Here is a 143669-nt window from a genome sequence, read left to right on the forward strand (position 1 = left end):
TACACACAAAATGATTCCAACTACTGCATTTTCTTGGTGAGAGCTAAATCATGAAGTTAAGTTAGCTGAACTATATGAGAATCGTCACTAATCGATTCAGCATTCATACTAGCTAAACAGATATATGAATAAGCTCGAAATACATACTGTGATATTCTATGAAATTCAAATTCTCAGATAAGAGTAAGATTTATCAACTCACTGAAATTCTGGAACAAAACTTGAACTACAAGATAGTGATTTCGAATTCACAATTCAATTTGTGAGAATCAGGACATTGACGATCGATTCGATCAAAACTCGCTCGTTAATTCAGCTCTCTAATTTTTCAAATTTCATCGCTAAACTCAACTGAATTTTGCTAATTCCAGCTCAAATTTAAATTATCAAATTCATATTAGAGGTTAAATTTGTAGATAAGAAGCTCAAAATTACGAGTAAATTATACAGAAAAACGAAATGATTACTGATCTTTAAATTTGACGCTAAACTTCCGATTATCGTAAAATTGAGCGTGTTCATCAAAATCATAACAATTATCGACAATTACAGCTCAAAATCACCAAAAATTATACTAATAAACGCAATTATAAGAGTTCTACTCATTTTTCCCTTGCAAAATCATACAAAAATCAACGCAATTGTGAAGAGAGATACCTTGCGAAGCAAGCGCGAAGAGACAAAACGGAAGAGAGGCGAGGAGAGCTGCAGGAGAAGAAAAGAAGATTCTTCTTCAATTGAGTCCCATTTTCTTCAGAATTGTATTGAGATTTGCAGTGTTTTATGAGAGAGAGTTTTGAAATGAAATGAATTTGGTTCAATGGTGAAAGGAATAGTGTATTTATACAAAAAGACGCGGGAGTAAGAGAAGTCTCCTATTTTTTAAATTACTTTTAACGAAATTGGGACCCCTAGCATAGCCATGCTGGCATGCTGTTATTTGTTATATGCTGTTGACATGGCATTTTTAATTTCTGTGAACGGAAAAATATTGAAACGATAGCGTTTCAGTTGATTTGAACTCGTTCTCTTATTTTCTTCGATGTTTTTCTTAACTTCATAAGTTGCCTTCAAACCTTTGTTAGAGCACTCCCAATGGTGATAAAAAAATATGCTCATGGGTATTTTGGGTGGGCAAAAAATATACTCATGCATTACAATGGTGATCAAATGAAGAAATGCAAAAATATGCTCATGAGCATTTCTAAAAATGCCCAAGACTTGGGCAAATTTGAGGATGAATAGTGCTCTGGTGGGCCCCACAATTTGCAATGGTTATATTTTTTGTAATGCAAATTCTGAAATAAATATTTATTAAAAAAAAATTAAAATAACCAACGGTCATAAAATTTAATTCTCTATAAATAGACATGCATTTTGGTATATTTTGGTATAATTTCAGAAATACCATAAATCCTCCATATTTTTTTTAACGATAAAAACGACACAAATAAAAAAAATAAAATAAGTTACACAAATTTAGACTAGTTTTTATTTATTTGGAGTAATATTGTTAAAATATAAATGAAATTAATAAATAAAGAAGTGTTGTAAAGGAGAGAGAAAATAATGGTGGGGTATTGAAAAAGTAAGAGAGAGAGAGTAGTGGGCAAGCATTTTTTTTTTGCTCACCATTGAGAGAGAAATTGTGAAAAAAATTTGTCCATGGGCAAAACAGATTTGTTGAGAGAGAAAGTGGATAGAGAGATAGTGGGTGGGCATTTTTTTTGCTCACCATTGAGAGTGGTCTTATATGCTCTTTCTACTCTGGATCATCATCACACATTACTTAATTCTACCAGGGATATACCATGCCAATGCACAAGCAAGAATTTTTAATAAGTATTTCGGATAGGTAAGGGGATTTTTATTCTTTTAAAACATATTATAAGGATTTTTTTTTTTTTAAAAAAAAAAAACATTATAAGGGAATTTTAAGTGAAGCATTCATTTTTATATACTAAGTGCAGACCTATGCGCGCGCATTGATTTGTGTTACGACTGTTGTTGTATGTTTAGAATGTTAGAAATTTAGAGTGTGGTAGAAAAGAGCCCTCTCCTTTAATGGAGAGGTCGCGGCTGGAAGCCACGGAAAGCCGCGCCCGCGGCATGGTGGCCGCGCCCGTGGCATGGGCGTGGCCAGGCATCTCCAGAAAGTTTGGTGAAATCTGTGATTTCCCTGTCCGCGGGCTGAAACGCCGCGCCCGCGGGGCCATGAGGAGCACCCGCTCCTCTGGTGCGAGCGCCCGCTCCTACTAGCAGTTGCGATTTCGATTGTTCTTGTAATTGCGAAATTAAAAGAATAACGTAGTATGCTTTTGGCTCTCTCTGTAATTCCTCTCCAAGTTTTTCACTCTTCTTCACACTTTTCTCTAAGAAACTTGCAATCTCTTATAGAAAACTCTATCAATTAAGTTATTTTTTAAGAATTTAATCATCTTATCACACATCTTTGTGCTTAGAGTGTGGTGTTGTCTATTGTATCTCAAAGTGAGTTTCCGGTTTCAACCCAAGCACCGAGGTGGGGGAAATTATCACTTTAGGAAAGTGTATACACGCCTTAGACAAGTATCCAGTATAGAAGACTCACGCGGTCATTGGTTTTCTCATGTTCTTGGTGGTTTTTGGCTTGGAGTGAGGCAAGTAAAGAATCTTTCATATTAGTATTATTTTGTTGTAATTTCTGTTTTACATTGTTAATTCAGTGCTTGGTTTGTAATACTACGTTAAGTATTTGGTGTTGTAAATTTCGTTGGAATTTATACACATTCTAGGGTTTGTCCACCATAGTTAAGTGATTCTTGTTGTGTAGAATTGCATTGTAAACCCTAACATAGAAATCATTGAGTTAGTCTAATTGTTGTTGCTTTTTTGGTTATTGTAGGAAATGAATCAAAGTAGTTTATTAATTATTAATGTAAACGAATCAAAGTTGGATTGATTTAGAGTTTTATTGATGTACCGTGTAAGATATACTTAATAGTTAATATAGTGTCTTACATTTGACATGGTATATTTTTTAATTAGGTACTTTGGTAAATTGGGAATTGAATGTTGATTATGTATGTAAACATTGTATTGGGATGGATAAAATTGCAATTGTGCTATTGGATAAAATTCCAAAATAGATAGGCTTACCTATATTGTTTAGTAAGCTTTGGTTTAACCCAAAATAAAAGAATTATAGATAAGTGTACATGTAACCATAGATTATTAGATGGGCTTACCTTGTGGAAGATTGTGACATAGTTGGTATTATACTATTATGCAATTATACATCTAAAAATGGGCATGTCATGCATGTAACTCTCCAAACTTTTAAATCACTATATATATAGTTCCAACTTATGTAGGACTCGAACCTACACGTATGTGCAATGGCACATTGTTCTACCATTTGAGCTAATAGGCTTTCCAAAATCTTTATTGAACTCGACATAAATTATAGCATCATACACACCCAAACATAGCAGAGATTTGAAAAGTAAATTACTTAATGCGAAGGTGAAGACAAAGCATCAAACCTTAGGATCAACTACTGAGAATGAAGTTTAATAGGCTTCATTTATCCACTCTTGCTGCTCTGCACCATCCTCACACCCCCTGTCACCCAACATCACAAGCCCAGCTCGCTATGACACATTACAGCCCACAACAAAGCAGACACATGACTACATAAAACCACGTCTATCTGGTCCAAACACACAACATACTCTTACCCTTGCTGCACTAATGTGCCACAACACAAACCTCGCAGACAAACACTAATCAGACCAAGTAGACTCATTATGAGACAATAAAATAGTAGGCTTCACATACACGAGATCACACGTATCATGATAGGATAACAATTCTTAGGCATAATTCATATACATTAAAATACACCAAATAGCATAATATATAAGTACAACATAAGAATTATATTTAAGTGTTGAAGATTACTATAGAATATGCATCAGCATTGTCTTCTTATTTTTCTGTTAAATGAGGCATACCATTCCCTTCCATCAAAGAAGCACAATTTGACATGCACACACTGCCTTTTAATGGTGCTTATATTATAATCAAGCACCATGAACTGAGTAAAATATAGCATCTTATATTATAATCAAGCACCACGAACTGAGTAAAATATAGCATTTATCACGAGTACAACACAAAATCTGTGTATTATATGAAACAATGTAAATATGAACAACTTCATTAAGGCCAATAAAAGCAAACAGACCAATAAAACCAGTAAGCAAACTAAGAATCTAGGAAAATAAACAACTCAAGAAATAAAGAAAAGCAAGATTACCAATATCACAAGCAAGCAATTTCACACTTCTCAAAGACATCAAGCTTTGCTTAATCAAACTTATACTAACGTTGATGATATTAAAAAATAATCATAAAATTTCCTTTCAAAATTTGCAGAACTAGAAATTAAAACAATAGTCTTAATCATACAAAATAAACATATGTATTTTAGCATAAATCAATCCATTTGATCAAGCCATAGTCAGACTAAGAGAAATCCACCTAACCTTTCCTTAACTTCATCTTTTTCTTGTACTCTTCTTGGCCCCTAATTAGAATATAATTCTTATTAAAAAAGAAGAACGAGGCAGGGATGTTAAGCAATGGATAGTTACTATATACAAGAATTACATAAATTATAAACAATGTGCAAGTCTTTTTTATTAGATTTTGTCAACATGTTTACTGACATGAGTCACATCCAACCAGGGGCGGATTTAGTGGGGTTTGTTTCGGGGTTTTCTGATGTCCTGCGGGAGAGTTACAATTTCGAGACTGGAACCGGACGCCTGTACCTGCAAAATAACGGAGACTCCTGTGAGCTCCGCCTCCAACGGTCAAGTTAGTACCCGATTAAGGAGTAATTAATGCGGAAATTAAAGTGATTAGGTCTCTCTAGGTGAGAGTGATTAACGTAGGTAATCTGCTTTGTTAGCGAGATCGGCCGGTTATTACTGTGTAATTAATGTGTTTTTTCCGTAATGTTTCTGTGTTTTTTTCTTAATGAGGATTAAGGGAGGTATTTATAACCTTGGAAAACGTGCCCATCTTAGGTTTAGGTTAACCTAGGGCCGATTGGGCTTCCCTCGGAAGTTGGGCCTGGGTGGCCGGTTTCTCCATTAGGCATGGAGTATGCCACATGTCGTGACATAACAGGTCCAAGGTGGACGAATAAGCGCGTGCCACGTGGCAAGCCCTGACAGTTCCAACTAGGAGACACTTGGCAGGACCTGATTGGTCCACGTGGCGCATTCCGATTGGTGGGAGCAAAATCCCCTAATCATTTGCCCCTCACAGGTGGCACTGTAACGGGCGACGGCCTGCTACAGGTGTCAGTCGGCGAAAGGACGAGAGATTTTCCCGCCCAAATTTTGAATTCTGAAAGTGACCCTTCGCCTTCTCACTTCGCCTATATAAGGGAGAGTTGCCTTGAGTCATTTTCACACTTCGAGAACTATTTGAGAACATTCGGACCCCTGAACTTGCTCTGACATTTTGGACCTTTTCTGCCTACCGCCTGTTCTGACAAGCCGACTGCACCGGATTTCCAGAACTTCATCAACCGTCACTCGTTCAGGTAACTCAGTTCTTTTACTCTTAATTTTCTTTTTATTTTCTGAAATGGCACCACGGAAGCACACGACACGACCTAGGTTAGTGATCAGCCGGTCACCGGGGACGGCTGAATCTAGGACTAGGAGTGCCGCCTGCCCTTTTCCGGACCCATCTTTGCCCTTTATACAAAGTCCGACTGTATCTGTGTCTATGCAGAGCAGGATGGCCAGAACGAAAAAGACAGCTAGGATCTCAAATTCAGACGGCTCCTCCCACAGGGTGCCGCTTAGTGAAACATCTGACCAGGCGCCAGATGTGGAAGTGAAACAAGGCGACCTGGATGCCGGCAATTCTGTGGGGGGAGTCATAGTGACCCCTTCCCATTTAACAGTTAACAAATCTGCTCTTTTTCAAAGAGAGGAGGCGGGCCCCTCCGGGAGAGGGGAGGAGTCGTCCTCTTCAGACTCGTCGGAGGACGATTCCGATTCAAGCTCTTCTGGCCATGCTTCTTTGGGTACAGAAGAGAAAAACAGCCGCCTGCAAGAGGCGAGACTTTCTCACGCAGTTGAGAAGGGGGACAATTGGGCGGAACCATCCGCCTCTTACCGAGAGCTAAATACCCCCTACTACTGCACGGTACCTCGGGGCCGAATCACAGCCATGCAAGAGAAAGTGGAGAGCTTTATTGCAAACCACACCATGGGCCCCGACTTTCTAGTGTTTGTGCCGGATCCAGAAGACACAGTCGTCTGGCCGGCTGGTTCCAGTTATGAAAGCTCCTGCTTTGGCTGCTACGAGGCGGCCATCAAGGCAGGGCTTCGCTTCCCATTACATCCGGCTGTTCAGCGGATTTTGGATGGGTATGAGTTGGGGTTATGGCAGTTAGCCCCAAACTCCTGGGTCAACGTACTCGGCTATGTGGCCGGGTGCGAACTGCACGGGGTGGAGCCGAGCTTCGAGGCTTTCGCCCATATGAACTATCTCAGCCGGACCCCTAAGACAGGCGGTACCGGCTGGTATCAATTGACAAGCCACAGGGGCTACCTCATGACAAGAGGTAAAGCAAACAAGTGGAAGGACTGGCGGAGCACCTTCCTCATCATTGAGAGTTCAGACATTGAGCAGAACAAGCGCTTCAATAGGTGGAACAGGAATCCGCCCCTTCTTGCAGGCGGCCGTAGCATGCCGCCTGTTCCCCCCAAGGCTAAGAAAGAGATCCTTGATAAAGGACTCTTTAAAGTAGAGTCGAGGGTCGACTCTACTTCAGGGGTACGAGAGCAAGTACCCCTGCACTGCGTCCCGAGCTTCAAGTGGCTCTATGACGAGTACTTTTTGGCCGCCTGCGGCCTCAGCAGTTGGTGCTCAAGAGGTAGTCGGCCTGTCGTATACTCTGTTGTTCCATACATTTGTTGTTTATCTTTTATTAACTTTGCTGTTTGTTTTTGCAGCTGACGCCATGAGCAAAATCACCGCCTCCAAGACTGCGGCGGCCATGTTGCGGGCCTCTATAATGCAACAAGCTTCAACCGACTCCCCCAAGAAGGGGTCACCCTTGGTGAGCTCCGAACCTTTCACCCTCTTTTTGGAGTGTTTATGCATATACTGACTTTTTTCTTCTTTTTTTAGACGGGTGCTCCAAGAGCTTCATCTTCCCAACAGCCGGACCCCAAGGCCCGGAAGACGACTGTTGGGAGCTCTCCTGGTTCTGCCAGGAAACAGGTGGCGGCTGAGAAACAGCCGGCCACTTCTTCTAAAACTCCAACTGGGCCGCCTAGAGGTATGAAGTTGTCCTTGTAAATTTTAGACTTGCTCCCTTTGTTACTAAGTCTAATCCGTTTGTTTATGCTTGATGCAGCCGGCCCCCAGGAGCCTGACTTGGTAGAGATGGCCAAGTCTATGATCAGGGCAGTTCCTCCAACTGAAAGGGAGGCGGTCAGGGGTGTCGGCACCCTTGACCTTGACGGGATTGCAGGGGTCCTTGCTGAGGTATACTTAGCATATTTTTGAGTATTTGAATTTCTGGACGCCTGTTTTCTTTTTTGTTTGGAAACTGACGCCTGTTTTTTTTGTACTTAGGCCCTGCTCCGAGTTAACGGCCTTCGCAAGCCGCTTGATCGGAAGAACAAAGAGGTAAAGGCTGCAAAAGCTATGGCCGCCTCTGACTGTGATAAGGCAATGTTTCAAATTGCCCAAAATGAAGTACTGACCATTGATATTCTTTATTATCAGGCGCAGGCTACCGCCGCTGTTCGGGCTCAGTTAGAGGCGGCCCAGAAGAAGAATGACGAGCTGGAGGCGACCATCACAAATCTCAAGGCCGAGCTGAAACCTCTTCGCCTGAAAATGTACTCTTACGAAGCCATGGAGAAATCCTTGGCCAGCGTAAAGGAACGCCTGGTGACCCAGGAGAAGAGTCTTACCCAAGAGCTCTCGGAAAAGGCCGAGCAAGAGAAGAAAGAGCTGGTCCGGGAGATGATGGAAGACTCCGCTCAAATCCAGCGCATGACCTGGGGCCGCCTCTTCCCCAGTGCCGACTTTGCCTTTTGGGAAAAAACGTACCGCCAGGGAAACATATAATCAAGAGATCCTGGCGGCTGCTGAAGAAGAGGCGTTGGGGGAAGCGTTGGAGGAGGAGGAGCCGGTAGTGGCGCTTGTGCCGCTTGGGGGTAAGGCATCAAAAAAGGATGCAGCTGAAGCCGAGTCCAGCAAGAATAGTGCTGACCAGGCGGCAGCTGCTAATACTGAACTGCCCCCTTCTTAAGCTTTATGTATTCTTTCCACGGCCTGCGTGCCGTTTGCTTTGTATTTACCCGGCCAGGGGGCCGGGGCTTTGAATATTTTGCTGGTCTTTAATGACCGGCTTATTTTTAATGAATTTTTGTTTTGCTTCAAATTTGTCTAAGTATTCCATATCTAATATCCAATTGTTCACTAGACCGACTGTTTTACATGGCCGAACGTTGCAGACAGGTACGGATAGTTAGTACGCCGCCTATGCCCCTGGACGACTGGTTGTCTGTTTCCAGGATAGACGATCAGTCGGCCATTTATCCAATCAGTATTCGAACTATTTTGTCTGGATCCTTTTTAGGCAGGCGGTCCTGTCATTTGTAAATTTAACCAAGTACGAAAGTGGTCTGACCAAGTAAATAGAGTATTACCTAGTCGCCAAGGAACTGAGTAGTAGAGATAACAAGCGGCGGGTACCGGTTGTTTCCCTTTATTCGCCAATGTTGGCTTTTAACTCATAATTTGTTAACCTAGCAAGAGTAGTGGTTGAGAGCCCCTGTTTGTTAAAAACAGGCGGACGACTCATACCTTTTAGGCCTTAACTAAGTTGAGTGACTATTAAGTTAACATAGGAGTTACTTAGTCTTCGTCACAATCTAGATTGAGTAGTGGAGGTACCAGGCGGCGGATGCCGGCTGACCCCCTTGATTTGCCAATGTTTGTTGGCTATTAACTCAATAGGTTACCTAGTAGGAATAGTGGTTTGAGTGCCCCTGTTTGCCAAAAAACAGGCAGTCTACTCAAACGTTTTAGGTTCCATACCAAATTTGAGGGAGTGACTATGAGTTAACGTTGGAGTTACTCAGTCGCCGTCACTCTTGATTGAGTAGTAGAGGTACCAGGCGGCGGAGGCCGACTAGACCCCTTGATTCGCCAATGTTTGTTGGCTATTAACTCAAGAGGTACCCCCTGCATTTATCCCAAGTAATACAGGCGGTCATCTGACTCAGATGTCAACTGCTACCACTGGTTTGGTTAGTGATAGAGTTATCCTTGTCTCAAAAACGGCTACGTGGTTGCCCTTGGGGACAGTCGTATAGGTGCCGTGTAATTAGTTTATTGAACAATGTTCCACCCAAAAGGGAGCTGCTCTCTGCGACGAATTTCATCCGGAGGGATGCCGTCGGACGCCTGCTATGATGTTGGGACAGGTCGTATTAGTTTTGTAGATTTGATCAGTTGGCTTGGCGCCTGGTCTGATCATTCGGCCTGTGGCCTTGGTAAGTTCTTGGTGAACGTAGGTGCTAAGTAAAAGGAGGGTAGCCGCCTGTTAGGCACAGGGTCGACCAGGCCCTAATCTTTTTAGCTAAGTATTAGGGGGGTGGCTATGTGTTTGGAACCAGTCGGCCATCTTCTTATGGAGAGTAGACGACTATATGCCCAGACGACATGCCCCTATAGTGAGTGAAATACTCAATGGAGAGTAGCCGACTGTAAAGGTACAGACGGCATGCCCCTCTGAAGATAGAGTGAAAAACTCAATGGAGAGTAGCCGACTGTAAAGGTACAGACGGCATGCCCCTCGTAGTACAAAATTGAATAGTAAGTGCAAACTTTTATTAAGTAGCTCTTTACTTTACATCATTCAAAAGAAATATTTCTTAAGATTATCTACATTCCAAGTTCGAGGCAACGGTTGTCCGCCTGGTGTTTCCAGACGGTAGGTACCGTCCCTGACTTCCTCATAGATTCGGTAGGGTCCTTCCCAGTTGGGAGTTAGTTTGCCAGACTCATTAGCCCTACCAACTGCTTCCATTTTTCTAAGTACAAAGTCCCCTACTTTGAGTGGCCGCCTGTGTACTTTTTTGTTGTATGATCTAGTCATTCTTAGGCGATAGATCTCATGGCGCAAGACAGCATTGCCCCTCTTTTCAGGAAGTGAGTCTAATGTCAGGCGCATGGCTTCCCAGTTTGCCTCTTCGTCATATAGCATTACTCGAAGAGTCGGCTCGTAGTGTTCTATTGGAAGAACAGCTTCCGCACCGTAAGTTAGGAGGAATGGAGTTTCTCCAGTTGCCCCTTTTTCAGTCGTCCTAATGGCCCAGAGAACATGTGGTAGTTCATCCGCCCATAGGCCGCCTGCTCGTTCAATCTTTTTCTTGAGACCGTCTGAGATGATTTTATTAAAGGCTTCTACCTGGCCGTTTGCTTGTGGACGGCCGACAGATGCAAAGTAGTTTGCAATTCCTTGGTCACCCAACCAGCTTTTGAGAACAAGCGTCTCAAATTGGGGACCATTATCAAAAACCATAGACATGGGAACCCCGAACCGAGTGATGACATTTCTCCAAATGAATGAAATTACATCTTTCGTCTTGATTCCCTTTACAGCCTCCGCCTCTACCCTGTGAAGTAGTCGACGGCAACAAGTATGTACCTTCTTCCGCCTGTAGCAGGCGTATATGGACCCAGAATGTCCATGCCCCACTTAGCAAACGGTAGTGGGCTGTGAATGGTAGTGAGGTCAGTAGCCGGACGGTGAATTAGTTTGCCAAACCTTTGGCACTTGTCACATTTTTTCACCATCTCCATTGCATCGGCCTCCAAAGTAGGCCAAAAGTAGCCCTGCCGCCTTGCCCTTTGAGCAAGCATCCTACCACCTATATGAGAAGCACAGTAACCAGAGTGAAGATCATCTAGTATCTCTCGTCCCTTTTCTGGAGTAACACACTTTAAGAAGGGTTGAAGGTACCCCCTCTTGTGAAGTTCTCCCTTTATCATTTCAAAACAGGTGGCTCGTTTTTTCAGTGCTGCCGCCTGTTGAGGATCATCCGGCAGTGTACCGTTTGTCAGATATGCCCTGATTGAATCCATCCAGGTTGAGCTTCTGTCTAGGATTCCAATAGGGTTTTCCTCGATGCTTCTCTTCTCCATTACTTCCCAAAAAACAGTTCGAGGAGTATCAGAGGAGGCGGATGATGCTAATTTTGACAGTGCATCCGCCTGGTTGTTTTCTGATCTCGGCACTTGGATTAGATGGAAATCTTCAAGGGAGTCGACTGCTTGTCGGACCGCCTGTAAATACTTAATCATGGCCGGATGGGTTGCTTCGTATTCGCCATTGTGCTGACTCACTATCAATTGTGAATCGGAACAGGCGTCTATTTTTCTTGCCCCTGCCGCCTTGCACATGCGGATCCCGGCTAGTAAAGCTTCATATTCTGCCTCATTGTTTGAAGCCTGAAAACTGAAGCGTAGACCATACTCGTACCTGTCGCCCTCTGGCGACTGACATATGACGCCTGCTCCACAACCATTTGAAGTAGAGCTTCCGTCCACATATACCTTCCATACTTGGTTTGGAACTTGAGAGGCAGGAGGACGAGTCATCTCTACAATAAAGTCAGCAAAGGCTTGCCCCTTCACTGCTTTTCTAGGCTCGAAAGTAACTTCGAGGCTCTGTATTTCTATGGCCCATTTGATCATTCGTCCTGACGACTCCATGATGGTAAGTGGCCGCTTGATAGGTTGGTCTGTATACACGACGACTGCATGTGCCAAAAAGTAGGGCTTCAATTTTTTAACAGCCATGAAGAGTGCAAGACCAAATTTCTCCACTAGGGGATACCTCAACTCAGCATTTTTCAGTACGTGACTGACAAAGTAGACCGGGAGCTGACAGCCGTCCCTTTCAGCAAGGAGAACAGCGCTTAACGCATGATCAGAGACGGCCAGGTACATGTAGAGAACCTCTTTGGGAAAAGGGCTGACCAGCCTCGGCAAGGAATGCAAGTGAACTTTTAATTTCTGGAAGGCGGCCTCAGCATCCGGCCCCCATTCAAACCTTGCCTTTTTCTTAATTGCCTGGAAAAAGTATAGGCATTTGTCGTCTGATCGGCTTAGAAATCTTCCCAAGGCCGCCAGACAACCTGTTAACTTCTGAACCTCTCGGATGGTACGAGGCGACTGCATGTCAATGACCGCCTGCACCTTCTCAGGGTTCGCCTCTATTCCTCTCTGATTGATAAGGAATCCGAGAAATTTCCCAGACTCAACTCCAAATACACATTTCTTGGGATTGAGCATGACATGGTGCCGCCTGAGTGTGGCGAAAGTTTCTCGGAGGTCCGACAGATGATCTTTCTGAAGTTTAGTCTTGACAATCATATCATCAATGTATGCCTCGACGTTTCTCCCAATCTGATCAAAGAACACAGTGTTTATCATTCGTTGGAAGGTAGCCGGGGCATTCTTAAGACCAAACGGCATGACCGTGTAACAGTATAACCCGTGATCAGTGACGAAGGCCGTCTTCTCCTGATCTTTCTTCCATAAAGGAATTTGATGGAAACCAGAATAGGCGTCCATAAAACTCATCAAGGCATGGCCGGCTGTTGAGTCGACCAGGTTATCAATTTTAGGCAGAGGGTAACTGTCTTTGGGGCACGCCTTGTTTAAGTCTGTGTAGTCTACACACATTCGCCAGGTGCCATTCGGCTTTTTAACAAGCACCACATTTGCAACCCAGTCTGGGAAGTAACATTGCCGAATGAACCCTGCATCAAGTAATTTTTTCACTTCGGCGGCTGTCGCCTGACTTCTTTTTTCGCCATGGTTCCGTTTCTTCTGCCGTACCGGCTTCTTTTTTGGATCCACAGCCAGTTTATGTACCGCCAGATCAGGACTAATGCCTGGCATTTCATGGACTTCGAATGCAAAGATGTCCTTGTATTCTTTCAAGAGTTTGTGAAACTCGTCACCAAGGTTTCTCAGAGCAGTCGTCCCAACTTTGACTGTTCGGTCAGGACGTGAGTCGTCTAAGATAAGGTCCGCATGCTCACCAGCCGGCTGAGGGCGGAACTCATCCGACCGCTCCTCTGCCAATGATTGCTATTTTCTTTCTTTTCTTGCGGCCCCTATCTGGGATGCCTTTCTCTTTTTGCCGCCTGCTTCTTGAACAGGCGCACTCTCCTTGACATTGTCAAGGTCTGTTTTTTCACCGCTTGACCCAGTGGCCATAACAGTGGGCTTGACATCCGAGAGATAGCACTCTCGGGCCATCCTCTGATCTCCCCTTAGGGAGCCGACTGTTCCATTATCCCTCTCAAACTTGAGCAACATAAGAGATGGGATTATAACAGCCTTGGAATTATTCAGGGTTGGTCGACCCAGAATCATGTTGTAGGCCGAGAGTTCCTCTACTACTAGGAACCGGACTACCATGTGTCGTCCTTCCCCTTTTTCGCCCAGGCGGATGGGTAAATCTACTCGTCCCAGTGGGTGGACGACTCCTCCTCCAAACCCTACTAAAGGGTGGGAGGCCGGATGTATGCAATCAGTCTGATATTTTAGTTTCGACAGACATTTGCTACTGATGAGATCTGAGGAGCTTCCGGTATCTATGAGGATTCGGCCAACTCTCTGGTTGGCCACTTTACATTCAATAACGAGAGGGTCGTCATGCGGCCCCCTTACCCCTCCTAGATCTTCTTCAGTGATGACAATCTCAGGAAATGAATATTTGGACGACCGTTCTTGGTGAACGGAATTTATATCTAACCGCCTGATATTGTCTTTGTTGCCCCTAATAGTGGGGCCGCCTCCTGAGAAGCTGCCTGCAATGGTGTAGACGACTGCATCATCTGTATCAGAGCTGTCGGCCTGCTAATGCTTTTTGGCCGAATGCTTTTTTGAGGAAGTGTTCCCCGTAGATTTCTTGACATAAGTGTCAAGATCACCTTGCTCCGCCAGGCGGTCTAGATACCGCATGAGACTGATGCAGTCATTGGTGTGATGACCAACATCATCATGATAAGCACAGAATTTATCTTGGTTCCGGTTGCTTGCAGAACCCTTCATGGGGACCGGCTTCTCAATTGAGATCCGTCCCTTGATTTCTTTTAGGATAAACTGGTTATCCTTGTTAAACGCATACTTTGGGGAGTATGGTTTGAATTCTTTTTTCTTTTTCTGGGCCGGCTGTTTAGAGGAATCAGCCGCCTAGACCTCTTTTCTTTTCTCATCTTTGTTTGACGACTGTTTCTGTCGTCCTTCTCTTTTGTCGAACCTTTTCCCGTCCGACTGTTTTATCGTACAAAGATCAGTCGCCTGTATATAGGCTTCTGCTTCAATCAAGGCCTCTTGAAGAGTCGCCACCCTTTTTCGAACCAAATCAAATTTGAAGGTAGACCCGTCTTTGAGACCTCTGAAAAAGTCAGTATAAGCTACCTCATCCGGTAACCCTTGAATCTGTATTCTCATCAGGTTAAACCGCCTGATGTAAGAACGAAGCCCCTCCTTCTCGCCCTGTTGAATTGTTCCCAAATCAAGGGTCGTTTTCTTCGCAGGGATGTTCATGGCGAAGTTGGAGGCAAATAAGTAAGCAAGCGTCCTGAAGCTATTTACACAACCAGTCGGCAGGTTGCCGAACCATTGTTGTGCGATTCCTTTGAGAGTCGCTGGGAAACACTTGCACCAAGTGGGATCATCCAAGAAGGTACATCAGGTTGGTGAATGCCATCAGATGGTCTTCTGGGTTAGTAGTGCCGTCATAGGCGCCTACTAGTACATTTTTCACTTTGGCCGGCTGAGCGGCTTCAGTAATTTCCTTGGAGAAGGCGGAAGGCTGTTCACCAAGTCTAAGCAACCGTAGCTGCCAGTCCATAGGTTGGACGTTTTTTGCTGCAGGTCCACCAAACGGAGGTGGCTGCAAAAAATACTATTGTTGCGGCACAAATGGTAAGTTTGGTACCGCCTGGTCACTATGAAAGCCGGACTGACGGGAGGTGCCGCCTGACTGACTCTCATGGTACGACTGAGTATGCCTCATCGAGGCATTTCGCAAACTGTCTTGAAAGTTTGAAGTAGAGGCCGACTCTGACAATCGGTCACTCTTCTTCTGCTCTAGCAGTAGCCGAGCATCTGTGAATGTTTGCTTCGACCCGTCCGCCTGAATATGACGAACAGGTTTCCTATTTCCTGTAGGATAACGGAATTTTGTGAAATCAAGGGCAGGTGGCTCCCGCTTCCTAGATTTAGGATGAGGAGTCGCCTCTCGCCCTTGAACTGGCTTCCTCTTCAGTGAAGTGGAGGGTTTCTTGGCCGACTGCTCCTTGACTGGAGCAGGCGGCTTCTTGTTGATCAACTCTTGAATCTCTCCCTTGAAGTCCCTCATGAAGGTCATGAATTCGTTCCTTGTGATGGGAGCAGACCCATCAGTCGGCTGTTGCCGAACAGACGGTGCGCCTGCTGGCTCGCTTCCTGTTTGAAGATGCTCCCGTTCCCTCCTTTCGGTATGACGGGTATGTCGGGCCCTTAGGGTCCCGTCTGAAGCTGTATGAGCTTCAACTTCGAATTCACTTTCGGTATCATGGTCCGACTGAACTTGAGGGTCGTCTAGGGGACGCCTCTCTTCAGGGGTCGGTACAGACTTGGATGCCATCTCAGAAGTACTCTCCCCACAGACGGCGCCAAATGTTTCGGGGTTTTCTGATGTCCTGCGAGAGAGTTTCAATTCCGAGACTGGAACCGGACGCCTGTACCTGCAAAATAACGGAGACTCCTGTGAGCTCCGCCTCCAACGGTCAAGTTAGTACCCGATTAAGGAGTAATTAATGCGGAAATTAAAGTGATTAGGTCTCTCTAGGTGAGAGTGATTAACGTAGGTAATCTGCTTTGTTAGCGAGATCAGCCGGTTATTACTGTGTGTAATTAATGTGTTTTTTCCGTAATGTTTCTGTGTTTTTTTCTTAATGAGGATTAAGGGAGGTATTTATAACCTTGGAAAACGTGCCCATCTTAGGTTTAGGTTAACCTAGGGCCGATTGGGCTTCCCTCGGAAGTTGGGCCTGGGTGGCCGGTTTCTCCATTAGGCATGGAGTATGCCACATGTCGTGACATAACAGGTCCAAGGTGGACGAATAAGCGCGTGCCACGTGGCAAGCCCTGACAGTTCCAACTAGGAGACACTTGGCAGGACCTGATTGGTCCACGTGGCGCATTCCGATTGGTGGGAGCAAAATCCCCTAATCAGGGTTCACGAGGGCTCATTGAACCCACAGATTTTTTGAAAAAAAATTATAAGTTTTAATTTATTTTATTTAAAAAAAACAGAAAATGGTTAAAAGAAATATTTGTGAGGAAATAATCAAATGCTGAATATTGGCGCATTGGTAATTTTTAGCAGAAATGCAGAATTCACTCCTAGTTAGAGGTCTTGGTTCGAGTCCTAACCCTCCTAATTTTTTTTTATTTTTTTCTACTTGTTACATTCAGACATTTAGTACATCCCATTTCATATTTTCTTATTTTCCCCCAAATTCCCAAACCCTAACCTCAAATTTCTCTCCCTAAGAATCTATTGTTCAAGGAACACTTCTGAATGCCAAAGATATTAAACCAACACGTCTTAAAATTCTTGTGCGTCAAGGTCAGTCTTTGATGGATAATCTAGACCCTGAAGTTTTGGCATCCTTCGTAGACCTTAACCTGCATATGTGGGATTAAGCCAATACTTCTTGTCCGTTCCAAACACCCGGTAAACATCAAACATTTACTTATATTCTGCAAAAGCTTAGATTTCCTAATATTGCAGCAGAAGGTATCATTCTGTTTAACATGAAACCTATATCGAACCCATTCTTATGTATTAATGCAGTAAAAACATTGTATATGCTCAAGCTGCTAAGCATAATGTAATGAAAAAAAATCTAGAAAACATGGCAATACTTGCATACATCGTCAGTTTTGAAACTCACTGTAGAATGATTTCAGACACACAAACATACTAACCTGCTGAAAAATTTTCTTTTCTCCAAGGTCAAAACGCCACTTTGGGCTTGTTTTCTTCTCATATACCTGATCAGAGAACAAAGGTAGAAGCTGGTAAATAAAATTCCTGCTCAGAAATAATCACTAAAGTAATAGCTAAAACTGTGGTGAACAAAGGCAATCAAATCAATTTTGTCCTTATAAACAACAATAGACAAAGTTCATCAAGAAAAAAAATTTAAGAGTATTTGAAGGGTATGATTAAGTTAAATGATGTTAAATAACCCACCAACTAAAGGATTAAGAGGGAATCAGTTACCTACTCCAATATTGAAGAACAGATGCAGCCCAACTACGAGAAGAGGTACCTAGAAGAAGTATTTAGTCTGATCTCCTCCTCAACTAGACAGAATTGAGCTTGAACTTACTCTTCCACCCTAAAATTTGACAAAGCAGAGCAAGTGAGCTCTTTAATAGCCATATTAAGAAGTAACAATGCTATTGAAGCTTAGACTGTCAGTTTTCGAAAACAAACCATTGGTGACGACATCAGAATGGGGCACAGGCATCTCCTCGTCTTCTTGCTGCAAAACAAAAACAAAAAACACATCAGACACCCCTTATCCTACTAAAACCTCAACCCAAAATTCCAAATTATCATTTTAAAAAAATCAAAACTCAACACACCCAAAAAAGTAACTAAAACATGTAAGGTTAACATCAATTATAACCCTTCCAGTACCAATATGACAAGGCATATAGCAGTAATGATAACATTTCAAGGGTTAATTATATTGACAAACTACTATCAAGGTTATTGTTAATGGCCATTTTTGGGAAAAAAAATAACAGAGAAGATGAGGGTACCTGAGCCTTTTGTAGGCCAACAAAAGCTTCTAGAATAATTTTCCGCTCCATACAAATGTCAGTTGACTGCAACCGTCTCTTGAAATGTAGTGATGCTTTGCCAATTTCACCAAGAACAAGGTAACAGCTAGAAGCCTAGACCAACATAAAATAAGATATATGAAAGCCCCTTAGAAAAAATTACATTTACCATGTTTTTATCCCACCGCAAGCACCATAGACAATCATCAATTAGATAAAAAAAAACATGTATAAATAACAGTCTAACACAAATAATTAAAAAAAGGCAAAGGTGAAAAATTAAATATCAACTCTAATAAACCTGATAGTACCAAAAGGTCGTTTAAATTGACATTGTTCTGACAGTTATCGAAAGAGCACTCACGATTCTCCTCGAGAAGCACCAGAAGGGCGTTTAAATTGAGAGTCATTGAAGCTCTCATCTCGTAATCTCATCATTTCTGCAAATAAACAAAAATTCATCAAAAACCTGCAAAATCTACAAACCCCATAACCATAATTTGCTAAATGATTCAAGAAACAATTCTGAACCTTTCTGCTTCTCCAATGATTCGGCAAATAAAAACAACAGCAAAATGAGTATTAAATCTAACCCTATAAGGGTACCAAAGAACACTTCACAAACAATAACATCACCAACAAAGCAAAACCCCAATTGGATAAAAATCACTTAGTTTAATTCTACAACACAACCCTTTTTGATTCATGAACCCATTGACCCTGAAACATATCCACTAAATTAATAATACATAAAGTTGTAGTCACTAACTAAGCAACTCCTGAGGCTATGTTTTAGTTAGAAAAGAGATGCCAAAGTTTCTCATCAACCTTATGAGTACAACATACGAGCTAAAGAAATAATGGACCCACTTTCAAGAGGACCCTTTCCCAACAAAAAGAAACTAAAAGAAAAAAGATAGTCCGGCCAACTTCTAAGTTCTACCAAATTTAAAAAACTTCAGAGCATCTTTATTGGTGAACCCAAATAAATGGTTCATGGGTCACTATCACCATTTCTCTCTCATCCACATCAACCCAACAAACCATTTACAATATTCACTCTTAACAATGAACACTAAACAATGGTTCATCATCAATACTCCCTACCCCACCTTATTTTATTTTTGTAAATATAATTTTTTTTGTTTCATAATTATAATTTATTAACCCGATGTCAATGTAATTAATTGACGTATTTAATATTTTAATCGTGATTACTAATTAAGAAATTATCGCATTTTTTATCAGCTTTTTAAAAAACTAATTCTTGTGATTAATATTTTTTAAACAACAACGCAGCTAATTTTAATTAACAAAAAAAAAGAGGTACAAATCGTGATTACAGTTCTACAACTATAATCTAGTACATTTTATTTAAAAAAAAAAAAAACAACTACACATCGTTTTGTAAGATGTCCTTAGGGATAACCATTTGTTGTAAACCTAGTTGCCTAAGTTTTCGTTGTTACCAAATTTATTCCATATATGTTCGACCAAGTCGTTTTTTAGCTGCAAATGAGTCTATTGATCCTCAATCTCTGTTCTACGAGACAAGTATAAGCCGATATCCACAATACGATCAGTACGGTACTCAGTAGTGTCCTCATTAGCGTTGCCTCCAGCATTCATAAACTCATTGGTATTAACGTTATTTTGATACGTCTCTCGTTCATCTTCAACGATCATATTATGTATTATGATGCAGGCGAGCATGATATTGTGGAGTATGTCGGTATCCCACGCCAAAGACGGCTTTTTAATAATGGCAAAACGAGCTTGAAGGATCATATTTTGACCCAAATTTTTTTTTCTTCTTTCTATTTGTTTTGGGGTTGGTATTAGCATCCATAATTATAATTTATATTTGGAAAAAATAAAAATTTAATAATAATAATAACGACAATAATAATAAAAATAATAATAATAACGATAATAATAATAAAGGAAATAATAATAATAACGATAATAATAATAAAAATGATAATAATAACGATGATGATGATAATAATAATAATAATAATAATAATAATAATAATAATAATAATAATAATAATAATTATAGAGGGGATTTTTGAAGAGAAAAATATAGTAGAAAGAAATGGATTTTCAAAGTTGAAGAAAGTATAGCAATATGGGTGTCTATTTATAGAGGGGAAAAAAATAGAGCCGTTGGTAATTTTTTTTTTTTTTTTGATTTGTGTTTTGTAAAATATATCCGTTGCAAAATTACAACGGATTTATTTAAAACAGTGACACGTGTCAAGCAGCGGCTGGGCCAAGTGGCGCGCTCCCAGCCGCTGCTTTCTATTTTTTTCCTGAAAAAAAAATAAAAATGAGTGGGGCCCACAATCCATAAATTCGTCCAAATGCTTGAAGCAGCAATCGATCCCACAACCATTCACTATGAACAATTATAGAGATCACCATTAAGCCACCCATTCACTTGTTCACTCATTGTGAACTATTTTTTTGTTCACCCTTAAGGCTGCCCTCAAAGGAGAGAGGTATTTACTTCTAATGTTGTCACGAACAGTATAAGACTCACTGCTTCGACTAAAGGGTCATAAGCTTCTTCAATCAAACAAACGAACAGTATAACAGTTAAATAACCGAACCTGTGCAGCCATTTGCTCAGAATCAGAATTTTGCAGAGTCGCCTGAATTCTCCCAATTCTTCACCAAACCCTGTAGTTAATTAAATCACAATAAATACAATTTCAGCAATAGATAACTCAAAATTCAGCCCTAAAATTACACAATCAACCTTACAATCGAAGCGTTCTTCATTTTGACGGAATAGTTGAAAGGGAAAAAGATAGCCTGGTCGTGGCTGGGTGGTCGCCAACGATTCACCATCAGACTCTTGAGAAACTCCCGGAAAAATGGGTTGAAAATAGAGAGAGAGAAGTAATGATCTTGCTGATGAGTTATTGATTGAGATAATTGTTAGACATGAGAATTATGGAACAGTGATTAAATGCAAATTAGTATCAAAGCGTTGGTTATCTCTACTCTCGAACCCTAGATATGTTATAGAATACCTAAACCATAACAATAATCTTCCCTTACACAGAAGGAACAACTACCATGGACGTTTTTGTCAACGATGAGAATGACTAGACTGATGAATTCTCAAAAAAAAATCCCAACTCACAAGATATTTAATCCTTCAAAATTCACCCTCAATTTTCTTCCTTGTTTGTCATCATCGTTGAGAGTTGTGGCGACTTGCAAAGACCTAGTTTTGTGTTTAGATTTGAGTGAGGAAAAGGATCATCATAAGCATCAGTATTACTACATATGCAATCCATTAATTGGGTTGCTCTCCCCCCGATTCCAATTTCATCGCACGCCCGCTTTTGGGTTAGATTATTTTGCCAATATCCTTACTTTAATGAGTGTTGTGGTTATTCATCCTATACCCATATATGCTCCATGGCCCGGTAAATTACGATCCTTGTAAATTATTCAGTTCGATGGTGGAGAAATTTCTATGGAAAAATATTCATCTTCGGGTTCTATTGTCTATACTTAGAAACACTGTGAGTATATTTCAAGGGTGCTGTATGTAAGGGAATGGTGTGTATTCGGCACGATGCACATTTCGGGGTGTTCAATCCATTCGACGTAACCCCTAATACTGGTGATGAACACGAATGCAGAAAAATTCGACCACCATATTTACCCCAAGATGGAATAATTTTGGAATGTGGTGGGCGATTGATTAGTATCTGCAAAATATTAAGTAACAATAAGTAATAAGACATCATAAACATATCCCATAACTGCTGCGAATGTAGATAAAGTATATGTAAAAGTTCTCAATAAAGTTGTTCGCATTCCCACTACGAGGAGCTACCTCCTAACCTCCTTGCATTGGATAAGTAGCACACTAGCACCCAAAATTCCAGTATCAAATAATCATAATCAACCAAAAGCAGAATAATTAATTTCATAAGAATCATTGTTAAAATCATAAATGCTTATTATCAAATATTAAAACAGTTACCTTCGGAGTAACAAACTCTCAAAGTCAACAAAAAACAAAAGTATACTGAGGTACATAGTAATTATTACTCCGTATTGGGCAAATTTTATGACCACCCTCGTACTCGTACAATATCTTATATATACCTGGTTTCATTCCCCTCTGCTTTAAATTATCTCATCTCTTATGCCTTCAATTCATTCAGCCTACAACATGTTGATGAACATAGAAATGCAATAAACTTGCTTTCAAGAAATAAATGATAATCAGATCAAATCAAAGCTTATACAAAAAGTCATTACAATTTATCAAACTAAATTTACATAAATTATGGTGGCTAATGCGCGCGTCATAGTTACCAATGTTCGGGATTATTTTCACTTGTTGGTTACTTTAATTAGGAAAATATGTACATAAATATTTTAGGGATATAAATGTCTATACACTATTCTATTCTTTATACAACTAACTTCTACCTCTCTAAATCTTACATGGAAAAAAAAACCATAACTTTCACTTCTACTATATTTTTACTAAACCTATATTGTTAAATGAGTTAAATAAGAATGCAATAGATATAGAGGCATTTTAAATGGAGGAAAGTTATGTACCTATTGATACATAACAGAGGTATAATGGTAACTTAGTACAATAAAAAGATGATGTGACCACATATTATCACTTTAATCTTCAGGTTTTAATTGTACCAATATAGTCATTTTAATACCATTACAATTATTATTATATCATTAGACTCCAATGGAATAATTTCACAATCTAGTGGTACTTATATTAGCTTCAAAAGTATACTATTGTAACAATCTTTAGTATAATTAATTATTTACAATACTATTGTAATAATCATGATATATTTCACATATCAGTGATACTAATGTTAATTTTTAAAATATTTACGAATTGTCATGTTATGTACCAACAAATTCATAACATTGCTCCATTTCTACTTTCTCGTAGATATATTAATTGAATGGAGACATCTGTCCCGCCATTGGTTAGTTGTTCATATCAATTTACATGCACTGGCTGAATCAGCTACTGTTGTTAACTATTATCCTTCTTTAGTTTTTCCTCCCTTTTTCTTTTTTTTTTTTTTTTGAGAAAAATAAAAATGTCGGACAATATTATACGAGTACTATCCTAGTATCCTATTCCATTACAATCATACGACCTGTTCAACTGTATTTGTTTACAAAATAATAGAATTCCGTATTTCTTTGGATTGAAGCTTTTGCAAGAATATTGTTTTTTTTAAAAAAAAAAAAAGAATTTTGCAAGAATAAATTGTTTAGCTCGGGTTTGGAAGTTAGAGTTGGCAAAAAAAGGTCCAATTTTGTTTGTTTAATCTTGCGAAGTATTATTTTTGGATCGTTTATATACTTTGTAAATCGTAATTAATAACATTTTAGATTACTTAGCAATTAAGGCCTTGTTTAGTTCACCTTATTTTTACTTATTTCAGAAAAAATAAGTTCAAATTAGATAAGTTCAGATCAAATACAAATTATTATTATTATTATTATTATTATTATTATTATTATTATTATTATTATTATTATTATTATTATTATTATTATTATTATAACTCAAAAATAGACAAAGTCATACAACCTATAAAAAATTAGTGGGAAGCCGAGAAACAATCTGGGCCCCACTCCTCTAGCTATAGCAAAACCTATCCTAGTGAATTGAAGATAGAGCAGCAGCATGTGCCCCAATGTCCTGAGTTTTCGAGAACTTTTGGATCCGCTTCAGCAATGCAACAACCTCCCTTTCTAATTCGCCAAGCTAAGTGAAGAGAAAGAGAAAGGAAGGAAGCCATATCCAATTGCTCGACAACTGGATTCGTACTTGACTCGCTTCCGATGGGCCGCATCAGCCACAACTCGTCCAAGAACAAAGTCAGATAGCCCAGACTGTGTCAAAGGAGAAGACCTTGTCAAGTCAACACAAACATCGCGACCACGATCCCAAGAATAAAGTAACACATCTGCAAGTCTGAGGGCCCCGTCATTCCCTCCATACAACCCAATGTCCACCTCCTTTCTAGCTGAAATCCCTGACCGATAGCAAACATCAACAAGGGTATCCCAAACAACATTATGCCGATGTTTAATGCCCACAATACAAGCACAAGACACCGCATGATCATCGAAAATATCCCCACTAAAAACCCTTGAACAAGCAGAGCATGGCGTCATGATAAAGAACAATGGAACACCCAACCGATAGCACTGCACACATTGGTAAGTCTTGGCGTTCATCGTCTGACCCAACCCCGAAATAGGGACCGCCCGAAGCCAAGCAGAGGTGTGGTCTCCCTGCTGTGATTTCCACAATGATGATTGTCAAGGAGCTAAAGAATAGACAGATTTTGCAGAAGCGGTAACCTTTGTGAAATATATATCTGCCAATTTCTTCATGAGTTTAGGGGCAGCGACCTCACTAGGATTACTCAAGATGTCATACTCCACCGTTCCATTAAACAAACGCAACACATCCATAAAGGCTCGTCCAAGACCAACAATGTCAGCATGTCGTAGAAGTTGTGTCTGCAACCCAGCAGACTGTAACCGGGAAGCAAGAAAAGCATAATGATGAACATCACCTGCGGTATAAACACCAAGTCCTCCAAAAGCAAATGGTAAGGTGGCAAGCCGCCACTGCCAATCGCCAAACCCAGGCCCTGAAGTAGTAACAATACACTCAAAGGAATATCGAAATTATTATTATTGTTGTTGTTATTGTTGTTGTTTTCTTGTTGTTGTTTTCTTCTTGTTGTTGTTGTTGTTGTTGTTGTTTTGTTTTTGTTGTTGTTGTTGTTCTTCTTCTTCTTCTTCTTGTTGTTGTTCTTGTTGTTGTTGTTGTTCTTCTTCTTCTTCTTGTTGTTGTTGTTGTTGTTGTTATTATTATTATTATTGTTATTATCTCAAAAACAGACAAAGTCATACAACCTATAATAAATTAGTGGGAAGCCGAGATACAAGATGGGCCCCCACTCCTCTAGCTATAGCAAAGCCTACCCTAATGAAGATATGAGCTGCCGCACAAGCCCCATTGTCTTGCGTCGTCGAGAACCTCTGAACCCGCTTCAGCAACGCAACAGCCTCCTTCTCTAATTCCCCAAGCGAAGAAAAGGAGAAGGGAATGAAACCATATCCAATGAGCCGACACCTAGCTTCATACTTCACCCGCTTCCGATGAGCCGCATCGGCCATAACCCGTCCAGGAACAAAGTCAGATAGCCCTGTCTGTGTCAAAATTATTATTATTATTATTATTATTATTATTATTATTATTATTATTATTATTATTATTATTATTATTATTATGGTTATTATTATTATTATTATTATGAAAAACCTACAAAGTCAAACGATTTACAAGAAATTAGTGGGGAGCCGAGATACAATCTGGGCCCCCACCCCTCTAGCTATAGCGAACTCAATCCTGTTGAAGATGCGAGCAGCCGCACGAGCACCAATATCCTGAGTCCTAGCGAACGCCTGAACCCGCTTCAGCAATGCAACAACATCTTTCTCCAATTCCCCCAATGAAGAAAAGGAGAAAGGAAGAAAACCATAGCCAATAGCCATGCAACGCGCCCCATACTTGTCCCGCTTCCGCTGAGCCGCAGCCGACACGACATAACCAGGAACGAAGTCAGACAACCCAAATTGTGTCAATGGAGAAGACCCCGTCAAGTCAACACAGACATCTAGGCCTCTATCCCAAGAGTAAAGCAACACATCTGCTGGCCGAAGAGCCCCGTCGTTCCCTCCAGACAACCCAACGTTGACCTCCTTTCTTGCAGAAATCCCAGAGCGGAAACAAATATCAACAAGGGTGTCACGAACAACGTTGTGCCGATGTTTAATACTCATTATCCCAGCACAAGACACTGCATGATCCCCATAAATATCCCCATCAAACACCCTTGAGCAAGCAGAAAAAGGTGCCAATACGACGAACAAGGGAACACCCAACCGGTAGCAAAGAACACAACGATAAGTCTTACCATTCATAGTCTGACCCAGACCGGATATCGGGACCGCTCGCAACCAGGCAGAAGTGTGATCCCCCTGCCGGGACTTCCATAAGGCAACCTGACGCGGAGATAAGGAGAAAGTGGATTTTGCAGATGCAGAGACCTTCGTGAAATACATATCTGCCAATTTCTTCATGAGTTTGGGGGCAGCGATCTCACTAGGGTTACTCAAAAGGTCAGTCTCCACAGTCCTATTAAAAAGACTAAGAGTGTCGTCGAAGGCCGGACCTGGACCAACAATACCAGAATTGCGAAGAAGCGAAGCCTGAAGACCATAAGGCTGCAAGCGCGACGCAAGAAAAGCATAGTGTCAACTCATAAACATTGACAAATATAATTTTCATTACAAGAAGTTCCAAATTTCCTTCCCTATATTAAGTTGTACTTCGTTCATGACAGCCTTACGGTTCTCATTAAACAAATCATAATCTGTTCTTGGTTCGAATTCTATACCACTATCAATGGGTTATGGGTATATCCAACTCATGTAATCGAATAAAATTGTGAAGTGTGAATGCAGCAACCATAATCGCCAATTGTTGTTTAGTGTCCATATTTGGCATCATTGCCAATATTTTCCATCGAGATTTTAATTGTCCAAAACATCTGTCGATCGTTGTTCGGAGTGAAGAGTGAAAATAATTAAAATGTTCAAGTATGCCTTGAGGTGGTGGACCATTTCGAAATTCGGGCATATGGGTTCTAATATCTTTATCTTTTATTGGACTCAAATATCCAACGGTATTCGGATATCCGGAATCTACTAGATAATATTTTCCTATTACAAAATAAAGTTATACGACATATTAGTATAGTGTCATGTATGATATAAAAACACACTATTCTAAATTATACCTGGAGGTGGATGGGGAAATCGAAATTCTGGTAAGGTTAAGCAATGATTCCATACAGTAATATCATGAGCACTACCTTCAAATCCAATGTTGATAAACGTGAAAAGTCTATCAAAGGAACAAGCAGCCGAAACATTCCATGTTTTTTTTCCTGAACGCCCTTGATATGCCACACCATCATCATCGCTTACAACTGCATTTATACGAGTCCCATCAAATGCTCCAACACAATCCTAATAGTTCATTAACATTTAAAGATACATTTTATAAGTAATTATATATTGCACATGCATAAAATAATATAATGACAATGCAAGATAATAATAATGTTTCTTAATACCTTGAAATATGGCCAATATTTTGTGCTGTCACTTATTTTTTTTGGCACCTCGCTCAAACTTTGGTATGGTCTTAGGATCTCGGTAGACAAATGAACTATTTCTTGCAGTACTTGTTTAAAGTACAACCCAATTGTTGCAACGGAGTGTTGAAATCAACCGGCAACATCACGATAAGAACTGCCTTTAGCCATGATATATAAAAATATTCCTACTTGCTCAGCCACAGATATGTAACGACCATCCGATAATAAATTTTTATTTTTCATGCAAGTAACCAGATCCACAAATATGTTTCTATATAATCTCAATTGTTCTTTGCATAAATCAGGATGGGCATATAGTACTTTGTTTATGTATTAGCTACCAGATTCTCCACCTAACCTTAAAGGCAATCTCTCAATTGGTGTAAGAAGTCTCTTTAGCTCTTCCAATGCGATAATTGTCAAGCACAATGGAAGTGTTATATCCATTCTACAACATAAATCAACAAAATACCAACATTATTCAATTTCTAAAATAAAATCAACAATGACTTTTTAAATAAAGACTAAAGCTTCTTAATTAGATCACCAGAAATGCAATAGCATCATATGAAGCTACTTAAACCTAAAGGTCAGAAAAAAATAGTAGCTTCATATGTAGAACCTTAATTAAAACTACAACAACATCAAATAACTAACAAAGAACATATGATACAAAACAAGTCATAGGAAAACATAAGACAAAGTTAATTCCGAAAACCATCAACCCGATAAACCTAATTAAGGACCTCCCAATGATGGATCTTGAAATGCCGCCTTCAAATACATGATCTTCTGATCATCACTTCGGAGACCTAAGAAGAAATCTGCATTATCGCGACGATGAAGAAAATTCATACATTGGTAAATACATCCTTCTCCTTGTTGAACAACAGCCTCAATATTGTATAGAGCTTCTGAGACATCTTTATACTTATTACCACTCCTTTGCTTACAATTAGTTTCAATAGACATTTTCAACAACTCTATACAAGAGTCAATGTTACTACTCTTGTTTTTTTTTTTAAGTTTACTAGTACACCTATCACTCTTACGTTTCCCCAATGAGGTACTTTTAGGAGGTGAAATGCTCTGTTCATCATCCGAGTTATTTATTCCCCTACTCATTTCCATAGCTCCTATATTTTCATCACTATCCCCAGACCCTCCTCATTTTCTTTACCAATTTGTTCCCCACCTAATCCCGGAGAAAAACTCCATTTGCTAGTAGCAAAAGACCCTGAAAAAAGTGCTTGTAGCTTCTCTAGATGAGGCAATGGCCTCCTTAGGAATCTCGCTGGTATATCTTTATGTTTCTTCATAAATGCACGAGATTCGATTAACTAAATTTAAAAATAAACTAGCATTGTAGAGATCATAATGCAAGAAAATAGATAAACAAAATGTCATACCTTCACAAATATCTTCCACCTATCATCTTGTTCAACTAGAGGACAACCAGTAATAGGATCAAATGTAAGACCAGTCCAATTGAGTTCCATTTCATTCCAAATTTTGAATTTTTTCCTTAAATCATCCCAATGATTTCTTGCTTGTTTAGTATTGAAATTCTTCCCACTTTTTACGTTCAAAGTACTCACTATTCTATCCCAATTAACCTTTGACAGTCCACCTGCTTTCATCTCCAAGCATATGTCCAAAAAAATTTTGTACTGTCATCAGACCATGCTACCCTACTAGCCATTACACTATAATCAAGAGCACTTTGAAATTATTAGTTTCATGCATGAAATATATAAGTAACTATAATTTAATTTATGTCAAAAAATTCTGGTCAATCAATTATGGTTCACAATATAATTCCCCCTCCACCGTTCACTATATAATTCTCCCTCCACTTGTTAAAAAAAAATTAAAGTACTGCATGATACTTTAAACGCCCACCCATTTGAGTAGAATCCCACGTTTAACCTTCAAATCTCTTAAATTTTATATGGTTATTTCTTTGTCCCTAATTTTCTCCTTCACCATAAAAAAACTAGCAACTGGAGGCCATAATTGTTTTGATTATTTTCTTGTTTGTGAAATGCGTAGTAGAATAGGTCAAATATATACACGTTGTTCTTAAAAAAAAAAAAATAGATTCATACATAATTAATAGTTTTATACAATAATATTTGATTGATGATAAAAGCTTATTTTAGAAGATTTGATTTATTATCTTCATGAAATCGAATAAAAGGATATTTTCCGAACACACCAGCTAATCATGAATTATAATAAAAATAACAACAAAGAGTTAAGGTATTTTTCTGTCGACGAGATTGTATACGAGCAAGCTACTAAAATGAGCAACAGAAGGAAAAAATTTGGGAGAGATTGATGTGGTGTGAGAAATATTGCAATACGAAGGATTTTATATATACAAAAAAACTGTAGTACCAAACTACCAATACTCCCATTCAATTTTTTTGTCGGTCAACCATGCAGAGTAGGTATTTTTTTTTTTTAAAAAAAAAAAACAATACTTGATGTATAAAGAAAAGGCTGCCAACCATGCACCATGCAAATGCATGTCGGTATTTATTTCCTATGATTAATAGAGGTTTGGTCAACGTGTCATTAATTGTCGGTTATCAATTCCTAGTATAAAGTCAATTTCTTTCCTATAAACTTGTCATCGATTCATTTCCTAAAACCATCAAGTATTTTTTAATTAGAAAATATGTTAGTGTGCTTGTATTTTCAACCACCTTTATGCTTTTGCTAAGAAAGTATTGCATGGTTGACAACTTTTAGGACAGTATCATTTCCTAGGATAGAGTTATATTGTCATTTCCTAAAACAATATATTATTTAAGTGAATAAAAATAGTATTGTCAATTCCTATAACAACATACTCCCTCCGTCCCTTATTGATAGCCCCTTATGAGCAATTTTCACGGGAATTAATAAGCATAAATAAGTAGTAAAATTACATTGGAAAGATAAATTTACATTGGGTATGAAAAAAAGTAGACGAAGGGAAAAAGCAAATGGGATGAACATTTTGGGATTAAAATTTAGCCAAAAAGGACTATCAATAAGGGACGGGGGGAAAACATAATACTTTGCTTTTTCCTAGAAACACCTCTTCAGATCAAAATGATCAAGTGATTTTAAAAAAAATATTTGAATATCTTCTTACAAAATATTACTTATCTTTATACCAAGCCTATCGTTTCTTACCAAAAAATAAATAAAAAAAATAAAAAAAAAACAATAATAATCGAGCCTAATGTTTCCTATAAATAAAAAAATGAATATCTTCGTACAACATATTATGTATGTTTTCATAGTTTTTTTTTTAATTTCATATTTTTGATAACAAGCCTAACGTTTCCCATAAATAAATTTTTTAAAATTTCATATTTTCTCTCCTCTTATTCTGTCAAATACTTTTGCTTTATACATTTTTTTATTCTTCCGCCTACCCCACTAGCTCCATATATTATTACGTTCACCAATTTTTCCTAAAAGTCCCCGCATGTAGAAATGGAGAAGGTATTTAAAATCGAAGGGAGTATACGTACAAGGTTTTCAATAATAATAGCTACGCATTACTTTAATTGAAATTAGTGCAAAGTAACATAGAAAATGTTGCCAGTTCAAACAAACGATAAAATCAAATCTGATACATCATAAATCTGATATTATTATTTAAGAACCTCTTAAGATTGGATTTTCAAATGTCGCCTTTAAATTAGGTAACGACTTCACAAAATACTAATGGATTTTCAATTGTCACCTTTAAATTAGGTATTGGTCTCTTAAGAAAAAAGTGCTCGCATCTTCTCTACATGAGGTAATGGTCTCTTAAGGAATATTCCAGGTATATCTTTATGTTTTTGCAAAAACAAGATTTAATTTAGGTTAAATAAATTTAATAAAGTAACCAACAATGTACTGATAATAATGCAAGAAACTTGTTTAAAATATGTCATACCTTCACAAATAGCGTCCACTTATCATCTTGTTCAACTAGAGGACAAACGGTAATAGAATCAAATGTAAGGTCAGTCCAATTAAGTTCCATCTCAGTCCAAATTTTGAATTTATTCCTCAAATCATTCCAATGATTTGTTACTTGTTTGATATTGAATTGCTTTCCACTTTTTACGTTCAAAGTATTTACTATTCTATCCCAATTAAGCTTTAAAAATCCAAATTCTTTCATCTCCAAGCATATGTCCAACAATATCTCCGTACATTCTTCAGACCATGCTACCCTACCAACCATTACACTATGATAAAGAGCACTTTGGAATCAATATTTTCATGCATAAATTATAGACATTAATGTTGAATTGGCACCAGGATTATAGTCAAAAGGATTCTCATGAAATAAATGAATTGATTCTAAAATATTACTTATACTTTAGATTTTCATCGATATTACTTGCATTAGGTCAATTGTAATATTCATGAAATTAAATAAATGGATATTTTCCTACATTATCAAAAAATAATGGACAAATGATAAAATTAATGACATAGAATGTTAAAGTATTTACCTATGATGGAGATTATAGACAAACAACCTATTGAAAAGACGAAGAGAAAAATATTTTAGGAGATTGATTTAGAGTGTGAAAATTATGACACTAAGATGTTGTTTTATATAGGAAAATAGAGGTGCTACCCATAGTAGTTCGGAATATTGAAATATGAAATGATAATTTTCAATTCAATTTAGTCAACCATTTTACATTACCAAAAAAGTTGTAAAATTCCCTATAACAAAAACAAGTCAAATCTCTTTTGTTTATATAGAAAAAAGCTATGATGAATTTAATCTGTAATTTAGTTTTTTTTAGGATCCCCATTTTAATACTTTCTTATAAAAAAAATTCATTTGAAGTGGGATATTGTAAATAATAAAATAATCAAATATTCCAAGTCTATTACCTTGTACTATCTGATAATTTTAATACTTATAGGCTTCTTTAAAAAATTTGTAGGTCTACAATATTTTATAATAATAATAATGATAATAATAATAATAATAATAATAATAATAATAATAATAATAATAATATTGATTAAAATTAAAAGTAGAATATTGAAATAATTAAAATAAGTTCAGATCAGATAAGATCAGAAAAAAAGTTCACATCAGATAAGATCAGAAAATATAAGTTCAGATCAGATCAGATCAGATCAGAAAATATAAGTTCAGATCAGATTAGACCAAATCAGATCAGCTTAAATCAGGTGAACTAAACAAGACCTAAATCGTAGTAATGAAAAGAAGAATCAATAAACTTGATACTATTTACATCAATTGAAAAGGTGTAATTTGCAAACCACTATACGTAGCAAGTGAAGGCGATAACATAATAATCTTGTTAGCTTAAAGGTATCTTTCTAACGGATGCTTTGACATTTAAGATACTACTATTGATAAGTATGAGTACTTGGAAAGGGTATGATAATGGATACAATGATTAAATTCTAAGGCATGCGCCCAATGCATGAAATGATCAAGAATTTTTATTTTTTTAATATTTATATTTATTATATATATTTTGAAAAACTATATTTATCACAGTATACTACGTATTATGTAGCCCTTAGGGTTACAAATAAGCATATAATATCTTTCCCTTTTTAGTATAAGTTTTAGGAATGCATGACAAAAAAACACGCGCAAATCAGTGTAATTAATGAATATATTTTATTAATACTTCCCTCTTTTAGCTTCTTATACATAACCCTTAGGGCTACATATAACATTTTCCTAATAATTATAATAATATTTGTATTTTATATATATTTTTTTTTTTTGTACGCCGTATTAGTGGATTTATTGCCTTACATTCCTAGTTATATATTGTCCTTATATAATCATTCATATGCTCTTATAAAACATTTGATTCAATGCAGAACTGCAGCCAACTGGTACTTCAGTAGATCATATTTGCGAAGATGCCACCTATGGTAAATCAAACATATGTTACATTAAATCTACCAATCCCAAAGGCTCAGATTCTGACCATATATTCACTAATGGCTACAGATGTAGTGGGACTAGTTCTCTTTGCAGACGAAGAAGTGCGTTTGGTTAATTTTTTCTATGGACAGAAAGCATATGTAAGAGAAGTTGTTATAACATATCAAACGTAAGCCTAATATTATATCATTTATTAATCACAATTTAGTTTAAGAAGCTATACTTTAGGCTTCATTGAATTAACTACACATTTTGCAGGAACACACAACCAATCATTGTTAATGTTTGGAACCACCTTGCTGGAAGTGCTTGTGAAAAACTGAATGTATGGGCTGAAAAATTTATAGTAGTTAGTTTTACATCAGCGAAAGCCAGCACTCTAAAAGGTTAGCATATTTGTACCAATATGTACATGAATTTTATTTATACAAGGGTTACTGTGAATTTTATCAAAGGCAACATAAATGAAGAGTAACTTGCCTTTGTTGAGGTCAGGCTGTAAAAATGTAGGCAATTTCTTATGCTCAGAAAGTGAGATAATGTAATCAATTAGGCTAAGTGGGAGGGGTACTATTGATAAGAGTATGTTAGTTGGTTTGGATAAGCTTGATAAATAAGGCAGTGAGTTTGTTAGAAGTGAAAATAAGATAAGTGAGAGGGGAAATCAGTAGAAAATTGTGCTTGAATTTAATTTATTTTGAATTGTATGACTAACATGTATTGCAAAACTAACTATCATATTTTTTAAATAGGTTTCTCTCTCTCAACTGGAATGGATACACGAATAATCTATGAGCCAAAGGGAGATAAAGCTAATGTCCTACGTGAATGGTATATATATTTCTACTAATCAAATATTATACTAGCAATATCACAATTACATTTATAATGACCATATCATCTTCATAGGTCAAACCTTTATCTACAAAGGTTGCTAGATCGACAAGCTAGAATCCTTCAAGTTTGAAATCCTGAAAATCCACAAGAAAAGAAGGTTGCTACCCCTACATTTATAAAGATATATGCACTAATACTTCTTTCTGTTAATCTATTGCACACTCTAACTATAAATCTTAAATATAGGCACAAAACTCATTGCAAGATGAAAGGCATTGGCTTCCAGCAACTATATCAACTGCAAATTTGCAACAACTGACCATATACACAGGATGCTTGAAGTGTGGGAAACCAACAACTTTACCTGAAGGAAGAGAATTTGGCTGCACAAAATGTTATACCAAAGAAACAGTGGCTTGTATCAGGTGAATTAGCCATACAACTTACAGCTATAAGGTTATTACTATATATATAGCTATAAGGTTATTATCTATCTAATACAACATCATGTGCAGAGTTACTTTTACATTTGATGTTGTAGATAACACTGACAGCATATCACTTACAGCATTTAGCAATGAAGTTGAAAAAATCTTAGGAATGCATGCTAAGCAGATATATGCTATCAAGGAAAATGTATGTGCTCTACTTGATACAACAACTTACACACAAATTAACTAAGCTATCCCTATGTCATCTTATGGTAGTTGAACAATCACTATAACAATGCTTCTTTTATGTACTAATATTAAAATATCTGAATTCTAATAGGAAGATCACATCTCTTTTGAGAAGGCAAAGCAGAATTTCAGCTCGAAATTACTGCATCTAAAAGTTGCTCCTACACCAGCATTAACTGCAACTAACAAGCTGCAATGGTCATTAGAGGTAGTTACCATTTAAAAAAATATTTGTCCCATTGCATACACTGACAATGCTACAAATGCCACAAACAATGAAGACGTTGATAAACATACTACATCTAAAAAGGACACTATCATTGAATCAATGGAAGAAGATAAAACCATGAAAGAAGTTGAAGGCAACACTAAGGGCACCAGCAGCACTACTGATAGGACTGAATACACTACCATAGGTGTAAAAGACTTTGCCAAAGCAGCATTCCCTGACTGGTCAATGCATAAGCGTCGTCGCACTTCTCTGGAAAAGCAAGCCTCACAAATAGTAAACACCTCTCTTGCAAATGTAGAAGACAAAACATCCAAAACCACGGGAATTCAGAATGCAGCAACAAACAGCGACTCAGCATGAGGTGCAACACCTCAAGATTAACCTACTACTATTATAACCTTGAGTAAAAACCTTCTTTTGTGTGTAGTAAAGTAATAAGTGTCCCATCTACTTGCTACATTATGCTTACTCTGCAGCATAGTATTCTAGCAAAATTATAACCTGGTTCAGTAAAATATAAAGCTTTTGAAGGGTTATGAAGGACCATAAGTATTGCCTTGTGTTCCCACATAACACTTTTAGTGGTCTATAGAAATTATAATTCGGTTTAGCAAGGTATAAATCTTTTGAAGGGTTATGAAGGAACATAAACATTAGCAAGGTTTTCAATGAATATGTAACCTAGATAATTCATATTTATATATAATGTACAGAATGAAGCAATAATAATAGTATCTTGTTATAAAAGTCTTTGCTATATATGAATTATGATTGGAGAAACACAAAGCTGTTAATACAGCAACTAAATATAAAGCTTTAAGGGAATTTAACATTCATAGTATGTGATGAGTAACATATATAATAGCACACATTGTATAAGAACATGATTAAAACTAGATTACAGCACATAGACATAAAATTAATATTACAATACCTACATCTTTATAGAGGTTACAAACCAATAAACCAACATTTATTGAAATTATATAATGCACTATAGCAAGACACTAATCATCACTGTCAGAAATACCCTCAAATCCTTTTCTTTTAGGAGACATTATCAATTTCGGAACAACCTCAACTAGATCACCATAAGCATATTCACAGCTGACATTACCAATGTCTCTATCAGACTCTTCTTCATCTGAATGAATAACTATTGCTTTGTTTCTGCTTATATCTTGGTTGTATGTTTCTGCTTAGAAGCTCTAAATATGCAAACATTTCCTCTGAAATATCAGCCATGTACTTGAGAAAACTAAACACGTTTTTCAACGGACTTTCTTCGGGATCAGGATTCCAAATCTTAGGCACAAACGAATAACAAGATGATGTATACTTATCTCTCACCATATCTATAAGCCAACGAAGAAAACAAGTATGCAATAACACAAAGTAAATATGAACATATAAATATAAGACAATTACTTGAGGCTCAAGGTTATAAACCTTTACCAAAAAATCCTTCAGATATGCTTCTGTGCTTTTTACAAGTATATATATCCTTTAGATATACTTTACCAGTAGTATATACTCACAGTGGCGGACCCAGGTGTTTCCGACTGGTGAGTCACAATCGATAACCAAATATGTAAAAAAAAATTTGACAACATGACAAGCTTAGCTCTCTAATAATTGACAAGATTAAAATCTTTACAAGCATTAGGGTGTATTGACAATTTGACAGACATAATTGACTATATCATTAGGGTGGGTCGACTATATCATAAGCAATCGTCCGAATCGCCAATCAAATCAGCACATATGCAAAACCCCATATAAATCTACCAAAGCCAATGGTGTATTGACAATTTGACAGACATAATTGACATCAATAAACACCCTAAATAAACACTGACTACAATTCACATGGTCAAAAAGGTTCAAATTTCACCAAAATCCCAACAACATTAACAAAAGGTTCAAAGTTTACCAAACAAACAACAACAAAATCAACAAAAGAAAATAATTTTTTTTTTTTTTTTTAAAAAAAACTTAGAAATTTTGTTTGGGCCTGGTGAGTCATTTGACTCACCATGCACAAGGCCAGGTCCGCCAATGTATACTCATATGGGCCATACTCATATAAAAAAAAAGGCCCATAATCATATGGGAAGAAGACCCATATCTATGTACCAGCTACACAAGCATTACACCTTGGAACAAAAAAATACAGCAATCTAACTTCAACTCTACAAATTATAACCATAACACAATAATTTGTTTAATATACTCAAATTACCTTTCATTAACAACTAACAACAGTAACTTGGGGAACTGTTGCGCGCAGGTAACCAACTAGTTTTTGTAAAAACAACAAGCTTGCATTGGCATACGTAGGCCATCCTTATCACTTATCAGACTTGTTTATTTATTTGGTGACCGGTATCATGTATTTCCTGCAAGAATAATGTTCACAATTATATGAAACTTCATTTCTTTTTTTTCTTTATAATTGTTTAATTAGGAGATGCATTGCGTCAATTATGATAAGTAGGTATTTGATCCGTATAATTTAAAGAACTGGGTCTAACCATTCCTCGTTTTATCATGAGGTTATAATAATATGGGATGCAATTGATCAATTGAACTTCAATTGTCCTTTTCAATAATAAATTTTGACAAGTATTATGATGATCGAGTTATTATTTTTATTTTTTTTTGAAACAAATCAATTCATTAATAAAAAGTCATCCGGCATCTACAAATGAAATCTAAATTAACAAATACATAAAATTGAATCAAATTAGGGTTTCCTTCATCAAAGCTACGATCGTTGAAAAGATATTGCACTGTGGCACATCTCTCGCACACATCGCTGAAATATACGACCTTTTCGGAGAGACGATCTAATGATTTGTTGTAGCCGTAAGGATGATTTTCATCTGATTCGCTTAAACGCATTTGAAAACCTGACAACCGTTGCGATCCCGAACAAATCTTTACCAACGAACTGACAATAGGGCAAAAGATGATTACCTTTTTGATAAACCCTAACACACAAACAAACCCTAAAGATAAACAAACAAAAACTAACGACTCCCCAATAGGGAGACACTCCACAATAGGGAGATGGACGAATATCTACACTACTCGTGTAGATTTATTGAAACCTAAACTGCAAAACTAAAGAAAATTAAGGGAAAAGGGAAGAAATTAGACTATTTCCGGCCTAAATGGCCAAGATTTTGAAGAAACCCCAGAAGAGAGGAGGAGAGTAGAGGAGAGGAAAGGAAAGGAGAGGATGATCGAGTTATTATTTAAGTGTTAACTAGTTGGTGGCCTGGCCGGGTCATTGCAGTACATGTTTTATGTAAAAAATGAATTAAGCGAATTGTTGAACTATGGAATGAGATGAGATAATATATGTATTGGATCCATGAACTTAAGCTAAGCCAATAGTTTGCCCCTCCCTTCACTCTTAAGAGGTTAATAGTTTCACCCTACAACAATTATAACAAACTACTATACCCTTGCTCATCAGTCATCATCATGTATATGGATGATAATTGTTTACCTTTTCATTATTGCTTTGGTTGTTTAGACCCTCCTTTTATTGATCTCTATGCAATCTTCCTCTCCATAACAGCACCCACACTGAATACTACAAAGTATATTAGTCGTTCTCTTGATGATCTCTCTCCTCCAATAGTGGAAGCTGACATATTCTATATATTCTAATTTTGTATATAGGGGTGATTAGTAATGAAATATTTGACAGAAATGGATGATTTATATAAAAGGGTTTAGTGACAGTAATGAAGTAATTAATTGAGATTGGAATGGTGATGTTATTGACAATACGTTAAAACTTAAAAAAATAGAAGAATCATAGTACTCTGTATGAAGGTGAAAAGTTGAATATATTATGAGATTTTATTTTTGTCAGTTACAAACTTAGTTAGTATGAAAATAAATAATAGCTACTCCATAGTTAAAAACTTAATAAGTATGAGAATAAAAAATTAGCTACTCCATCTATAATTATGGATAATATCAATTACAAATATATTTTGGACCATTCATTAAAACCATTGAATTATTTAGCATAAATCAAGGTAAAAATTAAATTTATGATTAATGAATCAAGTAATGACTTGATGGTGGTAAAATTACTATTGTTATCACACTGACATATAATTGCTTACGTGGTGCTTTGTCATTCACTAAAAGTGACACATGGCAAAATGATACTCCGTGCCTTGGAGTTCTAATACTATTGACTATTGATATGTTATACGTGTATAGTCTGTGTACGGTTGTAGAGTTTTCATTTTGTAACTTAAGCCGATTGATTAAAGTTGTTTTGATCTTGGTGGGGTTAGTTTATTAATTGACACGAATTTTTCAATATCAATTGGTCTTTAATATTAAGACCAATGGAGGTAGGCAATTAAGCCATGCATTATATCAGTATATCATCAGTAAGTAGGATGTTACTTGCAGCATTTTGTATATAAATGTGTTTTTTATTTGGTATAGCAGATAATTATCAAAAGTATTGATCTTGACTCTTGAGCATCAAGGCATAAAGCAATACACGGCCAATAAACAAATTTTCATCCAAATGCAAACATTTACACTTTTCTTATTATTTCCCTCTACTTGTCTCTCCAATAACTAAATGCAAGTTCTATTTTAATTCAATTCGTAATCTAAATATACTTAAAAAATCCTTTATATACAAATTAGGATTTAATCAATGTGATGTAATTATAATCCTAAAAATCATCCATTGTATTCGTATTGATAGAAAAATCATTCACCAACCATGAAGAAATCACCCTAAACAAAACTACCCTATTTTGGTATAAATGGTAATATGGTGAAATTCATTTGTTTCCTTGTATTCCTAATTTGAATCTCTAATACTTTTAATTAAGCCCAAATCATATGTAATTGACATCTTAATAATGAAATACGGAGTATAAGGAAATAAAAAAAAAAAAAAATTGAGAAATTTTTACCTCATATATAACATTCTAATTTACATCTTATATATTTTTTTAGACCTCCATTTCTCAATCTCTCGACCTCCTATTGTTGAATGACATTTTTCATACAATCATATCTATATATATTGAAAAAAATTATACTCCATAACACGGCTAATTTCATAGTGAGTGGGGGTGTAGTTGATGACTTGATGTTCATGCAAATGGGACCTTTTAATAGAAAACTAAATAAAATTAAATAATTAATCGAGAATCTACAAGACGGAAGGAAAGAAGAGAAAAAACAAGGTTATCTTAAAAATAGAGAGAAAAATCATTGACATTCTATGATACAAAGATGACTATATCTGCCACCTCACTAGTATTTTATTTATTTATATAATATTATTATTTATTTGACAAAACATATACAATTTTATTGACTTAATTTTCAATTACACTCCATATTTCTCAGTCCCTCTTTCTTGCTCACAAGCGTACTATTGGGTTTTACTGCTGCTTAGCTGTTTTCTGTAAAATATTCAACTCCAAGAATCTTTTTTTCACTAATTTTCTTTCTATAATTTTTTTTAATAAAATTTCCCCAATTTCATTACCTTCCTTAAATCTCCTAAATTTGTCCTGGTAATAAAGCTCTGTTCTTTCTTCCCCCACTTATACTCACCAGCAGCAACCTAAACCCCATCACTCCATTTTTTTTTTTAAAAAACCCATTAATTTCTGCTTCAGACAGAGGAATCTCTGCTCCTTTTTATTGGATTTTCAGTAATAGTTATTACCCATCTCTAGATATTAGAGATAATTTCAGAAATTTTGATTTTTCAATCTGGGTTTATGCCAATTTGTTAAAAATTCTTAGTTTTTTTCAAGATTTTCAATCAATTTCAGCTTCATACAGAGAAATCTTTGCTGTTTTGATTAGAACTTCAACTCTACTCAATACCCATCTTCAGATGTAAGTGATGAATTGAGAAAACCTGTTTTATTAATCTGGGTTTATAGCAATTTCTTGAAGTTGCTATTTATTTTTATTGAGGTTTATTTTGATGGTACTACTGTAAATGGGTTCTCTTGAGAATGGGGTTTTGTTGAAGAAAGATCAACATCATAGTCATAACATTGGGAGAGTTTCTTCGTTCTCAAAACAACAAAGACCCAGATCGAGATTTCCAAGGTTTTTGCTATCAAAGAGAATAGGCTACTTGCAATGGATTTCCACCATTGTTGTTTTCTCTCTCTTCTTGGTTTTCTTCCAAGCTTTTCTACCTGGTTCAGTGGTGGAAAGACCTGGGAATTCACGAAAAACTTTGGATTTAGTTGGTGAAGATTTGATGTACTTAAACCGGATTATTAAGGAGCTTGATTTTGGTGAAGATGTGAGGTTTGAGCCAACAAGGTTGTCTTCCAAATTTCAGAAGGAAGCTGCTGAGGTTAATTCATCTTCTGGGTTTAAAAGAGGGATTAGATTTGGTCATAGGAAGCCCAAACTTGCTCTGGTTAGTACTCTAATTGCTGCTTTATGGTTTTTGCTGATTTTATGGTGTTGATGCTTTTGTAATCAATTTTAAACTGGGTTTTATTTAATTTCTATTTTCAGATTGATAGAATTTGTGCCATGTGCAATTTATTTTGTTACTGAAAAAGTGAAATTTAAGCAATAATAGTTGTATTGTACTTATATGCAGTTTATGAGCATGTTGGTTTGTTGTTTGAAGTATATACCAATGTGTTTGATTTTTGTGTGTTGTTGAAGGTTTTTGCGGATCTGGGTGTAGATCCATATCAGATACTAATGGCAACTGTGGGAACTGCACTGCAAGAGATTGGTTACACAATTGAGGTAATGTACTGTATTTGTGTGGCTGAAGTTGGTGATTGGATTAATTGGTGGAGTGGTTAACCTCGTACCGATAGCTATTACCTAATTGTTGTCTTTACTGAATGATGATGTTTGCTGGGCTGTTGCAATCCTTGTTAATAAATTTTATAGCTATATTAATACATATGTGTCACAAAATCATTCATTTTGCATGAGTGTATGACTGAATTATGAAAATGACACCCTCAAGTCCTTAATACTACCCCGTAGTCTCATGAAATTCTATTGAAGTAAAGAGTTTTAGAATATAATTTATAGGCTATTGAGCATTTTTTTTAATAGTTTATGTCAAGTATGCAAAGGATCAGGTTGTTGCGTTTGTGAAGACGAGGTACAGAAATTTCCATGAACTTTTAGCTGAATTGAGATTAATGATTTATTGTTTGAGAGATTAATTATCTGCTGATAGTGAACACTCAAAGCTTGCAAAAGACTAGAGAAATAATTGAATAACAGGGTTACGGGTTACCTCATGGATGCACAGTTGTTAATCAAAGATATATATCTGCTGAGATTTTTGTGATGATATGCTCATATTTGTTTTATTTGTGATGCTTGCCAAAGCATACACTGAGAATAGATGATAGTGCCACGGCTAAATTCTAAGCAACCTATGACATTATAAGATTGTTTAGAGGCCAAAGAGCAATTAAATGTAGGAAGAGAAATGCCATTAACTACCCAAGATTTGCTATTTGAGACAAGAGTTCCATATATTAGTTTTTTTTTTTCGTCATTAAATAATAATTTAATGACGGGTTTTAAAGGAAAAATGAGGTTGTCTTTACATGCCATTAAGATCACGAGGAATGCATATGAGACTATGAGATTGTCTCTTGACTCTGTATCCTCTTTACACTGGGCCCCTGAGAGTGGTTTGGCCTTCTGTAAATGTGTTATTTGCTGCTTTGGCATAGGTTACATTGTATGTCTACAGTATGAGTATTTGGAGTGTTATTCATCGGTCGCCAAAATGTTGGTACATTGTCTAAGCCAGCTATCAAATCCGCAAGGTAGATGAAGTGAAGCAGTACAAAAAGTAATGATGAAAATGTTCTAATTGTATCATGTTGTGTGAATCTAAATGTCAGTTTGGTGTAGATGCTTCTTCAACAGTTTGGACACCGAAGAACCATAAATTAACAAATTGGTTTTGTGGGTTGGTCATTGATTTGAACTTTTATAAAGGAGCATCAATCAGCTAAAACACTAGTTCAAGCTAGTTTACTAGACCATGATGCATGTTGAGTATAAAGGTTTCTACAATGAACCTTACATATCAATTATATTTCCTTTATTCTATATTTATGGCTACATGAGGGAGGGGTACAACAGATTAAGGATACTTTGTAAATAATAGAAAGATAAAGAGATATGGAACATTTGATGGGGAGACTGGATAACATATTACCAAATATGAAAGGGAAGTTATTATTATGAAACTTACTTCCAAATTAGGGGGATGTAGGCAATTCATATTGAATGGATGAAGTATTATATTTATACACCATGCATGATTATGTTGCCAGCTATACGATTTAAAATAGTTACGCATCTATGTTTTCTGAGGTAATGAATCGGAAAGCATCAGACATTGCTCTGAACTCCAACATATATTGATGTCATTTCTATTTCATTCCCCTAGTAATGTTCGTAATAGTGGGTTTGACCTCAATCAATGACTTCTTCCCCCGTTAGTAATATCTTGTGATGATTGCCTTGAAACGTTTCAGGTATTTTCAAGTGAAGATGGTCCTGCGCACACTGTGTGGCAACATATAGGAGTTCCGGTCACCACAATTGAAATCAAAGACCACTGCAGAAGTAATGTGGATTGGCTGAAGTATGTTATCAGCCTTATCACATGCATACCATGAACTTAGTCTTTTGTGGGGAATGTATATTTGGTCCCATCTTAATGTGCTTCTCATGAGACTTGTGCCGTTGTTCCCTTGTGCCTTATCATATATCCACTAATTTAAGAATCCTCTATAAGTTTTCCTATGGTACCAAAGTAGAGGACATGTTATTGAATAGAATTTAGAGCTAAGATGCCACGTATATCACAAGTTAAAATGGAGAGCAAAAATAAAATTTGTCAACAGATGAATCTATTCATAAGCAAAGGTTTCTTGATAATATCTCTGTGAATATATTTACTTGATATCTAGGTGGCATCATGTCTAGTGTTACTTTGAGGATAAAGTTGACGATGATCAGATTGAGAAGTTTCAGATTTGGCATAGTTTTGATCTTTATGGTTGATTCACGTATCTCCTTAATCATTTGTCAATAAATTTACCGTTAAAAGATATTTTATTATGGAGTACGGACATAACTGATCTGTTTGCACAAAAATAAACCAAATATGAATAGTCAATCCCCTAGGTGCAATTAGGACAAGATTATTCTCTACCAGAAGCATGCTTGTAGATCTACGTGTTTCTATTTTATCTGTGCGGATGGGGCGGGGAGTGGGTGGGCTGGGGTGGTCAATACAACACATAATTTTCCATATTCTTTTCTCTAACTGGTACTGTTTCCTTTGCAGCTATGATGGTATACTACTTAATTCGCTTGAGGGGAAAGAAATCCTTTCTTGGTATGCTTCTCAATTTTGTGTACAAGAAATGTGTATTTTGTAATAACCCTCAATTTCAGTTGCTTATTCTGGTTCATACTTTCCATTTTGAAGTGTTTTCAAGTTATGACTTCTGTTGACAAACTTCTTGAAGTTATATATTGCTTGTTCTATGGGAGTCATCTAATGAATGATGTTGTATCATGCTTCAAATTTGCAGCCTTTGGTTTAGTGATTTAAATTCTTATTCATCAATATTCTTTTGTCAATATGCTTTCTATAACTTCTTAAAAAAAAAAACATTGGATTGAGTTGTTAACTTGTAATACATTGAAAGAAATAAAGAATGTTGTCGTTGATTGTGAAGGATATACCCTATGAAATTCCGAAGCATATTTACGTATTCTATCAATCTGAATAATTGAATCTATAATTTCTGGTGCTCCTTAAAATGATTATAAATAACTGAAGAACAGTGAACTTGATGCATGTGTGCTGTTTCCTTTTACTAGCTGACAATCCTTCATTGAGTTTACGTGCAATTCTATTGCAATGAATGATCATACTTGTTACAGTTTTATGCAGGAACCTTTCAAGTCATTACCCCTTGTTTGGACCATACATGAAGACCGACTCGCAACTCGTTTGAATCAGTACACTGTAAATGGAACAGTTGAAATTTTAAATGATTGGAAGAAGAGCTTCAGCCGTGCTACTGTAGTTGTATTTCCAAATTATGCCCTTCCGGTAAGAACATCTATTTTTAACACCTGTAATGGCTGTTTATGGTACCGTAGTGCAAAGTCTAGACTCTAGAGTTGCTAGCCATCTTACTATCTGTATTATTTTCATGGGAATGATCATATTCAACCGATTGTACAGTTGTGCACTATAATCTAGAATAATATGACTGCAATATGTTTCACATGATAATATTCAATAGGTTTAAGTGGTATTTTCTCGTTGCACATAAGCTTTTGCTTATCCGATTTCCAATCTCACTAATAGGCTAAGTGGTCTTTTCATCTTTCTCTCTCCTCTGTGGGACCTTCTGTAAAGTATTTATTATCCAAGAGCTATCTTAGACTGTGTCTAACGCTATCAAATTCCTTTTATAGATGATATATTCAAAATTTGATACGGGCAACTATTTGGTCGTCCCGGGTTCTCCAACTGAAGCATGGGAGGCAGATAGTTTAATGAGCTTTAATCAAGAGCAGGTCTATGCCAAGATGGGTTTTGCTGCTGATGATTTTGTTATTGCTGTTGTGGGAAGTCAATTTATGTACAAAGGTTTATGGCTGGAACAGGCCCTTATATTACAGGCTTTAAAGCCACTTCTCACAGAATTTCTTCCTGACGATAGATCCGATTCTGGTTTCAAACTCATTATTTTAACTGGTGACTCTGAGGGTAATTACACCAAGGCTGTGGAGGTATAAATCTGGATGCTAAATCTTTGAATTTTCTTAGCACTCCTTTGTTGATATTAAACTGATCATGTTGATTGTTGAATATTCACTGAAGGCCATTTCTACGAGTCTGGATTATCCAAAGGGTATTGTGAAGCATGTTGATCGTGATGCAAGTGCAGATGATGTTCTCGGGATCGCCAACCTTGTCATTTATGGATCATTCCTTGAAGAACAATCATTTCCAGATATCTTAATCAAATCCATGTGCTATGAGAAGCTCATAATTGCCCCTAATCTCTCCATGATACAGAAATATGTATGTGGCCTTTCTTCAAACTTTTTTTTTTTTTCGTGTCCAAGTTTTTATCCTTTTTCACTGAATGCCCATCTGGCATTTCACTAACATTAAGACTGTAGAGAAGTATAAATGGTCTTGTGCATGAGCCTAAAAATCGAAACTGGGCCTTGTAGAAGAAAAAAGCAACTAATTTTGCCTGATTTAGTTGCTGAATACTCCTCTTGTATACATACCGCATGCTATGGTTCCACGTCCCATTTTTTTTTTTGCTAGTTGTTTGCTCTAAGTTTTATTTCAGGAGATCAACTTCTGACTACATTTTCAATAACATTTAGGTTGATGACAGGGTGAATGGCTATCTTTTCCCAAAAGAGGATATTAAGGTCTTAACTGCCATTGTATCGCAAGTTGTTTCAAGGGGAAGATTGTCACCTCTAGCTCACAACGTTGCTTCAATTGGGAAAGAAACTGCAAAAAACCTCAAGTCAATGGAAGCTGTTGAAGGTTATGCATCACTATTGGAAAATATCCTTAAATTACCATCAGAAGTTGCTGTCCCAAAGTCTGCTTCTGAAATTCCTTCCAAATACAAAAATGAATGGCGGTGGAACATCTTAAAAATGATTCCTGATGCAAAATATAGAAGCAGAAATGTTAGTGTCTACTTGGACAAAATTGAAGAGTTGAGTCGTAATAAAACAGAGCCCGCCATTTCTACATCTGCTAAGGACGAGGATTTTTTATATAGCATTTGGGAAGAACAGAAACAATTTGATATTGCTAATGCTAGAAAGAGAAGAGAAGATGCAGAGGTGAGAAACCTTCATACAGATCAGTGTTCGTTCTTTCTATTTGGCAAATTGAATGAATTTTCCTTTTGTTTCCTCTAGTAAAAATATGAAATTTTCTCTGGTTTCATTATGCAGCTTAAAGATAGATCTGATCAGCCTCGAGGAACGTGGGAGGATGTATATCGAAGTTCCAGAAGGGCTGATCATATGAAGAACGATTTGCATGAAAGAGATGACGGGGAGCTTGAAAGGACTGGTCAACCATTGTGTATATATGAACCATACTTTGGGGAGGGAACCTGGCCTTTTTTGCATCATAAACCACTTTATCGAGGAATCGGTCTGGTAAGTTTTTCATCGAAAAAACTTGCATGGTTTCCTGTATTTGATGCTATAGAATAATTTGCACTTTCAACTTCTGGTTTCGTTCTCTTCCGATTTTCTCTTATATCCTTTCCAATGGCTTAAAAACCTTGCCTCATCAGTAGCTAGCTAGTTGTTTTATCATCTAATGTTATTTGTAGGCTTCTAGAGGGCGTAGACGCGGAACAGATGATGTGGATGCATCCTCTCGTCTTTCTCTTCTCAGCAATCCTTATTACCGAGATGCACTTGGGGAATTTGGAGCCTTCTTTGCAATTGCTAATCGAGTTGATCGTGTCCACAAAAACGCCTGGATAGGGTTCCAGTCTTGGAGAGCAACAGCTAGAAAGGTACTTATTTCCGAACCTCTTTATATTATAGAGATTTCTTCATCGTTTATAGACAGCAAAACGCAAGGTTGATATTTTTTGTTTAATTTTATCAGAAAGTATTGTCCAAGACTGCGGAGAAAGCTTTGCTTAAAGCTATTGAAACAGGAGAACACGGGGACACTTTCTACTTTTGGGTCCGGTTGGATTCTGATCCTAGAAACCCCATGAACAAAGATTTTTGGTCATTTTGTGATGCTGTAAATGCTGGTAATTGCAGGTATGACCTCAAGCTCCCCAAACTGTTGGTTTCTGTGCGATTTTTAATGCCTTTAGTTGACACCAAAATTGTGCTTGTAGGTCTGCATTCTCAGATGCGTTTAAAAAAATGTACGGAATTAAGCAAGATTGGGATTCCCTTCCACCCATGCCTATGGATGGAGATACATGGTCTGTAATGCACAGCTGGTCCCTACCAACTAGGTCATTTCTAGAATATGTCATGTTTGCAAGGTATTTGACAATTGAAATTTATGCTTAATATGATGCATGTCTTACATTCTTGTTCATTTGATTTACCTTATCTAAATTATTTTCCTGTTATTCATCATATTCTATATGTTGCAGAATGTTTGTTGACGCATTGGATGCTCAAATGTACGAAGAACACCACCGAAGTGGGCACTGTTATTTGAGCTTAACCAAAGTAAGGCTTCAGTCTTTTTTCCTTATTTTTCGTTATTGTTGGCCCTTATCTGATCTATTTTTTTTGTTGTAAATTGAAGTTGGGTATTCCCTATCTGAGCTTAATCATCTGAGACTATATGTTATACTAGTATGATCCACCATGTTTCTTGGTAACTTCAGTTTCATGCTTTCTCTTGGTAACTTTAGTTTCATGATTTCTTCTACAATTTCAACTTTTGAACTATGAAAAATACAACCAAGTCATCAGCCAACTTGTCTGTCCCCTTGTTTCAAGCTTTATAAGTAGTTTTTCATTTCCAAAGTACGAAACTTGTATTCTTGTAAGTGTATATACTTTCGGCTCAATTGATGTGAAAGTAGTTGTGCCATCTTGATTATCTTTCTTATAATGCCACAAAAAACAATGCTGCAGGACAAGCATTGTTACTCTCGGGTACTTGAGCTGCTCATAAACGTTTGGGCATACCATAGTGCGAGGCACATGGTTTATATCGATCCTGAAACTGGCAAGATGCAAGAACAGCATGGATTGCAGAATAGGAGAGGTCACATGTGGTTAAAATTCTTCTCTTTACGCACTCTTAAAAGCATGGATGAGGAGTTGGCCGAGGAAGCAGACTCTGAGCAAACGAAAAGGCATTGGTTATGGCCTAAAACTGGTGAGATCTTCTGGCAAGGTGTGTATGAGAAGGAGAGAGAGGAAAAGAAGAAGGCGAGAGCGGAGAAAAAGAGAAAAAGCAAGGAGAAAGTTGATAGGATAAAAAATCGAAACTCGAAACATATGAAACCCATAGACAAGTATGTAAAACCCCCACCAGAGGAAATGTCAAAGATTAGTACTACAACTAACAGTAGTACTACAGATGTGGCAAGGAGATAGTATTTGGTTTTCCTTTCCAGTTTCCTGCATTGGGTTGCTGCTAAAAATAGGTTATAGTTAATGATTCTTTTTGTATCAAGAGTTTTAGTTCATTCTCCTATTTGTAAATTTTTTCCAGAAAAGGATGCTCGAGTTTGTAAATGGAGAATAGGGGAGGGAGGGGGAAGAGACAATGCATCCTTTTACGGTATTGATGTTGATAATATTCATTATATTTAGATGATGCCCATTCATCCCCGTTTATCTGTGTGAATCAGTCTGTGACTAATATTCTTTCGTGCCTAATTCTCATCAAAACAATTGAAGTGTTAAAATGATTTCGATTCAATATCATACATCAGTAATGGTCCAAATTGCTACATTAGGTATTCAAGAATTTTTTTAATGGCAAGTTAAGGTCTCTCTAGGTTCCATCCAGGTTCTTGCAAGAGGAGCTATCAATCACTTGTCTCAACTCTCAAAGGAGTTTACTTCAGCCTCTACTATTCTAGTTCGAAGGAGGCTGCTAGTCTGCTACCACATGTTCCGTTCAAGTTTCATCCTGCAAACACCAGCTAGTGTGACATGTTCTGAGGTGTTCAAACAAGATTCTCCGAGAAGCTTAATTTTGATGTTATTGCCCTTATGGGTTGAACTTTCCTAGACTTTTTGAGAAAACCATTGAATTAGTGCTACAATGTTATCTTATTGCACTATATTCTATGCTCGTGCCAAGGTCGATCAGTGTATTGGATAAATGGTCCAACATGAGAGCCAACGCCCGACTACGGTCTTCCCTCCACATCTAGTACAGATTTATTGGCAGACTCAAGTCGAGGTCTTGTTATGCATCTACTACTGCCTTTACGAAATTATCACATGCGGTCATACGGAGTACTACCCATATTACAAATTACTGCCACCTTGACTTTATAAAGCCAACCCATATAGCTCAACTGTGTAAAAAAAACTAACATTACTCGTATTAAGTGTGATATTGTTAGATTGGTTTTATGTATATTTCAACATACTAATGTTTCATCATTTTTACACAACATAATTAACACTCAAAATTAAGCCTGAAGACTGTAATAAGTAAAAATTAACTAAGCTGTTTTTATAAAATACAATATAGAGTAATAAAGAATAATAATTATCACCATGAAACTTGCATTTCACAAGAAACAACACAGTTTAAAGCTTGTGTTAAGCCTGTTTACTACACCAAAAATAAGTTTCCAGATTCACTATGAAGCAAAAACTCATTACATATTATACTCTAAGAAACCCGACGCCCCCGAACTGGATACGATACACCTACTCTTCCTATGATCTCAGTCAAAATTTGCGTATTCTTCATCTCTCGGGCAAGTCCACTGGGCATACATATCAGTAGTCATCTAGAGTAGAAGTAAAACCTAGAATAGAAGATGTATTTCCAACAACAGCATCCCAAAAGCACTAAAATCTTGGCGCTGCATGAGAGAATAGATAAGCACATTAGATATGAAGATGAACAAATTTTCATTTGTAATTTCAGAAAACTGAGAACGAGAACAGCCTACCTCCTCCCATTGTAGCTTCGGGTAACCGCTCAATTGAATACTTGTGGCTGGTGATGTACATAATAGGCACACCAGGTATCTGATTACCCAATTATTTTCAGGGTTCCAAGCAACAAGACAATCAATAAACATGTTTTAAGCTTCAAAATTCATGATGACCACAACAATAAAAATTTTGATGCTCCTGTATAAAACAAGGGAATTACCTTTCTAATCCGGCGCTTCAAATCACGATCACAGGTAGCAACAATGTAGCATTTATGCTGTTTGCAACAAATAAAAAAGTAAATCATAATTATTAAGCCCAAATGAGTAGCACAAATGCACAGTGTAAAAAAAAGGACAGGAATGAAGCTTTTGAATATAGAGAATTCAAAATGGGCATGGTATATAAGTTCTGTCTGTCCCAAGATTTACACTTTGTTTGGATAACAAGATAGACAGAAAAGAGGAGAAGGGTAAGAGGAGATAAAAGAGGGGATCCAATTTTGGAGGGATGTTTATTAAAGAGGGAGGAAAAAGGGATTCCTTCCTCTCCTTTTCCTTCCTTCCCCTAACCCCTTATCAAAACAAGGGAACTTGTTACCCTCGTTTTCCCTCCATTTCCTTTTATTCAAACAAAGTGTTATTGTAGGGGTGAACTAAGCTTTGTATAAACTAAATTCCCAACAAGAAGACCACCAATTAGTAGAAATGTGTTCAAATATATACTTATAACAATGATAACAGAACTCATTTAATTGTTCAGAAATTCTATATACGTGACTGAGTAAATGCTTCATTTAAGTACAGTTATAATTTTCATCACAATGTAATGAATCTAATGATCACCAAGCACTTCTATTTCCTTTAGATGCAGTAAATTCTTAAAAAGTATCCTTGTAACATGTAGGAGAAAAAAACTAACAGGAAGGAGAGATGACATTAGCCTCAAGATATAATCTCATTCCAAATTTCATACAAAAAGTTATAGCTACTGTACGTAAATGAAACTCTTTGAAGGGGATTTCAGATCTTCGATGAATTTTTCAGTTCACAATTGCCACAATGATATCTTTCTTTTTGATACAGTACAGATTGAGGGCAGTTATTTCATCATACTGCAAACATACCTGAGTGACCCTGTCAACAATGCAGTCATCAGCATATGTTCCCTTGTGAATACATGGGAGTCTGTCAAACCGAGGATCCTTGGCAATCCTGCATGTAAAGATAGATATAAACTGGTGATGGCCTCACATCAACATGGAAACAACTTAAGTCCCAAGGACACAAATGAGTGAAATGACACAAAATGAATGACCAAATTGATATCAAAGATGAACTAAATTCAATTGCTAATATAGGGGGAAACGATAGATATATTTGTTTCATGACCAAAGTGCTAATCAAAGATATTCATGAGAAAACACAGCTAGGAGTAGTATATTTGTTTCCACGACAAAGGAATACCAAAAGCCGTATCCCAAGAAATTAATAGGTCTTTCACTTAGATAGTAAGATGAAAAACATGTAAAATGTACCTCAACGCTACACGATACTTTTGACCCAGCTTCTCGAGTTCAGCCATAACACAATCCGTAATGCAAGGCGTACCTTTGGTAAAAAGAAGGATTGAATTTCTTTAAAATATAATAGCATAAAAGAACTCATTGTTCAAAATATTCAAGGTAAAACAGAAAGTATATAACACACAATTCCCTAACTTTATAAAAAAAGATGACAGTAATCCGTAATCACTCACATTTAGCATATAAGCAGTCCATCATTGCTTTCTCCAAATCCAACTGCCCAAACATAAAACAACAAATCATCAGACAAAACTAACACAAATTTACAAAGCCTAGTTACTAACAAGCATATTTCTGCAATTAACCCAAGAACAGAGCAAAATTCCAGCTGAATAATATAGGTAAAACTAATAAAACCATGAATTGAGGTTCTCACTTTGTTCTGGATAGAAAAATTGATGAAATTGGTATCAACTATAACCCGATAAGGCGGTCCCAATGCAGTATTATACTTGAAAAATAGGGCAGATGATACATTAGGCCTGAAAAACAAAAACAACAAATTGAATCAAATTAACATCAAATTCGTTTACACCCAATAATTAAAACTGCTTAATACTAACTAAATTGAAGAAATTAGGAAGCTTACACATTTCTAGGAAGATTAGCGGATTCAAGGTCTTTCTTTTTGGGGTTTAATACTTCTTGCTTGTGCCTGAATTTGAATGAAACAATAGAAAATTAAAGAATTAGTACCTGTTGATTAATTAACAGAAAGAAATAGAAAGGAAGAGAGAGAATTAGTACTGTTTGAGGGTTTTGGAAGTGAGGAGCTTCTTCCTGACGGCAAATTTGGGGGCTTTTTTAGCTTTTCCCATGATTTCGCCGGCGATAAACCCAAAACCCTAGATAATGAAAGGGGGGACGAGAGAGAAAAGAAAGAGAAGTGGCGCGGTGGAATGTTATGGGGGGGGGGGTAAAAGTGCCGGAGGGCGGTGATGCTACGGCACCGCTTTTTTTTAAGACTTGTGCGAGTACTTTTTTGTACTCACTATAAAATGCATCAATGATCCATCCATACCCCGAGCTAGGTTTACTTGTGCGAATTGTTAATAATGCCTATGTATAACATGCCTTGTAACTAACGGTTTTTTTTTTTTTTTAATTGTGTGTGTTTGGGGTAAAAATACCCTAAACACGTGGCCCAATGGCCTAGTGACACGTGGCCTCCAGCCGTTGGTCAGCAGTGCTCCAATCCTCTGCTGACACGTGTCCTCTAAACCCTAAAAGGGGAACCATCCCTTCCCCACTATAAATAGTGGAAGGACCCTCATTAATGGGGGCGAAAAACATTGGTTGTTCACATTGAATACTCCTCAAAAAGAAAAACACTTACCCCGAGCAATATTAATTGCAGAATTCTCCCATTACGCGAGAAGTAACTTCCACATTACGTGCATTCTACCTCCCGTATCTTTACTAACTTGATCGTCGGAGGCGGAGCTCCTACCCCCAGGAGTCTTCGTGTTTTTGCAGGCACAGGCGTCGAAGGGCATTCTTGGAATTGTAACTCTCCCGCAGGACACATCAAAAAACCCCGAAACATTTGGCGCCGTCTGTGGGGAGAGTACTTCTAAGATGACTTCTGATACTGTGTCACCGAATCAGGGCAAACGGCCTGTGGTCGAGCCTGAGGTCCAGACGGACCATGAAAGTGGCGACGAAATTGAAACATATGTGGCCCCGGATGGGTCTCTCAGAACGAAGCACCCTCGTGCTAAAGATAGAAGAGAACGGGAAATCAGCCAAGCTGCTGGAATTGCCCAAACGGTGGAGGGCTCAGCCCCCGTCACAAGAAACGAACTCATGTCTTTCATGAATAGTTTCAAGGGTGAGATCAAGAGCCTCATCCGGTCAGCTACTCCAAAGAAGGGTCAGCCGGCCAAGAAGCCTTCTGGAAAGAAGGCGGTCAAAGAACGAGTTCCTACCCCTCACCCAAAGCCAAAGGAGGGGGAGGGCCTAAGGTTTGACCCGAGCAGACTCCGTTTTCCTCAAGGGGAGCTGCGAAAGGCCATCCGGCACGTACAGCCGGATGGCTCCAAGAAAACATTCTCAGACGCCCGCACATTTCTCCAAGAGAAGCGAGGTCAGGCGTCTGCGTCGGCCTCAACGTCGACCTTCCCGGACAGTTTCCCTGACGTCTCACACAGGCGTACGGGAACGAACCTTAGGAGTCAGACGGGCGAAGCTTCTGCCCGGTCTGGACCCAAAGTGATCCAGCCTGGCCTATTCGGCACACCGAATAGGTTGGGTGGATCCCCTTTCATGTCACCGGGTCTTTGCGGTGGGCAAGCGCAGCAGCCGTTCCAACCCACGGATTGGCAGCTGCGCCTGCTAAATTTGGGGGAGCAGCCAACGGCGTTCTCACCAGAGATAACCCAGGCGGCACAGCCGCCTAAGATCAAGAATGTTTTGGTGGGGGCCTATGATGGCACCACCAACCCAGAAGACCATCTAATGGCCTACTCTAACCTCATGTACCTCCAGGGGTTAGATGATGCCGTCTGGTGTCGATGCTTCCCGGCTACCCTCAAGGGCATAGCCCAGCGGTGGTTTGGTAACCTACCAGCCGGTTGCATCAACAGCTTTCGAACTTTGGCGTACTTGTTTACGTCAAATTTCTCAATGAATATTCCTGCCAAAAAGACTAGCCTCGACCTAGGGGCAATACAGCAGGGCGACCGGGAGGGCCTCCGGTCGTACGTCAGACGGTTCAATCTGATGAGAATTCAGATTCCAGGACTATCAGACGAAGTGGCCTATACAGACTTCTTTCGAGGTCTGAAGGATGGGTCGACCTTTAAGTTTGACCTCGTCCGGAAGAGGGTTGCTACCCTCCAAGAGGCGTTAATTGAAGCTGAAGCCTATATACAGGCGACGGAGCTTTGTGCTGTCAAGCAGCCGTCAGATTATAAAAAGTCTGACAAAAAAGAGAGCCGGCAACAGCATCAGCCGGCAAGAAAGGAAGAAAAGAGAAAAGGGGTCTGGGCAGCTGACCGATCAGGACAGCCGGCCCAGAAGATCAGGCGGAAGTCAGAACCGTATGTCCCCAAATACGAGTTCACAAAAGATTGCTCCACCATCCTCCTGGAAATCAAAGACCGGATGTCTCTCGACAAACCGGCTGAAATGAAAAGCCCCGTGAATAAACGGGACAAGAGCAAGTATTGCCAATACCACGAGGATGTTGGCCACGACACCAATGGCTGCTATAGCCTCAGGCGGCTATTGGACCGTCTGGCAGATGAGGGGGCCTTAAAATCCTATCTACCCAAGGCTAAGGGTAATACCCAGGCCAAGAAAGGGCAGGCGGCAAAAACCGGCCCAGTAAACTCCGAGACGGATGAAGAGACCATCTTCACCATAGCAGGCGGTGTTGCCGGAGGGGGTCCCACCATCCGGGGCACCAAAGACAACATCAGGAAGCTGGTCAACTCGGTGGATGAGGGCCAGGCGTCGAAAGACATCTTCCCTGAGGTCCTTATTTCTGAGAAGGACCGGGGCAAGGTCAGGCGGCCTCATGATGACCCCATCGTCATCGAATGCAAGGTTGCCAACCAGAAGGTTGGCCGGATCCTAATAGACACCGGGAGCTCGTCTGACCTAATCAGTTATCAGTGCTTGACCAAGCTCAAGTACACATCCGGTAACATGCACCAGGCTCCTCACCCACTAGTCGGTTTTGGGGGTGGAGTAGTGCATCCGGTCGGAAGCATAGATCTTCCGATCCGGCTGGGTGAAAAGGGGCAAGGACGCCACATGATAGTCAAGTTTTTAGTTGTGGAGGAGCTGTCCGCCTACAACATGATATTTGGCCGTCCTACCCTCAACGCATCTAAGGCTGTCATCATCCCGTCCCTCATGTTGGTCAAATTTCAAAAGGATGATGGTACAGTCGGTGCCCTAAGCGGGGACCAGAAGACGGCAAGAGAGTGCTATCTCTCTGACGTCAAGACAACTATGGGTGCAGCCGGCCAGGGCGAGCCCATAGATATTGATAGCTGCGACCCAGCAGTCCCGGCTCCAAGGGCAGCCGGTATGAAAAGAAAGGCGGACCAACTGGCACCCGTCAAAAAGGAGAAATAGCAATCACTAGCCGGGGAAAGGTCAGATGACCAACGACCTCAGCCGGCTGGTGACTGCCTTGATGTCATCCTAGATGACAGCCGTCCTGAAAGAACAGTCAAGGTCGGGACGGTAGCCTTCGAACGGTTGGGAGAAGGCTTGCTCCAGCTGCTGAAGGAATTCAAAGACATCTTTGCCTTTGAAGTGGAAGAGATGCCAGGCGTCAGCCCGGATCTTGCTGTCCACAAGCTAGCCGTAGATCCCAAAAAGCAGCCGGTTAGGCAGAAAAAGAGGGATCATGGTGGAGAAAGATCTCAAGCGGCAGCGGCTGAGGTCAAAAAGCTGTTGGATGCTGGGTTCATTAGGCAATGCTACTACCCGGATTGGGTGGCAAATGTCGTTCTAGTAAAGAAGCCGAACGGTACTTGGCGGATGTGTGTGGATTACACAGATCTGAACAAAGCATGCCCAAAAGATAGCTACCCGCTTCCAAAGATTGACAGCCTAGTCGACTCAACAGCCGGCCATGCGTTAATGAGCTTTATGGATGCTTATTCCGGCTTCCATCAAATACCTCTCTGGAAGAAAGATCAGGAGAAGACGGCTTTTGTCACTGATCAGGGGTTATTCTGCTATACGGTGATGCCGTTTGGGTTGAAGAATGCACCGGCTACATTCCAGCGCATGATAAACACCGTTTTTATCAACCAGATTGGCAGGAATGTAGAGGCGTATATCGATGACATGATAGTCAAATCCAAGCTACAGACGGATCACCTAGCAGACTTGAGAGAAACTTTCACCACACTCAGGCGGCACCGGGTCATGCTTAACCCAAAGAAATGCGTATTTGGTGTTGAGTCTGGGAAGTTTCTCGGATTCTTGATTGACCAAAGAGGCATCGAAGCTAATCCGGAAAAAATACAGGCGGTAATTGACATGAAGTCTCCCCGCACTGTAAAAGAAGTCCAGAAGTTGACCGGTTGTCTGGCGGCATTGGGGAGGTTCCTCAGCCGGTCAGGTGACAAGTGCCTCTATTTCTTTCAGGCAATCAGGAAGAGGTCAAGGTTTGAATGGGGTGAAGGAGCAGAGGCGGCATTCCAGAGGCTTAAGCAGCACTTGCATTCTTTGCCAAGGCTAGTGAGCCCCCTACCCCGGGAGGTTCTGTACATGTACCTAGCCGTCTCTGATCATGCCCTTAGTGCCGTTCTCCTCGCTGAGAGAGACGGCATTCAGCTGCCGGTGTACTTCATCAGCCATGTCTTAAAAAATGCTGAGCTCCGGTACCCCATGATCGAAAAATTTGGGTTGGCCTTATTCGTAGCAGTCAAGCGGTTGAAGCCTTATTTTTTGGCACATCCGGTTGTGGTATACACAGATCAGCCGCTCAAACGTACGATGACTGCTATAGAGTCATCCGGTAGAATGATCAAGTGGGCTGTTGAAATACAAGGCCTTGAGATAACTTTTGAACCCAGGCGGGCAGTGAAAGGTCAGGCGTTTGCCGACTTTCTTGTCGAGATGACTAGGCCGGTGCACCCGGAAAACCCTGATCAGGTCTGGAAGTTATTTGTAGACGGCAGCTCTACGGTGAACGGCTGTGGTGCAGGTGTTATCTGTCATTCCCCGGAAGGGGATAAGTTTGAATATGCACTACGGTTTAAGTTCCAAGCCTCCAACAATGAGGCAGAGTATGAAGCCCTGCTAGCCGGATTGCGCATGTGTAAGGCAGCCGGTGCAAGAAAGGTCGACGCCTGCTCAGATTCACAGCTGATCGTTAGCCAATACCTCGGTGACTACGAAGCCACCCATCCGGCTATGATCAAATATTTGCAGGCGGTCAAAGAGGAGGCTGGGTCCTTCGATGAATTTCATCTGCGACAGGTGCCCCGGTCTGAAAACAATCAGGCGGATGCCCTCTCAAAGTTGGCATCATCAGCCTCCGGTGATGCTCCTAGGACGGTCTTTTGGGAAGTCATTGAAAAACGAAGTATTCAGAATGATCCCATTGGAGTCTTGGACAGAACTGCTACCTGGATGGATCCCATCCGGTCCTTTTTGACGGATGGTACCTTGCCGGATGACCCTTCAGAAGCATCAGCGCTCAAGAAGCGTGCTTCAAGTTTTGTTATGCATCAAGGGGAACTCCTCCGGAAGGGATACCTGCAGCCGTTTTTGAAATGTGTAACCCCGGATAGGGGGAGAGAAGTTTTGGAAGATCTGCACGCGGGGTTTTGTGCCTCGCATATTGGCGGCAGGTCCCTGGCCAGAAGAACCAGACGGCAAGGGTACTTCTGGCCCACTCTTGAAGCGGATGCCATGGATCTAGTAAAGAGATGCGACAAGTGCCAAAAATTCGCTAAGTTGATACATCAACCGGCAACAGAACTCACGGCAATCCATAGTCCGGTTCCGTTTGCTAAATGGGGCATGGAAATTTTGGGACCTTATACACCTGCGTCAGGCGGCCGCCGCTACATTCTTGTAGCAGTAGACTACTTCACCAAATGGGTTGAGGCAGAGGCGGTAAAAGGGATTAAAACGAAAGACGTGATTTCTTTCATCTGGAGAAACGTCATCACCCGGTTCGGGGTTCCAATGTCCATGGTTTTCGACAACGGACCGCAGTTCGAAACGCCTGTCCTGAAGACCTGGTTGGGAGACCAAGGAATTTCCCATTGTTTTGTATCCGTTGGCCGTCCTCAGGCAAACGGTCAAGTTGAGGCTTTTAACAAGTTGATCTCAGACGGGATAAAGAAGAAAGTAGAGAGAGCCGGTGGACTATGGGTAGAAGAATTATCTCATGTCCTTTGGGCTATCCGGACAACCGAAAAGGGGGCAACCGGTGAGACCCCATTTCTCATGACATACGGCACTGAAGCAGTTCTTCCCATTGAACATTATGAGCCTACTCTACGCATTATGTTATATGATGAGGAGGCTAACTGGGAAGCCATGCGGTTGGCATTAGACGCTCTTCCAGAGCGAAGGGGGAATGCTGCCTTGCGTCATGAGATCTACCGTCTGCGTATGACTAGAGCCTACAACAAGCGGGTTCGTAAAAGACCTTTGAAAGAAGGAGATTTTGTGCTTCGCAAAATGGAGGCAACCGGTAGGGCCAATGAACAAGGCAAATTAACCCCAAATTGGGAGGGACCCTACCGGATCTTTGAAGAAGTACGAGACGGCACTTACCGCCTGGAAACTCCAGACGGAAGAAAGTTGCCTAGAACTTGGAATGTAGATAACCTCAAAAAATACTACTTCTAAGCATTGTACATCTTTTGAAAATTTTCAAATGATTAATGAGAATTACATTCAATTTTGTATACAACCGCCATGTCTTGTGCCTACCACAAGCGGCACCAGTAACTAATTTTTTCATCCGGTGACACCCATACGGGTGAATTCATCGAAGAGAACATCTCCCATTTGGGTGGTAAATTGTTCTAAGCGATCACACAGGCGGACAACTCCGCCTGACGATCCTTCGTACCAAAAAAGGGCAGGCTAGCAACCCCAAACTTGCAGCCGGCTCACTTTTTTCATCCGGTGACACCCATACGGGTGAATTCATCGAAGAGAACATCTCCCATTTGGGTGGTAAATTGTTCTAAGCGATCACACAGGCGGACAACTCCGCCTGACGATCCTTCGTACCAAAAAAGGGCAGGCTAGCAACCCCAAACTTGCAGCCGGCTCGCTTTTTGGAAGGACAGCCGGTACTCAGTACCGCCGCCTGACTCTCTAAGAGCAGGCCTAAAAACATTTGGTCTAGGCCATAATTCATTCAGGGGTATGCCTGCAAAGGCCCAACCGGTGAATGGACATCCTAATCTGGCGTGACTCTTTTGCGAAGTCCCGACCGGTAATTCAGTATAAACCGACTGGCTCCCGAATCTAATGTTGGCACTTAGTGTATATTCGAGCTATATCATATGGATAGTCGCCTGGCTTGCAAAGACCCAGACCGCTATCCAGGGGCAATTACCCAGACGCCATCCGGTTTGGTTTTGGGTCGAAATTTCTTCGCCTAGTTTGCGAAGACCCAGACGGCAGTGTTACCGGTGGGGTCTTCTTGGCAACCCTTGCAAATTTCTTCGCCTAGTTTGCGAAGACCCAGACGGCAGTGTTACCGGTGGGGTCTTCTTGGCAATCCTTGCAAATTTCTTCGCCTAGTTTGCGAAGACCCAGACGGCAGTGTTACCGGTGGGGTCTTCTTGGCAACCCTTGCAAATTTCTTCGCCTAGTTTGCGAAGACCCAGACGGCAGTGTTACCGGTGGGGTCTTCTTGGCAATCCTTGCAAATTTCTTCGCCTAGTTTGCGAAGACCCAGACGGCAGTGTTACCGGTGGGGTCTTCTTGGCAATCCTTGCAAATTTCTTCGCCTAGTTTGCGAAGACCCAGACGGCAGTGTTACCGGTGGGGTCTTCTTGGCAACCCTTGCAAATTTCTTCGCCTAGTTTGCGAAGACCCAGACGGCAGTGTTACCGGTGGGGTCTTCTTGGCAACCCTTGCAAATTTCTTCGCCTAGTTTGCGAAGACCCAGACGGTAGTGTTACCGGTGGGGTCTTCTTGGCAACCCTTGCAAATTTCTTCGCCTAGTTTGCGAAGACCCAGACGGCAGTGTTACCGGTTGGGTCTTCTTGGCAATCCTTGCAAATTTCTTCGCCTAGTTTGCGAAGACCCAGACGGCAGTGTTACCGGTGGGGTCTTCTTGGCAACCCTAGTAAATTTCTTCGCCTAGTTGGCGAAGAACCAAGCGGTAGTATTACCGGCGGGGTTCTTTTGGTTATCCTCGCAGAAATATGTACAAAAAAAAAAACAAGAATTCTAGTATTGAAGTGCAGAAACATAAAAAGCATTCAAAAGCCGGCTCTGCCGGTGAAAATGTTAATATTCAAAAAAATTATTATTACAGCTTAGCCCATCTCATCCGGTGCTATTACAAGATAATACAGGGCGCGCAGGCCGGGAAGTAGTTGCTACTCCAGGCGAACAGTGAACCGGTCCTATTCCGGTTGGTTCTGGGTTGGATCAGGGTGGACGGCTGCGTCGGCTTCAGGAACGACTTCCTCCTCTTCAGCAGCCTCCGCCTGCCGTCGCGCAATCTCCTCCTTAACCCAAGCGTCATAAGGTCCGGGCCCCGGCTCATTCGCCTCCTCGGCCAAAATGGCAAGATCAGAATATTTGTAGGCGAGTTCCCAGACGGTGAAGTCCGCCTCCGGGTGGATGAGGGAAAACGCCCGTTGCATCCGGTTTGCACAGTCATGCTCATTCTCTTCAATGAGCCTCTCCTGCTCCGACTCCAAGGTGGCCTTGAAGTTCTCATTGGCAGCAGCCGCCTCTTTGCGCAGGCGCTCATTCTCTTTGGCAAGGCGGCCATTTTCAGTCTCCGCCTTGCTCAGCCGTTGGAGGGGCTCTGTCTGTTCCGCCAACTTTTTATTGGCATCATCCAGGGACGCCTGCAGTTGATCAACTTGGTTTTTCAGCTGATCAATCTGCTGTTGGAGGGCCTTGGTCTTCTCCGCCTGTTCCATGCGTATAGATTTAGATTCTAAGCCATGCATGTACAAAGAGTAGTCAGCAACATTATGGGCGTCATCAACAGCCCGTTTGCTTCTCCTTACCTCCTCAGACTTGCGGGTATAAGCTCGTTTGAGCCCCTCTACGCACAGCATAGCCTGCAAAAATACAGCCGGTTAATACTGCATACTTAAAAATGCACGTCAAGAAAGTTACCGCATGGTTGTTGGAGCATACGTCGGCCAGGTCGACCAGCACCCGGTCGGCATTAAAGGAGTTGATCCCAGGGATCGCCTCCTTCTCGTCCCTGGGGACGGCTTTCAGCATGGCCCGGGCATATTGTGCCCCGTCCGGCCAGCGGGGAGAATTATCTGCACCAGAAACAGACGGTGAGAAACTCGCATATGCTCTGCCTATAGATTGCCGGCTGATTGGAGAATCCCCCGACTGCGATCGAGACTGTGAATAAGACTTGACCCGCATGGGCAGATCAAGCAGTTTAAGGTCGAAGTTACCTTGGCGGCCCGAACGGCCTTCAGAGGGACCGGGTGCGGTCCTCAATGGGATGGCAGAAAGCACATCCGCAGATCCAGGCCCGTCTGGGACCCTTATTGATTTGCCGCCGGTAGTTTGCCGGTCGGCTGTCTTCTGCACCTTGGATGCAGACTCTTGTTGGGTCGGCAGAGGCCTGACCTGTTTTTGAAGGGACCGGGGCATCTGCTTCCCGTCCTGTAAACGAGAAAAATATAAGTTATGGGATAAAAGGATCGACATAAACGAGAAGGATCAGACGGTTATACCTTCTTCGCCGCCTGGGCAGCAAGTTTTTTCTCGAGATTGGCTTTCCGGATGTCGGCAGCCGACCTAGCCGGTGTCTTCTCGGTGGGCAGCATTCTCTTGGCTTCTTCTGCAGAGGAAGGCACACGGTTAGAATAATAAATAAGCAAGGAAATAAAAGCATCCGGTTCGAAAGAAACCGGCTGAGTTCCGAATACATACGTTTTTTAAACATGCTGCTTAGACCACAAGCGGACAAGAAGCATTCGTCCCTAAAAAATTCATGTTTGGGCACCCAGTTTCTAGGTACCCTTACTATCTCTCCGGATGAGAGGGTGTCAGGAACTAACTCAAAAAACCCGGAGTCAAGGATGGTCTCTCTATCATCCTCCGGGACAGGGGGCAGGCAGCACTTGGTCCCCAAGAGTTCTGGTTTCCGGTTGTAGATCCGGAATTCTCTGTTCTCTGCCGTAGTTGGGGCCTTAACCAAGTAGAACCGGTGCTTCCAGTCCGACCATTTGGATGGCTTGTCCAAGGTCATAAGGTATTTGGGCTGGGTGGTCAAGGTATACCAGGCTCTCCAGCCGCCTGGGCTCCTACTCAAGTAATGCATGTGGGCAAACGCCTCCCAGCCGGGGTTGAGGCCCTACATCTCGCAGGCGGCGATATACCCTAAAATATTTACCCATGAGTTGGGGGTTAATTGCCAGAGACCTAGGCCATACCCCCTAAGTATGGCTCTTATTGTGTCATGGAGAGGGAAGCGGACACCGGCCACGAAGGCCGCCTCGTAGCACCCGAACCAAGCGTTCGCGTTCGGTTGCCCATCCTCCCACCATATTGTTCCCAGAGCAGCCGGGACCTTTATTGTATAGTCACCCCCCAGCGGCCGCCGTTTGATAAAATCTGGCAGCGCAGCCCGCATGAGCTCGCGGTCCTTGGAAGAGACGGCGATCATGAGAGGATCGTTCCTATTATCCCAGGAAGGCCTCTCCGCCTCCTCGCTATCCTCAGATTCGGTTAAGTAGCTGCTACTGCTACTTTGAACGTGACCGGCATCAGAGCCGGCTGGGGAGTTGGAGACCTCCTTATCAGAGCCTACCTGCTCTCTGGTCTCCTGGAGGGGAGCACTCTCTTCGTTTAAAATGCTATCACCCGGGGTGCTAGGAGCGCCCCCGGGTGAGCCTCTCTGCTCTACCTCTCCATGCTCTATTTCACCGCCTGAAGCTGGGACCTCAGGCGGCTGCTCATCTGAGCTCCCACTTCTGTAGTTGGGATCTCTGGCAGTAGACCGGATTCTGGCCATGGTGTCCTGCACAGACACAGAGTCGGTCGATATGGGTGTTGAAAAAGGGTTGTCCTAAAGAACAGAGGCGGCAGACCCAGTTCTAGACTCAGCCGTACTAATAAACCGGCTGAGTTCAAAGCTAGGTTCCGGGTATGGGTATAAGGGGTCCATCTACTTATGGGACCAATGAACAAAAATGCGAGTAAAAGACTCAAACGAAAATACATGAAAAAGCTAGAAAGAATAGAGACGGTACCTAGAAGAAAATCTGGAAATTCTCTGGGATGCTTGCGAAGACGCAGGCGGTTCAAAATCCGGCTGGGTTTCTCTGATTACCCTCTCGAAAACCTTTGGCTAGCTTGCAACGACCCAGACGGTCTGTAGACCGGTTGCTCTCAACGAATCTCAACTCCGAATGCTCTCAACTCTCAAATTGCCGGCTGCTCTCAAATCTTCAGAAATTTGGCAAAGTTTGTAAATGAGAGCTCGGGGGACATCTTCTCCTATTTATAGAATTTGTCCCAGAAGGTGAAAAGTCGTGACTCTTCGCCTTCTGCTTTTCCATCCTTCAAAAGGAATCTGAAGAGTAACCTTTCACCGGCGCCACGTGGCACCCTGCCACGTCAGCACCAGTGAGGGGCAAATGTTTGGGGTAAAAATACCCTAAACACGTGGCCCAATGGCCTAGTGACACGTGGCCTCCAGCCGTTGGTCAGCAGTGCTCCAATCCTCTGCTGACACGTGTCCTCTAAACCCTAAAAGGGGAACCATCCCTTCCCCACTATAAATAGTGGAAGGACCCTCATTAATGGGGGCGAAAAACATTGGTTGTTCACATTGAATACTCCTCAAAAAGAAAAACACTTACCCCGAGCAATATTAATTGCCGAATTCTCCCATTACGCGAGAAGTAACTTCCACATTACGTGCATTCTACCTCCCGTATCTTTACTAACTTGATCGTCGGAGGCGGAGCTCCTACCCCCAGGAGTCTTCGTGTTTTTGCAGGCACAGGCGTCGAAGGGCATTCTTGGAATTGTAACTCTCCCGCAGGACACATCAAAAAACCCCGAAACAGTGTGTGTGTGTTTTTAGAGAGCCATAAGGGCGAGAAAGGGGAGTTCTAACCACTTAAGCTATCCTTCACTCTCAACTAATGTTATAAAATACTCTAATTTTTTTTATGAAGATTATAACTTTGTACATTTAATACAATATTTTTTAGTCTATATTAATATAAATTTAATACAATCTTTTGTTTTATATATTATTATAAATTTACAATTAAGACTATGAAGCACTCTAAAAATCTCTATTTATCTATTTTTGGAGCTGGGAACAAGTCGGAAGTAGACCAATAAAAAGTCGTAGGTTGTGTCGATTTTTCGTAAACGAGGCTTATGTATAACATGATTCACATACTGTATTAATGTCCAACAAGCTTCCTTAGTAAGAAATAATAGTTGGTAAATCGATCGAAAATAAATGAGTTGACATGGGGATTATCCTATTGTAGTCGTATCATATATTTATATGTATGGCCCATGGCCCACATCATGCACGTCTCTCATAATGTGGCGACCTTGTGTTGACCCGACTCATTTCCAAGTATAACCATGTTTAACGCCTATGGTATATTTAAAGTTTTGTGTTCACTATAAATATTTGTAATAGGTTAACCATAGAGTGAAGTAAGAAACATTGCAAGACCAAAGTTATAGGGAGAATATATGATACACCGTGGAAAATTGCCACGTTCTTTATTGAAATTCTACCCAATTTATTATGTACTATTTATGTGATAAAAAATTAGAAAATTTTAACGTTTTTAATATGAAGTAGCTTATATCCTTTTGAAATTTTTTATCAAGTGGAAATGTATGTATTAGTTTTGTTTCAAGGTGATAATCTTTTATATCAATATTTTATTAATCAACTAGTGTGTAGCCCAAGCGTTACACAAGATTGCTACTTTGATTAAACTAGTGATTATATGTATTTAATATTTTTGGTATTTTTTTTTTTCCTTTTTTTATTATTCCTTGTGATTTTCAACTATATACATTTACTTTCATATTTATAACATGGTTATTAATTGGTTTAGATGGTTAAATAACCATCTTTCTTACAAGAGGTTGGGTGTATGTTCGAATCTCCCTATGCTTATGTTTTTATATAGAGTTGCGGTGACATGGCATAATGATTACGGTTGTTTGAGTGGTGATATGGCATAATGAGAGTTTGAATATGTGACGTGACGTAAGTGTAAGGGTTTACGTGGCATATAGACTTTGTTAGAAACGCCTTTTTAATATATTAGTATAGATATTATTATTATTGAACGGTATAAATTATTAAACGTTTTTTTAACGTTTTTAATACGAAGTAGCTTATATCCTTTTGAAATTTTTTATCAAGCAGAAATGTTTGTATTAGTTTTGTTTCAAGGTGATAATTTTTTATATCAATTTTTCATTAATCAACTAGTGTGTAGCCCAAGCGTTGCACCGGATTGCTATTTTAATTAAACTTGTGATTATATGTATTTAATACTTTTGGTGTTTTTTTTCCCTTTTTTTTTATTAGTCCTTGTGATTTTCAATTATATATATTTAATTTCATATTTATAACATGGTTGTTAATTGGCTTAGATGTTCTTACATGGTGACATGACATAATATTTACGGTTGAACACTGTTTAATATATTATTAGTATAGATATTATTATTATAATACTATATAAATTACTAATAATTAAACGTTTTTTTTAAAAAAAAAAAAAAAAAGAATTGGGAAAATAAATGTCACAAAATAAAATGGTTGGGCTAGGTTTAGAATTCTAGAAGGTCATGTGATGTCACAAGGAAAAATCCAGAAACAAGAGTTGCGGGAAGAATCTGGAACCACCTTAACGGTTGAATATCTCTTTCTTTCGCGCTCCTTCTGCTTAGTTCATAATGTCAGTATATGAACACTTTCCCGAAGAATCCATTTCTTATTACTTCAAAAAAAAAAAAAAAATCAGACTTTTCTGCAGATCACAAAATTTGAAAAAAAGAGCTCGAAACAAAGCCTCAGTCTAATTTTTCTGGGTTTGTGGACCGATTTTACACTGTTAACTGAGTCATTGGGAATTGCGGATCGTTTGGCGGTTTTTCAATTAGCTGTAAGATTTCTCTCGATTTTGCTTTTGGGCGATTAAATTTAATTTACAATGTTGTAGTTTGATTTTATATTGGAAAGTTTGCTTTTATAATTTCGATTGATGATTTCGTTTTCATTTTCATTTGTTCTTGTATGATTGATTGTATAATGTTGGTTCATAATTATCTAATTCCCCAATTTCTGGCAAACCGAAAAGGAATATTAATACGTGAATGTGAATGTGAATGTGAATGTGAATGTGAATGTGAATGTGGTACGTTTTTGGATAATTTAGTTCATACTGAATTGGTTCATATCTGAAATTTTGCAAATTAGGCTAGTGAATTTGATGATGCGAGAATTGGACTTTGTCAGTTTATTCACTCTTTTTTGCCTGGGAAATGATTATTGATTATGGAGGTTGTTCTGGAACAGAGGTTTCGGAGAACTTAATGAATTTTGGGAGGTCAATTAGGGTTGTTTAAGTTAGTAATTTTCTTCAAAGTTTTGATGTTTTATTGATTCAAGATTGGGTAGGAAATTTTTATTGAAGACGGCAAAATAACCTTATGAATCATCATAATTGTGTATAAATTATTAGGGACTTAGGGTTAATAAGATTTGGTATCAGGTCCCTAATAATTAGGCTAACCTGATCCTTTCCAGCAAAATCATTGTCAGGGGTCAGGAATAGCATGCAGTGGTACTCATTCCTGTAAAACTGTCCGCTTCAGTTACTTAAGCTGTGAGCTCCTTTAGTTAGATGTACGAGGATTAATTGATGCACATGAATGAATTACATACACATAAAATCCGAGGAATTATCATGATTGAATGACAAGGCTAGTCCACAGAGAGCAGCCATAAACATATAAATACCACCACCAAGAGTAACATAATGGCCAACTGAACAGCAATTAGCCAATAAGGTTGTCTTTCTTTATTGCATTCGAAGTTAGATACATGACCATAAGAACGTAAATTGCAAGCAACTACTACCATAAACCACCACTTCCCAGCCCCCATTTGCACCTAATCACAAAAAGAAGACCCTGATCAGACATTTCTTCATTATTTGCATTATATCTTTCATAAGGTTGATACTATCATGAATGTGAATGTGATACTATCAAATATGGATTATGAAGTTGATTTGATAGTAGCAGGTTGATGTTGATCCGTGTCCAGTGGAAGATATAAGATTAGTTTGTTTATGCTTATGTTGGTACGATTTTAGTGTTATGAGAAAATTTAAGAACAAGAACTTAGCAAATTAGCATCAATATGTATACTATCCATCTGAATTCAAGAGTCACAGTAGAGATGTTATTATCTGATATGAATTCAAGAGTCACAAAATTTTCTAATCACCCTTCTATAAATTGAGTGATGGGAAGAGCGAGGGTACAATTCAACTAGAGGTAAAACTATAGGGTCAGCCCCTAGCTCGGAGTATTAGAGGTTTTTTGGTTAAAGGATTATTAGAGGTGTAGTACTACTTGTATGTAGTATTTATTACCTTATTCTTTGAAGCAATAATGATGAGCATGTCTTAGCAGCTTAGTGCTTTCTAGTTCTTGTTCCTAGTTACCTTTCCCATCAAGGTTAGAGAATATGTTACCTGATGCATTAGGTAGCACATTCATCACATACCTTCTATTGGTCACATTGCTTGGAATTCTGCTGTTTATTCAGCATTCTAGTTTGAGTCTTTGTTTCTCTTTTTCACGACTTCTTAGCATCACTGAATTGTTCATTTTTATCAAACATCTTTGTTATTTAAAAGGGTTGCAGCTTGAAACATGATGCATTGCGTAGTATTCATGGCAGATTTGGGGCCTTTAGTTAGAAATTATATCTTGTGTTACATGGCCTACATGCCTGAGTAGTCAATATAGTTTTGCTAAGGTGCTCCTTTTTTCCAGTATAGCATTAAAACTTTTGTGTTTGGATATATAATTTGCCCATCTTAACTGTCACATGTTTTGTGATCCTTATGCTTGTTAAGTTACTCACAGTTTTACTGTTTGTTCTTGTATTCTGGTTGCAGCTGTTTTAGTGGCATATCTACTAGACTAGCAAAATTTCGTCTTAAACAAGTGTGGTAAAGATGTATCCAGTTTACAGAGGAATGAATTCTTACCCTTATCAGACAAATCAAATGCCTTCTACTCAGTATTATAACCCAAGCTGGGAAGGTGTTCCTCAAATGAAGGAAGACCAACCAAGCTCCTCTTGCATGCCTGAGTCTTTACCTCCCAATTATGGTTATCCAGCTCCGATGCAGTGCCATAGTTGCTGCTCTCATGGTCAGCATCCTACTTATTACAATTTCAGACCACCCTGCTCTCATTTCCCACCACCACCACCACCAACTTACAATCACTTTTGTGGTGGCTATCCTCCTTACCCTCAATTTCACTCTATGTACTATGCCCCACCTCCACATTATTCCATGGAGCTACCCAAATATGAATATGACAAGAGTGTATTGAGAGATCAACATCATTGCTGTGAATGTTCAAATCATCCGTGCCACATGAAAGGACGGAATAGTGTCAAGATTGAAGAGCATGAGCCAGATGTTGAGACGAAGAAAACTGAATCATTGTTGCCTGCTGGTGCAAAAAACTTTCAATATCCAATCATGTGGATTCCACCTGAATATATGATGAACAAGGAGCAGCCGAGAAGGTTGGTGGAAAATGAGGCCAGTGGACAGCAAGTATTGCCGTACTCGAAGAAGCCTCAGGTGCAATGGGGACCTACTGAGACAGAAGCACAGGATAATGAAGGTTCTCTAAGCAGGAAGCCTCACCAGAATACACGATCTGCAGAACCGGATCCAAACGTAAGGAATGGATGGTTCCCATTGGACTTAAACAACATTAAACAACTAATGGATGGTGGAGACACAATGCACAGTCATGGCCAAGAGAACAGAAGCCGGAACGAAATTGAAGGCTCTGCATCTGGTAGGAAGCCTCACCAGAATGTGCAATCAATTGAACAAAATCCAAATACAAGGAATGGATGGATTCCATTGGTCTTGAATAGAAATAAACAACTGATGAATGGTGGAGATGTGATGAAAAGTTGTGACCAAGAAAGCAGAAACCTGGGTGGAAAGAATGCTCGTGATGTGGAAAACAAAGATCTAAGTAAGCAATACCCTGTCATATGGATTCCTAATAATGGCCAGATAGAGGATTATTTAAAGGGCTGGGAGGATAGATCTGCAGGGAAAACCACTGCTGAAGAGTCTCCTGCTTTTAATGATGTACCCAGAAAACTTGAGCACATTGATAATGAAGCAGAGAAAGGGAGGACTAAAGCAGGAGATGATGGCAGTAGAGTTGGAACTCAGGGGACCGAAAAAAAGAGTAACGTGAGAATCATCCCCGTAAAGCAGTTGGATGAGTCTGTTGACAAGTTGTCAAAGAAAGATGATGATCACAAGGTTGATGGAGCACCAGTGAGCAAAGCAAGTCAGGACTCAGCAAAAAATTGTACCAGCAGGCAGTCCACTAAGAAGTCTAAGCTTCCTCCAATTTGTTTGAGGGTTGATCCACCAAAGAAAAAAAATGGCAATGGAAGCTCAAGGTCTCCTAGTCCTCCCGGTGACAAAAAACGACAAAATTTTGAGGAGTCCAGCTCCGAGAAAGATAATAAGCAACCAAATAAAGAGATAAAAGTCAAGGATGTAGAGGAGAAGGTACTTGGCCAGAATAAAAGTACACCTTATGGTGCAGGTGACACAAAAGAAGGCTCACAAAATTTGAAAGATGAGGTAACCAGTGCAGAGAATATGGTAATGCAACAGGCTGATATTGATAAACCAGAAGATAAGAAGGGTAGTGTTGATAAGGTGCAATCAAAAGGACCACAAGTAGCAATTGCTGGTGGATCTAAGCAAGAAAGCAATCAGAAGAGAAAAGTCATGTCAGATATGGAAGCAGCTGTTGTTATACAGTCTGCATATCGTGGATACAATGTTAGAAGATGGGAACCAATAAAAAAGCTCAAACACATTGCCAAAGTTCACGAAGAGGCCATTCGGGTCAAAAACCTTATTAAAGATCTCGAGTCTCGTTCTGCCATAGAAGACAAGGAGAAAGTAGCTATTGGGGAGACGATAATGAATCTGCTGCTGAAGCTGGATTCTATACAGGTATACAATTGGCTCATTTTCTTTTTTTCCTTTACATCATTTCCTTTTTCTTGGCACACTATGTGTGTTATGTCTATGTTTTAAATTAGTCACCATATATATTTTTATCACGTAAGTTATGCTTACTTTTTTGAGTTCCAGGGATTGCATGAAAGTGTACGAGATGTCAGGAAATCTGTGGCAAAAGAGTTGATTAGTTTACAAGAAAAGCTTGACAACATAACGAGCCAAAAGTGTCCTGGCTTTGAGAAGGTTAATGAAAGTGTTGGAAAATCTTCTGAAGGCTCCAGCTTACATAGAGATAATGGCGCATCTGAAAGGGAGGGGATTAACTCAAATGACTTATCTTCAAGTCAATCTCCTCTTTGTCAGGATGTTTTGGGCGGTTCTCAAAGTTACAGTAACACTAAAGAAGAATCAGTTGTGGAATTGGAATCACATATAGGACCTCAAGATGAGAATGTGATGTCACCAGCAAGAAGAAATGGGGATGTTGTAGCAGCTGGATTGGTTTCTGAAATAATAGAGGAGCCGAATGCAAGTGATACTGTCCAGGGACAATCACCAATAGAATCTGAAGAGTCATTAGTCAATGCAAGACCTGTAATGGACACAGTCATGGAGGATGACATGGTACATGGGAACAAAGATCAGGAAGCAAATCTGCTTTCTGAACTACCTCAAGAGGTTGTTGAGGAGGAGTCTTTAGTTACCATGAGCCCTGTTAAGGAGACAACAGTGCAGAATGATCTGGTCTCTGGAATCAAGGATCAGGAGGAACATCAGCCATTACTGCCTCAAGAGGTCAATGAGGAGTTTCTCTCTAATGATAACATCGCTGAAGACACAGCAGGGCAGAGTGACATTGCTGGAAATAGGGAGTACGAAGCAGATTTTCTCTCTGAACTGCCAGTAGAGGTTGTCGAGGAAGATGACAAAATGGAGATTTCACTGACAGAGCATGATTTAGGCGCTTCCAAGCTCAGTTCTCCAGATGATGGCAAGGAGCTAACTGAGGCTAAGACTTCAGGAAACTCGAACAGTGATCAAGAGGTGGATCAACCTGGCAAGGGGCTAGAAGCAGGAAATGAGGGAATTGTAGCCAATGAGCATGAAAATCACGAGGCCCTTGAAATGTCTAGCGAGGAGACCATAAATGGCCAGGAAACTGGATCTAATGTCGTCCCTGCAAACATTGAAATTCCAGTTATGGAGGAGGTAGACAGCAAGCTTCCAGAAGCTGGTGAAGGGGAGGTCTTTGCAGTGGCGCCTGGTGTTCCGGTAGAAGGTGGTGTTGAATTCCCACCTCATAAAGAAAACGAGGATCAGTTTAGGGTGGAGAGCTTAGAAAGCAATGTGGAATGTTCTTCAAGTACTACATCACTCATAGATCCATTTGACTACAATGAGTATACATCAGAGTTCTTATCTGGTGACCAGGGGAACGAATCTGAAACTGTTAAGCCAGAACTTCCTGAATCTGATGTGCAGCAATCTAAAGAGAAAGAAGGAACTATGGGAGAATCCTTGGATGATCAAAGCTCGGTTGTAGGGGGTACAAAGGATGAACAGATTGATAAGAAAATAGTAGAAGAGAATGTGAAGCTAAGAGAGATGCTAGAAAAGCTACTTGCTGCTGGAAAGGAGCAGCAAGAAGTCATATCTAGCTTGAATGGGAAGGTGAAAGATTTGCAAAAGAAGCTGGCAAAGAAGAAAAGCGTAAAATCAGCAAAGCATCCAAAAGTCTCCCGTTCTTCGTGTGGGAAACCTGCTAATGGCTCACCAAGAGAAAGGTCACTAGGCATTGCATCCTGAACGTACTCTTGTAATGTTGAATTTGTGAGTGTTTGTATGAGTGCATGTATATGGAATGACCTTCTGTGGTAAAGTTGAAATGGTTGTATATTTGTCACTGTTACAAATAAAAGAACAATTCCCTTTTTTTTTTTTTGGTAGAAGTTCCTCTTAATTTCTGCAAATCTGCAACAGTTAAATTGTTCAATCTTGTGAACCTGATCATCAGAATGATCACTTGAGTAGATGGCTTGAAGGAAATTGAACTTGAAAGTTGAGATTTGTTAGGGTGTCTGTGACTGCTTTAAAGTTAATGATATAGCATGAAAATTTTACTGAGGAAAGTTGGGCTTGTCTATCAATAGAATTCTGTGCTTTATTTACAAAGTGTTAAACTTTTTTCTTTAGCACTGTCTACATTGTGTTTTGTACGAGGACAAGTAAAACTTAATCTGAAATTGTGTGTGAAATGTCTTTTATTAAAATAAAAAAAATTATATTTTCAAAATTTATTTTCAAAATATAATAACATGAAATAAGCTAGATCCAAATCGTTCTAGTAAGTTCGGCCTATATACTTACAATAGCAGGGAGAACAATATTACGGAATAGAAGATCTATATTTTTATTGTGATTTGTGAATAAGAGAATTCCATCAATCTTCATTAATTTACGCAAAAATCATATATTGCCCAAAAAAAACTAACTAAATCAACCCGAAAAAGAAAATATCTCTACATTATCATTTGCATTGTTGCATATCATTTACAATCAATAACATATGGAAACAAATCAATTAAATTTCTATGAATATTTTAGCTAACCTGTACATAGCAAGGGTACAATCAATTTATACAAATTAATTTTGCTTATACCCATTCAAAAAAAAAAAAAAAAAAAAAAATTGCTTATACGAGATTAAGAGCTGTTGCCTCACGATTAATTCCAAACTCTGTTTATTCCAATATTGTGGGGTTTTTTTTCGGAATGACCTTCCCCATAAAAAAAAAAAAAAAAAAGGTAGAAAAACCCAGCTGTGCCATGCCATTGTATGACAACTGTCAACTCCCAAATAAAAAAAAAAAAAAAAATCAGACAAAATACAAAATAAAAAATCAGACAAAAAACAAAAAAATCATTCCTAAAAAAAACAAAAAACAAAAAAAAAATCAGACCGTATATATACGCCATCACTCTCATTTTCCACTCTTCTGGGATTCACCACACTCCTGCGCGGCCTTTTCCTCTCTCTCCTCTCCCCGCCGCCGCCTCTATCACCACCACCACACCACCATAACCACCTTCATCACCACCCATAAAACCCACAAAAACCTTGAATTTCAAGAACTTTCTTGAAAGAAATGAATTCCCCTGCATCTCTTCCACCACTTACACCAACACCATCCCATCAAACCACCCATCTTCTTGAGATCAACCTGATCTCCGCCCAAAATCTCAAACCTCCTTCCACCAATCTCCGACGCCTCCAAACCTACGCCGTCGCTTACATTGACGCTTCTCGCAAACTCCGATCTCGCGTCGATCGTATCGGCGGTGAAAACCCTTCTTGGAATGACAAATTCATTTTTAGGGTTTCCGATGAATTTCTCGCCTCCGATACTTCCTCATTCACCGTCGATATCTTCGCCGTCGGTGTTCTCAAAGACGCGCTTCTCGGTTCCGTTAGGTTTCTCCTCAGTAATTGTGTCTCTCTTCACTCTGTCGGAGTTCCTTCTTTCGTCGCTGTCCAAATTCGACGTTCTTCTGGAAGGTTCCATGGAATTCTGAACGTTGGAGCAATGGTGATTGATGCGTTGTCGGAGTTAGGGTTTTCACTCGCCGGAGTGTCGGCGATTGGTTACCGTGATTTCATGGGGGAAACTCATCATCGTCGCCGGAGAAATCATCATCGTCGTGGTGTTTCCGATTTGAGTTCCGGCAGCGAGTCATGCGGCGGTGACTCGGTTGATTACTCCGATGAGAGTGAGTCAACTGCGTCGAACTCATCGACGGCTTCGGCGTCGAATGTGCTGAAGGAGTTGAATGGGAGGAGAGAAATGGCGGGAAAAAGTAAGGGAGAAGGTGGTATGATCCTGTGTGGTTTAGGGTTTCAGAAGAAGATACATTTCAGTCCTGATCAAGATATCGAGGCTTTAGATGCGTTGGATCTCGAGACCGGAAGATGATGACGATGATGATGGACGGATGAGATTGAATCCGAGGGTTATGGTGGTATATCTATCCTTGATGAATTACTGCTCATATAGGATATTAAGTTGCTTAATCTTTTTTAATTAGAGTCCCAAACTTTTATGTTGTTATTAATAAAAGTAGTCTCTTGAATTGTTGGTAGTTCTTTAGCTAAAACAGAGTCCACAGCCTAGCCAATGGATAGATGTATCATGTATGTGTATAAGTATGTGCTTCTAATCTTTTGAGATGGTGATATATTTCAAGCTAATGTACTAAGTATATTTGTTGCTTGTTTGATCAATTGATTTGCTCCTTGAAATTGTTTACCATATACCATGTTCGATGTTTTTCAAGTCTCGCTTGATAATGTCATTTTAAAATAGAGGTACATAAGGAGTAATAAACTAATAATAATTCCTTCGTGGCAAACGTGATGGTTTAATTTCAAGTCTTTGGTTTATAAACCAATGATCATAGCCATGACCAATTGGCCATGTAGGCCCATATAATCCATCCTTATTCCCCCTTTTCCTGTTTTCACCTTGATCTGAATGGTCTCGCACCCTCCAATGTTCACCCTTCTACGACACCACTGTCCTTAACCACCTCGACAATCAGCCTTACGAGCTCAGCCACTGCCGTTGGTTGAGGCCTCCACCAGTAAACTTATTAACTAGCCAAATCATTAACAAGCCCACTCAATTGACTTAATTAGTAGCAAGTAGTCCATGTTACAAGGTTGATGTCTAATGGCCTTTTATGGCAGATAGTTGTAGATGTGTAGAGTTGAAATGGCCCAATCCAAATGAAGGCCCTGAACAAGTAAAAGGGTTTAGTAGCCAAACTTTTAAACTGAGTCTTAACACTGTTGCTGACTTACTGCACTCATTTCTGACAAGTGGTGGCTTAACCACTTAACCTGAACAAGGTGAGCATAGCTGTTTAGTAGCCTCAGATAGTGTCATGGTTAGTCTTAGACTCTTAGAAACAGCTAACACAGCTGGATTGGCTGGCATAACTGCTTGCTATACATGCCTGACATCATAATAATTATTTATGCATAATGCTTTAGGATCTACTCCCGTTTTCATAGGCTTTTTTGCCTCCCAATTATCTTTCTACACACAACTTCAGACTTTGCTGTGGGATTGTAACTAGTGAATCTGATCTCAGTTTACAATTGCAAATTCAAATTTTATCTTTTTCTACTCTATGCAATATACAACTGCAGAATTTTGTGGTAAAATATCCGTTAAACTTTAAACTTTGGATTTGAAACATACACATTTATTCATGTATCATATATACACGCTTAAAGAGGTTTCATGTTGTGATCATAGGAATGACTTCACCGCATAGAGTACTCCGTAATGTGGTTTTCTCTAATGTGAAACAACTTACGTATAGACAATAAAAAAAATTCAGCAGTACAAGCTAGTTTTCATCGATCAACCCGCAATTTCAGAGAGAGAACCACATTACGGAGTACTCGATGTGGTACAACTTCAAAAGAAGGTACAACTTCAACCCAGTGCTTCACATGAATTCACAGCAACTAGGCAAATTTGAGGGAAATTTACAGCAACTAGGCCATGTTTTGATTCTTTCAAATGAAGAGAAGCTTATACTACGTGAAATTCGTCTCAGAAATGAAATCAAAAGCCATATTAATTGATATTGTTTGGTACGAGTGCAATGAATTTATACATTATATATGTACATTACTCTTACCAAATCGCCATAGATAATGAAAGTAGTTAATGTCTGTAAAAGTCTAAGTCATCAGAATCTCAGTTTTTTACATAAGAGGTGAAGTATCTTTGATATAAGTGCATAGATTATCATAAACATTATATGAATGTATAGGCAAAGCTAGGAGTTTACCCTATCCATACAAAATTGCCCTATAAATATGTCATGTATGTACTGTAAGCTTAATCAATTTTCTGACCACAATAATGGACGGTGATTGATTGATTGTGATATGATTATTGGGGAGTTGTTGGTTCGTTACGTTAAATTGAAATGGAGGAAAAAGATGTTCTTGCAAATTGCAATTTGAGAGGTATAATTTTGTTTAAATCCACAACTTTACCCTGCATTATCTATTTGTCTCCCTATGTCTCACAACAACTTTGTCATTAAAAATTTGAAATCATTGTACAGTCTTATGAAATACGATCATCGATATCAAAATATATAATTTGATGGGCGGTATTTAATTTTAAATCTCTTCGTACCAATTAGCATTTCTGTAAAATTTATTATGTATGAAAAATATTTTTTGAAATTTGATGTTGTAAGGTGATACTCCTATCAAAATATGATGAGTTAATATATATGAGTAGCTTGCCAAACTTGTATAATCTGTATTAGGCACCCGTCTTTTTAAAAAAAAAAATAAAAAAAAAATTGAATAAGAGTTTCAGGTCAATTAATGGTGGTGATTAGGACTATACTTGGTAGGGAAGACTGCGTATTCAATCCCCCGCAATAATAATTGGGAGGGGAGTTGAACCTAACCAACCAGAATGATTTTCAAATCCAAATTAACTCAAATGGTGAAGCGGTGGAACACTAAAAAAATATGTGATTTACATTTTATTGTATACTCGTATATAGTCTCATATGATATAGTAATAAATAATAAAGCTATAGTCATATAAAACGAAGTACATACATTTTAATTTTCCATTAGTTGAATTTATATCTATCATTAGTGGGTGACATTCAAGATCTTTCCGATCATAGAAAGTGGATGAGCCAAATTGCATGGCAATTAAGCTGGGATACAGTCATAATGTATAATTTATCAGTATATTTACTATTTTACAAATAATAAAAATAGACCCACCCAAAAAAATTTTGAAGTGTCAACATCCAAAATCAACTTAAAGGGTATAAAAAGAAGGATCATTCAAGTGCAACCAAAAATGATAAAAGGTGCATCCTCGATATTAGTTGGTTTTTAATTGAATGCAAGTACACTCAATCTTTACGACAGTAGCATTACCCAATTTTATCTTTTGTACTACCCACCATTTTTATTTTGTTCGTTATTAACCTAAATACCTAAATATTGCTTCTTTTTTTTTTTTCTATTCTTTTTTGACAACATAGACAATGTTTGATTATTGTGCTTTGCTTGTAGCATATAAACTGTTTGCATTTGTTAATGACCGTGTGATCTTGATTAAATTAGGTAGTATTAGCATTGTATAATTTGTATTGATCCAACTTGAAGGTTATTTGCTAGCTACAAAGAGCTATTCTCTAAGTCAATGGTGACAAAACTAGAAGATTGAACATGCGATGGATGGCCAGCCAAGCTAGATCGTACGATGAAATAAGAATTCTGATTTTACCTGTAATTTCTTTTTTTCACATTCTTGGAAAGATTATTAATTGTATTACGAGAATATATATCAAGATTAATTAGGGTTTGAATAAGAACACATAGGATTAAAAAGCGTATAATAATTTATCAAAAATAGACTATACTTTAAAATTACTCAATAGTTATTTCTGTTATAATTGCCCCTTTGAATCAAAAGAGGTGAAGATAATACCATACAAAGTGCTAAATCACCAAAAAGTTATTCATTTATTTATTTTAAATTTCTCAACATGACCTAAACAACAAAATTAAACCTAACATCTAGAATCAAAAAATTAATAATAACTCGTGGCAGCATGGAAAGCTCTAATGATCAAGATCGAAGACCACTTTATAATTGGCTACAAAGAAAAGCAACAACTAAGATATGGAGTAGGTCAATACCCCTGATTTTGCCTACAACTCAAAGTGACCCAGCATCACTAATTCATTCTTAAGAAAAAAAAAATTATTTACTTTTTAATGTTTCTAAATATTTCTCAACAAACAAATAAGTGCAAAACCTTTTTAGTTTTTAGTACTAAACACTACAACTTTGCATGTGGTGCTTTTCTAAAGGCCCACGCTTTAACGTGCATCCACCAATAAGCTAGTGCATTTCCCTCCTCTTTTCTTTCTTTTAATTTATTTTTATTTTTGTAGAAATATAAAAATCCTCGTACAAAGTATATGCTTGCCCTCTATACTAAGCATTGTAAACTTTTTTAACTTTTATATGAAGGCATGCATATATGCATAATCTCTCTTCTTCTTAATCAAATTTTTTTGTACATGACTCTGGAATTGAAATGCAATCATTTTGTGGTGAACTAACAAAATCCAAGTTTCACAAAACTCAACCGAAAAAATTAGTTTTATTTTAGGTTTTAAAAACTTTGTAAAGTAATTTGAAAGTATGTAGCAAGTGTGTTGGAGTTAACAATCCCAAACCCAAACACTTTAGCACGGACAATTCAATTATGACATGCATGAAAGAGTGCGTGTTGGTTTATCCTCCAAGTAAGTAACTCATCTTTAATGAATAGAGTGAGATTATTATCTCCAAATTTGATTAACTTATTAGAAACAAGTAATCTACTTATTATACAGTAGGTAAATGGCTAAATGCATACATCATATCAAAACTAGTTGATGAATAACAAGGTCTATATATTTTAATATAGTCTCCTACATCAGCAACTAATGGAGTATATATGAATGAGCAACACACAAGACATGCATTATACTTTGTATTCTTTTCCAATATAATGGCAATGTTGTACCTACATGATTAAACAACCTAAGCCAAGCAATATGCAATCCCATCACTATCATAGATAAATGAAAATGACGATGATCTCTCAAATTGGACAAATCTCACATTACCTTAGTTTACGTCCAAATTCAAATAAAATAAAAAAGCTCAAAATTAATCGTGAAGGGTCGGCGCGTCTTTAGTTCTTTACTATATAAGACTACGTATCCCAAACTTTTTGGCTTAGCACAAGTAGTTGAATTAGGGGAAAGAATGACAACCATGCATGATAATAACACTTTACAAATTTTTCAATGGAGTATATTATATTCAAGACTTATTAATTAAATATTGATATAATTATTAAGTAGAAATAATTTGATGTGCAATAAATTAAATTAATGTGTGACAGTATAGCCTTGTTGAAAAAGTGAAGAAAGGCATAAATGGTGGTTAATTACTAGTATAGAATACTAGCTAGCTCATCAATGGTGATCGTACGTCTTTTAATTAGGTGAAAAGTGAGGTCAGTATCTAATTTGGTTTTCTTTGTCAAAAGTAATTGCTCATTGCTAAGTGAAATCTGTTTTTTGCTACTTTAAGAGTAGACATGTCAAAACTTAACTATTTGATGGATTGAGTGTTTTAGTATTGTCATCTTTAAGTTGTTAGTTGATGAGTTGTTTAGTATGTGACAAGTTAAGGCCGGTTACTGCTTATGGCGGTAAAAAAAATTAAAAAAAAAAAAAGAATACGCAGTATTATGTATTCGACCTTTGGTTTGTGAATTTCTTTACCCTTCCTCTCGCTTAATTGAGTTGAGTTATATATGGGTCATGGTGGATTTGTAATGTACGACCTCGAGTACATGTTCACAAATATATACTCGTTGTCACCCTTATATATGGTCGTGCCCTGTGCACTATATACGTTTGCCAATATATGGGTGCATGTAGTTTAGCCGGTTAATGAGTATGATCGTATTACTCCATTACTTGTATGGCATGGCATTATGTATGTACAATCATGAATTCTTGGCATATTTATGGATGAACTAAGCAGATAAGTACTATCAAACCCTAGAAAAATTTACTGCCAATCAAATTAGTTAGTATAATGAAATTAATTTCATGCTCACATAAATCACATTGTTCAGTTAATTAGCACGTTTAAGTTAATAAGTTACCCAACCACATTTCAATTATTGGAGACCAATCAAGTTTGTAGAACCCTCTTCCCACAAAAAAAAAAAATATAATTAAGACATTTTGTTCAGGTTATTTCAAATATGTACCAGCTGCTCCTATCAAAAAAAAAAAAAAAAAAAAAAAAAAGAAAAAAAAAATGTACCAATTGCTTTTTATCTCTAGTAAGAATCAAGAAATAGACTTGATTTAAGAATCTAAGAGCGAGTTTGCCAAATCTAATCCAAGAGTAATTTGAAATATAAACACTTCATCAATTTGTATGGAGTACTTTTGTAATTAAGGTTTTGTTCTCCTCTAATTATTTATCGAATATACTACCTTGGTTTCTGAAAGTTCGACTCACTTACTATTCATTTGGTTAAAATAAAATAACTTTGACCATAATTTATGAGGTATACAATATAAATAAATTAGCATGTGAGATCATATTAGATTCCCCTTATTATAAATAATCCAAATATCAACTTTTTACAAATTTTACTTATACCCAACCGGAGTTATTCATGGTCAAAGATGTTCATTGAAAACCGTGCAATTGCAAAATGAGTCGAACTTTTAGGAATGAAGGGAGTATAATGTTTCAGTAAAAGTCATTTTTCCTAGAAATATTAGAAAAGATTAAAAAAAAAAAACCAAAAAAAACCAATTAAGTAGATATATATTCAGTAAAAATAAGTTAAAGAGAACGACGAAATTATGCTTTTAGTGGGTTTCACCAAAAAAAAAAAAAAAAATTGCTTTTAGTGTATACACACTTCCAAATAGTGATGGTAAATTCACAATCAGGAGTTCTCTAGGAACAAACATTTGAAATGAGGAGTACAATTAAAGTCATGATTGAATACTTTAGTTTGTGATCATTCACTCATTTGGTGGATGAGAACAGTAATTAAGGATGTCGTACTTTCAAGCTTTCTCTAGGAGTAGGAAATTAGAAACTTCTTTAATTGACGCTTTGGCACAACTTGAATAGTTTTTACCCCACTTTCCTAGCTAGGCTAGCAAGAGATATTACTTCTACAGTTCTACTTCCCCCTTTCTTTCTAAACTAACCCTAGTTTTACCCCCCTGGGCCCCTTCGAAAATAATTACTCCGTAGAAAACTGATGTATGTGTTACGATTCTTACGAATTACTTATGTCAATACTCCTTAATAAGTAATCAGTAATAACAATTTTTGTTGAGATTTTATTAAATGTAAGAGAAATAACAAAATACCAATAAAGAAAAATCCATGTATACATACATAATGGCATAATCCAGAAAGTAAATAAATGTTCGTTTGAAATATGACTATCATAATGTTTTAATGATTATATATTTCACAATTGACATATTTTTTTCCAAATAATTAATTATATAACTTTATTAATGGTATTAAATAGTATTATCAACATTTTTTTGATTTATCAAATTTTTAGTGGATGATTTACAAAAATGTAGCTTTTAAAAAACTTATTTACGGTTTTGCGTTGGAATGAAACTTATTTACGAAAATACAGTCCAAGTAGGCTCGGTAATACATTTGGGGTAATTTCTTTTTTAGAGACAAACTGTTACCTTAAGTAACAATTATAGTCTAAAACTGCCACTTAAGGTAGCGGTTTGTCTTTAGTACTCCAAGTAAAGATACGGAGTAGCAATTTATAAAGGGTAAAACCGCTACCTCAAAAACAAAAAAAAAACAAAAATAAACTTATCTGAGCCTACGTGGACAGTAGTTCCATAATTAAGTTTCATTTCGACACAAAAGTATAAATAAGTTTTAAAGTAACCATACTGTGTAAATCATCCATTTTTAGTTTCATTTATGTAATTTTTATTCTTATTTTATAGTTTCTCAAAAAAATATTTATTTTATGTTGGATTAAAATTTTCAAAAATTATATTTACATTATTGTAGATATTATAAGACTAATTGTGGCCATTTTATAATGTGAAAAAAAAAGTCGATCATATTATATATCATTAAAATAATCGTTGGTTGGTACACCCAGGTGTATCATGCGCATGGTACACCCGGATCAAAACTAGTTTTAAAAAAATGGAAAGAACATAACTTATATTTGTAATGAACATCACAGCTTTATAAAAGAACACAACATAGAAATATAAAGAATGTGATAATTTTGGTAAAACAGTTATTAAAAAAAGGTAAAAGATGTCAAATCATTTCAAAATATTCAATTTTTTTTATAATTTCTCTCTCTAAAATTATTTTTTATCAAGATTTCATTTTTAAATTTCAAATTTTAAAATTTGAAATTCATGTTCAAAATTTCAAATTCCAATATTATTTTATTCTGTTCTCTTTATTTTTTTTAAAAAAATTGTCTAAATAAATAACCAATTATATATTTTTATATTTGTTATAATATCTTGGTCATGTGTATCTATTATGATGTTCATTATATGATTTTTAATGTATTTTTTAATGTATTTTTTAATAATTGTAATTTTAATGTATTTTTTATTGTCACACAATGTTCATTACTTATTGTGAAATGTTTTCTGAATTATGTTTAAACATGTTGGGTAAATAATATAAATATTATTCTTTAAATAATATAAATATTATTCTTTAAATAATATTATCATATTCTTTATTAATATAGCAAATGTTCTTTAGAATCTATCGGAAAATCAATCATCCATAGAAAGGGGTCCCAAAGTAAGTCATCTTTCCTCAAAAAAAAAAAAAAAAAAAAAAAAAAAAAAGTATGTCGTCTTCATCAACCTTTATGATCCTGATTTCAAAAAATATACATATACACAATTAGATGGTTTTTTTTTTTTTTTGAAAAAAATACACAATTAGATGAACATAGTTTGTAACGTAAAGAACATATAGTTCAAATCCAAAGAACATAGTTTGTGACTATAAAGAATATATAGTTTAGACCCAAAGAGCATATTAATTAAACTCAATGAACATATTCATTTCAATAAATATGGACCAAAAAAACTGATAAAAGAACATTTATCCTAATCCAAAAGAACTTCATCTTCACTCTCTGAAAATAACACAAATTTAAAAAATAAAAATAAAATAAAAATAACCTAAAATAATATTAATTTTTTTTTTTCATGAAGTGCAAATCGACAATTATACATTGTGACGAAATTCACCATGAGCCATCATTTTCTCTCTAAAAAATTTATTTCTTTCTCTTGAAATTTTATTTTCTCTCCAAAAATTCTCTATTTTTTCAAAAACTGATTATGAACAATTATGGATATGAGAAGCTAAAATTATGAAAAGGAAATAACAAAAATCCTTCAATTAAGTAGCATAAATTTAGAAAGCTGACTTTTTTTTTTTTTTGAATGACAATTTTTCCAGGTGTATCATTAGCATGGTACACTCTGATGTACAATGTAAATTTCATCATTAAAATAATATGATAGTCATTTTTCAAACGACCGCTGTAAAATCATGAAATTGATACTTCGTGCATAACTCGTACCCTGCTAAGTCATTTGAAGCTCTAAGATTATCGGGTATCTCAATAAAATTCAATTATTTAGCTTTATAAAATTCCACATGACCCATACATTTACAACTATCCATCTACTTCTGATTATGTCAAAATAGTCTTTTAGTAGAAATATTGTTTCAAAAAGAATATATAATTGTTTGGTTATGAAATTTAGCATATGCTAATCGCATATGTTCTATTCCTACCCTATATTGCTTTACATTGACACCTCTCCATATCATGTTCTTACAAAGAAAAGGAAAAGGCAAAGAGTAAAAATTAAAGAAGAAAATTTATGAAGCATGTTGCGACGTGTAACGTTTACACTCTTAAAGTAAGGTTAGAGTTTTCATTAGCTGTCTAATTATATTTTCCTTAACGTGTTAGAATTAGGACAATCTTTCGTAATTCGGAGGAGCCTAATTTATTGGTATTTATTAGGTCATTTTTTGTGGTATATATCAATATATGTATATATAATAAGTATATATAACAAAAAACATTTTTACTTTATATTGTTGATTAAGAGTAGTAGAGTACGACATATTGGCTGATTTTACATTTTGACTAGATAGGCTCTATTTTTTCCACAGTGAGACGAGTTTTCGAACTTTAATTATAAAAAACCAAACAAGTACGTGTTCGGAGAATTGGGTCTATGATGCTTGACTAGCAGCTCATATATGGTGTTCTATGTACAATAACACTAGACTATCGACTAGTTTGTAAGGGTGAAAAAGCTCTCCTCTCATCCAGTTACCATATCAATTGGTTTTGAAACGAACTTTTATTAAAATTCGAAATGAATCGGATAATTTTTCTTGATGGATATAATTCAAGCCCGTATATATTATACAAATTAAAGTTGCTTGTAAACCACATGGCTTAGCATCAAACGGCTGATTACTCTTGGCCTTTCACTTTCCAAATTTCTTATTCGTGCAGAAGTAAGAGGAGGTTTCCCATGTGGAAGGAGCTAGAGGTTTGGGCGTTTGGTGCATGGTTACGAAATAATCAATTATTTTCCCTAAATATAATTAATGGTGTGATAACTAGGGCTGTGCAAAACTATCCGAAAAACCGAAAACCCGAAAAACCGAACCGTAACCGAACCGAAAAATTGGGTACCCGAACCGTTTAAAGAAAACGGGTCGGGTAGCCGAACCGATAAGAATTTAACGGTTCGGGTAACGGGTACCCGTTAACACTGTTTCGGGTACCCGAATGTCCCGAAAATATTTTTTTTTTGAAATCTCAAATGAAAAATGTCAGTTTTTTTTAGAAAAAAAGAAACAGAAAATAAAGAACAAAAAAGTGAAAACCCTAAACTTCGTTCTTTTCTCATTTCTCAGTCATTCACTTCACTCAGCCTCCATCCCCCTCTCTCTCCTCCTCTTCTCTAATGTCTCTGCCTCTGGTTCTCTAATCTCCAATCTCCATTCTCCATTCACTCCTTCATCTCCTCCATTGAAGCGGCTCTGAGCTTTCATCCTTCATCTCCTCCATTGAAGCGGCTCTGAGCTTTCACTCCTTCATCTCCTAATGTCCTCAGGCAATTAACTAATTATCCCTTTGCCAGATCTAATTATTTGCAATGAATTGATTAAATTCAATTAAACTTAAACTCTTGTTTTAGTTTCACAGATCGCAGATTCAATTTAGGGCTCTGCGTACTTCGACTTCTCCATTGAAGCGGCTTCTGAGCTATACGCCTATACTCCTTCATCTCCTCCATTGAAGCGTACTTCGACTTCTCCATTGAAGCGGCTCTAAGCTTTCACTCCTTCATCTCCTACATTGAAGCGGCTCTGAGCTTTCACTCCTTCATCTCCTCCATTGAAGCGTACTTCGGCTCTCCATTGAAGTGGCTTTTGAGCTTTCACTGTTGAGGTAATTTACATTTTATAGTATCTGACTATCTGTGGTTTTTTCGGATTTGTAATTGTTTTTTTTTCCTGATTTTTTATTGTGGTACTATTAATTTTTTTTGTTTTGTTTTTTTTGGGAGGAATGGTACTTATTATGGTTTTCAGAATTGAGGTTTTTTTTATTATTTTTTGTCAAGTTGTGTCTGTTAGATTTAGATGAGTGAGTAAGGTGAGATTTCTGTTTTTGATGTGGAAATAAGGTTGTTGAGAAAAAACAAGGATTCAGAGTGATGTTGTTGTGTGATGTTGCTAAGCATCTATAGTTGTTGTGTACTAATGTTGTTGAGCATCTATAGTGTTGTGTGATGGCTTCCTGTGTGTTGAGCATCTATAGAGTTGTACATGATAATCATGTAGTCCAATATGATTTATTGTAACATGAGTTAATTACAAGCATTTTAAGAAAACGTTTTAAGATTTATTGTAGTCCAATATGATAATCATGTAGTCCAATATGATTTATCTAGTTGCTTCTACTCAGGTTAATCTGTCAATGTATGGTTTAACAGAATTGAGTAATATTCGTCAGCTGGAATTTGGTTTAACAGTAACTTGTGTGGCTGTGTACATCATCTTTTGGACTCATTTTCAGTAATACTTGCCTAAGGTACTGCAAGGCTCACAGAGTGATTATATGATGTAGTTGTACCAATAGTTTTTTTATTTCACTTGCTTGTCTGAGATTTTATGATTGTGTATTTGTGTGACGTGGAAAAGTTTTTGTCTTGTTTGTTTCTAATAGACATATGTCCTAGATGTTCACCCTTTCAACCCTCATATAGCTATGACTCATTCTTGTTATTTGTGTATACATGATTGAACTTATTTGTTTTTTTTTCATTTGTAGGAGTGTATGGAATCTGGAAGTAGTGGGGATATGGAAGACTCATCGGCTACAAGTCAAGCTCCTCCAATTCCAAGTCCTCCTCCCGAGCCTTGGGAGTATGACCCTTGTCCAATGACGGAAAATAATGACCCCTTTGACCAGCAAAATCAATCAAACCAACCTTCTGAAACTGCTGATGCTGCTGCCCCCTTAAGTGAAACTTCAAAAAAATCTAGAAAAAGGCGCTCTCCTCATTGGGAGCATTTTATAAAGAAGGATGGAGAAAACAAGGCTGAATGTATCTATTGTCATACATTCATTGGTTGTGCATCACTTCAAGGTACCTCCGGCATGAAGAACCACATAAAGAGGTGTAAGGAATACCTCCCAAACATTGATCAAAATCAGCAACTATTGTCCCTTTAGTCAACAAACTCTTGATGGGAATCTCGTGGATAAAAAAAAAGGTAGACTTGAGCTGTGGAAATTCAATCAAGAAGATAGTAGGAGAGCTCTGGCAAAGATGGTGATCATGAATGAAATGTCTTTTAGAATGGTGGAGCATGAAGGTTTTCGCAACTTTATGAAGGTAACGCAACCCTTTTTCATTATTCCTTCTCGATGGACAGTGACTAGAGATTGTTTTAGGATTTATTTGGATGAGAAAAAAAGTTTGAAAAGTTTTTTTAGTAAGTGCACTTCACGTATAAGTCTCACCACTGATACTTGGACTTCTTGCCAAAATATGAATTACATGTGTTTAACCGCTCACTTTATTGACCATAATTGGAAATTGCATAAAAAAATAATTAACTTTTGTATAATTGCTGGTCATTCTGGTGAAACAATTGGTAAATCTGTCCAAAAGTGTCTACTTGAATGGGGTATTTCTAGAGTAATGACTGTCACTGTAGATAATGCAAGTTCAAATGATGTTGGCATTCAATATTTGAAAAGAAGGTTTGAAAGTTGGAAGACATTAGTTTTGGGTGGTCGGTTTTTACACATGAGATGTTGTGCTCACATATTAAGTTTAACCGTTAAAGAAGGATTGAAAGAAAGTGATGTGTCAATAAAAAGAATTCGTTGTGCTGTTAGGTATGTAAGATCATCGGGTGCTAGATTGCAAAAGTTCATGAGTTGTGTTAAACAAGAAAAGTTGGAGTCAAAACGTTTTCTTTGTTTAGATGTGGATACTAGGTGGAATTCCACTTTTTTAATGCTGGAAGGTGCTTTGGCATATCGTAGGGCTTTTGATTTGCTTGAATGTTTAGATGGTGGTAAATTTAGGTATGAGTTACTTAAGACAGGCGGGGTGCCTGAACCTAGTGATTGGGATCGTGTTGCCTCTTTTCTTCCTTTACTTAAAATATTCTATGATGCTACTCTACGAGTTTCCGGCTCGTTGTATATCACCTCTAATGTGTATTTACAAGAACTTGTTGGGATTAGTGTGTTAATCAAGAAAAAAATGTTGAGTAATGATGCGGGGGTGAGTTTAATGGCTAGTGGAATGAAGAAAAAGCATGACAAGTATTGGGAAAATGTTGATAATGTGAATCTCTTGTTGTATATTGCTGTCATTCTTGATCCTAGGCGGAAAATGGGATATACTAAATGGGCAATTAATCAACAATATGATTCTGAAAAAGCTAAGTACTTGTGTGATAAAGTGATGCAAACTCTGAATGACATGTATGAACTTTATATTTCTGAAAACCCTCCAAATGAGTCTATTCTCCCTAAAACTTCTGATTTTTCGGAGGAAGTAGAAGATATGGATTCTGATGTAGATGTTGCGGAATTAGAGTTTGAAAGGCAGGTGGGTTCATGTGTTGGAGTACAAGGGAAAAATGAGTTGGCCAAGTATTTAGAAGATGATAGAGAAGTTAATCCCGCCGGAAAAAGCTTTGATTGTTTGGGGTGGTGGAAAAAATATGGTGAAAGGTATCCAACAATAGCTCTCATGGCTAGAGATGTACTTGCCATTCCCGTATCAACAGTCGCTTCCGGATCAGCTTTTAACACCGGTGGTCGAGTGCTTGATTCATTTCGCAGCTCACTCTCAACTAAGATGGTTGAAGCCTTGATTTGTGCACAAGATTGGTTACGTACATCTCAAGGTCCTCTTATACTTGAGGAGAGACTTGAAGATATGGAAAAAATTGAATCAGGTAACATTTAAATATTTTCTCTCTTTTTTTTTAATCTCATTATCTTGTTAATTATTCATTAACTTTTTTTTAATTTTGTTATTTTTGAAGAAATGTTACCTCTTGGTGAGGAACACTCTCTCTTTGTTGATGATGATTAATTGATTAGAGGCAGCAACTTATAATCATGAAGGTTGGTGGTGATTGTATTGAAGGCCGGAAGTCATTGAAGGCTTGGAGTATTTTATGAAATATGATTAATATGGACTGTTTTTGTTTTAAAACTATAAACTATGGACTTTTTTTTTTGTTATGTATTGGTTTATTATTGTTAACTATGGACTTTTTTTTTTTAAAAGAAACAGTATGTTCGTATCAAGTATTTGTTCATTTGTAATCGGGTTGAGTGATGTGTTATATGTGTATTCAGGTTTCAATATCAGCCTATTAGGCTGTTATTTGTTACAAAAAAAATCATAGTACTAATAACAATAATTAATACTAGAAAAACAGGTGGAAGTTTGGACAAAAATATTATTAAGCAGGTGGGTACAAGGAGGAGTTCAGGCAGCCAAGTAGGAGAGGTGAGGAGGCAGCAGCCTCAAGGACAGGGACTGGTAGGTTGCCAAAGCGGAAGACAGCGATAGTTGTAATTATTTTTGTTATTTGTGTATTTAAGTTCAATTGTTATAGTTCAAAAAATAGGAAGTAAAAAAAAAAAACTAGTAAAAACTAAAAAGCATCTAAAAACGAATTGCAAAGCAGGTTTTAAATAAATAAAAAGACCTAAAAAAAATCAGCTTATTGGTTCGGTTCGGATATTTGGTTCGGGTACCCGTATTTTCGGGTATCCGAATTTACGGGTACCCGAACCTTATCGGAACGGTTTCGGGAATCGGTTTTAGCCTTAACGATTATCGGGTACCCGAACCAATAACGTTATCGGAACGGGTACCCGTCCCATGCTCTCCCCTAAATATTCATGACTACATACGAGAATGTGAGAAAGGGGTCGAACAAATAGAGATAAATAGCATAATAGCGACAACTAAAATATTCTTATAGACTTGATTACACTCCAAGTAAGGTATTGATTTATTTATTTTTTGTTTTTTTTGTTTTTGTAAAGTGTCCAATCATATGAACTCGATCTTGAGGTGTACTATATAATTTTAGTGTACCAAATACACTAAGGGTGCGTTTGGTTCGCTGGTTTCAGGAAAGGGAATGGGAATCATTCCCTTTCAACCTGTTTGTTTGCCACTTTTTCCCTCAATCATTCCCCCATTTCATTTTTCAAAATACCCCAAAACCCCTCTTCCCCATTCCCCACCCCCCCCCCCCACTTTCCCATTCCATTCCCCACCCACCCTAACCCTAACCCTAACCCTAACACTAACACCCATATACGTCGGTGGTGGTCGGACGGCGACTGTCGGCGAGCACCGGGGAGTGGTCGGGGAGGCTCGGCGAGCACCGGGGAGTGGTCGGCGATGTGGTGCTGTGGTGGAGGAGGGAGATCGAGCGTTGGGGAGGGGGGCTGGAGCATTGGGGAGGGAGTTCGAGGTGGTGCTGTGGTCGGTGGTGGTCAGCGACCGTCGGCGAGGGGGCTGGAGGGTCGGCGAGGGGTCAGCGACCGTCGGCGAGGGGGGCGCGACTGTCGGCGAGGGAGTTCGAGCATCGGGGAGGGGGGCTGGAGCATCGGGGAGGGAGTTTGACGGTCGGCGATGGGGGCTGGATGGTCGGCGACGGTCGTCGACGGTCGGGGATGGGTCGGCGACGGTCGGCGGAGGTCTGTGAGGGTTCGGCGGCGGTCGGAGCTGCGCTGTGGTGGTGGTGCTGTGGTGGAGGGAATGATTCCCTGGTTTTTGTAACAAACAACCTTCCAAATTTTCCACTTTGCCATTCCATTCCATTTCATTCCCTTTGTTCATTCCATTCCGATTCCCTTCTGTCAACCAAACGGCCCCTAAAGGTGTGCTACATATGAGTTACCAAGTATGTTATTTTGTAACTTATTTTATACGAGTACGATTTTTCTAAAAATAAGTTTTAATGAGTACTATCACAATTATTGCATGTCTTAATAAGTTATGATAGATACAAATGAATGATAAATTAATATTTTTAAATTAATTTACTGTGTGTTTTAAGTTTATGAAAAAAAAAAAAAAAAACTTGAATGAGTTATGAATTGAATATGATTTTTATATCAGCTAATTTCTTGAATGTTATATTGTTTAATGCTTTAATGAGCTTCCCGTGGGTAGACCTTTTGGATTAGTATATTAGTCATCCTATGGACTAATGGATCTATGCTCGATAGTTGATATTGCTTGACAATAAAAATAAATTAAAAAAAAAAAAAAAAAAGGTTTTACTATTGTAAAGTAGAAGAGTGGGAAGGGCGGCTAATATACCTAATTCGTCGAACAATAGTTACAAGTTTTTGGTTGATGGAAATATATGTATAGTTTTGGTTTCATTAAGTGTTTGAATTTTATCTTTATCCTAAGTCAAGATTGGAATATTGCTTACTCCCTCCGTGTTTTAATAAGTGTTACACTTATTAAATTCGGCCGTATTTTAATAAGTGTGACACTTTTTATTTTGGGAAAAAGCTAAATTTAAATATTATATCTCTCTTCTCTCATAGTCTCCACTCAAACCCACTATTACTATTTTTATTATATACTTATTCTCACATTCATTACTTTTCAATAAACCATTAACCCCACTATATTTTATTTATAACTTTTTAATACTCCAACTACCTCACTTACCTCTTATTTTATTTAAGTCAATTAAATTATCTAAAACTATGTGCCGGTCAAACTGTAATACTTATTAAAACACGGAGGGAGTAAAATACATAAGAAATTGTTTGTTCTTGCAAAAACAAGGTACACAATTTTCCTAACAAATTAAAAACTCAATAAAATTAATTTATTTTTGCTGAAAATCTAGGCCAATTATAATATTAAAATTCAAAAGTAATATTGTATTTTCTTTACAACATACTCCTTCTGTTGCTATTTGTTGATTTCCTTTGAAATATTATTGTTGTGAAAGAAAAATAATCAAAACATAACCAATAAAAAAGAATAGATGAACTAGAATTTTAACAAGTGTCCCTTTTGTTTATCTTAGTAGCATATATACAAATATATAGATTCAATATGTTAAACCACAAATCAAATAATGAACTATACTAATTTGAGATTAATAAAATCAAGGATTGTACGTTTTATTTTTATACACGAATTAGATCCCAAATCATCATTTAAATCCAGATATAAAAGAAAAAGGATTAATATAGCTTATTATGAACTTATGAAGTATTATTTAATCCCAATTCAAATTAGCACATCTTAACAAAGCTACCTTAAACTAGACTAAACTAAAATAAAATAAAAATGTGAGCATTGATAATAAGATTCGGAAAACAGACTGAAATGCGACTTATATCTTATATATCTTTTATACGAGGGGGTGTTCGAATTAGCAAGGTTACATTATCTTATTAATTTTTTTAAAAACCATCTTATTAATTTATTTAATTTAAGAGCATGGATATAACTAGTTGTCTCCCAATAAAAAAAAAAATCTTGCCAACAAGCGCCTCGGGACGTTAGACAATTAATGAATATGTTGCTTGAAATAGTGTTAAGTTATAAATGCATGACAAAATCACGCGTCGTTCAGTGTAATTAATATTAGTTTTATTCTAATTTTCCACTTTTTACTTCTCTTATCTAACGTTTGGGGAACACTCGTTACCCTTTGCCTAAAAAAAAACCATAAAAAGCTCACATATCTAGAGTTAAAACTTGTACTAACTTGAAATACAACACACAACACCACCCTTTTCTTTCTTTCAATTTTCTCTCTCCTCAATTTTCATTCGGCTATTTCACCAAATGCCACTGACCACTTTAATAATTCACCAAATGTTATCACCGTTTTCAAAATTCACCAAATGCCACCGAGTTTGTAAAAAATTCACCGAGTGCTATTAATAACTAACGGCCGTTAACTTCATTAGTCATTAGGGTTAATCATGACACATGTCATGATATGATTGGTTCAATTTAAAAAAAAATCTTTAAAAAAAAAGAATTTTTTTTTTTGTTTTTTTGAAAAATTTCTAACCCTAACCCAGCCCCACCACCACCACCACTGCCACTGCCGGAAGCCCAACCCCAGCCGTCGGTACTCCCTACCTCACCTTCACCGTCGAAACCAGCCCAACCACCACCCCTAAAACCAGCGACTTAGTGCCTTTCGCTTTTTCCCCTCACGAAAAAAACACCCAACATTTTATGACCACCGCGCAAAACCACCCCTCCTATCCTCCACCCTTGAAACGACGAAATCGGCCATAGAAATCAACCATTCTGGATTTCCATGGTTGATTTCAGCCGTTTGAGGGTGAAGGGTTTCCATGGTCGGGTTTTATTCTGGGTTTCCATGGTCGGTTTCGGTGGCTACGATGATGCGTCGTGTTGGTGCATCAGGTGGTTGCGGGGGCTGGGCTAGGGATCAGGGCGGGGGTCGTCGGTCAGGCAGAATTCTGTGGGTCGTCATGTAAGTGCTGGAGTCAAGCAAGCGGAAATCTGGGCATTGCGTAAGACGGTTGCGGTGGCAGGGGTGGTTTTTCGGGAGGAGGAAAGGGGGATTAAGTGGAGTCGGCGGTTTTGGTGGGGTCAAGGGGTTCTAGAAGGAGGTCAGGGGGTTCCGGCGGGTTTTGACGAGAGGATAGGGGTTTCCGGCAGGAGGTCAAGGAGTTCCGACGGTTGGCTTTGGGTTGTCGATTGTCTTTGGCAGGTGGTTACGGTGGTGGGGCTGGGTTGGGTTAGCATTCAGAGTTTTTTTTTTAATTTTTTTTAAACAAATAGCTGACTGACACGTGTCCACATGTGTCATGATTAAACCCTAATGACTAACGGAGTTAATGACCGTCAATCATTAATAACACTCGGTGAATTTTTTTACAACTCAGTGGCATTTTGTGAATTTAAAAACCTAGATAATATTCGGTGAATTATTAAAGTGCTTACTGGTATTTGATGAAGTAGCCGATTTTCATTTGGTTGGGCGTTGTTTTTGGTGTGTGAGCACCAAAACCGCCTTTCCCGTTGCATTCTATATTACGCCTCTCGTTTTTTTGTTCATCTCAATTCTTTCAACCTATAAAATTTAACCAAATTTCTCAAATCAAATCAAAAAACGCCAATAACCCAGAATTTTCTTTCTCTTCTTCATCCTTCTTTTAACAGAGACAAGTTTTCGTCTTTGTTTTATTTTATTTTTATTTTCCCTGGTAATTTTTCACATTTAACCATTTCAATTTCTTTTAAATTTCCTACATTTTCTTCCTAATTACTGTGTAACCCCCATTTGCTTGTTTCCTCTGTTAAATCTGGAAATTTCTGGTTAATCTTGGTGTACCCATTACATAAGAATTGTTGTCTGTGTTCTTGAGCTTCAGGAAAACAAATTATTAAATTCAAAAAATTAAAAAAATAGCTCTATTTTCCCATCAAGGTATTGTCTTTTTCTTGTAATTTAAATTCCGTTCATTTTATTATTATGGGATTTGTTTGTTACTGTTCTTCATTATTTTCCAATTTTTGGGTGGTATTGATTTTTTTATTTTATTTTATTTTTGTTTATAATAATGTTGTTGAATCGTATCTTTTGGCTTGATTAAACATGTTGAACAGTTGTTTCATTGAGATTTCTGGTGATTTGTTATTTGAATAAATTGTTGTTGTTAGCTTAATACTCCAATTATTTGTTAGTTATACCTAACATTTTATTGTTATTGTTATTATTCAACTATCATTTTGCGGAGGTTCAATTTTGGGCAATGTTTAAAAGTTTGTAGCTTTTTCAAGGAATTAATTGTGGTTTTCAGTTTAATGTGGGATAATTGAAGATTTGAATATGTCCACCTGATATATTTTGGGTATTTGGGTTTATTTATGCTGAGATTAGCTTTTAGTAGCTTTTATTATTTTTGTTGGTTTTGTTTGTACAATCTTCATATTCTGGAAAATTTAAATTCTAAGTTTTGCCTGATGATTAATGTCACTACATAATTATATGCATTTGTTAATTGTTATTGTAAATACTATATATTTGTATGCTGCAAAGAGGTTTCTTGGGCACTTTAGTGATTTCAATTTAGTTGTCATTGTTGTTGCTGCTGTTGGTTGCTTATTGAGCATTATGGTAGCTAAAAAAACCGAAAACTCGACCGGGATCATTGATTTTGATTTCGTTATTTTTACACTTGTTTAAGGATTTCAAGAGTATGGTGGAGTTGTCTTGAGAGCTGTTGCAGCTTTGCAGAGCTTTTGAAATTCATGTAATTTGCAGTTTTTAGTATTTTTGTGGTTTAATTAATATGTATTTAGGTGAATTTTGTTCAAAATTTAATATTGTTGGTGCTATGTGTTTGTGGTTGCTGGAATGTTTTCTGTTTATAGGTAAAATGAAATCAATGTGAGACTGTTTTCTGTGCAGGGCACTTTTATCCAACTATGGATGGAAGGGATACATGGGTTAGCCATTATCACTATGGTTCTGTGTTAAACCCTGTCAAATTCGATTCCTTCTCCGATGTTGATGATGAGGTAAACAAAGACATAGTGTCTGTAGACTCAATTCTTCCGGATGACTTGTTGGAGAGGATTCTGGCCTATCTACCTATTGCCAGCATTTTTAGAGCTGGTTGTGTTTGCAAGAGATGGAATGATATAGTGACTTCGAAACGTTTTTTGTGGAATTTTTCTGTCCATGTTCTATCACATAAGCCCTGGTATTTCATGTTTATCAGCACTGATGAATCTTTTGGGTATTCTTATGATCCTGGCCTTAAAAAGTGGTATGGCATTGACCTGCCTTACTTTGTTACCTCTAATTGGTTCGTTGCTTCCTCCTTCGGCCTTGTTTGCTTCATGAACAATGATAGCAGAAGTGAGCTCCATGTTTACAACCCCATTACCAAATGCAGCAAGAGGCTCATGGAGCCTCCAGGCATTAAATTCTCTGATTATACTGCCCTCACAATATCTGTTGATAGGACATCTCACAACTACAATGTCTCGATTGTGAAATCGAAACAAGTACCAGACAACTTCTACCAATGGGATCTCTCCATTCATATCTATAGCTCAGAAACAATGATGTGGGTGTCTCCACTCACGGAGGTTTTAAACGGGTGGAGAGCTGGTGATGAGTGTGTGATTTGTGACGGTGTTCTCTACTTCTTGCTCTACTCTACTGGGGGTGGAATGCCTGATAAACGCCATGGCTTGATCAAGTACAATCTCTCAAGCCGCTCACCCCGTGGCTTGTTGATGAGGAATTTTATCCCAGCCCCTTGCCCTTTAACGTGTGGCCGATTGATGAACCTCAAGGAGAAGTTGGTGATGGTTGGAGGGATCGGGAAACAGGATCGCTCTGACATAATCAAAGGGATAGGGATTTGGGTCTTAAACGGAAACGAATGGCAAGATGTTGCTCGGATGCCACACAAGTACTTTCAAGGTTTTGGAGAGTTTGATGATGTATTCGCTAGTAGCGGAACTGATGATCTGATATACATCCAGAGCTTTGGTGCACCAGCCTTGCTTTTGTTTGACATGAACCTAAGGCAATGGAAATGGTCACAGAAATGTCCTGTTACAAAGAGGTTCCCTCTTCAGCTTTTCAATGGCTTTTGCTTTGAACCTAGGCTTGAAGTTTCTCCTTAATGTTGGGGAACTTTAGTTACTAGTATTTGCTTTTACTACCACTGTAGTCTCTCAACCCCACCAAAAAAAAACCTGTTTTTCATTTGTCATTTGGTTATGATAACATCTATCTTTCAGAACAGTGCATAACAAAACATACCAGCTGGAAAAATGGCTGCATCCGAAAAAAAAAAAAAAAACACCCATTTATTTACTTTTAAATCTTTTGCAATCAACAGCTGAGCTCAAGTACAAGTTCTGATCACCTAGGGATTGAAAATTCAAAAAAAAAAAAAAAAAAGAGTAAAGATTTTCACTTTTTTCTTTTATTGTCTCTTTGTGTTTGTGCCGTAAGTATAACAACAAATTGGTTGTTTTTATACAGTGCAGCAGACAAAATTGTCCTAGTTTTTTTTTTCTTTCATTAATGAAGAAGACATTATTATTTTTGAGTAATATAGTATGAAATACTATGTTTGTTGTATACAAAAATTTATGGATTATATAGGTTGTCCTTTTATGTTTTGGTTGGTTGTGAGCAAATATTTGAGTTGATTTTGCTGGTAATGGTAGAAAATATGTTTGTCTTGAGGGAAAAAGGTGGTGATATTTGTAGCTAATGCTTAGCTAGTTTCAGCAATCTTTGGAAGGCCCAAATCCAAGAATTTGAAAGGTGGTGCAACTGCCTTGAGATGGGTTTTTGGGGATTGAGGTTTCTTTATTTTTTGGGGGTTTTATCTTTCCTAGGTAGAGGAAAGGGACTATAAAGTCAATATAATGGAATGGTCCTCCATGCCTATCTAGTTTTTACTTCCAATTCTTAGCATCAATTATTATGTCTTTGAATAAAGTTCATATACAACTATGCATACAACATAGTTGTTGGCTGAATTATTTTTTTCCAAATATTACTATTACTTCATCCATTTGGGTTTAGGTCCCGTTTGATAATTAGCTGGTTTTATCAGCTGTTTGTAAAAATAAAAAATGTCTAGTAAAAGTAGTTAATGATTGGTAGCTATTTGTTATTTGAACATGTGAAATGACAAATATGGAGTACAAGAAGCACTAGAATAAGGTAATGAGGGGGTATGGATGTAATAAGTTATCAATTGGCCTCAGCTCATTTTGTTTCAAATTCTCTTTACCAAACAAAGCCCTATTTGAATATTGCCGACTCTAGTTTTACTATCAATGCGACTATTAAAGTCGGATTGAGATAATATACCGTATGAATTACAACACTATTACATCAAAGTTGTAGAACGGCAAATGTCAATCTACATCAACAATAACTTTAGCCTTCCAATGATCTTAACCTACGAAGTAATAAAACAAACCTAATATCATCATAAATTCAAAACAATAAATATATTGATGACTATAGTATATACTTCTTCAATTGAATCCTCACTTTGTTGGAATGTAGAAAGTTGATGGTACAAGTGTACAACCTTTTTCTTCTTTATTAATTGTTTTTTGGGTAATGTTTGATTAGTGTAATTAGGACTAGGACCACAAACACCCTATAGTAGTGGGGAGATTGGGAATGCATGCCATTGCTCTTTTCCACTTTCTATTAACATATTCATGTCAGCTGGGAGATGTCTATACCTTAAGGCATGTGCCCTTCTTTTAATTATTTGTTAAAATAATTTTTAAAAAATCCTAAAAATATAAATAAAAACAATAAAAGTACTAGTTCTAATGTTGTGGCCTTTAAATTGTAGGGTAGTGTCCCAAATATGCAAGCTGAGGTGTTTTCTGGCAATGTTAAGTTGCTATTTAGGGCTAATATTGCCTCCCCTACAATCATCTAAGGCTGCTATACATTTTGCCTTTTATTATTAAGGCCCTGTGGTCCTTTTAATCATGTGAATGTCTGTCTTTTATAAATAGTACCTAGGTTTTTTAGGCAACTATCAATGGTTATCATCCTTTGGTTATGTCATGCTCGGATTGCTATATATGCACCTGCGGTCTTCGCGGATTTAGAGATTTTTAAATGGAAATTTAAATTATTGAGTACTCGTATTAACTTGACAATTTTTCTACATTTAAATTGTGTTCGATAAATGGATTTTTTGTTGGCTTTTCCATTGAATTTTAACTTGCTGCTTTTTAGTATGGTCCGATAGTCAATGTATGTGTTCTGTAATTAGCTTTTTTACTTGGCTAAAGGCCAAAAAGATTAGATTTTGTGTACATTATATGTGAAACAAGTCAAACAACTAGCAGTTAACCTAACTTTACTAAATACATATAAGTATAACTAACATGAATAATTGAAACAAACAACTAGCCAAACCAGTCAATACTCAAGAGATGCAAAACAAGGCCTAAATTTAGGTGGATCATGTAAAATCATTTTTTATTTTAGAAGTCCAAACCTAAAAAGCACCCTTTCCCTCTTTTTTTATAGTTCGTTCCTAGATGAGGCCAATACTGAGAAATTTGAAAAAGAAAGAGATTGAAAATTATTTGAAGTTAAATTCAAGTTACCCAATTTTCACCTCTTACCCCAAATTGAAAATATAAAGTAAACTCCAAAATTTTAGGGGCCTGACTAATTGACTATAGCAGAAGTTCTAAAATTAGCATCCAAATCTAGACCTTGCAAATGTTGCAATAATTATATTAATGTTCAAGTACTAGTATTACACAAAGACATTGGAGTTTCTTTTAGGCCACAAAATCATGTGTTTAAGTGGTCATGTTAGCCGGTTTAGAGTAGATTCTCCTTGTTGATTTGGTAGAATTATTTAGTTTAGTCAACTATCATAATTAGCAATTTATACAAATGTTTGATGTTAGTCCTACAAATCAAATGTTGGTACCCGAATCCCTCAAATCACAATCAAAATTTGCTACAAAGCCTAGAATTCTCTAATTCCTTTACTTAAACTTCCAAGTTAGGAAATTATAAATAAGTACCTTGCAATTTTTTTTAAGAAAAAAGGGAAAGCAACCTCAAATCAAGTCATAAAGGGAAAGAGGAAACCAAATGGGAAATTTAAATATCAATCAAAAAAGGTACTCACCAGTCACCATATTCATTTGTTAAAAGTTGGTTAAAATAAAATGACATTGATCTTATATAATGAATTATAAAAGAAAAATAATGATGAACTTTTGAGATCTTGTTAGTTTCATCTAAATGTATATTTTTAAGTTTTCAACTTATTTTTTAAAAAAATAAAAATAATTTTCACTTGTAAATGATTGAAGATATTAATGATCAAGATGTACAAGAAAAACTATGTAAAAGCAAAGTGAGTCGAACATTTAGTAACAAAACAAATAGAGTATAAGCTTAAACGGATGAAGCACACATACGCACAATCATTAGGAATAAACCATACCAATTGGTTGTTGGTGTAGTGGTGATTGGGGCTACACTTGGTAGGGAGGACTACGTGTTCGATCCTCCACAACAACAATTGGGAGGGGACAGAAACCTAACCACCCAGAACTGATCCTCGAATCCGGATTAGCCCAAAGGGTGAAACGGGTGGAACACTAAAAACAATAAAAAAAAGGAATAAATCATAAAATGTACTTCCTCTGTTCTTTTTTACTTGAAATGGTTTATAAATTACTTTATATAGGAAATTAAAGGGCATAGATGTAGAAAAAATTAAGCAAATAAATAGAAATTACAATAATTACCACCAAACGGATGGTAACTCAAAAACCATTAATCCATACATCCCAGTTATCATCGCTAAAAAAAATAATTTAAATATGTATCCCTTGCATTAGTACAAGTACAATTTAATGGAACGGTCATAAAAAAATACGTGACTTATTAGAAACCTTTAGTGTTGATCGACTTATTTGAGAAAACTCCCTCGAATATGTGTCTCCCCATCGTACAAACGGGCAGTTCAATGAAATTCCTGATTTATCCCTAAAAAATTGCAAAACACAACATTAGGTATTATGTTCAGTATCAAACGCGTCAGCTTGGTTGGAAAAAGAAAGATTATTAACTACCATAACAGAAACTGGCGCGTTTGATTATTCCACAATGTTAACGCCATCATTCTTAGAAAAAAAAAAACTAATAAAAAAAAAATTCAATTGAAAATCCTTTTGATTTCATGAGAAACCCCCATCAAATAAATCATTAATCTTCTCCAAATAATAATTCTGAATTTTTATTCTATATTGATTAATTTCCTGAATTTCAGAATTGGGGAGAACAAAAAAATTGTGGATGAATCGCTAGATTTCGCTCTATCTGTCTCTTCATTGGTTGTTTGGGCAAATTAGGTAAGCTAATTTTTGTTAATTAATTATGTATTTGGTTATGTTTAAGATCTAGGATCTGAATGAATTGACAATTATGTCTATAAGTAATCATTTTTGTAGCTACTTTTGGATAAAATTTTTTTGCTGACATTCTCAAGTAACAAATTTGTTTGAATTTGTCCTATTTGAATTTGTTATTTTAAAGTTAGGGTTACGTTTGAATTGACAATCATGTAAATCTCGGGGTGTTATATTATTGTATTCCTCATCTTTGCTTTACATTTTGGGTTATAATGATCGATTATTGGATATTAACTTGACGAAAAAATAAAAAGTGAAACATAATTTGACCTTTAAAGTTACAAGTTACTCTTGATGGAACCTCTCCGATGCTCAAGTCAAGTTTTTAATTTATTGTGTATAGACAACTAGACAAGTCGTATAAAGATAGCCAATGTCACCTTCACTTGTTAGCCATATTGTACATAGATAATTCATACTCCGTAGTTGGTAGACACTTGGGTTTTGGGGCCATGTATAAATCTTATATATCATCTACAATCGGAATATTAGGCCCAATAATCTACCTTTGTCCAGGGGATGTAGTAGTCCATACCTAGTCAAGTAAGGCCACTCGAGTCTTGAATAATATTTGGGTTAGGGTGAGTTTATCTCCAGACCCAGTCTCAGACTCCACCACATCAGCTTTCCACTAACTTTTAATTACTTTTTTATTATTCAGACTTATACAAGACTCTTTCCATTTTCACACATTATCCCAAGACTCACTCTAGACTCGCTTACCCTCCTAAATACTAACATTAATTATTCAACAACTTGTGTTGAGTTGGCAATATATTATTGGCCATGCAAAGTTTGTCAGCTTATTACCCCCACATGCATTGTCTTAAGATGGGTTTTCATCTGCCAAACCGCATGCAAGACTCATGATAATCTATTATGACCTTATTGCCAAAGTCTTGCATGAGACTCTTCTTGAGACTCCGTTTCAGACTTGCGATAAAGACACCTTGATACTTTATAGTTTGCAGATCTATATCAGTAGTTTCCAATGCATCTTGGTATATACTTGTTATTACTCGTACTAGTTTTTAGGCCTAAGCGATGCCTTGGGCTATTGTGTTATTGCATGAATATTTGCTCTTAAACATAAGATTAACGAATATATTATATGGGGGAACTTGTTCAAACTTCAAGTTATTCATTTCGATTCTGATTTCTGATCCTCAGATTTCGTGACCCAATAGCTCGTACTACCTTGATCATGTCTAAGAAGTATTATTGACCTTTGATATCTATACATTGGGAATTAGAAAGGAAGCTAAGCGTTAGTTTATTGGCACATAATGTTAGTAGTACTTGTAAGAAGTTAATGTTCATTCCAGTTTTGTTTAAAAATCATCTTTCTTAGTCTACACATAACACATTGCTTAATAAGAGGTGGATTCAATTGCAGGTGTATGGCCTTGCTTAGGAAGCAGCTTTCGTTTTCATCTTCGAGCTTCAAATCTTCAAGAACTACGAACATACACTACCCTATAAACTCGAGTCATCCGCCTGGTACAATCTCTGAATTTGTTTGGAAAGATTACAGCCCTGTCCTTTTCAGGTTCTTGTTTTTAAACTTTTTTCTTACAATATTATTACTGCATCCTCTGTGTGATATTTTCTGCCACATTATAAGCGCGATTTTTTTTTTTTTTTTTTTTTTTTTTTTATATAAAAACTCTTTTACAGAAATATACAAGAGCTTGGAGATGTTAATTACGATGATTACATGATATCAGTGTGCAACCATGAAAATCTCTTGGAATTGACAGTGCGTGGCTCTGGTAAGCCGTTCCATGTGTCTCATGATGACCGATTTGTCATAAAAACCTTGCGCAAATCTGAAGCTAAGGTAAATGTTTCAACAATTATTTTTCATTATTGAAGTATAACAGAACCATGTACAATGTTTGAGCCCTTTGAAAATGTATATAAGTATATTTATCTGTTATCTTGTAGGTTCTCTTAGAGATGCTTCCAAGTTTCTACGATCACATTCAGAAGTACGGAAACTCCCTCTTAGCCAAGTACTATGGCCTTCATGCTACAAGACCTGGTAGCGGAGGTACAAAGGTAAATATTATTTTGTATCGATGAAGAGTTGAAATTTAGGCCTTAGCTTGCTCTGCATATTATGTGAGACCTTAGATAAAAGTGTAGGATACATGTAGTCGTGATAATTAAACTCCGTCGATCTCAATGCAGATATATTTTGTTGTAATGGAGAACCTGTTACGAACAGAAATGCAAATACACAAACGATATGATCTCAAAGGATCATCACAAGGAAGAAGTGCCACTAAAAATGGAACTCAACCCATACTAGCCTTAAAAGACCCTGAATTCGATTTCTGCTTCTACCTCGATTCTTCCACTCAGAGTCAGATCCTAGAGTGAGCTTCCTAATCATAAGTATTCGCTTAGAAGAGGAAAAAAAAAAACATAGAGCAGCTGTAGAAACAGATCGAAGATCAACACTAAATGACTTTGGCTTTGTGTTTATAGGCAAATTAAGCTAGACTGTAAATATTTGGAGGAGCAAGGAATCATGGATTACAGTTTGTTGCTTGGTATACATGTGGAACAAACACGTCGAGGTACGTACATGCTTATCTAGTCATACACTTGTAATTTTTTAATTACTTGTAAAATATTTTGGAATAATCAATAACCTTAATATATTCCAAAAGCTAACGGGAAGATTATTTGGAACAGAGAAAGTAGTATATAGGTTATGTTCTCAAACCTTTGTTCTAGTGATACACGTCCAATTTCTTAGGATGTTACTACGCATCTTTCTTGTGCTTAATTTTTTATTATTTCATGCAAGTAGATTCAGCAAAAGGGCGCCCGTGTCATGATCCATCACAAGTACAAAACGGAATGGACCGTACTCAATCTGAGATTGTGGAACCATATCACAGTCGAGACCCTACTTTTTCACACTTCTTCACAGCAGCTGCTGCAACAGAAGATAATAGGTTGGTTTTACTCCTAGCATGGAGCATATTTTGGACTGCTATTTAGGATCAATTATTATACTAAATGCAATTAGTAGCATTCCAATTATAAGATTGGACATCGACTATGCCTATTTAATTAAACGAGTCAAAATGCTTGATACTTATCCAAAAGAAAATATACCAAGAAAATCAAGTCTAGCTACCCTAAAATGTAGTTTTTAATGATCTGAAAATTTTGGATAATAGATTAAGAGTTTGCTAAAATGAAATGGCGTAGAGTCTCATATGTGTGTTTGAAACCTTGAATACTAACCCAACTCGTTTAACTAAATTGGTCAATCGTGTAGGCTTTTTTCAAACTAACTAGAAGACTTTCACGTGTCTAGCTAATTCATGTTGTGATAACGTATTACAGGCGTAACGTTACAAGATTTGGAGCAAAAATTCAAGCACGAGCAGTTAAAGTGCCTCAATGTGAACCCAAGGAAAGTAACCACAGTTCCTCAAAATTACAAGACTCCAAGAATGTCTACTTGTTTCTAGGAATAATTGATTTCTTACAAGATTACAACGTGATGAAACGACTCGAGCATGCTTACAAGTCGTTGCAGTATGATTCCAAGACAATCTCATCTGTGAATCCTAATTTTTATGCAGCTCGGTTTCAGGATTTCCTCTCCAAAGTATTCCTCGTAGAAGAATCGAGCAGCCTTCAATCCGAAAGGCTAGTTATACAGAAAGCCACGAGTTGGCAGTCTTAACAAATTGCTTAAATATGATTTAGACATTCCTAGTAAGAGTTTTGTTACACAAGCACAAGCTTGTACGAGTATATACATTAGAATGTTTATTTTTCTCTCTACCTTGGTTATACGCATACCGAAGAAGACAAACAAAAGTATAATTATAGAAGCAAAATAAATAAATAAAATGATTTTAATCAAACATAAGAAAGAAATTAAACAAGTAATTATTTAATTTCATTAAGCTGGCAAGAATGATCAAAGTAATAGCCACCAATTAAAAAATTCGATCGCAAAAACTATCAAATTAGTTGAAAATACGTGGAAGTGGTGTAGGCCAGTATTGGAGCTCAAGTCTGCAGGAAGAATGAAGATGATCGGGATGCAATTTCCCCAAAGTCTTCAAGTGTGACGATTTTCTATCAAACAAAACCACCTTATTCTTTTTTGAAACCACCTTATTGTTACAGGTTTCTAGATATAGCAATTGCTTATTACTTGGGTGAATACCAATCAATCTATACCAATCAATCTAGCAGTAGCAGTAGTATTTGGCAGAAGTGATCCGTCCTCGTCAATGCACTTATGGTAAAATCGCCTTACTCGTAAACATACCTCATTATTATTTTCATTACGAGTATTAAGTTTATTGAAATCTGCCTCCATACCATTCATGAAGACGCTACCATGTGTATTGCTAGCGGGATCTGGAGGGGTAACGTTTAGGTGGGCTTTGAGTTTATTTCTCACTAACCCAAAGTTCTATAACCCTCTCTAGCAAGACGTATAGACGACCCAAATAAACGAATTATTATCTCCATAATACGATCCAAATTATACTTAGTAATTGCACTAGTGTCGAGGACACATTTCCTTTAATCTCCCACTTGTTCGAGACAAGTGTGCAATATTCAAATTCCTTAAGTCTCTTAGTGTCTAATTTGATAGTATGATTACATCTCTATGTTATCCATACTAGCCTTCAAATTATTTCTTGAAATCCGAGTTTGAATTGCCAAACAAACAATCATCTTATGATCCATTTGAGCATGGCCATGTATTTTCAATTCTTACTCTTCAAGAGGCCAAGACACCCATCCTATCTAATATAGGAAGACCTATTCAATCTTGTGGCAACCAAAACTCCCACTTAACTTTTAGCACAACTTGAGTGCTGCCTTTATAGTCTCCTTTTACGGCATGACGTTTGACAACATTAAAGTTTCACTAATCATTGAGCTAAGTAGTGTTCCACTCATGTCTTAAGAATCCACTAATATAATTGCGAAGTTTTTAGAACTTCTAAGTAGGTCTGTTCGATCATGTATCAACTATACATACCCATATGATTGACTAAACATCCCCATGTTCCCATAGCCCATGAAACGACACTATCAATCAATCTTATATGCAAATCCTTTTATTAAGTCGTTTATGTCCAATTTAACGACTCAGATTAGGAACTTAAAATTCAGTTCACTTATGGGGTTTCATTCATCAAATCACGTATTTGACAAACCCATTAAACTTAATAAAATATATTGGACATTTTATTTAATACTAAACCAAAATTAAATAAGAGAAAAAATTTCATTCTATAAAAACATAAATTAGCAAAACCATAACTTTAAATTGTAACAAGTTTCTCTAAACATAAAACAATCTAATGCCATTCTAACCGGGATCTCTAAACATAAAACATCCCGTAATGTGCATAGCGCCGAATGTAGGGTTTTAGATACTCTAAGCGGAATTTCATGAATTTCGTTCATACGCACTTAAACAGGATCTCATGCATATACAAATAAAGGATCACATAATAGTTTAGAATTAACCTTTGAAGCGTGAATCCTCTTAGCAATCTTCTTCTCTAAGGGAGATTAAGAGCCTCAAGAGTGACTCCTCTATTCGGTCCACCGGCTTGAATCAATGCTCCACCAATGCTAGTTGGATGGGAAAACCTTTCACCTTTCTTGGAGTTTTAGAACCGGTTTAGAGAGAAAATATGGAGAGTAAAATATTACGTAGATTTTAGAAAACTGACTTGTGTATTTTATTCTCTAAAAATCCCAATTAATATAATCACATTATCATTAATTAGGTTAGGGTTTTCCCTCCCCTTTTCCCTTCTTGGCCGGTCACCCTAAGGCCCACTTTTGGCTTCGGGTTTCTTTATTGATCCAAACCTAATATGTGACCCTGTAGGATCTGTTTAGGTGGGCTTCAAGTTTATTTCTCACTAATCCAAAGTTCTATAGCGCTATCTAGCAAGACGTATTGACGACCCAAATAAACGAATTATTATATTATCTCCATAATACGATCCCAATTATACTTAGTAATTAGAGTCGAGGACACATTTCCTTCACCGAAGACACACCATTCCCTTACATACAACACCCGTAAAATTTACATCACTGTAATCACACAATGGAACCCGAAGATGAATATTTTTCCATAGAGATTTCTCAGAACAAAAAACCATAGAATTGAATAATTTATAAGGATCATGATTTACCGGGCCATCGGGCATGGGTATAGGATGAACAACCACAACCCTAAGCCTACAATCGATGTTTCCTTGACACTCATTTGCTTTGTTAATGGATTGCATATGTAGTAATACTGATGGTTATGATGATCCCTCTCGTCAACTCTCAACGATGATGACGAACAAGGAAGAAAATTGAGGGTGAATTTTGAAGAATTAAATGTCTTGTGAGTTGGGAATTTTATTTTTTTTGTGAGAATTCATCAGTCTAGTCATCCTTATCGTTGACAAAAACGTCCATGGTAGTTGTTCCTTCTTGTGTAAGGGAAGATTATTCTTATGGTTTAGGTATTCCATAACGTATTTAGGGTTCGAGAGTAGAGATAACCAACGCTTTGATACTAATTTGCGTCTAATCACTATTCCATAATCCTCAAGTCTAACAAATATCTCAATCAATATCAGCAAGATCATTGATTGTTGTTGATGAACTTAATAATGATGATCTTAATGATCTTGATGATGATATTGATGGTATTTCATCCATATTCTCTTCTCTAAATGTGAATGGAAGACCTAGAGAGTAAATTCCTCCATATATGTATAAGATACTGTTAAGATATACTCCTATGTAAATATCTTTGTAGTTTGTTAAGTAAATATTCGTATTGGATTATGCCTTTTATAGTGATATATAGTAGGAAGCAGTCGATGCAAATATTTCGATGAAAATATTTTTTTAGATACAAAAGTCTTTTTTGACCGGATATACATGATACAAATCAAATTGGAACTTTTAAGAAATTTTATCAATACATAACATAGTTATCTTTGCAAAATAATATCCCTTCGATCGTCCCAAAAACCAAGGGAGCTGTTAAAAATCGCCCACAATTTTTAAAACTTTGACACTTTTAATTTGCCCTTTTTTTAATTTTTACCCAAAACGAAATTTTCTCTTACAAAAAATGTGGAGCAACACTGGATCGCCGAGAAACACTGAAGAGCCGGCGAGATACACCGGAGAGCCGTCATCGTCGCCGGAAAACGAGGTAGCGTTTAAAAATTACGAATTAGTGGCCGACGTCTGGCCGGGACGCCGCCGCCGTGGCTGAGGCGCCTGGCCAGGACGCCGCCACCATGGTAGCCACGGTGGCGGCTTCCCGGCCAGGCGCCACTGCCACAGTTTTTTTTATTTTTTTTTATTTTATTTAAATTTTTGTTTTTGTTTTTGGTTTTTGGTTTTTTTTTTTTTGTTTTTTTTTTAACTTTGATAAATTTGAACTTAAATATGTGTTAATATTTTTTTAAAAAAAACAAAATTTAATTTGAAATTATGTTTTAAATATGTGTGAATAATTTATAAAAACAAAATTTAATTTGAAATTATGTTTTAAATATGTGTGAATAATTTATAAAAAAAAAACAAAATTATGGTTTAATTTGAAATTATGTTTTAATATGTGTTAATAATTTCAAAAAATAAACAAATTTATAATTTTGTATGTGTGTGAATACTTTTATATATAATTACGTGTTAATTTTGTGTTAATTATGTGTAAATTTAGAAATTAAATGTATTATGCGTTAAATATAGAAATTTAAAATTAAGAAATTACTTTTGTGTCAAATGTATTAATTTAATCCTTATGTAAATATATTTATATGTCATTGTTGCAGGATTATGGTGGAGACGGAAATGATTATAGTGGGATTTTTGTACATGATGGTCCGTTCGAAGATGCTCAACAAGCGATTGATTGGGCAAAACAAGTTGCAATTAGATCAGGTTTTTGTTTTATAGTGGCAAGTCATAAATCTCAACGGGATGGTAGAATGGATCGCATTTTGAGATGCGACCGTTATCCTAAAAGGGAGGAACGAGATTTTAGTAAAGCGATTCGGTTTGATATAAAGCGGAAAGTTGTGGGTGTCAGTTCAGAGTAAAGGTTCGACAACAACAAAGTCGTGACGGTTGGGAAGTGAAGGGTTACGGTAAATGGGGGTATCACAACCATGAGATGATAGTAGATGAAGTGGGTCATCGACAGTTAAGTGGCCTAAGTCGGCCTGCTGCGAAACTAGTTGTAAAAGAAATGAGTGATGCTCAAGTGAAGCCTGCTAAAATATTAGCATCTGTGTTAGAGAAATATCCTGAAGACTAGCCAAACCGAAGACACATCTACAGCGTCAGATAGAAATTGAGGTTTGAACGGTCAGAGGGAAGGAACCCTATATAACAGCTTCTACACCAGGCACAAACACGTGGTTACCTGTTCTGGTTTAATTCTGATGAAGACATATTGGAGGTGACTCATTTATTCCTTATGCATCCTGATTGTGTAGATATTATCACCTCTTGGCCATCTGTGATTTTGATCGATTCAACATACAAGACAAACAAGTACAAGTTCCCACTAGTTGAGATGCTTGGGATGCTCCAACGAACCAGAACTTTCTAATTGGTATGAAGTCATCAAGGATGAAACGGCTGCAAGTTACTATTGGGTGTTGGAGAAGTTGAGAAATTACATCGGCCCAAATGTTCAGCCATCAGCCATCGTCAGTATTGTGAGAGAGGTCTCTTTGCCCCTATAGCGGAGCTGTTTTCGGAGTCGAGCCATTTACTGTGCACATGGCACATAAACAACTGTGTGAAAGTCATAGCCTACAACTTTTTCAACAGGAATTTAGATTCAGCAGAGAGATTGGTAAATGGTAAGTGGCGGAAGATCCTGCAAGCTACCAAGGAGGCAGAGTACGACGAGCCTTAGAGTAGTTCAAAGATGCGTACCAATGGTGCTCGGAAATGGTAAACTATGTGATGCAGCAGTGGATACCTCAGAGGGAAAAGTTTGTCAAATATTGGACAAACCAAGTTCTTCATTTTAGAAACATTACAACGTGTAGAGTTGAGAGCGCTCATAGAGCTTTGAAGGACTGGATTGATTCTTCCATCTCTGCTCTGGATACACTGTTCGAGAGAATAAATAAGGCAATTGACACTCAAAAGAACGACATCAAGAACTCTCTCGAGGACTCTAGACGGCGACATGGCGTGATGTATTGCCATTTCATATTTAAGATTCTCCATGGTCGTGTGTCACACTACTGCTTGGGGTTGATTCTGAGCGAGCACATCAGGATGAGGGATTTGGATGATGAAGTGGCTATTCGGTGCGGATGTACTATATCAGTGACTCATGGACTACCTTACGCATGCACCATTCACCGTGTAATTACGCAAGATAGGGCGTCGTTACATGTTGATCAGGTTCATCTATTCTAGCGGACACTCGTTAACGGAGAGCATGTTGTTCCACAGACGGTCCACCGTAAACAGGAGGAGTTGGAACAATTTCGTTCGATGTTTGACTAAGTGTCCTCCAGTCACCTTTCAATCATTCGTGATGCTACCCACATACTTCATGACATGTTTAACACGTCATGCTTGGATCACGAGGAACCTGAAGGGGTCGAGCGACCTAGAGGTCGACAAGCACGGCGAAACAGGAGTGCATTTGAGTACATTCGTGGTCGTGGTCGTGGCTATGGTCGTACATCGTCATCAAGTCGTAGCCAATCTTCTTCGTCGGTGAATATGCCCGGCACCGGTACAGTACTTTTCTTTAATTTACTTTTTAGAATGTTTGTTTAGTTTACTGCTGACTTGTTAATTGTGTTTATTGATATGTGCAACAGGAAGAATGGACATTGAACAGTTTCCATATAAGGATAGGATCCCTAACATCATCATGACATACTTGGACGGGTGGAATGATGTGGTTGCAGATGGTAACTGTGGATTCTGGGTCGTGGCTGATGTGTTTAAGATGGGTGAAGACAACTACGATTTAGTGTGTCAGGTGATGTATAGTGAAATCGCCTCAAACCGAGATGTTTATCGCCATGTGTACATCCAAGACTTGGATAGGTCTCTGCAACTTATCCGGTGGGGAGGAGGACCTTGCGGTCAAAATCATTGGTTCGACGCGCCACTTGATCTCTTTGTCGTTGCAAACATCTACAAGTGTGCAGTCATGTATTTTGGGCTTGGTTTGCATAGTCGAGCTTATTATCCATGTACCATGGTTCTCCCTGGGTGTTCGCGTGAGACCGTCACCAGACCGGTAAGAGAGTTTGCTATTGCATTTCTGGGGCAGTCATACAGCCATTTCATCCGATTGGACCTGTTATCTGATTTTCTGGTCCCATCGATCATACCTCGGTGGTACACCATTCGTAGAACAAGCGTAGAGGGTTAGGATGCGCTGTATCATGACTGGATGCAGCAGTGGAACAACCTAGCTGCCTTTTAGTTTTTCACTCGTATACCTACCTTTTCTATGTAACCTTGTATTTTTATTGCTATTTTTATTCCATTTATTTATTTTTCGTATTCTAATTTTGACTAAATTTATATCTTGCATGCACACTAATTAGATCTTGCGCGTTACAAACTAAAAAGATAATGTCAAATTTTAAAAACTTAAAATAATAATTTCAAATGTTACAAACTAAAAAGATAATGTCAAATTATACAAACAACTATGATAATGTACAAAATGTTCTATAAATAAACTGCTCACAGATCAGTAATCCCTCTGTGACGCCCACTGCCACTGCTCAAGGGCCAGTTCCAGATCATCAATAATAGCTCTGCCTGATGTAGTCGTCATGTTGTCCCTTTCCTCAAAAAGTCTGTGTCCCAGCTGCATCATCTTTCCCATCCACTACACACAACAAAAAACATGAAATTCAATAATGACGTATTATATATATATATATAAACACAACAACAAATGTTTTATGAGACATACCGCATCCACGGCAGTGGGCGATGGCACATCATCATCATTAGCGTCGTCGCCGTGGTGGAGGTCTCTGATCAACCTCTGGTGCGAATACCGGTTGTACCATTCCATGTAGTGCTGGCCACACATGGCAGTCACCCCATTTAGCGGCCGCTGCAGCTCTGTCGTCCATAGGTGGGCAATCATCGGAAACTGCTCCCACGTGGCAATCATGCTTCGCGGCCATTGGACGACGTACTCCTTCGACGACGCAGATCGGACCGCCTTACTAGGCCATGCCAGTGGAGGAGGAACAACTTGGACAAATCCAAGCTGGTGAAGACAGCGCTACGGCATGTACGCCTCTATGATCTCACGATACCGAATCAGTCCCGTGTAGAGGGTCCTGGGTACCCTATTACTTGGGTTCTGGCCGAAAGGCATCTAGTTCACCTGCACATTTTTTTCAAATTAGTAAGATTCATTTAATAAACGCATCAAACTATAGAAGTAGAAATAATTTAAACACTTTACCTCTAGTGGGGACATTTTGTCAAGCAATAACCGTATCAATCGCAAGCGGTCAATGGACTTCTTCTCGAACCGCAGACTCCACTCATAGGCACGTGGCTGCCCATCCCTAATAGGAATCGGGTCACAGTGTGGTCGAAACGCAGGAAAATATTTGTATATCCAGGTCTGTAACAATGTCAGACATCCAGTGATACCTGTTGCATCAGCCTGACTCGAGAATCTTAACTGGCGATACATATACGCCAACGTCGCCGACCCCCAAGAAAACTGGCCTACTATGTCGGGCTCATACGCGTCAACTATGTCGCATGGCCTCAGCTTGTTTCCGCTATTATCCGGAAACAAGGTACACCCAAGGAGAAGAGAAACATATGCAGCCAGCTGTGTGTCATTGCGTCCTACGTGCACTGGGGTGCAAACATCGCTGCAAAACGGATGCGATCTTAGCACCGCTGTGATCCCAAACACCAAGTGTCGCTGTGTACAACATAGCCCTATCCACCGCCAACAGCTCCGCTAGTAAATCTGTCTGATCCGCATCAGTGACATCATCTCACCGAACGGAAGGTGGAAAGAGTTCGTATCCGGCTGCCATCGCTCAACGAAAATCGTGATCAGCGTTGAGTCAATCTTTTCGTGCATGGTGGCAGGAAGGTGACTCACTCTAATGCCCCTCAATCGGCCGAGCATCTCGCTCTCCTGCGGACAAGCATCAGCCCTTACGCAAAAAGTTACAAGTCTTTTCCCGGGTTTGGCATTTCAAAATGCCCGTATCCAAAGCCCTCTCCTGGTCCTCCCAGATACGGGTAGCGATGTGTCCTAGAAAGCTAGGAATCACACTCTCGTCTACAGGTCCCCCAACCACCTCACCCCTCACCACCCAAGAATCATTAACGGCCCTCGACTGTTTTCTGCTAACAACAGACACAGTGGACGCAGATGATGTGCCAGATCTACTAACAAATCTACCATCTTTACCCTTGCGCACATCTACCCTATGCGTCTCATACATATCATCAAGCCTATGACTGAATGGATCGTAATCATCATATGGTCCACTCTGATCGTCCACATCTTCATCTGCATCCTCCTCCTCATCATCCTCAGAATAGTGCACCCGTTTTCTGCGAGCCGAGGCCGAAATACCACGGGATCTAACGTGTCTGGGCCCCGAGCTCTCCATTGAGTAGATTGTACTTCTAATAACGTCCATACTCTTCCCGGCACCAGGTCGAAAATGTGATGCTTAACTCCATTTAAATAATGAAAAATAATAGCAATTGTTATTATTATTATTTATATATATAATCTATTTCTAAAAGTATCAAAAATAAAAAATAGAAATACCTAACTAAAAACATATCAAATAAACAAAAAAAAATACTAACAAATTGACATTAAAAAGAAAAGTACACAACATCGGAAAAAAAAATTTAAACAAATTAGAAAATACACATAAAAACAAAAAAAAATACCAAAACATACAAAATAAATATGAACATAAAAAAGGTAAATAAAATAAACAAAACAATATACAAATAATTAAAAAAACAAATATAAACATAAAAAAAACAACAAATTTGGAAAAAAAATATAAACATAAACAACAAACAAAAAAATATAAACAAAAACAAAAAAAAATATAAACAACAAACAAAAAAATCAAAAAGATAAAAAAAAACAAAAAAAAAATCAAAAATACAAAGAAAAAAAAAACAAAACAAAAAAATAATCACCTAAAAAAAATGGAAAAAAAATCCAAAAAATAAATAATGAAAAAAATAAATAAATAAAAAAGCCAAAATAAAAAACTTGAACAAAAAAGGTGGCGGCGCCTTACCGAGACGCCGGGCCCACGGTGACGGCGTCCACGTAAGACGCCACCGCCGTGGCCTAAGCATCCTGCCCAAGCGCCACCAACTCAAGGTTTTTATTATTTATTTATTTTTTTATTTATTTATTTTTTTACATTTAAAAATACCTTTCCACCGCGTGACCGCCTTCCTTCCGCTTCCGGTGCCGCCACTTCCTTGCCTTGTCGCCTCGACATATTAAAAAAAAATTAGAGAGAAAATAAGAGTAGAGAGTAGAGAGAAGATGAGAGTGTGTTTTTTAATTTGTGGGCAAATGTGTCAATTCACTTCAAATTTGTGGGCTTTATGTAGAGATTTGCGGGCGTTTTTTAGCAGTTAACGTGTTTAATTACTTATTTCTCAATAAAAGAAAAACATATTTAAATGATTTAAATATATAAAAAAAACCATGCACGCTTCGCTTAAAATTCCCTTATACCTTATACTGTTTTTTAAAAAAAAATTCCTTATACTTTTTTTAAAAAAAATCCCTTATAAATTGTTTAAGAAAACTAAAAGTAACCTTACTTATTACTCCCTCCATTTTTAAATACTTGCTCCATTTTTTCCATGCACGGAATTTTAGGAGAAATTAGAGAAAGTAATAAAATACGGAGGTAGCGGGGTAGGTGGAAGAATAAAAAATTATAAAAAGCAAAAGTAGTTGAGAGAATTGGAAGAGAGAGAATATTAAATTAATAAAATATGATTTATGTTGGGTCCACTAGTTGAGAGAAATGAATTAAATATTGTAAAAGCTTTTCAAATAAGGAAATTAAATGGAGCAAGTATTTAAAAACGGTCGAAAATGGAAAATGGAGCACGTATTTAAAACGGATGGAGTATTAAAAAGCCATCCGGTTTAGTATACTTGTTGGTTGTTGCCACTCTTGGTCATCTTGAGTAATATGAAATCTACAATTATCTTGTTGTATGTAGGGGTGTTCAAAAATCGGTCTAGCTAGACAAAAAATGGACTGGACTAGACCGAATTGACGTCAAATCAGACTGAACCGAATTAACCAGTCCGGTATTTGGGTCTAGAAATATATTTTTCGGTCTTCAATCCAGTCCAAAATCCTATAAAACCGATGTTGGACTAGATTGGTTTTTTTTTTTTTTTTTTTTGCTTAAAAGTATGCGTAAAACCTTAAATAATGGTTAACATTATTGTTAATAAGCTTTAAAAACTTTAATCTTATGAGCTTTTAAATACAAAAAAAAGACGTTTAAATATAGTTTTTCCTATACTTTTTTCGAGTTTTCTATAAAATAATTAAAAATTTAAAATTTTGTATTTAAAAAAAATCTAAAATCGGTCCAAAGTAGTTCGGTTCAAATTTTAGACAAAACTAAATGGACCGGACTGACGTCAGATCAGACTGGACCAAATTAACCAGTCCAGTATTTGGGTCTAGAAATATATATATTTTGGTATTCAATTCCGTCCAAAATCCTATAAAACCGGTCTTTGACTAGATTGATTTATTTTTTGCTTAAAAGTATGCGTAAAACCTTAAATAATGGTTAGGATTATCGTTAGTAAGCTTAAAAAACTTTAATCTTAAGAGCTTTTTTGTAATAAAATACAATTTTTTTTTTCTTCTGGTATTCCCTTTTTATTTAATTTTTTTTTTAGTTTTTCCCATTTTTTTTTTTGGGTATTGTGTTTTTCTGTTTTTCCCCCAATTTTTTTTTGTTTTATGTTTTTCCTTTGTTTTTTAATTTATGTTTTTTTTTGTCCTCGATTTTGTTGATTTGGTGCATGTTTTGATTTGAAAATATTTGTGTCCTTCATTTGTGGCATTAAAATAATTTTTTTCTTGATTTAGTTTTGCAATAGTTATTGTTATGTAATTTTTGTTGATTTAGTTTTACAATAATTCGTGATTTTATTTTAATAAGTTTGTTGTTGCTATGTATTGTTATTGTTATGCAAATTTGGTTTGGTTTGTATTGGTTTTTGCCGTTGTTGTTGTTATGTATTATGGTTGTTTACTTAAATTGTTGTTATTGTTATTGTTATTTTAATTGTTTTTTATTGGGTTGTCGTTGTTGCGCTTAAATTTTGGCAATTTTGTGGTTAATTATAGTTTTGATTTGGTCTGTTATTGTGTTGAAATTATTTGTAGTTTTGATTTTGTGGTTAATTATAGTTTTGATGTGGTTAATCCATGGATGGTAGCAAGTTGGTGTTTGGCCTACACCAAGAATAATAACCGCTGCGTTGAACCAAGTCGCAATAGGAAATAAATCTTGTATTGCAACCATCCAATGACGGGAATCAACCGCCCCGCCGTCCCATCGAATACGCTGCACATTGATCTCAAGTCTTCCAAGCCCATAAATCCTCTCATATAGGGCTTGATAACCGAGGACCTCATTCGCTATTGTCTCTTGAGCGTCATACCATCGGCCTTGATCACCGAAGAAGAACTCGGCCACACAACGAAACCCACAGTTCCCATCGCCAATGACATCCTTCCATCCTGTGATGAAAGGCAACATCGGCCCTGGAAGCATGTGTCGATAACGGCTTTGGCTAATGTCGTTTACATCTCCTGCACAGATGTAGGTTTCAGTTAATAGTTTAGTGAACGCTGATTTATGTGAAAAACACAACACTCAATCGTACCTGTTTGTCGTGCGCCGCGTTCAGTGTGTTGGCGGTTTACATGTTCAAAATAAGAACGATCACGTCTTGTATCATTGTTTCTTGGTCGACCATGAACCCGGTGGTTTACAGCAGGCTCTCTGAGATCGGAATGATCCGGATGCAACTCCTCTTCAATGATGCGAGACACGTTTCGAAGAACAGCAGGATCACTATCGAACACCTCCTCCATCAGAGTACGAAAATGTGCGGCATCCTCGGTCGAATCATTGCGAGGCACCGTCCCACCATCTCTAGAACCAATAACCAAGGTCCTCCAAAACGGGTGAATTTGTCGTATGTACAATCCTGTCCCAGCAGCTAGCGAATCATGTATCTGGCATGCACAGGGCAACCCGTGGGTCACACGCATTGCACATCCACATCGTTCGTGCACTTGATAACTCAGCTCCTTCATCCTCCTTGTCTCCTCATCGAGAACCTTCAAACAATGCTGAGACACCTTCCCGTTTATACGTGACAGTGGCAACTGTCGGTACTTTTGACCTATCTTCGACCTAGAAGCCTCCAAACCATTACGAATTGCGATGATTTGATTACCAATGTGGCTATGAACTCGAGCCCATACGGTATCCAAAGAACCTGCACATTACAAAGAAAAACCGTTATGATTTGTAACTGAAATTCCTAGATAAAAGTACATACATGAAGTACAATAAGCAAACACCAAACCTGTCGAGGAATCAAACCACATCTTCACGGCCGAATGTTGGCTCTCAACTCTGCATGTGCTGGTGTTTCCATAATGTAGAACTTGGTTTGTCCAAAATGTCACGAACTTCGTTTTACGACAAAGCCATATGTTCTCTACATATTGTATCAGTGCTGGATAACTTGCCCACCTATCTTTCATGTTTTCTACAGCGGCCTCATAATCTTCCTCGGTTGCAGCGTCCATGATACGTTTCCATTTTCCGTTTTTGAAAGACGCACCGATCTTCTTGTTTTTGAACATAGTAGTGACCCGAGCCTCCACATCTTTGTTAATGTGCCATCGACAAAGTAAGTGCGAGGTTCCTGGAAACACTTCCCTCAATGCAGCACATAGCCCAAGCTCACGGTCTGTCAAGAAAACCGACGGCTCCTTATCATACCCAATCACGTCTCTCAACCTCTGCAAAACCCATCGATAGCTTGTCGTGCTCTCGTTGCGCATGAACACGTAAGCGACAAGAAAATTCTGATTTGTTGGTGTCACCTAACTATCTCAAAGAACGGCATACCGTATCGGTTAGTCTTGTAAGTGGAATCCATACCGATCACATAGGGGTACGTCCGTAGGATGTCTACCATGACCGGATGCGCCATAAAGGCGTGCTGTAAAACGCCTTCATCATCGGACATGACCCAGTAAACATACCGACTCTGTCTCGCCAAATATAGAAATTGCTGAACAACTCCTCTCCCATCAGACATCTCCTCTCTGAAGTCATTCCGGCAGTTGTAGATGTGTCTGATGTTTGGATGATCATCAGGAAATTGCTCCGCAATAGTCGCCATGATGTTACGCGGTGCAACCTTAGACTTCGTCATGTCACGCACAACCTGCTTCGCATTCGGGCTCAACCCACTAATTTTACGATGACCCTCTGGATACGCAATCATTGGATGGTTGTGGGTCCCAGTTACATCATCTTTTGCCCGGATAAACCAAGTATTGGTGACGAACTCGTAACATATCTTGATGTAGAAAGGACAACCAATCCCCTTGGTTTTGGTGTCCTTCTGAATTGCGTTCTCAAGATCTCTCGGCTTACTCCTGCGTCCCCGGTCACATCTTAAATATCGAACTGGTGGACCATCCCTCTGTTTGTTGAAAGACGCTTTCACCAAAATAAATCCCAGATTTATTGCAACAGCATCCGCCCATGTAACTGCATCGTCAAACGTTAGAAAAACCGTGTCTGTCACAAAATGTGCACTGTAATTCACAACGTCACCGTCGTCTTCAACCTCCGAATCCTAACAAAATAACATTACAAACAAATAAAACACGCAAGGATCAGTATTTTAAATTTAACAATAATAATAACAATAATAATACAAATAATCATAATAATAATAAAAATAACAATAATAACAATAATAATATTAATAGTAGTAATAATAATAATAATAATAATAATAATAATAATAATAATAATAATAATAACAATAACAATAACAATAACAATAATAATACTAATGATAATGATAATAATAATAACAATAATAATACTAATGATAATAATAATAACAATAACAATAATAATACTAATAATAATAACAACAATAACTACGTAACATTAACATATAATAACTAATATAATAATAATAACAACAATAGTAATAATAATAGTAGTAATAATATTAATAATAATCATAATCATAACAAAAATTTACAAAATTAACAAAACTAATATTAATAACCATAATAATAATAATAATAATAACAATAACAATTACGTAAAAAAAAAAAAACAAAAAAACAAAAAAAAACAAAAAAAAAGACACCCGCCCTTTATTTCCGGAAATCTGGGGGAGATCCGCCCAAAATTTCCGGATGTCCCCCAGTACATCTGGAAATTTTGGGCGGATCTCCCCCAGATTTCCGGAAATAAAGGGCGGATGTCCTATTTACAAAAAAAAAAAATATTCCGAATTACTTACAGATTCTTCCGTCGAATCCTCCGGCGTGTGAACGTTGTCGTCGTCCATCGTAAAACACCACTCCGTACACTTTCCTTTTCTGCCCCGGGATTTTTAAATTCCTCGGGATTGCCGTACAATGGTGGAACCGGGATTTTTTAATGCTCGGGATTTTTTTAACACAAGTGGTGGGCTCGGTAATGTTTTTAATGTTGTCGCTAACTAAATTTACCCATGGTGGACCCTTAAATAGATAAAATACCCACAAGGGCAAAAAAGTCATTTCAATTAAAAATGTGAACGTCACCCAGTAATTTGCGAACGACGAATAGCGATTCAGTTTCTTTATTATTTAAAAACTTGTACTCTCCCCATAACTGTCTAACTCAATAAACTTGTACTTCTCTAACTCAACTTAAGTACAACATTTGACTTTGCAATAAGGTATCGTTAGTTTGTTACATATGTTCAGTGCATAGTTGCATACATTACATGTCAAAAATTTGCCCATGTAATTAAAGAGACTAATACGGAGTAGTAAAAAATATCTCTCATATAATCAATTTCATTACAAATTTTTTACTCAATAACTTTCCTCATTAAATTGTTGTTAAAAAAAAAAAAAAAAAAAAAAAAAAAAAAAAAAAAAAAAAAAAAAAAACCTTTCCTTATTAAAAAAAAAAGAAAGAAAAGGTTTGAGAAAGTAGTGGTCATCAAAAGAACAACCATTCCATTGACCCATTAATCAATTCAACAAATTCACATCCATACATCCACTACTGTCCAGAGTGATCACTCATTCACTCCTACTCCGTATTGTATACTCAATACTCCCTACACAGATTATTAAAGTTTCATCATTGATCCAAAGGACCACAAAAAATCTTCTTTCATTTTCTCTCTCTAGCTTTTGCTATCTCTCTCTTGATACGATTAACATGGTATCAGAGCGTTTTTTTTTCCGCGATTTTCTGCTGTTGATTTTTGTTGTGTTCTTTGTTTGATGAGCTGCTTCGATTGTGGATTCTGTGCGATGTTCTCTATTTGAGGTGTTCTTCGTTTTCTGGTATGGTTGCTCGAACACTTGTTCTTCTCATTGCATGTGTTCGATTCCTTTGTTGATTGTTGGCTGAGATTGTGATTGTGTGTTTTTCTGAGCAGTTGATTCGTTGTTGATTGTTTTTTGATTGATTTGTTGCTGAATTGTTCGACTTCTCCGATTGCGATTGATTCTGAGATTTTTCTTTGATGTTGCGATTGAATTTTTGGTTCGATTACGGTGTTTAATGTTGCTCTTGGATTGATTCTTTGAATTTTTCTTGAAGATTGTGTGTGAAGTGTTTGTTTGAGGATATTTTCTTGGATTGAGGTTTTTCTGGAGATTATTGATCTTTTGGTGTTTGATTGAAAATTTCTTGAAAGTTGATTGTGAATCTGTTGAAAATGGTTGCGAATAGTTCACAATCTTCTATGGATCCTACTGCTGTGCCTGGTAGTGTTTACTATATTCATCCTTCGGATGCTTCAAACAAAACTCTTGTTTCTGATGTCTTTGATGGGAGTGGTTTTAGTGACTGTAAGAGATCTATTCTCCTAAGTTTGTCTTCCAGAAACAAGTTAGGTTTTATTGATGGTAGTGTACCACAACCTTCTGCTACTGATCCTGATCATAAGGCATGGTCTAGGTGCAATGATTTAGTTCTAGGATGGTTATTGTTTGCCCTAGAAAAGAGTATTGCAAAGAGTGTTTGGTTTTGTAAGACTGCAAAGGATCTATGGGATGACCTTGAAGAGAGGTTTGGTCATACTTCTTCTACTCAGCAGTATGCTTTGTATCAACAACTGGCTGATATTCAATAGGGTCCTAATGAATCTGTTTCTGTATTTTTCACCAAGATTAAGTCTATTTGGGATGAAATGGACATCAATGAGCCTTTACCTATTTGCTCCCGTGCTAATTGTACTTGTCTTATCACCAAGAAGATGCTTAAAATGCAACAAGATCAGAGGCTTATGATGTTTTTGATGAAGTTACATGAGAAATATGGAATGGTCAGAACAAACATTTTAATGATGCAACCTCTTCCAACTATATCCATTGCTTATAGATTGTGCATGCAAGAAGAAAAGCACAAGGAGATGAGTGTTAGTTCCTTGGCTAATACAGAGCCTATGGCTTTTGGAGCTGGAAGACGTTTCAATGACAGGCCATATGACAAGACTTATAGACAGCCTTCAACAGGAAATTTTGGTAACAATAAGTTTCAGAATGCTGTAGGTTATAAGAGGCAGTGGTTTTGTGATTATTGCAAACAATCTGGACATGGAATAGACAGGTGTTTCAAATTGAAGGGTTATCCACAAGGATGGAATGTTTGGAACAAGGAGTCTGAACAGAATGTGTATTCTCAGAATAATAAGAGAGCTGCTCATGTTGCTCAGGGTGGTGATTCTGATGTTGATCAGTCTCAAGTTCAGCAATCTTTTGTTGTCTCTGATGAAGTCCTTACACCTCAAATGGCAGTGGAACAATGCAGCAAGATAATGAACAGACTTGTTCAGCAGCAGCAGATTCATGATAATGAGAAGAGAGAGAGTCCTAAAGATCCAAACCAGTCTAGCACTGCTTTCTTTGCAGGTAAACACTGTCTCATGTCTTTTCTTCCTGATGTTTGGGTCATTGACAGTGGTGCTACAGACCACATATGTCATAATTTAGATGTTTTTCACTCTTACAAACAAATTTCTGACCTTGATAATACTATCACAATCCCTGATGGATCTAAGGTTTGTGTGACACGTATTGGAGAGGTCAAAATCACTGATGAGTTGATTCTAAAAGATGTTTTGTATGTCCCTGATTTTCAGTTTAATCTGATATCAGTCCACAAATTATGTGAAGATCTAAGTTGTTCTGTTTCTTTTTCTTCCAATTCTTGTGTCATTCAGGGACAACACATGACCCAAGCACTGCATCTTGGTGATCTGAGGCATGGTCTGTGTTTCGGGGTTTTCTGATGTCCTGCGGGAGAGTTACAACACCGAGACTGGAACCGGCCGCCTGTACCTGCAAAATAACGGAGACTCCTGAGAGCTCCGCCTCCAACGGTCAAGTTAGTACCTGATTAAGGAGTAATTAATACGGAAATTAAAGTGGTTTAGTCTCTCTAGGTGAGAGTGTTTAATGTATAATCCGTGTGTTATTAGAGTTCTCCTTCTCTTAATGAGGATTAAGAGGAGTATTTATAGTCTTGAGAAGCGTGCCAATCTCTAGGTTTAGGGTAAACCTAGGGCTGACCGGGCCTCTAAACAGGATTGGGCCTTGGTGGCCGGTTTTCCCATTTGGCATGGGTGGACACGTGGCGTGTCTCAATTGGTCCGCAGAGGACGAATCTGTAATTGACACGTGGCAGGCTCCTATTGGCCTACGTGAAAGACACGTGGCGGAACCTGGTTGGTCCACTTGTCAGACGGTGATTGGTGGATAAAAATCCCCTAATCATTTGCCCCTCACAGGTGGCACGTGACTGGTCACGTGTCGCCTGTGACAGGTGTCGCATGGTGACAGGCGACGGCCTGCTGCAGGTGTCACCTTGCAAATGGCCGAGTGATTTTCCCGCCCAAATTTTGAATTTGGAAGCGACCCTTCGCCTTCTCACTTTGCCTATATAAGGAAGTGCTGACTTCGGTCATTTTTCACATTTGAGAACTTCGCGAGAGAACATTCGGACCCCTGAACTTGCTCTGACACTTTTGTTGCCTACCGCCTGCTCTGACAAGCCGTTTGCAAGGGATTTCAGAATTTCATCAGTCATCACTCGTTCAGGTAACCGTCGGTTCTCTTATTCTTAATTTTTTTCTTATTATTATTTTTTGAAATGGCACCATGGAAGCACACGACACGACCTAAGTTAGTGATCAGCCGGTCACCGGGGACGGCTGAATCTAGGACTAGGAGTGCCGCCTGCCCTTTTCTGGACCCATCTTTGCCCTTTATACAAAGTCCGACTGTATCTGTGTCTATGCAGAACGTGATGGCCAGAACAAAGAAGACTGCTAGGATCTCAAACTCGGACGGCTCCTCCCAAAGGGTGCCCATTAGTGAAACATCTGACCAAGCGCCAGATGTAGAAAGGAAACAAGGCGGCTGCCAAGCCGACAGTTCTGAGGGAGGGGGCAAGGTGGTCCCTTCCCATTTTACCGTTGATATGTCCAACTTTTCTCCTGCTCCTTCTGAGGGAGAGGAGGCGGGCCCCTCTAGGAGAGGGGAGGAGTCGTCCTCTTCGGACTCGTCAGAGGACGAGTCCGAGTCCAGCTCTTCTGGCCACGCTTCTCCAGGCTCAGAAGAAAGAAACAGCCGCCTACAAGAGGCGAGGCTTTCTCATGCAGTTGAGAAGGGGAGCCATTGGGCGGAGCCGTCCGCCTCTTACAGAGAGGAAAACACCCCCTACTACTGCACGGTACCCCGGGGCCGGATCGCGGCCATGAAAGACAAAGTGGAGAGCTTTATAGCTAACCACAGAATGGGCCCCGGATTTTTACTGTTCGTGCCGGATCCAGAAGACACTGTCGTCTGGCCGGCTGGTACCAGCTATGATAGCGGCTGCTTTGGCTGCTATGAGGCGGCCATCAAAGCTGGACTGCGCTTCCCATTACATCCGGCTGTTCAGCGGATTTTAGATGGGTATGATTTGGGGTTATGGCAGTTAGCCCCCAACTCTTGGGTAAACGTACTCGGCTATGTGGCCGGGTGCGAAATGTACGGGGTGGAGCCAAGCTTCGAGGCTTTCGCCCACATGAACTATCTCAGCCGGACCCCTAAGTCGGGCGGTACCGGCTGGTATCAATTAACAAGCCATAGGGGCTACCTCATGACGAGAGGTAAGGCGAACAAATGGAAGGATTGGCGGAACACCTTCCTTATCATCGAGGGTTCAGACACGGAGCTGAACAAACGCTTTAACAAGTGGAATAGGGATCCGCCTCTTCTCGCAGGCGGCCGCAGCATGCCGCCTGTTCCCCCAAAGGCTAAAAAAGAGATCCTAGACAAAGGACTCTTCAAAGTAGAGACTAGGGTGAACTCTACTTCAGGGGTACGAGAGCAAGTACCCCTGAACTGCGTCCCGAGCTTTAAGTGGCTCTATGACGAGTACTTTTTGGCCGCCTGTGGCCTCAGCAGTCGGTGCTCTAGAGGTAGCCGGCCTGACAAATACTCTGTTTTTCACGCCTTGTTTACTTGAGATTTTTACTAACTTTGCTGTTTATTTTTTACAGCTGACGCCATGAGTAAAATAACAGCATCCAAGACTGCGGCGGCCATGTTGCGGGCCTCTCTCATGCAACAGTCTTGTACCGACTCCCCCAACAAGGGGGCACCCTTGGTAGGCCTCGAAACTCTTCCTCTTTTAGGAGTTGGCTTATGCATATACTAACTTTTTTTTTTTTTTTTTTTTTTTTTTCAGTCGGGCACTCCAAGAGCTTCTTCCTCGCAACAGCCGGACCCCAAGGCCCGGAGGACGACTGTTGCAAGCTCTCCTGGGTCTTCCAGGAAAACAGTGGCGGCTGAAAAGCAGCCGGCCACTTCTTCTAAAACTCCGGCGGGGCCGCCTAGAAGTATGGACAATTACTTGAAAGAACTCACTTGCTTTCTTCTTGACTAGGTCTAACTTGCTTTTTTACGCTTGATGCAGCCGGCCCTCAGGAACCTGACTTGGTAGAGGTAGCCAAGTCCATGATCAAAGCAGTTCCTCCATCTGAAAGGGAGGCGGTCAGGGGTGTCGGCACCCTTGACCTTGATGGGATTGCAGGGGTCCTTGCTGAGGTATACTTAGCATTTTTTGTATTTGAGTTCCAGGACGCCTGTTATCTTGTTTGGAAACTGACGTCTGTTCCCTTTTTACTTAGGCCCTGCTCCGAGTGAACGGCCTTCGCAAGCCGCTTGATCGGAAAAACAAAGAGGTAAAGGCTGCAAAAGCTATGGCCGCCTCTAACTGTGATAAGGCAATGTTTCAAATTGCCCAAAATGAAGTTCTGACAATTGATATTCTTTATTATCAGGCGCAGGCTGCCGCCGCTATCCGGGCTCAGTTAGAGGCGGCCCAGAAGAGGAACAGCGAGCTGGAGGCGACCGTCTCCAACCTCAAGGCCGAGCTTAAACCTCTCCGCCAAAAGATACTCTCCTACGATACCATGGAAAAATCCTTGGCTAACGTAAAAGAACGCCTGGTGACCCAGGAGAAGAGTCTAACCAAAGAGCTCTCGGAGAAGGCTGATCAAGAGAAGAGAGAGCTCTCGGAGAAGGCTGAGCAAGAGAAGAGAGAGCTCGTCCGAGAGATGATTGAAGACTCTTCCCAGATCCAGCGCATGACCTGGAGCCGCCTCTTCCCCAGTGCCGACTTTGCCTCGTGGGAAAAAACGTACCGCCAGTGTTCTGAAATATATAATCAAGAGATCCTGGCGGCTGCTGAGGACGAGGCGTTGGAGGAAGCCTTGGTTGAGGATGAGCCGGTTGTGGCGCTTGTGCCACTTGGGGGCAAGGCATCGAAAAAGGATGCAGCTGAAGCCGAGTCCAGCAAGAAGAGTGCTGACCAGGCGGCAACTGCTAATACTGAACTGTCCCCTTCTTAAGCTTAAAGTATTTTTTCCACGGCCTGCGTGCCGTTTGCTTTGTATTTACCCGGCCAGGGGGCCGGGGTTCTGAATATTTTTATCTTCATTAATGAAATCATTTTTTGCTTGAAATTTGTCTAAGTGTTGAATATTTGATATTGCATTGTACACTATATCGACTGTTTTGCATGGCCGATTATAGACAGGTACGGATGGTCCGCCTATGCCCCTGGACGACTGGTTGTCTGTTTCCAAGCTGGGCGATCAGTCGGCCATTTATTCAATCGGTCTGACCAAGTAAATAGTATTACCTAGTCGCCAAGGAATTAAGTAGGATAACAAGCGGCGGGTACCGGTTGTTTCCCTTTATTGCCAATGTTGGCTTTTAACTCGTAATTTGTTAACCTAGCAAGAGTAGTGGTTGAGAGCCCCTGTTTGTTAAAAACAGGCGGACGACTCATACCTTTTAGGCTCCATACTAAGTTTGAGTGACTATTAAGTTAACATAAGAGTTACTTAGTCTTCGTCACAATCTAGATTGAGTAGTAGAGGTACCAGGCGGCGGAGGCCGGCTGATCCCCTTGATTTGCCAATGTTTGTTGGCTATTAACTCAATAGGTTACCTAGTAGGAATAGGGGTTTGAGTGCCCTTGTTTGTTTAAAACAGGCGGACGACTCAAACTTTTTAGGTTCCATACCAAGTTTGAAGGAGTGACTATGAGTTAACGTTGGAGTTACTCAGTCGCCGCCACTTTTGTTTGAGAAGTAGAGGTACCAGGCGGCGTAGGCCGGCTAGACCCCTTGATTCGCCAATGTTTGTTGGCTATTAACTCAATAGGTACCCCCTGCATTTATCCCAAGTAATACAGGCGGTCATCTGACTCAGATGTCAACTGCTACCACTGGTTTGGTTAGTGATAGAGTTATCCTTGTCTCAAAAACGGCTACGTGGTTGCCCTTGGGGACAGTCGTATAGGTGCCGTGTAATTAGTTTATAGAACAATGTTCCACCCAAAAGGGAGCTGCTCTCTGCGACGAATTTCATCCGGAGGGATGCCGTCGGACGCTTGCTATGATGTTGGGACAGGTCGTATTAGTTTTGTAAATTGATCAGGTGGCTTGGCGCCTGGTCTGATCATTCGGCCGGTTGCCTTGGTAAGTTCTTGGTGAACGTAGGTGCTAAGTAAAAGAAGGGTAGCCGCCTGTAGGCACAGGGTCGGCCAGGCCCTAATCTTTTTAGCTAAGTATTGTGAGTAAAATACTCAATGGAGAGTAGCCGACTGTAAAGGTACAGACGGCATGCCCCTCGTAATACAAAATCGACTGTAAAGGTACAAAATTGAATATAAAAAAACCATGCACGCTTCGCTTAAAATTCCCTTATACCTTATACTGTTTTTTAAAAAAAAATTCCTTATACTTTTTTTAAAAAAATCCCTTATAAATTGTTTAAGAAAACTAAAAGTAACCTTACTTATTACTCCCTCCATTTTTAAATACTTGCTCCATTTTTTCCATGCACGGAATTTTAGGAGAAATTAGAGAAAGTAATAAAATACGGAGGTAGCGGGGTAGGTGGAAGAATAAAAAATTATAAAAAGCAAAAGTAGTTGAGAGAATTGGAAGAGAGAGAATATTAAATTAATAAAATATGATTTATGTTGGGTCCACTAGTTGAGAGAAATGAATTAAATATTGTAAAAGCTTTTCAAATAAGGAAATTAAATGGAGCAAGTATTTAAAAACGGTCGAAAATGGAAAATGGAGCACGTATTTAAAACGGATGGAGTATTAAAAAGCCATCCGGTTTAGTATACTTGTTTGTTGTTGCCACTCTTGGTCATCTTGAGTAATATGAAATCTACAATTATCTTGTTGTATGTAGGGGTGTTCAAAAATCGGTCTAGCTAGACAAAAAATGGACTGGACTAGACCGAATTGACGTCAAATCAGACTGAACCGAATTAACCAGTCCGGTATTTGGGTCTAGAAATATATTTTTCGGTCTTCAATCCAGTCCAAAATCCTATAAAACCGATGTTGGACTAGATTGGTTTTTTTTTTTTTTTTTTTTGCTTAAAAGTATGCGTAAAACCTTAAATAATGGTTAACATTATTGTTAATAAGCTTTAAAAACTTTAATCTTATGAGCTTTTAAATACAAAAAAAAGACGTTTAAATATAGTTTTTCCTATACTTTTTTCGAGTTTTCTATAAAATAATTAAAAATTTAAAATTTTGTATTTAAAAAAAATCTAAAATCGGTCCAAAGTAGTTCGGTTCAAATTTTAGACAAAACTAAATGGACCGGACTGACGTCAGATCAGACTGGACCAAATTAACCAGTCCAGTATTTGGGTCTAGAAATATATATATTTTGGTATTCAATTCCGTCCAAAATCCTATAAAACCGGTCTTTGACTAGATTGATTTATTTTTTGCTTAAAAGTATGCGTAAAACCTTAAATAATGGTTAGGATTATCGTTAGTAAGCTTAAAAAACTTTAATCTTAAGAGCTTTTTTGTAATAAAATACAATTTTTTTTTTCTCCTGGTATTCCCTTTTTATTTAATTTTTTTTTTAGTTTTTCCCTTTTTTTTTTTGGGTATTGTGTTTTTCTGTTTTTCCCCCAATTTTTTTTTGTTTTATGTTTTTCCTTTGTTTTTTAATTTATGTTTTTTTTTTGTCCTCGATTTTGTTGATTTGGTGCATGTTTTGATTTGAAAATATTTGTGTCCTTCATTTGTGGCATTAAAATAATTTTTTTCTTGATTTAGTTTTGCAATAGTTATTGTTATGTAATTTTTGTTGATTTAGTTTTACAATAATTCGTGATTTTATTTTAATAAGTTTGTTGTTGCTATGTATTGTTATTGTTATGCAAATTTGGTTTGGTTTGTATTGGTTTTTGCCGTTGTTGTTGTTATGTATTATGGTTGTTTACTTAAATTGTTGTTATTGTTATTGTTATTGTAATTGTTTTTTATTGGGTTGTCGTTGTTGCGCTTAAATTTTGGCAATTTTGTGGTTAATTATAGTTTTGATTTGGTCTGTTATTGTGTTGAAATTATTTGTAGTTTTGATTTTGTGGTTAATTATAGTTTTGATGTGGTTAATCCATGGATGGTAGCAAGTTGGTGTTTGGCCTACACCAAGAATAATAACCGCTGCGTTGAACCAAGTCGCAATAGGAAATAAATCTTGTATTGCAACCATCCAATGACGGGAATCAACCGCCCCGCCGTCCCATCGAATACGCTGCACATTGATCTCAAGTCTTCCAAGCCCATAAATCCTCTCATATAGGGCTTGATAACCGAGGACCTCATTCGCTATTGTCTCTTGAGCGTCATACCATCGGCCTTGATCACCGAAGAAGAACTCGGCCACACAACGAAACCCACAGTTCCCATCGCCAATGACATCCTTCCATCCTGTGATGAAAGGCAACATCGGCCCTGGAAGCATGTGTCGATAACGGCTTTGGCTAATGTCGTTTACATCTCCTGCACAGATGTAGGTTTCAGTTAATAGTTTAGTGAACGCTGATTTATGTGAAAAACACAACACTCAATCGTACCTGTTTGTCGTGCGCCGCGTTCAGTGTGTTGGCGGTTTACATGTTCAAAATAAGAACGATCACGTCTTGTATCATTGTTTCTTGGTCGACCATGAACCCGGTGGTTTACAGCAGGCTCTCTGAGATCGGAATGATCCGGATGCAACTCCTCTTCAATGATGCGAGACACGTTTCGAAGAACAGCAGGATCACTATCGAACACCTCCTCCATCAGAGTACGAAAATGTGCGGCATCCTCGGTCGAATCATTGCGAGGCACCGTCCCACCATCTCTAGAACCAATAACCAAGGTCCTCCAAAACGGGTGAATTTGTCGTATGTACAATCCTGTCCCAGCAGCTAGCGAATCATGTATCTGGCATGCACAGGGCAACCCGTGGGTCACACGCATTGCACATCCACATCGTTCGTGCACTTGATAACTCAGCTCCTTCATCCTCCTTGTCTCCTCATCGAGAACCTTCAAACAATGCTGAGACACCTTCCCGTTTATACGTGACAGTGGCAACTGTCGGTACTTTTGACCTATCTTCGACCTAGAAGCCTCCAAACCATTACGAATTGCGATGATTTGATTACCAATGTGGCTATGAACTCGAGCCCATACGGTATCCAAAGAACCTGCACATTACAAAGAAAAACCGTTATGATTTGTAACTGAAATTCCTAGATAAAAGTACATACATGAAGTACAATAAGCAAACACCAAACCTGTCGAGGAATCAAACCACATCTTCACGGCCGAATGTTGGCTCTCAACTCTGCATGTGCTGGTGTTTCCATAATGTAGAACTTGGTTTGTCCAAAATGTCACGAACTTCGTTTTACGACAAAGCCATATGTTCTCTACATATTGTATCAGTGCTGGATAACTTGCCCACCTATCTTTCATGTTTTCTACAGCGGCCTCATAATCTTCCTCGGTTGCAGCGTCCATGATACGTTTCCATTTTCCGTTTTTGAAAGACGCACCGATCTTCTTGTTTTTGAACATAGTAGTGACCCGAGCCTCCACATCTTTGTTAATGTGCCATCGACAAAGTAAGTGCGAGGTTCCTGGAAACACTTCCCTCAATGCAGCACATAGCCCAAGCTCACGGTCTGTCAAGAAAACCGACGGCTCCTTATCATACCCAATCACGTCTCTCAACCTCTGCAAAACCCATCGATAGCTTGTCGTGCTCTCGTTGCGCATGAACACGTAAGCGACAAGAAAATTCTGATTTGTTGGTGTCACCTAACTATCTCAAAGAACGGCATACCGTATCGGTTAGTCTTGTAAGTGGAATCCATACCGATCACATAGGGGTACGTCCGTAGGATGTCTACCATGACCGGATGCGCCATAAAGGCGTGCTGTAAAACGCCTTCATCATCGGACATGACCCAGTAAACATACCGACTCTGTCTCGCCAAATATAGAAATTGCTGAACAACTCCTCTCCCATCAGACATCTCCTCTCTGAAGTCATTCCGGCAGTTGTAGATGTGTCTGATGTTTGGATGATCATCAGGAAATTGCTCCGCAATAGTCGCCATGATGTTACGCGGTGCAACCTTAGACTTCGTCATGTCACGCACAACCTGCTTCGCATTCGGGCTCAACCCACTAATTTTACGATGACCCTCTGGATACGCAATCATTGGATGGTTGTGGGTCCCAGTTACATCATCTTTTGCCCGGATAAACCAAGTATTGGTGACGAACTCGTAACATATCTTGATGTAGAAAGGACAACCAATCCCCTTGGTTTTGGTGTCCTTCTGAATTGCGTTCTCAAGATCTCTCGGCTTACTCCTGCGTCCCCGGTCACATCTTAAATATCGAACTGGTGGACCATCCCTCTGTTTGTTGAAAGACGCTTTCACCAAAATAAATCCCAGATTTATTGCAACAGCATCCGCCCATGTAACTGCATCGTCAAACGTTAGAAAAACCGTGTCTGTCACAAAATGTGCACTGTAATTCACAACGTCACCGTCGTCTTCAACCTCCGAATCCTAACAAAATAACATTACAAACAAATAAAACACGCAAGGATCAGTATTTTAAATTTAACAATAATAATAACAATAATAATACAAATAATCATAATAATAATAAAAATAACAATAATAACAATAATAATATTAATAGTAGTAATAATAATAATAATAATAATAATAATAATAATAATAATAATAATAATAACAATAACAATAACAATAACAATAATAATACTAATGATAATGATAATAATAATAACAATAATAATACTAATGATAATAATAATAACAATAACAATAATAATACTAATAATAATAACAACAATAACTACGTAACATTAACATATAATAACTAATATAATAATAATAACAACAATAGTAATAATAATAGTAGTAATAATATTAATAATAATCATAATCATAACAAAAATTTACAAAATTAACAAAACTAATATTAATAACCATAATAATAATAATAATAATAACAATAACAATTACGTAAAAAAAAAAAACAAAAAAACAAAAAAAAACAAAAAAAAAGACACCCGCCCTTTATTTCCGGAAATCTGGGGGAGATCCGCCCAAAATTTCCGGATGTCCCCCAGTACATCTGGAAATTTTGGGCGGATCTCCCCCAGATTTCCGGAAATAAAGGGCGGATGTCCTATTTACAAAAAAAAAAAAATATTCCGAATTACTTACAGATTCTTCCGTCGAATCCTCCGGCGTGTGAACGTTGTCGTCGTCCATCGTAAAACACCACTCCGTACACTTTCCTTTTCTGCCCCGGGATTTTTAAATTCCTCGGGATTGCCGTACAATGGTGGAACCGGGATTTTTTAATGCTCGGGATTTTTTTAACACAAGTGGTGGGCTCGGTAATGTTTTTAATGTTGTCGCTAACTAAATTTACCCATGGTGGACCCTTAAATAGATAAAATACCCACAAGGGCAAAAAAGTCATTTCAATTAAAAATGTGAACGTCACCCAGTAATTTGCGAACGACGAATAGCGATTCAGTTTCTTTATTATTTAAAAACTTGTACTCTCCCCATAACTGTCTAACTCAATAAACTTGTACTTCTCTAACTCAACTTAAGTACAACATTTGACTTTGCAATAAGGTATCGTTAGTTTGTTACATATGTTCAGTGCATAGTTGCATACATTACATGTCAAAAATTTGCCCATGTAATTAAAGAGACTAATACGGAGTAGTAAAAAATATCTCTCATATAATCAATTTCATTACAAATTTTTTACTCAATAACTTTCCTCATTAAATTGTTGTTAAAAAAAAAAAAAAAAAAAAAAAAAAAAAAAAAAAAAAAAAAACCTTTCCTTATTAAAAAAAAAAGAAAGAAAAGGTTTGAGAAAGTAGTGGTCATCAAAAGAACAACCATTCCATTGACCCATTAATCAATTCAACAAATTCACATCCATACATCCACTACTGTCCAGAGTGATCACTCATTCACTCCTACTCCGTATTGTATACTCAATACTCCCTACACAGATTATTAAAGTTTCATCATTGATCCAAAGGACCACAAAAAATCTTCTTTCATTTTCTCTCTCTAGCTTTTGCTATCTCTCTCTTGATACGATTAACATGGTATCAGAGCGTTTTTTTTTCCGCGATTTTCTGCTGTTGATTTTTGTTGTGTTCTTTGTTTGATGAGCTGCTTCGATTGTGGATTCTGTGCGATGTTCTCTATTTGAGGTGTTCTTCGTTTTCTGGTATGGTTGCTCGAACACTTGTTCTTCTCATTGCATGTGTTCGATTCCTTTGTTGATTGTTGGCTGAGATTGTGATTGTGTGTTTTTCTGAGCAGTTGATTCGTTGTTGATTGTTTTTTGATTGATTTGTTGCTGAATTGTTCGACTTCTCCGATTGCGATTGATTCTGAGATTTTTCTTTGATGTTGCGATTGAATTTTTGGTTCGATTACGGTGTTTAATGTTGCTCTTGGATTGATTCTTTGAATTTTTCTTGAAGATTGTGTGTGAAGTGTTTGTTTGAGGATATTTTCTTGGATTGAGGTTTTTCTGGAGATTATTGATCTTTTGGTGTTTGATTGAAAATTTCTTGAAAGTTGATTGTGAATCTGTTGAAAATGGTTGCGAATAGTTCACAATCTTCTATGGATCCTACTGCTGTGCCTGGTAGTGTTTACTATATTCATCCTTCGGATGCTTCAAACAAAACTCTTGTTTCTGATGTCTTTGATGGGAGTGGTTTTAGTGACTGTAAGAGATCTATTCTCCTAAGTTTGTCTTCCAGAAACAAGTTAGGTTTTATTGATGGTAGTGTACCACAACCTTCTGCTACTGATCCTGATCATAAGGCATGGTCTAGGTGCAATGATTTAGTTCTAGGATGGTTATTGTTTGCCCTAGAAAAGAGTATTGCAAAGAGTGTTTGGTTTTGTAAGACTGCAAAGGATCTATGGGATGACCTTGAAGAGAGGTTTGGTCATACTTCTTCTACTCAGCAGTATGCTTTGTATCAACAACTGGCTGATATTCAATAGGGTCCTAATGAATCTGTTTCTGTATTTTTCACCAAGATTAAGTCTATTTGGGATGAAATGGACATCAATGAGCCTTTACCTATTTGCTCCCGTGCTAATTGTACTTGTCTTATCACCAAGAAGATGCTTAAAATGCAACAAGATCAGAGGCTTATGATGTTTTTGATGAAGTTACATGAGAAATATGGAATGGTCAGAACAAACATTTTAATGATGCAACCTCTTCCAACTATATCCATTGCTTATAGATTGTGCATGCAAGAAGAAAAGCACAAGGAGATGAGTGTTAGTTCCTTGGCTAATACAGAGCCTATGGCTTTTGGAGCTGGAAGACGTTTCAATGACAGGCCATATGACAAGACTTATAGACAGCCTTCAACAGGAAATTTTGGTAACAATAAGTTTCAGAATGCTGTAGGTTATAAGAGGCAGTGGTTTTGTGATTATTGCAAACAATCTGGACATGGAATAGACAGGTGTTTCAAATTGAAGGGTTATCCACAAGGATGGAATGTTTGGAACAAGGAGTCTGAACAGAATGTGTATTCTCAGAATAATAAGAGAGCTGCTCATGTTGCTCAGGGTGGTGATTCTGATGTTGATCAGTCTCAAGTTCAGCAATCTTTTGTTGTCTCTGATGAAGTCCTTACACCTCAAATGGCAGTGGAACAATGCAGCAAGATAATGAACAGACTTGTTCAGCAGCAGCAGATTCATGATAATGAGAAGAGAGAGAGTCCTAAAGATCCAAACCAGTCTAGCACTGCTTTCTTTGCAGGTAAACACTGTCTCATGTCTTTTCTTCCTGATGTTTGGGTCATTGACAGTGGTGCTACAGACCACATATGTCATAATTTAGATGTTTTTCACTCTTACAAACAAATTTCTGACCTTGATAATACTATCACAATCCCTGATGGATCTAAGGTTTGTGTGACACGTATTGGAGAGGTCAAAATCACTGATGAGTTGATTCTAAAAGATGTTTTGTATGTCCCTGATTTTCAGTTTAATCTGATATCAGTCCACAAATTATGTGAAGATCTAAGTTGTTCTGTTTCTTTTTCTTCCAATTCTTGTGTCATTCAGGGACAACACATGACCCAAGCACTGCATCTTGGTGATCTGAGGCATGGTCTGTGTTTCGGGGTTTTCTGATGTCCTGCGGGAGAGTTACAACACCGAGACTGGAACCGGCCGCCTGTACCTGCAAAATAACGGAGACTCCTGAGAGCTCCGCCTCCAACGGTCAAGTTAGTACCTGATTAAGGAGTAATTAATACGGAAATTAAAGTGGTTTAGTCTCTCTAGGTGAGAGTGTTTAATGTATAATCCGTGTGTTATTAGAGTTCTCCTTCTCTTAATGAGGATTAAGAGGAGTATTTATAGTCTTGAGAAGCGTGCCAATCTCTAGGTTTAGGGTAAACCTAGGGCTGACCGGGCCTCTAAACAGGATTGGGCCTTGGTGGCCGGTTTTCCCATTTGGCATGGGTGGACACGTGGCGTGTCTCAATTGGTCCGCAGAGGACGAATCTGTAATTGACACGTGGCAGGCTCCTATTGGCCTACGTGAAAGACACGTGGCGGAACCTGGTTGGTCCACTTGTCAGACGGTGATTGGTGGATAAAAATCCCCTAATCATTTGCCCCTCACAGGTGGCACGTGACTGGTCACGTGTCGCCTGTGACAGGTGTCGCATGGTGACAGGCGACGGCCTGCTGCAGGTGTCACCTTGCAAATGGCCGAGTGATTTTCCCGCCCAAATTTTGAATTTGGAAGCGACCCTTCGCCTTCTCACTTTGCCTATATAAGGAAGTGCTGACTTCGGTCATTTTTCACATTTGAGAACTTCGCGAGAGAACATTCGGACCCCTGAACTTGCTCTGACACTTTTGTTGCCTACCGCCTGCTCTGACAAGCCGTTTGCAAGGGATTTCAGAATTTCATCAGTCATCACTCGTTCAGGTAACCGTCGGTTCTCTTATTCTTAATTTTTTTCTTATTATTATTTTTTGAAATGGCACCATGGAAGCACACGACACGACCTAAGTTAGTGATCAGCCGGTCACCGGGGACGGCTGAATCTAGGACTAGGAGTGCCGCCTGCCCTTTTCTGGACCCATCTTTGCCCTTTATACAAAGTCCGACTGTATCTGTGTCTATGCAGAACGTGATGGCCAGAACAAAGAAGACTGCTAGGATCTCAAACTCGGACGGCTCCTCCCAAAGGGTGCCCATTAGTGAAACATCTGACCAAGCGCCAGATGTAGAAAGGAAACAAGGCGGCTGCCAAGCCGACAGTTCTGAGGGAGGGGGCAAGGTGGTCCCTTCCCATTTTACCGTTGATATGTCCAACTTTTCTCCTGCTCCTTCTGAGGGAGAGGAGGCGGGCCCCTCTAGGAGAGGGGAGGAGTCGTCCTCTTCGGACTCGTCAGAGGACGAGTCCGAGTCCAGCTCTTCTGGCCACGCTTCTCCAGGCTCAGAAGAAAGAAACAGCCGCCTACAAGAGGCGAGGCTTTCTCATGCAGTTGAGAAGGGGAGCCATTGGGCGGAGCCGTCCGCCTCTTACAGAGAGGAAAACACCCCCTACTACTGCACGGTACCCCGGGGCCGGATCGCGGCCATGAAAGACAAAGTGGAGAGCTTTATAGCTAACCACAGAATGGGCCCCGGATTTTTACTGTTCGTGCCGGATCCAGAAGACACTGTCGTCTGGCCGGCTGGTACCAGCTATGATAGCGGCTGCTTTGGCTGCTATGAGGCGGCCATCAAAGCTGGACTGCGCTTCCCATTACATCCGGCTGTTCAGCGGATTTTAGATGGGTATGATTTGGGGTTATGGCAGTTAGCCCCCAACTCTTGGGTAAACGTACTCGGCTATGTGGCCGGGTGCGAAATGTACGGGGTGGAGCCAAGCTTCGAGGCTTTCGCCCACATGAACTATCTCAGCCGGACCCCTAAGTCGGGCGGTACCGGCTGGTATCAATTAACAAGCCACAGGGGCTACCTCATGACGAGAGGTAAGGCGAACAAATGGAAGGATTGGCGGAACACCTTCCTTATCATCGAGGGTTCAGACACGGAGCTGAACAAACGCTTTAACAAGTGGAATAGGGATCCGCCTCTTCTCGCAGGCGGCCGCAGCATGCCGCCTGTTCCCCCAAAGGCTAAAAAAGAGATCCTAGACAAAGGACTCTTCAAAGTAGAGACTAGGGTGAACTCTACTTCAGGGGTACGAGAGCAAGTACCCCTGAACTGCGTCCCGAGCTTTAAGTGGCTCTATGACGAGTACTTTTTGGCCGCCTGTGGCCTCAGCAGTCGGTGCTCTAGAGGTAGCCGGCCTGACAAATACTCTATTTTTCACGCCTTGTTTACTTGAGATTTTTACTAACTTTGCTGTTTATTTTTTGCAGCTGACGCCATGAGTAAAATAACAGCATCCAAGACTGCGGCGGCCATGTTGCGGGCCTCTCTCATGCAACAGTCTTGTACCGACTCCCCCAACAAGGGGGCACCCTTGGTAGGCCTCGAAACTCTTCCTCTTTTAGGAGTTGGCTTATGCATATACTAACTTTTTTTTTTTTTTTTTTTTCAGTCGGGCACTCCAAGAGCTTCTTCCTCGCAACAGCCGGACCCCAAGGCCCGGAGGACGACTGTTGCAAGCTCTCCTGGGTCTTCCAGGAAAACAGTGGCGGCTGAAAAGCAGCCGGCCACTTCTTCTAAAACTCCGGCGGGGCCGCCTAGAAGTATGGACAATTACTTGAAAGAACTCACTTGCTTTCTTCTTGACTAGGTCTAACTTGCTTTTTTACGCTTGATGCAGCCGGCCCTCAGGAACCTGACTTGGTAGAGGTAGCCAAGTCCATGATCAAAGCAGTTCCTCCATCTGAAAGGGAGGCGGTCAGGGGTGTCGGCACCCTTGACCTTGATGGGATTGCAGGGGTCCTTGCTGAGGTATACTTAGCATTTTTTGTATTTGAGTTCCAGGACGCCTGTTATCTTGTTTGGAAACTGACGTCTGTTCCCTTTTTACTTAGGCCCTGCTCCGAGTGAACGGCCTTCGCAAGCCGCTTGATCGGAAAAACAAAGAGGTAAAGGCTGCAAAAGCTATGGCCGCCTCTAACTGTGATAAGGCAATGTTTCAAATTGCCCAAAATGAAGTTCTGACAATTGATATTCTTTATTATCAGGCGCAGGCTGCCGCCGCTATCCGGGCTCAGTTAGAGGCGGCCCAGAAGAGGAACAGCGAGCTGGAGGCGACCGTCTCCAACCTCAAGGCCGAGCTTAAACCTCTCCGCCAAAAGATACTCTCCTACGATACCATGGAAAAATCCTTGGCTAACGTAAAAGAACGCCTGGTGACCCAGGAGAAGAGTCTAACCAAAGAGCTCTCGGAGAAGGCTGATCAAGAGAAGAGAGAGCTCTCGGAGAAGGCTGAGCAAGAGAAGAGAGAGCTCGTCCGAGAGATGATTGAAGACTCTTCCCAGATCCAGCGCATGACCTGGAGCCGCCTCTTCCCCAGTGCCGACTTTGCCTCGTGGGAAAAAACGTACCGCCAGTGTTCTGAAATATATAATCAAGAGATCCTGGCGGCTGCTGAGGACGAGGCGTTGGAGGAAGCCTTGGTTGAGGATGAGCCGGTTGTGGCGCTTGTGCCACTTGGGGGCAAGGCATCGAAAAAGGATGCAGCTGAAGCCGAGTCCAGCAAGAAGAGTGCTGACCAGGCGGCAACTGCTAATACTGAACTGTCCCCTTCTTAAGCTTAAAGTATTTTTTCCACGGCCTGCGTGCCGTTTGCTTTGTATTTACCCGACCAGGGGGCCGGGGTTCTGAATATTTTTATCTTCATTAATGAAATCATTTTTTGCTTGAAATTTGTCTAAGTGTTGAATATTTGATATTGCATTGTACACTATATCGACTGTTTTGCATGGCCGATTGTAGACAGGTACGGATGGTCCGCCTATGCCCCTGGACGACTGGTTGTCTGTTTCCAAGCTGGGCGATCAGTCGGCCATTTATTCAATCGGTCTGACCAAGTAAATAGTATTACCTAGTCGCCAAGGAATTAAGTAGGATAACAAGCGGCGGGTACCGGTTGTTTCCCTTTATTGCCAATGTTGGCTTTTAACTCGTAATTTGTTAACCTAGCAAGAGTAGTGGTTGAGAGCCCCTGTTTGTTAAAAACAGGTGGACGACTCATACCTTTTAGGCTCCATACTAAGTTTGAGTGACTATTAAGTTAACATAAGAGTTACTTAGTCTTCGTCACAATCTAGATTGAGTAGTAGAGGTACCAGGCGGCGGAGGCCGGCTGATCCCCTTGATTTGCCAATGTTTGTTGGCTATTAACTCAATAGGTTACCTAGTAGGAATAGGGGTTTGAGTGCCCTTGTTTGTTTAAAACAGGCGGACGACTCAAACTTTTTAGGTTCCATACCAAGTTTGAAGGAGTGACTATGAGTTAACGTTGGAGTTACTCAGTCGCCGCCACTTTTGTTTGAGAAGTAGAGGTACCAGGCGGCGTAGGCCGGCTAGACCCCTTGATTCGCCAATGTTTGTTGGCTATTAACTCAATAGGTACCCCCTGCATTTATCCCAAGTAATACAGGCGGTCATCTGACTCAGATGTCAACTGCTACCACTGGTTTGGTTAGTGATAGAGTTATCCTTGTCTCAAAAACGGCTACGTGGTTGCCCTTGGGGACAGTCGTATAGGTGCCGTGTAATTAGTTTATAGAACAATGTTCCACCCAAAAGGGAGCTGCTCTCTGCGACGAATTTCATCCGGAGGGATGCCGTCGGACGCCTGCTATGATGTTGGGACAGGTCGTATTAGTTTTGTAAATTGATCAGGTGGCTTGGCGCCTGGTCTGATCATTCGGCCGGTTGCCTTGGTAAGTTCTTGGTGAACGTAGGTGCTAAGTAAAAGAAGGGTAGCCGCCTGTAGGCACAGGGTCGGCCAGGCCCTAATCTTTTTAGCTAAGTATTGTGAGTAAAATACTCAATGGAGAGTAGCCGACTGTAAAGGTACAGACGGCATGCCCCTCGTAATACAAAATTGAATAGTAAGTGCAAACTTTATTAAGTAGCTCTTTACTTTACATCATTCAGAAGAAATATTTTTTAAGGTTATCTACATTCCAAGTTCGAGGCAACGGTTGTCCGTCTGGTGTTTCCAGACGGTAGGTACCGTCCCTGACTTCCTCATAGATTCGGTAGGGTCCTTCCCAGTTGGGAGTTAGTTTGCCAGACTCATTAGCCCTACCAACTGCTTCCATTTTTCTAAGTACAAAGTCCCCTACTTTGAGTGGACGCCTGTGTACTTTTTTGTTGTATGATCTAGTCATTCTCAGGCGATAGATCTCATGGCGCAAAACAGCATTGCCCCTCTTTTCAGGAAGTGAGTCTAATGCCAGGCGCATGGCTTCCCAGTTTGCCTCTTCGTCATATAGCATTACTCGAAGAGTCGGCTCGTAGTGTTCTATTGGAAGGACAGCTTCTGCACCATAAGTTAGGAGGAATGGAGTTTCTCCAGTCGCCCCTTTTTCAGTCGTCCTAATGGCCCAGAGAACATGTGGTAGTTCATCCGCCCATAGGCCGCCTGCTCGTTCAATCTTTTTCTTGAGACCGTCTGAGATGATTTTATTAAAGGCTTCTACCTGGCCGTTTGCTTGTGGACGGCCGACAGATGCAAAGTAGTTTGCAATTCCTTGGTCACCCAACCAGCTTTTGAGAACAAGCGTCTCAAATTGGGGACCATTATCAAAAACCATAGACATGGGAACCCCAAACCGAGTGATGACGTTTTTCCAAATGAATGAAATTACATCTTTCGTCTTAATTCCCCTTACAGCCTCCTCCTCTACCCATTTAGTGAAGTAGTCAACGGCAACAAGTATATACCTTCTGCCGCCTGTAGCAGGCGTATATGGACCCAGAATGTCCATGCCCCACTTAGCAAACGGTAGTGGGCTATGAATGGTAGTGAGGTCAGTAGCCGGACGGTGAATTAATTTGCCAAACCTTTGGCACTTGTCACATTTTTTCACCATCTCCATTGCATCCGCTTCTAAGGTAGGCCAGAAGTAGCCCTGGCGCCTTGCCCGTTGAGCAAGCGTCCTTCCACCTATATGTGAAGCACAGTAACCAGAGTGGAGATCGTCTAGTATCTCTCGTCCCTTTTCAGGAGTAACACACTTTAAGAAGGGTTGTAGGTACCCCCTTTGGTGAAGTTCTCCCTTTATAATTCCAAAATTGGTGGCTCGTCTTTTCAGTGCTGCCGCCTGTTGAGGATCATCCGGCAGTGTACCGTTTGTCAGATATGCCCTGATTGAATCCATCCAGGTTGAGCTTCTGTCTAGGATTCCAATAGGGTTTTCCTCGATGCTTCTCTTCTCCATTACTTCCCAAAAAACAGTTCGGGGAGTATCGGAGGAGGCGGATGATGCTAATTTTGACAGTGCATCTGCCTGGTTGTTTTCTGATCTCGGCACTTGGATCAGATGGAAATCCTCAAGGGAGCCGACTGCTTGTCGGACCGCCTGTAAATACTTGATCATGGCCGGATGGGTTGCTTCGTATTCGCCATTGTACTGACTCACTATCAATTGTGAATCAGAACAGGCGTCTATTTTTCTTGCCCCTGCCGCCTTGCACATGCGGATCCCGGCTAGTAAAGCTTCATATTCTGCCTCATTGTTTGAAGCCTGAAAACTGAAGCGTAGAGCATACTCGAACCTGTCGCCCTCTGGAGATTGACATACGACGCCTGCTCCACAACCATTTGAAGTAGAGCTTCCGTCCACATATACCTTCCAGACTTGGTCTGGAACCTGAGAGTCAGGAGGACGAGTCATCTCTGCAATAAAGTCAGCAAAGGCTTGCCCCTTCACTGCTTTTCTAGGCTCGAAAGTAACTTCGAGGCTCTGAATTTCTATGGCCCATTTGATCATTCGTCCTGACGACTCCATGATGGTAAGGGGCCGCTTGATTGGTTGGTCGGTATACACAACGACTGCATGTGCCAAAAAGTAGGGCTTCAATTTTTTAACAGCCATGAAGAGTGCAAGACCAAATTTCTCCACTAGGGGATACCTCAATTCGGCATTTTTCAGTACGTGACTGACAAAGTAGACCGGGAGCTGACAGCCGTCCCTTTCAGCAAGGAGCACAGCGCTTAACGCATGATCAGAGACAGCCAGGTACATGTAGAGATCCTCTTTGGGCAAAAGGGCTGACCAGCCTCGGCAAGGAATGCAAGTGAACTTTTAATTTCTGGAAGGCGGCCTCAGCATCCGGCCCCCATTCAAACCTTGCCTTTTTCTTAATTGCCTGGAAAAAGTATAGGCATTTGTCGCCTGATCGGCTTAGAAATCTTCCCAAAGCCGCCAGACAACCTGTTAACTTCTGAACCTCTCGGACGGTACGTGGCGACTGCATGTCGATGACCGCCTGCACCTTCTCAGGGTTCGCCTCTATTCCTCTCTGATTAATGAGAAATCCGAGAAAATTTCCCAGACTCAACTCCAAAGACACATTTCTTGGGATTGAGCATGACATGGTGCCGCCTGAGTGTGGCGAAAGTTTCTCGGAGGTCCGACAGATGATCTGTCTGAAGTTTAGACTTGACAATCATATCATCAATATATGCCTCGACATTTCTCCCAAGTTGATCAAAGAACACAGTGTTTATCATACGTTGGAAGGTGGCCGGGGCATTCTTAAGACCAAACGGCATGACCGTGTAACAGTATAACCCCTGATCAGTGACGAAGGCCG

At 38.5% G+C, this 143669-nt stretch overlaps 9 protein-coding genes, 1 long non-coding RNA gene and 1 pseudogene across 10 annotated transcripts; 6 read left to right on the forward strand and 5 right to left on the reverse strand.

Annotated features, from left to right (window-relative positions):
* Positions 1 to 16331: 16331 nt before the first annotated feature.
* On the reverse strand, positions 16332 to 18136 carry LOC110731458. Its single transcript, XR_002513312.1, has 4 exons — positions 17944 to 18136; positions 17612 to 17660; positions 17396 to 17513; positions 16332 to 17163 (listed from the first exon to the last, which is right to left on the reverse strand). It is a non-coding gene; the product is annotated as an uncharacterized LOC110731458 (long non-coding RNA).
* A 5609-nt stretch (positions 18137 to 23745) lies between these two features.
* On the reverse strand, positions 23746 to 29210 carry LOC110731487 (annotated as a pseudogene).
* Positions 29211 to 40340: 11130 nt separating this feature from the next.
* Positions 40341 to 49387, forward strand: LOC110731604. Its single transcript, XM_021911473.1, has 14 exons — positions 40341 to 41386; positions 41644 to 41730; positions 43503 to 43612; positions 44321 to 44371; positions 44926 to 45097; positions 45469 to 45786; positions 45878 to 46081; positions 46399 to 46875; positions 46990 to 47199; positions 47379 to 47567; positions 47663 to 47826; positions 47907 to 48059; positions 48174 to 48252; positions 48667 to 49387. Exons 1-14 carry the CDS (start codon positions 40952 to 40954, stop codon positions 49132 to 49134), a joined length of 3117 nt encoding a protein of 1038 aa, XP_021767165.1. The 5' UTR covers positions 40341 to 40951; the 3' UTR covers positions 49135 to 49387.
* An 822-nt stretch (positions 49388 to 50209) lies between these two features.
* LOC110731605 (rRNA-processing protein FCF1 homolog) lies at positions 50210 to 53283 on the reverse strand. The gene is made up of 9 exons (XM_021911475.1): positions 52997 to 53283; positions 52839 to 52904; positions 52626 to 52731; positions 52423 to 52465; positions 52202 to 52274; positions 51791 to 51878; positions 50885 to 50941; positions 50679 to 50757; positions 50210 to 50588 (listed from the first exon to the last, which is right to left on the reverse strand). Exons 1-9 carry the CDS (start codon positions 53065 to 53067, stop codon positions 50575 to 50577), a joined length of 597 nt encoding a protein of 198 aa, XP_021767167.1. The 5' UTR covers positions 53068 to 53283; the 3' UTR covers positions 50210 to 50574.
* A 13494-nt stretch (positions 53284 to 66777) lies between these two features.
* On the forward strand, positions 66778 to 73208 carry LOC110731606 (BAG family molecular chaperone regulator 6). The gene is made up of 3 exons (XM_021911476.1): positions 66778 to 67071; positions 69100 to 71220; positions 71362 to 73208. The coding sequence occupies exons 2-3, from the start codon at positions 69160 to 69162 to the stop codon at positions 73033 to 73035; spliced, it is 3735 nt and encodes a 1244-aa protein (XP_021767168.1). The 5' UTR covers positions 66778 to 67071; positions 69100 to 69159; the 3' UTR covers positions 73036 to 73208.
* Positions 73209 to 74031: 823 nt separating this feature from the next.
* Positions 74032 to 75538, forward strand: LOC110731607 (BON1-associated protein 2-like). The gene has a single exon (XM_021911477.1). It carries the CDS (start codon positions 74376 to 74378, stop codon positions 75198 to 75200), a length of 825 nt encoding a protein of 274 aa, XP_021767169.1. The 5' UTR covers positions 74032 to 74375; the 3' UTR covers positions 75201 to 75538.
* An 18327-nt stretch (positions 75539 to 93865) lies between these two features.
* Positions 93866 to 97475, forward strand: LOC110731608 (F-box/kelch-repeat protein At3g61590-like). Its single transcript, XM_021911478.1, has 2 exons — positions 93866 to 94979; positions 95964 to 97475. Exon 2 carries the CDS (start codon positions 95981 to 95983, stop codon positions 97193 to 97195), a length of 1215 nt encoding a protein of 404 aa, XP_021767170.1. The 5' UTR covers positions 93866 to 94979; positions 95964 to 95980; the 3' UTR covers positions 97196 to 97475.
* A 5434-nt stretch (positions 97476 to 102909) lies between these two features.
* LOC110731488 (phosphatidylinositol 4-phosphate 5-kinase 10-like) lies at positions 102910 to 105245 on the forward strand. Its single transcript, XM_021911338.1, has 7 exons — positions 102910 to 103058; positions 103187 to 103349; positions 103457 to 103570; positions 103703 to 103890; positions 104003 to 104094; positions 104331 to 104478; positions 104876 to 105245. Exons 1-7 carry the CDS (start codon positions 102910 to 102912, stop codon positions 105219 to 105221), a joined length of 1200 nt encoding a protein of 399 aa, XP_021767030.1. The 3' UTR covers positions 105222 to 105245.
* A 13497-nt stretch (positions 105246 to 118742) lies between these two features.
* Positions 118743 to 120245, reverse strand: LOC110731489 (protein FAR1-RELATED SEQUENCE 5-like). Its single transcript, XM_021911340.1, has 2 exons — positions 120198 to 120245; positions 118743 to 119510 (listed from the first exon to the last, which is right to left on the reverse strand). Exons 1-2 carry the CDS (start codon positions 120243 to 120245, stop codon positions 118743 to 118745), a joined length of 816 nt encoding a protein of 271 aa, XP_021767032.1.
* A 344-nt stretch (positions 120246 to 120589) lies between these two features.
* Positions 120590 to 123174, forward strand: LOC110731609. Its single transcript, XM_021911479.1, has 2 exons — positions 120590 to 122814; positions 123126 to 123174. The coding sequence occupies exons 1-2, from the start codon at positions 122094 to 122096 to the stop codon at positions 123158 to 123160; spliced, it is 756 nt and encodes a 251-aa protein (XP_021767171.1). The 5' UTR covers positions 120590 to 122093; the 3' UTR covers positions 123161 to 123174.
* Positions 123175 to 131599: 8425 nt separating this feature from the next.
* On the reverse strand, positions 131600 to 133102 carry LOC110731490 (protein FAR1-RELATED SEQUENCE 5-like). The gene is made up of 2 exons (XM_021911341.1): positions 133055 to 133102; positions 131600 to 132367 (listed from the first exon to the last, which is right to left on the reverse strand). Exons 1-2 carry the CDS (start codon positions 133100 to 133102, stop codon positions 131600 to 131602), a joined length of 816 nt encoding a protein of 271 aa, XP_021767033.1.
* Positions 133103 to 143669: the final 10567 nt, after the last annotated feature.

Source organism: Chenopodium quinoa, unplaced genomic scaffold (genome assembly GCF_001683475.1).
Source record: "Chenopodium quinoa cultivar QQ74 unplaced genomic scaffold, ASM168347v1, whole genome shotgun sequence".
Lineage (NCBI taxonomy): Eukaryota > Viridiplantae > Streptophyta > Magnoliopsida > Caryophyllales > Amaranthaceae > Chenopodium > Chenopodium quinoa.

Coding starts and splice junctions, on each gene's coding strand:
- LOC110731604 (XM_021911473.1), top strand. CDS start 40,952: ATGGGTTCTCTTGAGAATGGGGTTTTGTTGAAGAAAGATCAACATCAT. Junction 45,098..45,468: donor TTCCAAATTATGCCCTTCCG/GTAAGAACATCT, acceptor TTCCTTTTATAG/ATGATATATTCAAAATTTGA. Junction 45,787..45,877: donor ATTACACCAAGGCTGTGGAG/GTATAAATCTGG, acceptor TATTCACTGAAG/GCCATTTCTACGAGTCTGGA.
- LOC110731605 (XM_021911475.1), bottom strand. CDS start 53,067: ATGGGAAAAGCTAAAAAAGCCCCCAAATTTGCCGTCAGGAAGAAGCTC. Junction 52,905..52,996: donor ACTTCCAAAACCCTCAAACA/GTACTAATTCTC, acceptor ATTCAAATTCAG/GCACAAGCAAGAAGTATTAA. Junction 52,275..52,422: donor GGACTGCTTATATGCTAAAT/GTGAGTGATTAC, acceptor TTTTTACCAAAG/GTACGCCTTGCATTACGGAT.
- LOC110731606 (XM_021911476.1), top strand. CDS start 69,160: ATGTATCCAGTTTACAGAGGAATGAATTCTTACCCTTATCAGACAAAT. Junction 71,221..71,361: donor TGAAGCTGGATTCTATACAG/GTATACAATTGG, acceptor TTTGAGTTCCAG/GGATTGCATGAAAGTGTACG.
- LOC110731607 (XM_021911477.1), top strand. CDS start 74,376: ATGAATTCCCCTGCATCTCTTCCACCACTTACACCAACACCATCCCAT.
- LOC110731608 (XM_021911478.1), top strand. CDS start 95,981: ATGGATGGAAGGGATACATGGGTTAGCCATTATCACTATGGTTCTGTG.
- LOC110731488 (XM_021911338.1), top strand. CDS start 102,910: ATGGCCTTGCTTAGGAAGCAGCTTTCGTTTTCATCTTCGAGCTTCAAA. Junction 103,571..103,702: donor CTGGTAGCGGAGGTACAAAG/GTAAATATTATT, acceptor ATCTCAATGCAG/ATATATTTTGTTGTAATGGA. Junction 104,479..104,875: donor GCTGCAACAGAAGATAATAG/GTTGGTTTTACT, acceptor AACGTATTACAG/GCGTAACGTTACAAGATTTG.
- LOC110731489 (XM_021911340.1), bottom strand. CDS start 120,245: ATGGACGACGACAACGTTCACACGCCGGAGGATTCGACGGAAGAATCT. Junction 119,511..120,197: donor AGGATTCGACGGAAGAATCT/GTAAGTAATTCG, acceptor TTATTTTGTTAG/GATTCGGAGGTTGAAGACGA.
- LOC110731609 (XM_021911479.1), top strand. CDS start 122,094: ATGGACATCAATGAGCCTTTACCTATTTGCTCCCGTGCTAATTGTACT. Junction 122,815..123,125: donor TAGCACTGCTTTCTTTGCAG/GTAAACACTGTC, acceptor TGTGTCATTCAG/GGACAACACATGACCCAAGC.
- LOC110731490 (XM_021911341.1), bottom strand. CDS start 133,102: ATGGACGACGACAACGTTCACACGCCGGAGGATTCGACGGAAGAATCT. Junction 132,368..133,054: donor AGGATTCGACGGAAGAATCT/GTAAGTAATTCG, acceptor TTATTTTGTTAG/GATTCGGAGGTTGAAGACGA.